Source organism: Macaca mulatta, chromosome 13, assembly GCF_049350105.2.
Source record: "Macaca mulatta isolate MMU2019108-1 chromosome 13, T2T-MMU8v2.0, whole genome shotgun sequence".
NCBI classification, from domain to species: domain Eukaryota; kingdom Metazoa; phylum Chordata; class Mammalia; order Primates; family Cercopithecidae; genus Macaca; species Macaca mulatta.
In genome coordinates this window covers 106,743,477-106,887,655 of record NC_133418.1, presented here as the reverse complement: position 1 = coordinate 106,887,655, position 144,179 = coordinate 106,743,477, and positions in this window count along the sequence as shown.

The following is a 144,179-nucleotide window of genomic DNA, read 5'->3' as shown; positions in this document are numbered from 1 at the left end:
GATGTCCTCACTATTTCTGACTATTGTTCTTAGAACATGCTCCATCGCCCCTGCGTCAAAGCCCCTCTGAAACACAGCCAGATTCTCAGAAGTGTCTGATGCAGGCAGATCTCAGGGAGCCACAGCTTCCCTTGAGCAGAGCATTGCATGTCTTCCTTCACTGCCCAGTAGCTTCACAATTTTAGATTTCTTCAGCTTCAGAATCCTGTTGGCTCAGGTGGTATTTCTGGTCAGTTGATATTTGAAATATTTCATAATTTAAAACAAAAATAACTTTGAAAATTCTCTGTCAATCTAAGTTATCCTTCCTTGCACATCCTTATGCAATTCATTTTTTAACCCTGAATGGAAGTGTCTACATTTATCTGTTGCTCTGATTCCATAAATTCCACAACCCTACTAGGAAACACTTTGCGGAGTTGTGACCACAAGTAATGGTCCTAAGTTGAGGTACTGAATCAGGATCGCCTTTGAGAATCTATTTACTGGTTCACTCCCCGATCTCATTTACCCGCTTAGATGTGGACTGGCTTGGAAATCTACTTAGGCTCCCTACCGTGGCACCTCCTTTCCCTTCACAATAGTGGAGTCTCCACTCTTGTCAACCTTCTTTTATTTGGTACTTACATCAACAGTTAGAACTCTCATAATCAACCTCAATCTTCAAAACTGCTACTGCCCTGGGAGGCCAACTTATTCCTTCCTTATAACAGGGAACTGAGAGTACATCTATCTATTCCTTTAAATTTTATCTTGCCTTGTTTCATCATATTGGTGAAGATTTCTTAAATTAATTTTAACTCCAATGTCAAATATGGTCGCAGTATTTTCCAGCTTTATGTCACGTGAAAATGTGATCTGCTGGTTCCCATGTCTTCATTCAAGCCCTCAGTAAAGATGACAGATGGAACAATGGCAGAGACTTGTAGCCCATTACTAGAGACTTGCTTTAAGACTAGCATCCAGGCATTTATTCTGAACTCTGGACAGTTTAATCAACTGCAGCTATTCCCAAAGTTGTCATTAGAAAGCCCACATTCCTTGATTCGCCATCTTCTTAATTGAAGTAGTGTCCGTGTCAGCTACTGAGTTAGATCTGTGGATAAGATAGTAAATAAGGCATAATCACTTCCTAAATTTGCTGAAGTTTTGACCTAGAAAACAGATTTTCATATGGTTCAACCTAATTTTGTATGGTGTTACAGGTTCTCTGATAGAAGTGGATACAGCGACTTGAGGAAATACATATTATGGGATCCCAGTCTAGTCTTGGGATAGGTGGTGAAGTGGAGTCATCTGGAGAAGCGTTTCAGAAGCAGTAATATCTGTGCTAAGGCCTGAAGGAGGAGCAAGTGTTGGGAGGATGGGGGAAAGGGACAAGGCAGGAGAAATGAGGTACCATGGGAATGCTGCTGGAGCTCTGAGAAGATGCAGGTGCATTATGATTCTGGAACATGTAGTTGCTCAATATATGCTAATTAAGATGGATTTAACCTTATGACTCCATCAGAAAAAAGAAAGTGAATTAAAAATAATAGATGAATGAGGCTAAAACCCTTTAAGTACCAAAACACCAGAAAAGAAAGCTGTTTCTAGTTCAAGAGAACTCAAGGAAGGAGGCTTTAGAGGAAAAATGTGCTGCTTAGAGTTAAGTAAGGATAGCAAATGACACACTTGATTTCAAATGTGAAATTGCTAAAATAAACCTTATAAGAAAGACTCACATCAAGAATTTTAAAGAGAGAAGCACCTTCTTTGATGTGATCTATCTGATTTGGTATGTCAAACCCAGTGGGGTGAATGCAGTGTGAGAAGATATCACTTTTGGTTGGAGAGTCTTGTGCAGAATTCAACTCCTCACCTTCACAGCCCAGACCTTTCCATGCTTCTGAATATGTGCACTTTGTCCTGCCATTAGATGACTCTATCTACGTCTTAAATTCCCCACAAGAAGTGGTACCATGTTGTGGTGTTGAGTATAAAACTTATCATCAGGGACTCTGGATTTGAGTAGGCCCACCCTACCACATCCTGTGTCGTGTGTTGTAGCTACTGGAGAATATTGAGGGTTGTTGTCCCCACAACTGTCACACTACCGCTTTTTTGTTTTAGCTCTTAGACAGATATGCCACCAAACCCGGAATTAGAAAAGAGTGAATTTTCTGGCTCCTTATTTTCTTTATTTTCCCATAAGAATTTGCTAAGTGCTCACTAGAGTCCAGATACTATGCTTGTCCCTGGGACAACAGGATGAATTAAATAGAATCTTACAATAATTTTAATGCTTTGTAAATATAGCCACAGTGGCACATACGAGGTAACAAATGGACAGTATTATTTGCCTGGTCAAAGATGGTGGAAGAGGCACAATTAGAGGCAGGAATCACGTAATGACAGAGTTTCAAATTTTGGTCATGAACTCAAGAGACATAAGCAGCCATGTAACCATGCTCCAAATGCCATTTCCCATATTACTTCTGGAATGTGATTTTGCTAAATGTGCTGTTTCTTAAAAGCATCTCACTCCTGGGCATTGGGACAAATATATGGTTCGCGAATATAATGTGTCTTGAATTATTTCCTATCTTGTCAGCAACAAAAAATAATAATTCTATGCTTTTAAAAAATGAGTTTAAGATTATATAGTGGCAGAAAGATTTTTAAAATCCCACCCAGATGAATAGAAACTCCACAATAAAGAGTATATTTAGATAGCAAAACCATTTAGGAGCAAGTTGTTGAATATTAAATGATGCTGAGAAAAGACACATCTGCCTTTGAAGTTTGAAAATATCACTTCATATGTTTTATGGAGTTTAAGCTATTTGAATAAAAATGAAATACCTCTTGGCTGGAAATGACATTGCTGTGGTCCGACATTATTTCCTTAGGACTACAACTGAGAGGGAAAAGGAGGCAATTCGGAAGGCAGTTTTTTTTTTTTTTTTTGGTCTGTATTTCCTGCTGGGTGAGATGCTGAGAAGTAAACTAGGAGAGAGGACGTGGGGCAAAGTTTTGCTTAAGGGGGAAAAAAAAAGCAAAGCTTGGAGTGTGTGACAAGAATTTTCCTCCACGAGATTAGTAGTTACATTCTTTGTAATCTCTCTCTGTCTTTCTACGTTTTCTAAACTGGGCAAGTCACTCCTCAAGGGCAGGATTTAAATTACACAGTTTTTTTAAGACCAACATTGATTTAGCCTAAGTCTGTCTGGTACAGCTTAAACATGTTGCTCTGCTGGGACTTTAATGATGACACTGCTGAACTATTTTGCAATACTAGGAGATTACATTCTGCATAGATTGGGCATGGTTCTAAACTTTCATTGTTTTTGCCAATTTTTATGCCCCAAAGACTCAAAGTCATTTGTCAAATAGTCTCATATGTCTTACTGCAAAAACTAATCAGAAAATTGTAGTTATTTGGGAATGGTTAAAAAAAAAGAATGTATAATTATTAATGTAATGTCAACAAGTTTTTTTTAGATCTCTCACTGAATATATTTTAGTTTTTTGCTTTGCCTTATAAAAAAGATTTTAACAACAAATCTAAACATTCTCAGAAAAAGGTCTTAACAGTTTTTAGAGAGAAAACAAACAAAAATGAGTTAGACCTCAAATTAAAAGGTCAAAAGAAACAGGTTTGGTGAAAACCTTATCCATATTAAGTGAGTTTTCATTTAGAGAAATAAATTGAGAAATGTTTAAAATGTTTTCTGGGAATTTTTGTTTGTTTCTGAGAAAAGGTCTCAGTCTGTGGCCCAGGCTGGAGTACAGTGGCACAATCACAGCTCACTGTAACCTTAACTCCCAGGCTCCAGCAAGGTTCCTGCCTCAACCTCCCAAGTACCTAAAACTACAGGCACATACCACTGTATTTGGCTAATTTTTAAAATTTATTTTTTGTGAGGTAGGGTCTTCCTCTGTTGGCCAGGCTGGTCGCAAACTCCCGCCCTGGATCCATCCTCCCGCTTTGGGCTCGCAAAGTGCTAGGATTACAGGTGTGAGCCACTGTGCCCAGCTGTTTTCTAGGAATTTCATTAATTCTTGATGTCTTATCAGCAGTCGATTTGTTTACAGAGTTATGCCCTTGGGACACTTTTGAAAGGCCTGGAAGCTGTTTGCAGATTGGGTTCAGAGTAAGGAAGACTACTAGAACTGGACCATGTGTTTCTGCCCATCAGCAGGCACCAAGACTCTGTCCTAACCATGGCTATTAATTAGACTCCCACCTCAGGGGGATTGGGAGTAGAATGGATTTGAGAAGAAAGTTCTAGAAACCCAGCTTCAAATCCCAGTTCTCCACCAACAACACACAGGTACTCCATCCTAGAGAACTCTGGGAGGTGCCCTTCCTGTCTAATCACTCTTAGCAGTTCCCACAGCCTTCATTTTCTCATCCTCACTCATTCCTTTATAGTTTAAAATCTGGCTGACACTCTCTGAAATCTTTACTGGAAAGCTGGCCAGGCTTTTTTATTCCTCAAAGCAATAGTCCTCACTACGTCCTTGGGCTCCATGTTGTCCATCGTTGGGAGTACCTCTCTTCCCATGCTGGACTCTTTTTCTTCTTAAGGCCTGTGGGAAACCTTGCCATCCTCAACTTCTTCCTCCCTCCCACTTCTCCTTTCTTCCTTTTCCTATCCCCTCAGGCAGGCAGTTACTGGAGCTTTGATTCTCAGCTCTCTTTCTTCTTTCTGGCCTATTCGACATCAATCTCTACTTCCATCCTTACATTTATTGGGTATTGATTGTGAACGGTTCTAAAATTTCTGTCTCCAGTCCCAACTCTCCATGGATTATTTTATATCTCCCCATGGATGTCCCACTGAAAGCTCAAGCACAACAGGTCTCAAACTGAATTTATATCTCTCTTTTCCAAACTAGCTCTTCCTCTTGACTTCCTAGTGTCTACTGATAGCTCATCATGAAACTACATAAACCTTTTGCATTTTTCCTGCTTCTTCCTTCAATAGTTTTCAGTGTCTGTTTCTTCTTTTTTATAAACAGAAATTATTTTATTTATTTATTTTTATACTTTAAGTTCTAGGGTACATGTGCACAACGTGCAGGTTTGTTACATAGGTATACATGCGCCATGTTGGTTTGCTGCACCCATTAACTCATCGTTTACGTTAGGTATTTCTCCTAATGCTATCATTCCCCTAGCCCCCCAACACCGACAGGCCCCGGGGTGTGATGTTCTCCACCCTGTGTCCAAGTGTTCTCATTGTTCAATTCCCACCTATGAGTGAGAATATGCAGTGTTTGGTTTTCTGTCCTTGTGATCATTTGCTGAGAATGATGGTTTCCAGCTTCATCCATGTCCCTGCAAAGGACATGAACTCATCCATTTTTTTTTTTTTTTTTTTTTTTGAGACGGAGTCTCGCTCTGTCGCCCAGGCTGGAGTGCAGTGGCGCGATCTCGGCTCACTGCAAGCTCCGCCTCCCGGGTTCACGCCATTCTCCTGCCTCAGCCTCCCGAGTAGCTGGGACTACAGGCGCCCACAACCGCGCCCGGCTAATTTTTTGTATTTTTAGTAGAGACGGGGTTTCACCGTGGTCTCGATCTCCCGACCTTGTGATCCGCCCGCCTCGGCTTCCCAAAGCGCTGGGATTACAGGCGTGAGCCACCGCGCCCGGCCGAACTCATCCATTTTTATGGCTGCATAGTATTCCATGGTGTATATGTGCCACATTTTCTTAATCCAGTCTATCATTGGTGGACATTTGGGTTGGTTCCAAGTCTTTGCTACTGTGAATAGTGCCGCAATAAACATACGTGTGCATGTGTCTTTATAGCAGCATGATGTATAATCCTTTGTGTATGTATCCAGTGATGGGATCGCTGGGTCAAATGATATTTCTAGTCCTAGATCCTTGAGGAATCGCCACACTGTCTTCCACAATGGTTGAACTAGTTTACACTCCACCAACAGTGTAAACGTGTTCCTATTTCTCCACATCCTCTCCAGCATCTGTTGTTTCCTGACTTTTTAATGACTGCCGTTCTGAGTGATATGAGATGGTATCTCATTGTGGTTTTGATTTGCATTTCTCTGATGACCAGTGATGATGAGCATTTTTTCATGTGTGTGTTGGCTGCATAAATGTCTTCTTTTGAGAAGTGTCTGTTCATATCATTTGCCTACTTTTTGATGGGGTTGTTTTTTTCTTGTAAATTTGTTTGAGTTCTTTGTAGATTCTGGATATTAACCCTTTGTCAGATGAGTAGAATGCAAAAATTTTCTCCCATTCTGTAGGTTGCCTGTTCACTCTGATGGTAGTTTTTATTTTATTTTATTTTATTTTTTCTGTGCAGAAGCTCTTTAGACTAATTAGATCCCATTTGTCAGTTTTGGCTTTTGTTGCCATCACTTTTGGTGTTTTAGTCATGAAGTCCTTGCTCATACCTATGTCCTGAATGGTATTGCCTAGGTTTTCTTTTACGGTTTTTATGGTTTTAGGTCTGACATTTAAGTCTTTAATTCATCTTGAATTAATTTTTGTATAAAGTGTAAGGAAGGGATCCAGTTTCAGCTTTCTACATACGGCTAGCCAGTTTTTCCAGCACCATTTAATAAATAGGGAATCCTTTCCCCATTTCTTGTTTTTGTCAGGTGTGTCAAAGATTAGATCGTTGTAAATGTGTGGTGTTATTTCTGAGGACTGTGTTCTGTTCTCTCAGTCTACATCTCTGTTTTGGTACCACTACCATGCTGTTTTGTTTACTGTAGCCTCGTAGTATAGTTTGAAGTCAGGTAGTGTGATGTCTCCAGCTTTGTTCTTTTTGCTTAGGATTGTCTTGGCAATGTGGGCTCGGTTTTGGTTCCATATGAACTTTAAAGTAGTTTTTTTCCCAATTCTGTGAAGAAAGTCATTGGTAGCTTGATGGGGTTGGCATTGAATCTATAAATTACCTTGGACAGTATGGCCATTTTCATGATATTGATTCTTCCTATCCATGAGCATGGAATGTTCTTCCATTTGTTTGTGTCCTCTTTTATTTCATTGAGCAGTGGTTTGTAGTTCTCCTTGAAGAGGTCCTTCACATCCCTTGTAAGTTGGATTCCTAGATATTTTATTCTGTTTGTAGCAATTGTGAATGGGAGTTCACTCATGATTTGGCTCTCTGTCTGTTATTGGTGTATAGGAATGCTTGTGATTTTTGCACATTGATTTTGTATCCTGAGGCTTTGCTGAAGTTGCTTATCAGCTTAAGGAGATTTTGGACTGAGATGATGGGGTTTTCTAAATATACAATCATGTCATCTGCAAACAGGGACAATTTGGCTTCCTCTTTGTCTATTTGAATACCTTTATTTCTTTCTCTTGCCTGATAGCCCTGGCCAGAACTTCCAACACTGTGTTGAAGAGGAGTGGTGAGAGAGGACATCCCTGTCTGGTGCCAGTTTTCAAAGGGAATGCTTCCAGTTTTTGCCCTTTTAGTATGATATTGGCTGTGGGTTTGTCATAAATAGCTCTTGGTATTTTGAGATACATTCCATCAATATCTAGTTTATTAGCATTTTTAGCATGAAGCGCTGTTGAATTTTGTCAAACGCCTTTTCTGTATCTATTGAGATAATCACGTGGCTTTTGTTGTTGGTTCTGTTTATGTGATGGGTTACTTTTATTTATTTGCATATGTTGAACCAGCCTTGCATCCCAGGGATGAAGCTGACTTGATCCTAGTGGATAAGCTTTCTGATGTGCTGCTGGATTCAGTTTGCCAGTATTTTCTTGAGGATTTTTGCATCAATGTTCATCAGTGATATTGGTCTGAAATTCTCTTTTTTTGTTGTGTCTCTGCCAGGCTTTGGTATCAGGATGATGCTGGCCTCATAAAATGAATTAAGAAGGATTCCCTCTTTTTCTATTGTTTGGAATAGTTTCAGAAGGAATGCTACCAACTACCTCTGGTAGAATTCAGCTGGAATTCGTCTGGTCCTGTTTGGTAGGCTATTAATTATGGCCTCAATTTCAGAGCCTGTTATTGGTCTATTCAGAGATTCAAATTCTTCATGACTTAGTCTTGGGAGGGTGTATGTGTCCAGGAATTTATCCATTTCTTCTAGATTTTCTAGTTTATTTGTGTAGAGGTGTTTATAGTATTCTCTGATGGTAGTTTGTATTTCTGTGGGATCAGTGGTGATATCTCCTTTTTCATTTTTTTTTTTGAGTCTATTTGATTCTTCTCTGTTTCTTCTTTATTAGTCTTGCTAGTGATCTATCAATTTTGTTGATATTTTCAAAAAAACAGCTCCTGGGTTCATTGATCTTTTGAAGGGTTTTTTTTTGTGTGTCTCTATCTCCTTCAGTTCTGCTCTGATCTTAGTTATGTCTTGCCTTCTGCTAGCTTTTGAATTTGTTTGCTCTTGCTTCTCTAGTTCTTTTAATTGTGAGGTTAGGGTGTTGATTTTAGATCTTTCCTGCTTTCTGTTTTGGGCATTTAGTGCTATAAATTTCCCCCTACACACTGCTTTAAATGTGTCCCAGAGATTCTGTTGTGTCTTTGCTCTCATTGGTTTCAAAGAACATCTTTATTTCTGACTTCATTTTTTTATTTACCGAGTAGTCATTCAGGAGCAGGTTGTTCCGTTTCCATGTAGTTGTGTGGTTTTGAATGAGTTTCTTAATCCTGAGTTCTAATTTGATTCCACTGTGGTCTGAGATACACTTTGTTGTGATTTCTGTTCTTTTACATTTGCTGAGGAGTGTTTTGCTTCCAACTATGTGGTCAGTTTTGGAGTAAGTGCGATGTGGTGCTGAGAAGAATGTATATTCTGTTGATATGGGGTAAAGAATTCTGTAGATGTCTATTAGGTCTGCTTGGTCCAGAGCTTACTTCAAGACCTGGATATCCTAGTTAACCTTCTGTCTCATTGATCTGTCTAATATTGACAGTGGGGTGTTAAAGTCTGTCATTATTATTGTGTGGGAGTCTAAGTCTCTTTGTAGGTCTCTAAGGAGACCTACAAATCAAAAAAATAAATGCTTTATGAATCTGGCTGCTCCTGATTTGGGTGCATATATATTTAGGATAGTTAGCTCTTCTTGTTGAATTGATCCCTTTACCATTATATAATGGCCTTCTTTGTATCTTTCAATCTTTTTTGGTTTAAAGTCTGTTTTATCAGAGACTAGGATTGCAACCACTGCTTTCTTTTGCTTTCCATTTGCTTGGTAGATATTTCTCCATCCCTTTATTTTGGGCCTATGTGTGTCTCTGCACATGAGATGGGTCTCCTGAATACAGCACACTGATGGGTCTTGACTCTTTATCCAATTTGCCAATCTGTGTCTTTAATTGGGGCATTTAGTCCATTTACATTTAAGATTAATATTGTTATATGTGAATTTGATCCGGTCATTACGATGTTATTTTGCCCATTAGTTGATGCGGTTTCTTCCTAGCATTGATGGTCTTTACAGTGTGGCATATTTTTGCAGTGGCTGGTACTGGTTGTTCCTTTCCAAGTTTAGTGTTTCCTTCAGGAGCTCTTGTAAAGCAGGCCTCGTGGTGACAAAATCTCTCAGCATTTGCTTGTCTGTAAAGGATTTTACATCTCCTTCACTTATGAAACTTAGTTTGGCTGGATATGAAATTCTGGGTTGAAAATTCTTTTCTTTAAGAATGTTGAATATCGGCCCCCACTCTCTTGTGGCTTGTAGGGTTTCTGCCGAGAGATCCACCATTAGTCTGATGGGCTTCTCTTTCTGGATAATTTGACCTTTCTCTCTGGCTGCCCTTAACATTTTTTTCTTTATTTCAACCTTGGTGAATCTGACAATTATGTGTCTTGGGGTTGCTCTTCTTGAGCAGTATCTATGTGGTGTTCTCTGTATTTCCTGAATTTAAATGTTGGCCTGCCTTGCTGGGTTGGGGATGTTCTCCTGGATAATAACTTGAAGAGTGTTTTCCAACTTGATTCCATTCTCCCTGTCACTTTCAGGTACACCAATCAAATGTAGATTTGGTCGTATCACATAGTCCCATGTTTCTTGGAGGCTTTGTTCATTTCTTTTTACTATTTTTCCTCTAAACTTCTCTTCTTGCTTTATTTCATTAATTTGATCTTCAATCACTGATACCCTTTCTTCCACTTGATTGAATCACCTATTGAAGCTTGTGCATGTGTCATGTAGTTCTCATGTCATCGTTTTCAGCTCCATCAGGTCATTTAAGGTCTGCTCTACACTTTTTATTCTAGTTAGCCATTCATTTAATCTTTTTTCAAGGTTTTTAGCTATCTTGCGATGGGTTCGAACATCCTCCTTTAGCTCAGAGAAGTTTGTTATCACTGACCTTCTGAAGCCTACTTCTGTCAACTTGTCAAAGTCATTCTCCATCCAGCTTTATTCCATTGCTCCATTGCTGGTAAGGAACTGCAATCCTTTGGAGGAGAAGAGGTACTCTGGTTTTTAGAATTTTCAGCTTTTCTGCCCTGATTTCTCCCCATTGTTGTGGTTTTATCTACCTTTAGTCTTTGATGTTGGTGACCTACATATGGGGTTTGGATATGGATGTCCTTTTTGTTGATGTTGATGCTATTCCTTTCTATTGGTTAGTTTTCCTTCTAACAGTTTGGTCCCTCAGCTGTAGGTCTGTTGGAGTTTGCTGGAGGTCCTTTCCAGATGCTGTTTGTCTGGGTATCGCCAGCAGAGGCTGCAGAAAAGCAAATATTGCAGAACAGCAAATTTTGGGGCCTGATCCTTCCTCTGGAAGCTTTGTCCAGAAAATACATATCATATGTATTTTCACATACATATGATATATAAATGTGTACATGATATACATTACATATATTTATCACACTGTATCAGGATTTGAAAATATACACAGATATTCAAAACCCTTCTTCCATGTTTAACTAAAGGCTATAGTGTAAGTTGTAATGTTTTTGAATTATATTTAAAGACTAAAGGGCATCCAAAGATGCTAGATATTTTTCTAAACTATATCCTTAACAAGAAGTTAAAATGTCACTATGCCTTCCTAACATATTTAAACAATTATTTATTTTTCACTCTTATTTGTTATTATTTATTTTGATATAATTTCAGGCTTACAGAAAAGTTATAGAAGTAATACAAAGAATTTCTGGATAATGAGGCTTCAATCCATATTCCTAAAATGTTATCATTCATGGTTTCTCCCTCTTTTCTTTCTTCATATTCACACTCTATATTTTCCGGTGCATTTAAGAATAAATTGCAGACATATGCATTTTTATGCCTAAATACTTCAATGTGTTTTCTAAAAAGCAAATAATTATTTTATACAAACATAGTATGGTAATCAAAATCATCTCCTTTAATTTGTTTAAAGTTTGTATTTTCATTATGCACATGATGTCTTATTTCATGCACATGATGAAAATATAATAGCATGAAAGTTCTTGGAATGAAAACAATAGTTCTCTCCACTCCAGTTCTACTTACTAGAACTGGGAAACACTAATTATTTCTATTTTTAATCTTTAAAGTAATTTTGACCCTAATCCTAAATAACACATGTACTTATACCACTATTTCTTGGATGCGTCATTTATCTAATAAACATTTGTGGACCTATTTGTATGTGCCTGGCCTTGGTCTTATAATTGATATCTTTTTCCCTTGCTAGGAAAGATTAGGATACTCAGTGAATGTGTATTTTTATTTCTCCTTTCCTCCCCAACTTTTGATAGTTTTTTTATTTACTTGATTATATTTGTATCTTTATATAATATACCTAAATAAAAACAGAAAGAATGTACTAATATTTTTACCTAAATATCGTTCAGTGCAGACCTCCATAATGTACTGGAGTTATATTTCCTTCTCTATGGCCTGTTTGTTATTTAAAGGGGAACAGTTCTAACATTTAGGTCAAATAGTTTTTCTTTTATTATAATCTAGTAATTTCAGTTTGTTTCATGTTTGAACAATGGCTTTTTCAATATAATTTCCTATTGCCTTTTTTTCTTAAGAGAAAAAACATGCTTGCTTCACCATTTTATTAAAATAATGTATGTCTTTAATAATTTCACCTGTTACTTAGAAAGTGTCTACTTTTTGAAAAGATGGATTTGTGGAGCTCACTGACTTCCTGTTTTAACTTAAACTGATCATTTTCTAGTCCTGTAGCAAAACTGTCATATGGAGCTATTTTTAATCTACACATGGCTGACACATTTCAAGTATCTCATATCTTTCTCTTTCTTTGAACTTAGTACTATTATATTAGAAAATCCACTCATGCCACTTCTTCAGAAAGGGTATCTTGAAAATAAGTTTACTGATATCTTGATATTTTCATGTAAAAATGACCTCCCTGACCCTTGCACTTGGAGTGAAAGAACGCTAGCTTTCAAGCCATTTTGTCTTATGGCCCTTGGTATTTGTGATAAGACATTTAGTGAAAATCATTCAAATAAATTTTGTATTTTTATATAATTTGTTTTTCTGGAAACATTTATGAGTTTCTGATTATGACTGGTACTTCAAAATTTAACAAAGGTGTTTTAGGTGTGGATCTCTGAAAAATACAACCGACTTTGTCTTTGTTGTGCCTTTTAGTCTGAAGACATGTGTCTCTCTTTTCCCCTCTTTCACTCCAGTGATAATTTTCTCCATTCTGTTTTCTGTGTTCTTTTTCAAACTTTTATTGATCAGATTTTGGATCTCTATGGTTAAGTTGAAATTAGTTTCTTAGAATTCCCTTCCCTTGTGGATTCTGGGTTAGATTTGGCCAAATGAGGAGTTACTTGAGACTTGGAAGGCTGACATAAAGCACTAGCATTGCCCTCTGAGGTCTGTTGTTCTTAGCTGTGGTGACAGACTGACTCTCTGTCTGTGGATTCCAGCTTGTTCTTGCTTTCTTCTGCTATGCCCCCAGCTCTTTATCCTGATTGTTGACTCTGTCACCTACAGTGTCCCCAAGCCCACACCCAGACACATGGCAGCAGACTCCCTAGCAGTGCAGCCAAAGAGCAAAGTGGAGGCCCAGTTATCCAGACACCTCTCCAAGATGCTTTCTTGTTTTGATGGCTGAGCATGGTTAGCTTCTCAGGTTGACTGATAGGTGACTGCTTTTATCTTCAAGATCCTCTTCTAGACTTTAATTTCCCCTACAAGTTCTTTCTGCAATTGGGTAAGATTTAATACCTACATCAAGTCTCTTATCCCATAATACACAGTATCTCTGCTTCCCTAATTAAAAGGTACAATTATAACCTCATAAATTAATATTCTGTATATCTCAATGTTTTCTTAAATTTTTAATTTTTTTCTGCCCTATTATCTGGAGTTTTCTTGACTTTATTTTGAAATTCCTAGAATTATTTCTTATTCTTTATTGCAATTTTATACCATCCTGTACTATCTTCTAGAATTTCTTTGAGAATACTAGCAAAGCAGCTTTTCTTTTTAATTTTATGAACTATCTTTACTTTTATGGAATCAGTTATTCTCTGTTTATCTTGATCTTCCTTCTTCATGCTGGTAGTGTCTTTCCAATGACTGGAGATCTGAAGTAGTAGTCTCATAAGGTAGTTAGTTTTCTCCATTTTATTGGCAGATTAGTTTTCTCTTCAGATACCTTTGCTCCTACAGGAATATTCACTTACTTTTATTCCGGGGGCCCTCAGGAAGATTGAGACACAAATGCATGTGCTCAGATGCCATCGGGGACAGGAACTGTTCATCACTTCTTTGTCATGTGACTCTGTCCTGTGTTTTCTTTCCATCTTCTCCCCAACATGATAATTGAGTTCATCTATCATACTTGGTTTTTGCCTCCATCTTTTCTTTTTAAATTATATCCTAATCTTTTATTGAAAGACATCTTCTTATAGTGTCACTTCAGTCATGAAAACTTTCTCAAAAATATTCCATGGTTGCCAATTGCCTTCAAAGTTAATGTCGAACTTTTTAAGCATTCAGGGCCCTTGGAGGTTTGCTCTAAAACTGCCTTCCCATGATTATCTCCCTCATTTATTTTCACACTGTGGGAAACTGAGTGGGTCACCCTTCCGTGATGATGGTAGTTCCTAACACTAAACCTTTATTCATGCCTTGATTTTTCTCCATTTATTATGATCTCTACCACATACCTACTTATCAAAACTTGATCCTTTTTAGACATCTGTTCCAATATCACTTTCCCATCACTTTCTGGCTATTCTCTTCATTTTAACCTGCTATCATGCTTTTTTTGAGAGCATTTTGCTGCAGAAATAATATCCTGTCTGATATAATAACTATTTAGTGTTCTTTATTCTCCCATGTTAGAAAGAAATTTCCTTTAAGGCAAGGACCCTATTTTAACTTCTATTTTGTCTCCAAAACACCATGCATGGGATATAGCAGGTATTCAGTGAATATGCATTTACTTAGATAAAACTTTGCATTTTTAAGTATCTCTACATTTCAGTTTCCAGAAAAATGAGCATAATTATTGCCCTGTGTTACTGGGACCTCCTTTTTAGAAGAAAAAACTTTAAGGCCATAAGAAAATTTGTGTAAAGGCCTCTGTCATATTATAGAGTCACTTATTTGGATTCCCAGGAAGCAGTAATGTGTATCATTCTGTCTTGTGTAAGACCTTTTCTGCATACTTATATGTCTTAATCAGTTTTCTGTTGCTTATAACAGAATACCTGAACCTGGGTAATTTATAAAGAAAATGCATTTATTTCTTATTGTTCTGAAGGCTGAGAAGTCCAAGGTTGAAGGGCCATCTGGTAAGCACCTTCTTACTTGTAGGGGACTCTCTATAGAGTCCTGAGGTGGTGCAGGTTATCACATGGTGAGGGGTCTAAGCATGTAATGTGCTAGCTCAGGTCTTTCTTTTTTTTTCTTATAGAGTCACCAGTTCCACTTTCATGATAACCCAATAATATATTGACCCATTAATCTGTTAATTCATAAGTAGATTAATTTTTTCATGAGGGCAGAGCCCTTAAAGGCCCACTTCTCAATACTGCCATCTTGAGGATTAAATTTCAACATGAACTTTGGAAGCGACATTCAAATCATGGCAATATAAAACTTGCATTGGAATAATTTATTTGACAATATTCCCTGACAAGGAATTCTGCTTTACGTCCTTCGTGATTTCCCATAAATCTCTCAGGTCTCACTTTATTTCCAAAAGAGAAAGCTACTGGTCTCTGGAAAAAGTGTCTGACGCATTTGCTTTGTAGAGTGTTTTTGCTAGAAACCATAGTCTTACAAGAAGTGAGCAGTACTCACCATGTTCTTAACTTTGGTGTCAAATGAGGATTCTTTCAATCAAGGTCATAAAATTAAATAAGCACTTTCTTGGCAAAATGGCAAATATGCTATTCCTCCAAATGACTATAGCAGTAAGACATTGTTAACATTTTCTTACTTTGAACTTTCCATCCTGAGTCTTCACATTGATTAATTCACTCATTCATTCATGGAAAAATATCTCCTATACATGTATCAGGCACAATTGTTAGAATGATGACTAACGCACAGACCTAACCCTTAGGGAGCACACTGCCTATGGGGAGGACAGCCAATTAAGATGCAATCAAAGGAACATAGGACCAATGCTACACTACCAGGAAACAGGCGAGGACAAAGGAGACTAAACTCAGCCAGAGAGTCTTGAAGAAGTGATACCTACTCCACATTATCACTAAAATAGGAATTTTGATTGAAACTCTAGGGGTTGTCCTCAGAATTATAGTTACCTTCTTATCTATAATGAGCATTTGTGACTACTTTTGTAATATATATTCATTCCTATGTGGAAAAAGGTTAAGTTTGTGTATTTTGCATGGGATGATAATTTGGACTCCTACCATGTAATCTCACTCTGTTCTTGGGAAATATTATAGATAAGTAGTTCTCAAAATGTATTAGAATCACTTAGGGGCTTAAAATGTCTGGACTCTACCCACCCCTAGAAAGCCTGATTAATTTGTCGAAGGCAGAGATGGTGTTTTTAAGAAGCTTCTCCACATAATTGTAATGTGCAGAATTTGCGATAGGATTCTGCCTCCAGGTAGAATTTTAAAATGGTCCTGCTGAAATGGACCTTAGAAATCACCCAGTGCAGGCCGGGCACAGTGGCTCACGCCTGTAATCCCAGCACTTTGGGGGGCTGAGGCGGGTGGATCACGAGATCAGGAGATGGAGACCATCCTGGCTAACACGGTGAAACCCCGTCTCTATTGAAAATACAAAAAACTAGCTGGGCGTGGTGGTGGGCGCCTGTAGTCCCAGCTACTTGGGAGGCTGAGGCAGGAGAATGGCGTGGACCCGGGAGGCAGAGGCTGCAGTGAGCCAACATGGCGCCACTGCACTCCAGCCTGGGAGACAGAGCGGGATTCCGACTCAAAAAAAAAAAAAAAAAAAAAAAAAAAAAAATATATATATATATATATATATATATCACCCAGGACAACTTCTGTTTCCCATGTTAGAGAACTGGGTTGTGGTTCGTATTCCTTGGAAGGTATTTGTTACGGGTTGAAGTGGATCCTCCTAAAATTGATGATGTTGAAGTCCTAACCCCCAGCACCTCGGGATGTGACCTTATTTGGAAACAGGCTTGTATTGGTTCGTTCTCACAATGCTGTGAAGAAATATCTGAGACTGGAAAATTTAAAAAGAAGAGATTTAATTGGCTCGTGGGTCCACAGATTGTACAGGCAGCACCGTGACTTCTGCTTCTAAGGAGGCTCCATCAAGCTTCCTGTCATGGTGGAAAGCAAAGGGGGAACAGATGTCTCATATGGTGAAAGCAGGAGCAAAAGAAAGAGTGAAGGGAGAGGTGCCACACATATAAACAACCAGATCTCATGAGAACTCACCATCTTGTGAACAGCATCAAGAGGATGGTGCTAAACCATTTCATGAGAAATCCATCTCCATGATACAATCACCTTCCCCAGGCCCCACATCCAACACTGGGGATTACAATGCAATATGAGATTTGTGCGAGGACACAGATCCGAAGGTTCATTGCAGATATAATTAGTTAAGGAGGTGGACTCTTAATCCAACATGACTGGTGTTCTTATTAAAGAGGGAAGGTTGGACTCAGACATGCACACAGGGGAACGTCATGTGAAGATTAGAATTCTACTGCCACAAAGCCAAGGAACTACCAAAAGGTTGGAGAGAGGCTTGGCAGAGATCCTTCCCAAGCACCTTCAGAGGTGGCGTAGCACTGCCAACACCCTGATTTTGGACTTCTGGTCTCCAAAACTGTTAGACATTGAGTCTCTCTTGTTTAAGTCATTCAATTTGTGGCAGTCTGTTAAGGCAGCCCCAGCAAATTCATACAGTATTTTTAACATGAACTTAGCCCTACCCTGGTCACCATGGCTATTCTCATTCCTAATGTGGTTGATGGGTTGCTCACCTCCCATTTTCCACTCCATGATAGCCAGTGAAGGCAGGTCACAGGTCCCTGCTTATCTGAGGGAGGAGGGTGCGAGTGTATGTGGCCTGGGCAGCTGGGTGACTCTGCCATGGCCAAGGCCTTCTCTTAACACAGTCTGACTTGCCACTGCTGCAGCCAGGGACGGAGTGCTCTGCCCCCATGGAGAATTTAGAAGTGCATTTTGCTATCATTTGTAAAGCACGTCTCAGAAAAAAGATTGCCAGTTAATATGAAATCTGTTTATATAGAATTAATATCTTTATGATTGTGTGCATGTGTATGTGTGTCTATGTATACATACCTGTTTATGGGCATGAGAAGACCCACATAGACACCTCTGATTTTTCTCTAAGGTGAGAGCACTGCTAGCTCTAGGGAGGATTCTGAGTAGCCAGGGCTGCAGGCTCTTCCTGACCTGGTAAAGGCCTTTCTTCGTGTTTCTTGGACTTTCTGTTCTCTCTTCTCAACATTTTGATCCTCAACCTTCCTTCTTTTAATTTTCCTATTGCCTTAAATACTCCTAGTACCTCCGAGCCTAGGAGGCAGATAGTATATAATCATTTTTGCCCTAGATCCAGAAAACTGGGTCCCAAAGGGAGAGTGGTCTTCCTATGGCCACACATTGACTGAGTGGGGAAGCTGAGTGGAGCCTTGGCCTTGTGACTCTCCCATCTGCTGCTTTTGCACCCACAGCAGTTCATATGTTGCATTTACTAAGCTGCAGGGTCCTGAACAAGTCTTTTAATGACCCCGAGTCTTGTGTCCTCATTTACAAATGAGGGTCATGTTATTTAGGTGGCAGGATTGAAGATTGCAAGGATTTCTGTTTCAGAGTTGCTTCACTTAAGAAAAAGGCCTCCAGTTCCATCTATGCTGCTGCAAAAGAATATTATTTCATTCTTTTTTTTTTTTTATTGCTGGGTAGGATTCCATTGTTTATATGTACCAGATTTTCTTTATTCATTCATCTGTTGATTCTATATCTTTGCTATTGTGAATAGTGCTGCAATAAACTTGTGAGTGCAGGTATCTTTTTGATATGTTAAGAAATATATGGTAAGCCCTAATTTCATCCCTTGTATCCAGAAGACCCTCAGCAGCTAGTTGAGCTTGAGCATTGTGAGGACAGATAAGGATGATGTTCTGGAAGATACAGAGTTTATGCAACTTAATACAAATGGTTTGTTCCTCACTGTAGTCTCTATGTTGAAGTGTGTGCCTATCAGTTTCCAGAATTATGAATAGCTTGAGTTGCATCAGCAGAAAGGTGGAAAAAAAGAACAACAAAGCAAAAACACAACACATTTCTAGTCAGCCAATCTACCTATTCAAGCTGGTTGGTTTTTCATTTAAAATTTGTTTTGTAAAAACCTCATAAGAATGGAAGCAGAGATCTCTTCTCTCCCTCTTTCAAATACTTCTGGGACTAGAAGATCAGAGGAGGAAGGAGAAGAAAGGAAAAGAGAGAAGAAGGCTAACACAGAAGTCAGTCTATGATCTGGGAAAGAAGGATGTCACCTCAGGCCCTGTGACAGGAACAACTGGAATATAGAAGGGGCCAGGCTGGCAATGTATTGCGTCCTGTTGAGAATGAGAGCAGAGGGGCAGGGCATCGCCATCTTCTGAGGGGTTATAGTGACAAGGTGTCAAGTTTGCTGGGTCCTAGAGGTCATCTTGAACAACCTCTTTCTTCAACAGACAGAAATCAGAGGCCAGCAAGGAAAATGAGAGAGACGGTGTTTATTGTCTACAAGCCCTGGAATAGGTCCTTATGACACATTGTCTAATATTGTTTGCTGTGACAAGGCTTCATTAACCCTGTTTTCAAGGCAGAAAACCAGGCATGAGAGCACAGATTGGAAGGGGCTGCACCTGCCTTCCTACTCAAGCCTGCCCAGTTGTTAAGGAATGTTCTTTACCATGTGAAGCCATGAGTGTAAAGTTTCCCCTTTATGGACACTGTGAAAGTAAAAGTAACATTTGCAACTACTTGTCACTTAATGGAGAGATTTCTTATTTTAACAGAACAGATATTTGTTACCAAATGTAGTTGGCTAATGGCCTCCAGCAATCTCCAAGTCCTAGTTCCTGCAGCTTATGAATGCTACCTTTTTGGCAAAAGGGACTTTGTGGATGTGATCAAGTTAAGGATCTTGAGATGGGGAGATTATCCTGGATTATCCAGGTAGGCCTAAATAGAATAACTTGTCCTTGTAAAAGGGAGGCAGAGAGAAGTTTGACTACAGGTGTGTATTAGTCATGGTTCTCTAAAGGGGCAGAACTAATTAGATAGATGAAAATGTGAAAGGGGAGTTTATTAGGAGAACTGACTCACAGGATCACAAGGTGAAGCTCCACAGTAAGCCATGTGCAAGCTGATGAGCCAGGAAGCCAGTCTGAGTCCCAAAACTGCAAAAGCAGAGAAGCTGGCAGTGCAGCCTTTAGTCTGTGGCTGAAGGCCCGAGAGCCCCTGGCAAATGACTGGTGTAAAGTCCAAGAGTCTAAAAGCTGAAGAACTTGAAGTCTGATGTTTGAGGGCAGGAAGCACAGGAGAAAGATGGAGGCCAGAAGACTCAGCCAGTCTAGTCTTTCCATGTTCTTCTGCCTGCTTTTATTCTAGCCATGCTGGCAGGTGATTAGATGGTGCCCACCCAGATTGAGGATGGGTCTGTCTTTCCCACTCCACTGACTCAAATATTAATCTCCTTTGGCAACACCCTCACAGACACACCCAAGAACAATACTTTGCATCCTTCAATCCAATCAAGTTGACACTCAATATTAACCATCACAAGATGTAAAATGCTATATGCAGACTGAAGTCAGATGCTATACCGCTGGCTTAGAAGATGGAGGGAGGAGCCACAGGCCAGTTATGCAAGAAATGCAGCTCTAGAAGCTGAGAAAGGCACATAAATGATTTGTCCTTGGAGCCTCCAGAGGGAGCAGGGCCCTGCAGGTGCCTCGATTTCATGCCTCTGAAACTGACATGAGACTTTTGATCCCCAGAACATTGTGCTGTTTTAACCACCAAGTTTGTGGTAATTTGTTACAGCAGCTGTAGGGAATGAATGCACCAGGGACAACTATTCCTATCAGTGAAGATGGGGTTTAGGGGTGTGATGGCCTTGGTGACAGCAGAGTCCCACTGAGTATGCCCATTTCTTGTCACAAGCACAGTCATGAATGTTGAACGATGCGGCGTCTGGGCCAGTTGTAGAGTATCTGCAGAAGAGAAAACTGCCACTGAAGGATGAAGATCTCTGACCGTGATTTTAACTGATTAATCTGAGTATCGGGTACAGCTATCCATCTGATTGATAGAAGATGTGTAGGGGCAGGGACATTCCCTGATGTTTGGATTTGGGGAGCAGAGGAACTTTGGGCAAGCCTGCCATTTGCAAAGCTGATTGACCTCACACACAGGCATGTGGGGAAAAAGGAGTTAAGATGAAAAGCACCATCTGATAAGAGAGGAGCGTAAGGGACAATACCTCCCTGAAAAAAACCTGCCCATTATCTTTTTCCTCCTTACAAAGATTAACAAATAGGATAAAGGGCAGGAAACAGGTGCCACCCCATGCATTCTGACCAGCAGTGTGAAGTGCAGGAGCATGTGAGGTGCTGGAAACATATCCGCTATGTTATTATGATGGCAGAGGTAGGATTTGAACCCTGGGTTACCTAATTCCAAATTTTTTGTCTTCTCTGCCATTCCGCATGGCTTCATACAGAAAGGGACATACACAGAGTTAGAGCTAGAACACAAGTTCCTCACATCTGATCCAGGGTCCTTTCCACCTTATTGTACCACTTTCTTTTGTAAAAAGAAATATTCTTAGCACGATGTTCTATCTACTTACCTGTGTCCAATATATTATTTTGTTCAGTCTAACAGAGATGCTCATTCCTTGTTTCCATCAGGCAAAGAATTAAGTGTATTAAAGAGAAAAAAGTTGAAACTTTGCAGAGAGGGTGTAGAATTTTTAAGAGTCCTGAGGGAGAACATGACGATGTAATTTATTGAGTGTTCTTTTGTGCAGTGTGCTTTACATCCATCATCTTTACAAAACTTTGAGGTTAGGTTTTATTTTCTTCAATTTGCCAGTGAGGAAAACTGGGGTTTAGAGGGGTTAGGAAATTGTCCAAAGCCACCGAACCAGGTTAGTGGTTCTCAGCCTTTACCTAGCACCAGAATCCCCTGCTGGGCTTGTTAAAACACAGATTGCTTGTGATTTTGCATGTCTAGGGTGGGGCCAAGCACTTTCACTTCTAGCAACTGCCCAGGTAATACTGATGCTGCGTGTCTGGGCACCACACTTTTGGAACTCTTGGGTTCGAATGTTTTAAGAAGGATGTGAAATCAGAGCAGTTTGAACCTGATTTAGGCTGTCTCAGTCTTCCCTTTCTGGAACTGACTTCAGGTTCTCCAGTGAGAGCTAAGAGCCTTGGGGCCTTGTTAGTCTCTGACAGAGCTGTATGTAAATTCCATTAGCTGCTGGAGAAGGTTGCCCGGACTGCCCCACTGTGGCCAAGAGAACAGAATACTGGTGGCTGTGAGTCAACGGAGGGTGGGTGCTGATTGGATTCTAGCTGAGCACACTGCCCGGAGTGGCAGTTCTTCTGTTCCTTAACTCCCCTTTAATTTACTGGAAATAAAAAAGGTTTCTGTTTATTTTAAAATCTACATTATTTTAAATCTATTGCTCAGTATAGTACTACGAAATGCCAGAACCTCTGGGAGATCACATTATTTCTAGGGATCACTAGTTCTAAAAAGTTTAAAAGTTTTGCTTTCCTGGAGATAATTCCAATTATGGCTGATTTTAGCATCTCTGTATACTGAAAGAATGGGTGTGGTTTGGGTTCATATCTGATTTAACTTATTTTTCTTTTATTTCTAGCTCTATTATCAACATGATACATGCTCATTGTCAAAAATTTGGAAAATACAGAAATTGTGAATGAAAAACTTATTAATAATTCCAATATACAGGGCAATTCCCACGTACTTTTTCTATGATTTTCTTTATTCTAGTTTTGTGACCTTTTATTTTAAAAATGTCTATATATATACATGTACTTTTATACATAACAAAAATATATCAAGAGTATGCTATCATACATACATTTTTTGGGAATGCAGGGTTCTTTGTTAATTTTGCTCACCTCTCATTTCCTTCTCTTTTCACCATCACTGCCTCCTGTCTTCACATCACCTTTTCCCTAGGTAACAGTATGCATCCTGTGTTTTTTTCAGGCTCATATAAGTATCTACTAACTAGGTTTGAGTCCTTCCTTATGCATATCTTCAGTATTCATTACATGCATATATTATGGTTTGCTGACTATTCCCCTCATATAGAAGTTCTAGTTTGTTTCAGTTTTCATTGCTATTTTGATGAACACTTTGCACATAAATCTTTGTCTGAATATTTCTTTAAGAGAGACTCCCTGAAATAAAACTCCCGAACATTTGTAAGGCTCTTTATGGACATATTACTTTCCGGAAAGGTTTTAAAAACTTGCTCTCCCACCAGCAGGAGTGAGAGGACTAGTGCTTTTGGAAGTGAGATCCTAGATTCCTTGGACTGAGATGTTTGAAAAGTTGTTCTTGTGGCAGGGCTCCAGGCCATCATTGTCTTCTGAGCCAGGCTTTTAGTGACATGACAACTTCAATTCCACACCCTCAACAGTCCTGGGACCATGTTTGATATTTTTAATGGAACTAGACACTCCCCACCTCTATATTTTTTTCTACTTGCTTTCTGATTTATATATCATGTCAACTACATTTCTTAAACATATTTTGAATCCAGCCCTACTATCATGACAAACCAATCTTTCTGGACTTCTATTTTGTCCTCTGCATTCTGACCAGCCAATGCATATGTAAATCAGAAGCCCTTACCTTCAGGTGATTACCAATTGAGTTTTCTCGAGGATGTACACATGTAAAGGTATAAGGGAATAACTTGCTTCCCAAGGATCCAAATACATCTTGCAGAGAACTGGTGCTCTGGCCGTTCAGAGCAGGTCAACTCATGGTCTGCCGTCAACAATGAGGACTTCACTGCCTAAGAGAAATTTGAACTGGGCCTTGTAGGAAGGATATGATATAGGATTTGGAGCTGTGAACTGAAGAGGGGAGTCAGCGTGTCCTAGACTGGAGTACTGCTGTGAGAAAACAGCTAGAGATATGATTTGAAAAGGTGTTAGAGACTATTCAAAGTAAAAGCTGGATGCTGACACGGAGTAAGAGAAAAGAAAACTGGCCATCCTACAAGTCCAATACAGGTCAAAGCTGTGAACTTGAGATGGCTCAATTCTCTGCTCCACACTGCAAGAGCATAGATGGTGGCTGGTTGTTTTGCAGGGGGCAAGTACGGTAACTATGGAAGAAGAACAATGAGGTGAGAGCTTTGAGGTCCTGGTGCAGAAGCGTTTGCAGTGACATGTCGTAGGTCCTACGGTAAACAGGGAAACAGTGGAGCAGATGAGCGTGGCCTGATGATTTGGAGAAAAAGGGAGACATCTAAGACAGTACTGCCCAATACAAACTTAATGTAAATCACAAATGCAAGCCACCCTGCAGCTATTTAAAAATTTTCTACAACACATTATAAGAGAGTTTATATTAATTTTAATCATAAACTTTACTTGGCTAACATATCAACAATATAGTTTAAACAATTGATATAAGATTTGTGAATCAGATATTTTCTCTTTTTTTCATACTAAGCCTTAGAAATCTGGTGTGTATTTTATACTTACAGCACATCCCAATTGATACTAGCCAGATTTTAAATGCTCTACAGTCCCAAGTGGTAGTGGCTCCTGTGCTGGACAGAGCATCACAGTATGCTGAGATTGGAAAGATGAAGTGGGAAGTAAGGAAATTAGAAGGTTCAGGGATTGTGACCAAAGACTGGGGTAGTTTGGGAATCACAGGCCAAATGACTGGTTACTGTCAGTACTGTGGGGTGAGTGTTTAAGGTGAATTGGAAATGAATGAACCTGAGTGGCTCAAGACACGGGGCAGTGTTGATGACCATTGCTGGAAAAGGAGAGAAGCCTAGCACTTGGCATGTAATGGAGTCTCAGACTAATGACCGTGAGCCCAGCGAGAAAGCTCCTGGTGACTGTGAAGGGAGGTTCACGAGTTAGTGGGCAGAATCCATATGTGAAAATGATTCAGGCCAGGACTCAGGGGATTACAACCCACAGGCCAAATCGAGCCCACTGTCTGTGTTTGTAAACAAGGATTATTGGAACACAGCCACTCTGACTGGATCACACATTGTCCATATGAACTGTTGCTACAATGGCAAAGTTGAGTAGCTGGGACCAGGACTGTAGATCTCTCAAAGTCTGAAATACTTGTATCTGGCCCTTCATAGAAAGTTTACCTACTACTGATTTATACCATAGTCTAAATGAGCCTTAGAGGAAGAGGAGTTTCTCCAGAATAGGAGAAGTGAATGGCTAGGAAAATACTGAAAGCAGGCCTGGCCCTGGGGATTTTTGCATCGAATTTGTGACTTCTTCATCTCAATCTCAGGGAAGCAGCTGCACTGCTATGACTGAACTCCCTAGAGATCTGAGGACCAACACTAACTTCCAAAACTGCAGCCTCTTCTCCACAGCACATTCTTTAATCCTCTGCAGACGCTGACAATCCTCTGGAGTCACGTTTGTGCTTTCGAAATGGAATCATGATACTGCTGTTTTTATAAATTGGCACTGTGACTCTCAAACCCATGGGAACTTTGAACTTCTATGGTGTTTCCTATTTCTATCCAGAAACAAGGAAAGGTTCACTTGCTTTCTCCTTCTGCTTTACACACAATTAGAGTCTATTATGGAAAAAAAAATCTTGTTCTTCCTGAGAATAATACCTGATATATTGCATAAAAGATCTCATTTGTCAGAAGACACATGATCCTACTACTTCTCCTTTATGTAATTCTCCTCTCAGTAGGAAATGGTGCAGCAGATTCAAAGGGCAGTGGACTGGGAAGCATTAGCCCAGGATTTATTTTTAACTTCACTTCTATTTTAATGTCTCTAGATTTCGGTTTTCTCATCTATAATAATAATGGCAATAAAATGCTACTATTTATTGAATGATAATAATAACTACCTTTTCCTTGGAGACAGTGGAGTTTAGCAACAGTGAAAGACTGCCCGGATTTGAAGCCTGGCACCCATTCATTAGCTTGTGACCTTGGGTGAGTCACTAAAAATCTCTGGGCGTTAGTTTCCTTATTTATAAAATGAGGATTCACTACCTCATCAAATGAGTTAATATTCATGATACACTTTGAACAGCGACCGGCACATAGGACATGCTCTTTTCGAGTCTTAAATAAAATACAATAGTATCTATCCTTTATATCTGCCACAGTTAATGGTATACTAGGCTTAATTCTTTATGTGTGTTGTTTTTAAATAATAATGTCAGTACTGTAAGGGCATTATTATTATTCCAAATTTTATACCTAAAGGGACAGATTCAGAGAGGTTAAGTTGTTAACTATCATACAACTAGCAAATGAAGGAGCTAGAATTACTCCACATCTTCTGACACCCCGCTCTTGCCGGATCTAAAGCCCTGGATTTGATCAGTGATTGCCAAATATTGATGATCTCAGCTAGTTGCAGAGTTGATTTATTAGATTTAATTTAGATCCTGTCTCTTGACTGACTTGCTGTGGAGCCTTGGACAAATGGCCCAACTTATCCATTCTTGGTTTCTCACGTAGGAGAGAAATGACACTGACTCACCCTACATGGGGTGGGGTGAACATTTATTGATTTTAGCTTGTGCTCGGTCTGTTTTCCCAGCCCTGGAATAGTAGCTACATTTTCTTTTGAGAAACTGCTCCTTTTTCACTCTCAGTCCCTGCAATTTAGATGCAGTTGACCGCACTTGCCTGGCCTGGGTTTAGGACATTTGACCTATCCCTAATCTACCAGAATATGACATTTCCCTGGCCAGAGGATCATCTCAGAGTGAGCACATGCAAATAATTTTTTTGTGAGGCCACTGTCTATATAAACAGTTTGATAAAAAATGTATTAAAAATTAATGGTCCCATGCTAGATCTAGTGGTTTATTGATGAAAAATTTGAACTATCAGTAGGGAAGAGGTACTTACATATTTTTTATTGTCCAATCAGTGCATGTAAAGATCCTTCTTCATTTCCATGCACCATCTCTTTCTGTTCCATTCAGGAAGTGGCTCTTCAAGTTCTTTGTCAAATGTGCCATTCCAGACTAATTTTATATCTTCCAACCATGAGAAAAAGACAACAATGCTATTATTAGTCACCATGCCGTGACTCTTCAGAATCTGCTTGTATTGAAACGATATAGAACTTTTAATCTCTGCAGTTTCCTAATACAGTTTATGTAGGGCTTGGACCCATTGTTACTCATGACAGACACTGCCTCATCCATCCATTGTGCTGTTTCTGAAGACTGGTTCACGGTGATTCATAAAGATTGGTACTGAGCACTGTTGATGATGATCACCAATGCGAGTCTCACTCAGATAATGCCAAACAATGTGAATGATAATTTGTTTTCTGTCATGTTACATTTGCTTATTGGAATTTTAGCACAAATATAGGATGATACATTTTACAAGCATGTCTTAATTACTGCCCTCCTAGAATTTTATCTCTTTCTTTTTTTCTATTTTATTCTATCTTTTTAAAAAAGTTATACTTTAAGTTCTGGGGTACATGTGCAGAATGTACAGGTTTGTTACATAGGTATACACGTGCCATAGTGGTTTGCTGCACCCATCAACCCATCATCTACATTAGGTATTCCTCCTAATGCTATCCCTCCCCCACCCCCCACCTCATGACAGGCCCTGGTGTGTGATGCCCCCACCCTGTCCCGTGTCCATGTGTTCTCATTGTTCAACTCCCACTTGTGAGTGAGAACATGTGGTGTTTGATTTTCTGTTCTTGTGATGGTTTGCTCAGAATGATGGCTTCCAGCTTCATCCATTCCCCACAAAGAACATGAACTCATCCTTTTTTATGGCTGCATAGTATTCCATAGTGTATATGTGCCACATTTTCTTTATCCAGTCTATCATTGATGGACATTTGGGTTGGTTCCAAGTCTTTGCTATTGTGAACAGTGCCGCAATAAATGCATGTGTGCATGTGTCTTTATAGTAGAATGATTTATAATCCTTTGGGTATATACCCTGTAATGGGATTGCTGGGTCAAATGGTATTTCTAGTTCTAGATCCTTCAGGAATCATGCACTGTCTTCTACAATGGATGGACTAATTTACATTCCCATCAACAGTGTAAAATGTTCCTATTTCTCCACACCCTCTCCAGCCTCTGTTGTTTCCTGACTTGTTAATGACTGCCATTCTAACTGGCATGAGATGGTATCTCATTGTAGTTTTGTTTTGTATTTCTCTAATGACCAGTGATGATGAGCTTTTTTTCAAATGTTTGTTGGCTGCATAAATGTCTTCTTTTGAGAAATGTCTGTTCATATCGTTGGCCCACTTTTTGATGGGGTTGTTTTTTTTTTCTTGTAAATTCGTTTAAGTTCTTTGTAGATTCCGGATATTAGCCCTTTGTCAGATGGATAGATTGCAAAAATTTTCTCCCATTCTGTAGAGTGCCTGTTCACTCTGATGAAAGTTTCTTTTGCTGTGCAGAAGCTCTTTAGTTTAATTAGATCCCATTTGTCAATTTGGGCTTCTGTTGCCACTGCTTTTGGTGTTTTAGTCATGAAGTCTTTGCCCATGCCTATATTCTGAATGGTATTGCCTAGGATTTCTTCTAGGATTTTTATGGTTTTAGGCCTAACATTTAAGTCTTTCATCCACCTTGAGTTAATTTTGTATAAGGTGTAAGGAAGGGATCCAGTTTCAGCTTTCTGCATACGGCTAGCCAGTTATCACAACACCATTTAATAAATAGGGAATCCTTTCCCCATTGCTTCTTTTTGTCAGGTTTGTCAAAGATCAGATGGTCATACATGTGTGGTGTTATTTCTGAGGACTCTGTTCTGTTCCATTGGTCTATATATCTGTTTTGGTACCAGTACCATGCTGTTTTGGTTACTGTAGCCGTGTAGGTTGAAGTCAGGTAGCATGATGCCTCCAGCTTTGTTCTTTTTGCTTAGGATTGTCTTGGGTTATGCAGGCTTGTTTTTGGTTCATATGAACTTTAAAGTAGTTTTTTTTTTTTTTCCAATTCTGTGAAGAAAGTCAATGGTAGCTTGATGGGGATAGCATTGAATCTATAAATTACTTTGGGCAGTATGACCATTTTCACAATATTGATTCTTCCTATTCATGAGCATGGAATGTTCTTCAATTTGATTGTGTCCTTTCTTATTTCCTTGAGCAGTGGTTTGTAGTTCTCCTTGAAGAGGTCCTTCACATCTCTTGTAAGCTGGATTCCTAGGTATTTTATTCTCGTTGTAGCAATTGTGAATGGGAGTTCACTCATGATTTGGCTCTCTGTTTGTCTGTTATTGGTGTATAGGAATGCTTGTGATTTTTGCACATTGATTTTGTATCCTGAGGCTTTGCTGAAATTGCTTATCAGTTTAAGGTGATTTTGGGCTGAGATGATGGGGTTTTCTAAATATGCAATGATGTCATCTGCAAACAGAGACAATTTGACTTCCTCTTTGTCTATTTGAGTACCCTTTATTTCTTCTCTTGCCTGATGGCCCTGGTCAGAAGTTCCAATATTGAATAGGAGTGGTGAGAGAGGGCATCCTTGTCTTGTGCCGGTTTTCAAAGGGAATGCTTCCAACTTTTGCCCACTCAGGATGATATTGGCTCTGGGTTTGTCATAAATAGCTCTTATTATTTTGAGATACGTTCCATCAATACCTAGTTTATTGAGAGTTTTTAACATGAAGGGGTGTTGAATTTTGTCAAAGGCCTTTTCTGCATGTATTGAGATAATCTTGTGGTTTTTTTCATTGGTTCTGTTTATGTGATGGATTACATTTACTGATTTGCATATGTTGAACCAGCCTTGCATCCCAGGGATGAAGCTGACTTGATCCTAGTGGATAAGCTTTCTGATGTGCTGCTGGATTCGGTTTGCCAGTGTATATATATATATACACATATATATATACACACATATATATATATACATATATATATACATATATATATACATATATATATACACATATATATATATACACATATATATACACACACATATATATATATATATATATTTGCATTGATGTTCATCAGGGATATTGGCTTCTTTTTTTCTTGTGTCTGCCAGGCTTTGGTATCAGGATGATGCTGGCCTCATAAAATGAGTTAGGGAGGATTCCCACTTTTTCTATTGTTTGGAATAGTTTCAGAAGGAATGCTACCAACTCCTCTTTGTACCTCTGGTAGAATTTGGCTGTGAATCTGTCTGGTCCTGGACACTTTTTGGTTGGTAGGCTATTAATTACTGCCTCAATTTCAGAAGTTGTTATTGGTCTATTCAGGGATTGGACTTCTTCTTGATTTAGTTTTGGGAGGGTGTATGTGTCCAGAAAATTATCCATTTCTTCTAGATTTTCTAGTTTATTTGCATAGAGGTATTTATAGTATTCTCTGATCATAGTTTGTATTTCTGTGGGATCAGTGGTGATATTTCTTTTATCATTTTTTTGTGTCTATTTGATTCATTTTTTTGTGTGTCTATTTGATTCTTCTCTCTTTTCTTCTTTATTAGTCTTGCTAGCAGTCTATCAATTTTGTTGGTCTTTTCAAAAAACCAGCTCCTGGATTCATTGATTTTTTGAAGGGCTTTTTGTGTCTCTGTCTGCTTCAGTTCTGCTCTGATCTTAGTTATTTCTTGTCTTCTGCTAGCTTTTGAATTTGTTTTCTCTTGCTTCTCTAGTTCTTTTAATTGTGATGTTAGGGTGTTGATTTTAGATCTTTCCTGCTTTCTGTTGTGGGCATTTAGTGCTATAAATTTCCCTCTACACGCTGCTTTAAATGTGTCCCAGAGATTCTGGTACATTGTGTCTTTGCTGTCATTGGTTTCAAAGAACATCTTTATTTCTGCCTTCATTTCGTTATTTACCCAGTACTCACTCAGGAGCAGGTTGTTCAGTTTCTATGTAGTTGTGTGGTTTTGAGCGAGTTTCTTAATCCTGAGTTCTAATTTGATTCCACTGTGGTCTGAGAGACTGTTTGTTATGATTTCCATTTGTTTGCATTTGTTGAGGAGTGTTTTACTTCCAATTCTGTGGTCAATTTTGGAATAAGTGCAATGTGGTGCTGAGAAGAATGTATATTCTGTTGATCTGTGGTGGAGAGTTCATAGATCTCTATTAGGTCTGCTTGGTCCAGAGCTGAGTTCACGTCCTGAATATCTTTGTTAATTTTCTGTCTCGTTGATCTGTCTAATATTGACAGTGGGGTGTTATAGTCTCTCACTATTATTGTGTGAGTCTAAGTCTCTTTGGAGGTCTCTAAGAACTTGTTTTATGAATCTGGGTGCTCCTGTATTGGGTACATATATATTTAGGATAGTTAGCTCTTCTTGTTGAATTGATCCCTTTACCATTATGTAATGGCCTTCTTTGTCTCTTTTGATCTTTGTTGGTTTAAAACCTGTTTTATCAGAGACTAGGATTGCAACCCCTGCTTTTTTTGCTTTCCATTTGCTTGGTAAATATTCCTCCATCCCTTTATTTTGAGCCAATATGTGTGTTTACACATGAGATGGGTCTCCTGAATGCAGCACACCAATGGGTCTTGATTCTTTATCCAGTTTGCCAATCTGTGTCTTTTAATTGAGGCATTTAGCCCATTTACATTTAAGGTTAATATTGTTATGTGTGAATTTGATCCTGTCATTATGATGCTAGCTGGTTATTTTGCCTCTTAGCTGATGCAGTTTCTTCATAATGTTGATGGTGTTTACAATTTGGTATGTTTTTGCAGTGGCTGGTACCAATTGTTCCTTTTATGGCTTCCTTCAGGAGCTCTTCTAAGGCAGGCCTGGCGGTGACAAAATCTCTCAGCATTTGCTTGTCTGTAGAGGATTTTATTTCTCCTTCACTTATGAAGCTTAGTTTGGCTGGATATGAAATTCTAGGTTGAAAATTCTTTTCTTTAAGAATGTTGAATATCAGCCCCCACTCTTTTGGCTTGTAGGGTTTCTGCTGAGAGATCTGCTGTTAGTCTGATGGGCTTCCCTTTGTGGGTAATCTGACTGTTCTCTCTGGCTGCCCTTAACATTTTTTTCTTTATTTCAAACTTGGTGAATCTGACAATTATGTGTCTTGGGGTTGCTCTTCTCGAGGAGTATCTATGTGGTGGTGTCTGTATTTCCCGAATTTGAATGTTGGCCTGCCTTGCTGTGTTGGGGACATTCTCCTGGATAATATCCTGAAGAGTGTTTTCCAACTTGGTTCCATTCTCCTTATCACCTTCAGGTACACCAATCAAATGTACATTTGGTCTTTTCACACAGTCCCATATTTCTTGGAGGCATTGTTCATTTCTTTTCATTCTTTTTTCTCTAATTTTGTCTTCTTCCTTTCTTTCATTAAGTTGATCTTCAATCGCTGATATCCTTTCTTCCATTTGATTGATTAAGCTATTGATACTTGTGTATACTTCACAAAGTTTTGATGCTCTATTTTTCAGCTCCATCAGGTCATTTATGGTCTTCTCTACACTGGTTATTCTACTTAGCAATTCACCTAACCTTTTTTCACGGTTCTTATCTTCCTTGCATTGGGTTAGAACATGCTCCTTTAGCTTGAAGGAGCTTGTTATTACCCACCTTCTGAAGCCTACTTCTGTCAATTCATCACACTCATTCTCTGTCCAGTTTTGTTCCCTTGCTGATGAGGAGTTGTGATCCTTTGGAGGAGAAAGGGTGTTCTGGTTTTGGGAGTTTTCAGCCTTTTTACACTGGCTTCTCCCCATCTTCATAGATTTATCTGCTTTTGGTCTCTAATGTTGGTGACCTTCACATGGGGTCTCTGAGTGGATGTCCTTTTTGTTGATGTTGATGCTATTCCTTTCTGTTTGTTAGTTTTCCTCCTAACCCTCTGCTGCAGGTCCGCTGGAGTTTGCTCGAGGTCCACTCCAGACCCTGTTTGCCTCAGTTTCACCAGTGGAGGCTGCAGAATAGCAAAGATTGCTGCCTATTCCTCCTTTGGAAGCTTCGTCCCAGAGGGGCACCCACCAGATGCCAGCCAGAGCTTTCCTCTATGAGGTGTCTGTCAACTCCTATTGTGAGGTATCTTCCAGTCAGGATATACAAGAGTTAAGGATCCACTTGAGGAGGCAGTCTGACCCTTATCAGAGCTCGAATGCTTTACTGGAAGATCTGCTGCTCTCTTCAGAGCTGTCAGGCAGGGACGTTTAAGTCTGCCGAAGCTGCACCCACAGCCACCCCTTCTCCCACGTGCTCTGTCCCAGGGAGGTGGGGGTTTTATCTATAAGTCCATGACTGGGGCTGCTGCCTTTTTTTAAGAGATGCCCTACCCAGAGAGGAGGAATCTAGAGAGGCAGCCTGGCCACAGCGGCCTTGCTGAGCTGTGGTGGGCTCTGCCCAGTTTGAACTTCCTGGCAGCTTTGTTTACACTGTGAGGGTAAAACCAACCACTCAAGCCTCAGGAATGGTGGACGCCCCTCCCCCTACCAAGCTCAAGCGTCCTGGGTCAACTTCAGACTGCTGTGCTGGCAGCGAGAATTTCAAGCCGGTGTATATTAGCTTGCTGGGCTCCAAGTGGGTGGGACCAGCCAAGCCAGACCACTTGGCTCCCTGACTTCAGCCCTCTTTCCAGGGGAGTGAATGGTTCTGTCTCACTGACGTTCCAGGTGCCACTGGGGTAAAAAAACAAAACAAAAACAAAAACAAAAAAAACTCTTGCAGCTAGCTCAGTGTCTGCCCAAATGGTTGCCTAGTTTTGTGCTAGAAACCCAGGGCCCTGGTGGTGTAGTCACCAGAGGGAATCTCCTGGTCTGCAGGTTGCAAAGACCATGGGAAAAGCACAGTATCTGGGCAGGAGTGCACCATTCCTCATGGCATAGCCCCTCACGTCCCTCACAGCTTCCTCTGGCTAGGGAAGAGAAATTCCCTGACCCCTTGTGCTTCCTGGGTGAGGTGACATCCCACCCTGCTTCAGCTTGCCCTCCGTGGGCTACACCCATAATCCAACCAGTCCCAGTGAGATGAACCGGGTACCTCAGTTGGAAATGCAGAAGTCACCCACCTTCTGTGTTGATCTCACTGGGAGCTGCAGACTGGAGCTGTTCCTATTCGACCACCTTGCCAGCAAAATCGAATTTGATCTCTTTCAGAATGTTGACCATACCCTTGTCTTCCACATACTGCCACCAGTGGAAGGGACACAGAAGGAAGAACGGTCCTATTCCTTTTAGAAATTACTGCCTCTCACCCTTCCTAGCTTGAGAGACTAACCAGGACTAACAGGGAGAGCACAAAGTTACCACACTGGATAGAGGCAAGAAGGGACAATGATCAAAGGATTGCAGAGCCACAATCTGGAAAGCCCTCAGAAGAAATGAGCATGGCCACTCACAGAGGACTGCCTGGCATGTGGTGTAGAGCCTGTGGTGGGAGTGGAGTGGGATGCTCCTCTCAGAACCAGGTTCAGGGAGTGTGGTGGTTGGGTAGGAGGGTAAGTGTCGCTCACTCACCCACTTCTCTTAGGTGTTGTAGACCACAGGAAACACCATAGGGTAAACACAGCTGCATGGCAGGCAGGACACGAACTGCACATGTGGCTCAGGACACAGAGGGGGTTGTTGGTAAGTCAGAACCCCAAACGCATCTTTCGTCTGATGTGTTTGAGTCACCTAAAATCAATATATCAGGATCACTTTGGCAGCCCAATCTTGTGAGGAAAATATACCACTTGCTGGTGGGACAATCTGCTTCTCAGGCTGCTCTCCTGGAGCCAGAGCTGGGACATATGGTCCCAGTACCACCTCATTGACTTGAGTCCTGGAACTCCCAGGGCATTAGGTTGATCTCATGAATGAAGCAGAGCAAGGGTTGGTAAATGGTTTCTGTAAAGGCCCAGATATTAAACCTTTTAGGCTTTTAGGACCACTCCTCTGTTGCAGATATTCTACTCTGGATGTAGTGTGAAAGTAGCCATAGACAACAGGAAGTGAAAAAGTATGGCTGTGTTCCAATAAAACTTTATTTACAAAAACAGGCAGTGGGTCAGATTTGGTCTTCAGCCCATAGTTTTCCATCCCCTGGGTACAGGATAGGAGAGCACTTCAAAGGTGCTCAATGGGTGGGACAGTGCTTGGTGTTCATGGAAACAAAGGATAAAGGGAGACAGCAGAAGGGGAAAATGATTTGCATTTTTTTTTTCATCAGATGGAGAATATAAAAAGCATTCTAGATTAAAAATTATAACAGCATATGCAAAAGAATATATGCAAAGAACAGGGCCAACAGGTGGAATGGCAAGTAGCTTGGTGCAGCTGGCAAAACAGAGCACACTATGGGGAGTGGCCATAGGGCATGCTAGAGGCTGCCATGTTCTTAGGAGGATTAAGTGAGTGATATGGTTTGGCTGTGCCCCCACCCAAATCTGAATTTTTATCTCCCAGAATTCCCATGTGTTGTGGAAAGCACCCAGTGGGAGGTAACTGAATCATGGGGGCTGGTATTTCCTGTGCTATTCTGGTGGTAGCGAATAAGTCTCACAAGATCTGATGGGTTTATCAGCGGTTTCTGCTGTTGCTGCTTCCTCATTTTCTCTTGCCACTGCCATGTAAGAAGTACCTTTTCCTTCCCACAATGATTCTGAGGCCTCCCCAGCCATCTGGAACTATAAGTCCAATTAAACCTCTTTTACTTCCCAGTCTTGGGTATGTCTTTATCAACAGTGTGAAAACGGACTAATACAGTGAGAAAACAGATGTGGAATGTTTTATAAACTCTACAAATGTCAGCATATTGTTAACTAACTTAAAAGCATGATATGCTATGCTAATAAATTTTTGTTTTTATTTTTTTCCCTGTAGATCTGTGAGAGCCACTTCAGGAATTTTTTGCTTGGAGTTACATGATGAAATTTGCATTTCAGAAAGGCCACCTGATACTGTGTGGAGGATGGCCTAGAGGGCTGAACTGATGCTTGAAGGTGGGTAAAGAGGTTGTTACAGGAATGTGGGCGAGAGATGGTGAGAACCTGCACCAGAGCAGTTTGGCCTGGGAGGTGAAAAATGGGTAATAGTTGAAAAGATTGTTAGGAGATTGCACTGACATCATTTGATGACATTTTGACTGTAGGCAGAGAGTAATTAAGAGGTGTTTCAGTGATGCCTGCATACTTTCTCACATGGACTGCTAGGTGGGTTCTAATGCCACGTGTTAAGAGAAAAAGCCCAGCTCTATCAACACTTGTACCCGGCACCCTGACCAGCAATTGTGCACATGCGTGGAATGGAGAGGAGGGGGTGGGAATCTGAGCTTGGCTTGGTGCCAATCCCTACTAGGGCCGTGCAAGCTCCTGAGGGTGGGCAGAGAACAAGAAGTCTGTGAGAGGGGCTGGGCTTTCTGATATTCATTTCTTGTCTTGGTTGGCTGGCTGATCAGAAGAAAGCCCTCCCCCCTGGCCAGCCAGGAATGCCAGTGTTATGCAGGCCAGCACTTCTGGCTCTACAACTGAGCAGGGCCTCATTATTTTTCAAGAAAACCCTAGTAAGGGTCTTTATCTTGGACAATGAAAGCTATTAAAAATACACAATTCTATCATCTGCTATCTGAATTCATAGTATGGTTGCAACAGGATTGGATCCAGATAGAGATTGGATCTCTATTTGACCAGCTTTTTCTCCTCCAAACCACGTGGATTTATTTAGTCACTTAAGTGTGACGGTTAAGGGCCAGGCTCTGGAGCCAGTGGGCCTGGATTCAAATTTCACCTCTGCCATGGACCCTTGCCATGTGGTTTCAATATTATGTGTCCCAGTTCCTTCCAATGTAATGTCACCTTTCTCATAGAGTTGTTATGAGGTCTAGATGAGTTAATATGTGTGAAGCATTTGAAACAATGCCTAGCACAGAGCAAGCTCCGTGTAAATATTACGGCAGGGAACTGAATGCCGCAGGAGAGACGGGTTCCAATTTGTTGGGCTTCAGATTCTCTGTGATTTACCTTCCTTTTTCTTATCCTTTGCTGAGTAGTCACTGGTGGGCCCAACATTTGATCCCTGGAAGGGAGTCAAGAAAAGAACCTGGCTCTTGACCCACTTGTGGAGCCAGAAGTGCTGAGCTGCATAGCAGGAACCCTCCTGGCTGTCCAGGGTGGAGGACTCTTCTTTGATCAGCCAGCAAATTAGGACAGGAAATGAAAATTGGAGGTCTAGGGCTCTGATGATATGTGGCATCTGGATCCCTAATTCCTGATCTTTGGGTCAGATTTGCTATTTCTATAGAACCAGAACACTGTTGTTCAAATGATTTTGGCCCTCTCTGTTAGTTATTTCAAGTGTGATAAACTTCTCTTAAATTACTTACAAACAGAAAGGGTATGGTGAGTCAGCTCATGTCTGGAATGGAGCCTGTAAGCTAAGTGTAGGCTGTGTGGCTGCACTTGCACTTGGTGGCATCACAAGCAGAGTCGGGAGATGGCCGTGTGGCTGTACTCGCATCACAAACAGAATGGGGAGATGAGAGAGATGATTTCCAAACAATAGATGGTTTTTAGGTGGAAAATGCAATTCTGATTTACTGCTTTTCTAAGAAATTTTCCTTTAAGATGAAAACCAGGGCTTAGTTACAAAGGGTGGACATGCTCTCTAGACATCAGGAGTGCTAAAAGAAATGTGTGTGTTTGTATGCACCTGTGCACACCCTATAAGCATGTGAAACACACCCATGACCTATGCAAGAAATAAAAGTGACACGTCATGAATGCTCCCCAAATCTAACTTCAGTGCTACATTTTTAAACAGTGATGGGGAAATACCTTCTTCTGGAGGCTAGATGGCCTCTGTATGTGTGTGTGGGGATTGCAGGAGTAGGGAGACTTCCTTTTTGATAGGGAACTTGAGGTAGAGAATCAACCAAAAAGCAGCCATCAGAGACTCGTATGCATCCAGGACTGTGCTGGGGAGCACGGAGGACTCTGGTTAAGAATACAGTGATGAGGCTTTGAATGTCCAGTGAAGCTGGGAGGGCACAACTGACACTCATGAAATGGTTTGAGAGTAGACTATAAGGAATAAATGAGTCTGGGGGAAAAAGAGATCTAAGAATTTTAGAAAAATGGTGAAGCTTTAGAAAAGAAGGAAGGATCGTTTCTCAGCCTTTTGGCTAAGATTAAGTGAAAAGAAGGCGGCAGCTTCCCAGAAAAAGTAAGTTGAAGGTGAGCCTTGGAGCCTGCTTTTTGCAATGTTTTGAGCATTTACTAATCCCCTTAATTAACTGAGCAGGAGAAAAAATGCATTTTTCTGGCTGATTTTCCTCGGCACAATCGCAGGTCACATGATGCCACCCGTTGGTTGAAGCTGAGATTGTAAAGATCTCCCAGAGAAGCTAAATGTGAGGGATTCAGACAGCAATGGAGACCACAAAGATCTATAATGCCTCAGCTGAAGTTTGCATCAATTTTATATTAGCATTTACATTTGTAATATGGGGAAAATATCTGTTTGCCAACATGACATAAGCAGATTTAAAGTACCTAACATATTTTACTGAACCATAGACATAGATGTGTATAAAGCAGCTGTGGTGCATTTTTCCTCCCCTGGATGAAGGCTAGAATGCTAATTTTCAGTGAAGTTTCTGGAGAATATGGTAATTTGTTATCTTAGCAATTTTCAAGCTAAATTCATTCCCTTTTTTCTCCACTTCCTTTCAACAACCACCTACTCTGGTTCTAGAAAAATATTGAACTGAAAAGCTATTGATTGCAGATTGATTGGTTTTAGATTTTTTTTTTTTTTACAAGATTTAATATTGGTTTTGTTTCACATTTAGGCAACTTGAAAAACCATAAAACATCCTTTGCTGTGGTCAAAAATTTTAAATTTCATATTTTTAGGAGGATTATGTGTCTTTGTATGTGTGTGTGTGTGAAACACTGAACTAGAATGTGTGGTCTCATCATAGTCGTATTATTTTGGATAAAAGTTTATATATTCCTGGTGCAGATCTTAAACACTACCTCTGTGGTAGCTATAAATATATTAAGAAAGCTAGCTTTGAAAGGAGGTTTATAATTCTAATTCAGTAAAGACCACTGAAGTCTTTCCATGCCCAAATCCCTAATTTTTACCCCCTTCTTCCACTTTGAACCTAATCAACTGAAGCAGGACTGGAAACATAGAAACCAAAGCATAGACTTTGAGTGGTTGGAGGCATTTAACATTTAGATTTCCAATCTCCTGATGAACAAAGTTATTGAAATTCTGACCTAGCAGAGGCAAATGGGCATAGTGCACACTTGAAACCTATATGTGAGGTTATCTCATGAATTATTCTATTTGAGATGCTGAAAAGAAATAGGTATTTCAAACTCAGATATGATGCTGGTATTCAAAAAGAGCAAATAGACCACAGAAGTGAAAAACATTAAAATAATTTGATCGAGGTTTGGAAAGGTAACTGGACATAGAACTAGACTCTCATTGATATGTGCATTTTACTTCTCTCTTTCTCCTATTAGCAGACTATCACTACATTAATACGGCCTTCCCCTTTTCCTTGTTTTGGTATTTTATTGGAAAATAGAACTTAAAGGTTTTCTCCAATTTTATTTTTACAGCTAAACATTAAACTTTAGTGCAAAGGAATTTTCTTTTGGTCATGCCTGAATGGTTCAATATTATTGCTTGGTATTTTTGAACTTTCATATAATTCAGTAATTCTTCAATTATGCAAGTGTAGTTTATAGGAAAAATAGTAACATTTTATAGGTGGGAGTGGATAGAGCTCTAGCTCTGGAGTTAGGCAGGCACAGTATCAAATCCTAGGTCTTGTGGGGATAAGATGTATAAGACTAATTAGGACACTATAATTCTCTCACCATCAGTTTCAGGAAAAGTAAAGAAAATAGTTTTCTCCTTGTAGATATTTTTGTGAGATTATATTTTGTAAAGTGCTTAGCAGAGACAGTCAATGGCAGTTCATTTATTTATTTATTTATTTTAGACAGAGTCTTTCTCTATCACCCAGGCTGGAGTGCAGTGGTGCGAACATGGCTCTTGCAGCCTTGACTTCCTCGGCTCAAGTGATTCTCCTGCCTTGATTTCCTGAGTATCTGGGACCACAGGTGCATGCCACCATGCCCAGCTAACTTTTAAATTTTTTGTAGAGACGGGGTCTCTCTATGTTGCCCAGGATAGTCTCAAACTAGTGAGCTCAAGCAATCCTCCCACCTTAGCCTCCCAAAGCATTGGGATTACAGGTGTGAGCCACCATACCCTGCCTCAATGGTAGTCGAATAAAGACAATTTATAATCCAAACTTGAACAAATATCAACTCAGTTCTCTTACATTTATGTTTAATAAATGTTGCAGGGAGATGAACTCAGAACTTTGTATCTCAGAATATTTGCAGTTTCTTCTTCTTATTGTAGTTATTTGGGTCTTTGTCTCATCATCTACTCTATGAGCCTCCTGTGGAAGGAGACTGTGATTTCACCATTGTGGTACTCTTTGCAGTGTATCATCTGCTAGACCCAGGTCCCAAAATATGCTCCTCCAGGGAGAAATGGTCCATGATATAATAAGCTTCAGAAATGTTGCACGCTCACTACACCCTCTCTAAGTGCTTTCCAACTTGCATTAACTCACTGAATGCACTGAAAAGCTGGGTGGGAGAAAATTTCCACAATCTATACATCTGTCAAAGGACTAATATCCAGAATTTACAACAAACTCAAATCAGTAAAAAAAAGACAATCCCATCAAAAAGGGGGCTAAGGACATGAATAGACAATTTTCAAAAGAAGATACACAAATGGCCAACAAACATATAAAAAAATGCTCAACATCACTAATGATTATGGAAATGCAAATAAAAAACCACAATGTAATACCACCTTACTCCTGCAAAAATGGCCATAATCAAAAAATTAAAAAAACAGTAGATGTTGGCATGGATGCGGTGATCAGGGAACACTTCTACACTGCTGGTGGGAATGTAAACTAGTACAGCCACTATGGAAAACAGTGTGGAGATTCCTTAAAGAACTAAAAGTAGAACTACCATTTGATCCAGCAATCCCATCACTGGATATCTACCCAGAGGAAAAGAAGTCATTATTCGAAAAAGATACTTGCACATGCATTTTGATAGCAGCACAATTCACAATTGCAAAACAGTGGAACCAGCCCAAATGACCATAAATGAACGAGTGGATAAAGAAACTGTAGTATATATATATGATAGACTACTACTCAGCCATAAAAAGGAATGAATTAACAGCATTGGCAGTGACATGGATAAGATTGGAGACTATTATTCTAAGTGAAGTAACTCAGGAATGGAAAACCAAACATTGCATGTTCTGATATGTGTGAGCTAAGCTATGAGGGCGCAAAGGCATAAGAATGATAACAATGGACTTTGTAGACTTGGAGGGAAGAGTGGGAGGGGGGTGAGGGATAAAAGACTACAAATACGGTGCAATGTATACTGCTTGGAGGATGGGTGCACCAAAATCTCACAAAGCACAAAGTACCTACAGAACTTACTCAGGTAACCAAATGCCACTTGTACCCCAATAACTTATGAAAAAATTTTAAAAAGTGAGCTCTAACTCTGTTTAACTTAATGTTTCTCAAACTTATTTGATTACCTTTGTTTTTTAATAGCGTCTTAATATATGGCATAACATTCCTCTTAAGGTGACTAGTGTAATATTTGCAAAGTAGGTGGATAGTAGATGTAGGGCATTATATTTTATGTATTTATATTACATTTCACATGTTTCATTTTATATAAATCTTAATGCTACACAACTTTTTTAAGATACATCTTGCCATTTGTTAACATAATTTATATATTTAACAAATATATTTCAAAAATATGTATATATATGATAAAACCAGAATTAATATTTTTTTTTTTTTTTTTTTTTTTTTTGAGACGGGGTCTTGCTCTGTCGCCGGGGCTGGAGTGCAGTGGCCGGATCTTGGCTCACTGCAAGCTCCGCCTCCCGGGTTCACACCATTCTCCTGCCTCAGCCTCCCGAGTAGCTGGGACCACAGGCGCCCGCCACCTCGCCCAGCTAGGTTTCTTTTTTGTATTTTTTAGTAGAGACGGGGTTTCACCATGTTAGCCAGGATGGTCTCGATCTCCTGACCTCGTGATCCGCCCGTCTCAGCCTCCCAAAGTGCTGGGATTACAGGCTTGAGCCACCGCACCCGGCCTCAGAATTAATATTTTAAATTTACCAAAAACCCTTTGGAAAATATTATTCTAACAACTACTTAATCCTGTCCACATTAAATAGATTTGATTTTTCTCATTAGTTCAAGAACCCTTAGGCTGCTGGAAAGAGAATTGAGTTCCATATGTGAAATGTGCCCAGTGAAATTAAAATGTTAATTAAAACAATAGCAACAATTGTAAATACAATGGAAATTTCTGTTCTTTTAAAATGAATAGTGTTGGATGAAGTTAACTCTGAAAAGTGAGATTCCATTTGGTGATACATGAAACTATCAAAGTTAAACACAACATCCAACTCTCAGCTCATAAATGTTAGAGTAACATCTGTTCTGATGACTCCTCTTGTGGGAGCAATAACAGATAGGTATTTCCATAAATGGGTACACCAGAAAGCAGAAACTTAGCATGCTAAGTACAATTTTAAAAAATCTCAACTACAACAGAAATTATTCCTAACCACACATTTCTCATTCTTATTATCAACTCAAAGAAAATATAATTTGACCCATTCTTCATGACTCTGAGACGACCTCCTTTTTGCTTCTTACTCTAAATAGTCCTGCATTGCAGCTGTCTTATATAGGCATTGTCAGCATCTCACTTGGCTGCCAATGTGCCCTTCTCAGATGCTCTTTTCTCCTTGCCATCCGTGCCCCACCAACTGGACCCGTCCAGATCTGACCTCTAATTTGAAGATAATAGGAACATAAGATAAACTGTTAAACCAGTAGCTGGGTGTTTGTAGCAAGCATTTATAAATCAATAAGGCTATGTAAGAATCTGAAAAATTGCTTCATAATGATTACTGTTAATTTTTGTTCTCAAATCCTGGGAGGTATATTTTTTTTCATTTTTGTGGGTACTCACTAGGTGTGTATATTTATGGAGTATATGAGATATGTTGATACAAGCATGCAATGCGCAATAACCACACCAGGGTAAATGGGATATCCATCACTTCAAGCATTTATCTTTTATGTTACAAACAATCCAATTACACTCTTTCAGCTATTTAAAAATGTACAATTAAATTATTGACTATAGTCACTCTGTTGTACTATCAAATACTAGATCTTATTTATTCCTTCTAACCATATTTTTGTACCCGTTAATCCCCACTCCCCTCCTCCTGCCCCACTACTGCCCTTCTTAGCTTCTGGTAACCATCCTTCTACTTTCTATCTCCATGAGTTCCGGGAAGTATTTTTACAGGGGAGGAAATGAAGGCAAAGAGAGAGGTAAAGTGACTTGCCTACGCTCTGACAATTAGTTAAAGGGAGCAGTGGCATTTAAATGCAATTTTACATGGCTCCAACATTATGCTCTTCTTAGCTCTCAAAGAATGATCTAAGTTCCAAACTCTTAGGTTTCCCCATTGCAGTCTGCTTTGCATGGACTATGTCCATCTCCACCTGCCATTATTTCCCCCTTTTTCTCCTCGGCAGTTGTCTTATGCAAACATAATCCTTCTGGTTCACTCAATGCAGCCACAAAGTTCCAAGGAGCAAATTGGAAAAATCCACATGATTTAGCAGAGTTCTTTTCAGCACTCAAGGGATTCCACTGTTTTTCATTGAATGATGGTGACATAAGAAAAAAAAAAAAGTAGTTCATTGAGGGAAAAAAAAATGCCACTAACCAACAACACAATCTCTAAGCAAAGAGATCACAGATGGCACATCAAGGTCACCTGGCAGGAATCGCCTTCATGAAGGGTTCTCAGAAGCTGAGTGAGAAGAGTACCAGGAAACATTTCTTTCCTTGCGGAAAGATACCTTTGATAATTATTAAGTTATTTTCTGAGTTCTCTGATTCCCTGTGGAAGTGACTTTCTCATTTCTGTACTTATTGTTACTATCTTGATTTCCTCTTTCTCCTGTGTTTGGGCTCCTAAGACACCAGCGTGCTTCAGATGCCTCGGTACTTAGGCCCAGCTCTTGGTTAGCACTCCCTCTAGTGGCAGCTCCATGAATCCCCCATAATTACCCTCAGTTGATAAGTATCCGAATGGTCAAAATCACAGAAGAGTTTATTTACTTTTTATTTAGCCTTTATTTCTGTAATCTTAATGACCAGAAAAATAACTATAAAATTTATCTAATATTATTTATGTACAAACTACTTCCATTTTTACTATTAAAATAATTATTGAATATATTTATGTATAGATTGAAAACATTTCCTTAGGTTAAATCCTCAGTAGCTGAATTTTGAGGACATTGGCTATGTCTCTTCATATTAAATAAAATTATACAAAAAGGGTTTTTAAAGCATTACAACACAATCTCACCAGCCTTGGATCTCATATTTAAGTTTTTAAGTGTTAAGTAATACCTCATTTCAAACTTCTTACTTCTCTGGTAGTTAGAAGTTGAACATTTTCTGTGTTTGTCTACCATTTGTCTTTCTCAGGTATGAATTATCTACTCATATATTTTTTCTGGTTTGTCTATCAGGATCTATACATTTTGATATGAACCGGATGAGTCAGTCTAGGCAGAGAGATTCCTCTTTATTAAATTGAATACTAACATTTCCTTGGTCACACTTACCAACTATTTATCTAGCAAGACCTTGTCTGTTACTAATATATAGTCTATTGTTTAATTTACCATACTATATTTTGCCATGTGCTACATGTCAGTCTCCTGTAGAGGATTACTAATTTCTTGACAAAAATGTGAAGTGACTGGGGACACATTAAAGACACTCAAAAATGTTGTTAAAGACACTCAAAAGGCTGGGCGCGGTGGCTCAAGCCTGTAATCCCAGCACTTTGGGAGGCCGAGATGGGCAGATCACGAGGTCAGGAGATCCAGACCATCCTGGCTAACACGGTGAAACCCGTCTCTACTAAAAAAAATACAAAAAAGATAGCCGGGTGAGGTGGCAGTCGCCTGTAGTCCCAGCTACTCCGGAGGCTGAGGCAGGAGAATGGCTTAAACTCGGGAGGCGGAGCTTGCAGTGAGCTGAGATCCGGCCACTGTACTCCAGCCTGGGCGATACAGTGAGACTCTGTCTCAAAAAAAAAAAAAAAAAGACACTCGAAAATGTTGTGAGAACAGGAAATCTTCCTAGACAAAATTTCTTGGATAAAATCTTCAATATGGGACTAAGACCCCTAGCACCAGCAGGCAAATTTTTTTTCTTGTCAGAGGAAGCAGATGATATTACCTGACACCTGTGTTGCAATGAGGGATGAGAACTTGCAATTTCTATAAAAGAATAGGGAAGATCTTGTTTACCACCATTTGGAGTAGAGTCCAAGGACATTGTAATTGAGTCTCATCATACATTTTTTGCTCTGTCCCTGAATGAAACAACAAAACCAGTAAGAACCTTCACCTCTTTGGAGGGGATGACTTAAGTTGTCACGACAGGGTGTCGCTGAAGACCGGGGAGAAGAATCCTTTTGCCACCTGACACCATTGCCAGGTTAGCTGGTTGTATACCGGCTCTGGGATGCCCAAGACTATTTTGATGGGTGAAGACAGTTGCCCTTGGGCAGGGGGCTAAAGCATTGTGGTTTATACTTGGACTGAAATTAGTAAGAAACAAAGCGTGAATTAAACCTTTTAACCCCTCTCCTAGCATTTAACCCCTCTCCTAGCAAATATCTCCTAGCATTAGGAGATATTTACATTAGGTATATCTCCTAATGCTATCCCTCCCCCCTCCCCCAACCCCACAACAGGCCCTGGTGTGTGATGTTTCCCTTCCTGTGTCCAAGTGTTTTCATTGTTCAATTCCTACCTATGAGTGATAACATGCGGTGTTTGGTTTTCTGTTCTTGTGATAGTTTGCTGAGAATGATGGTTTCCAGCGGCATCCATGTCCCTACAAAGGACATGAAATCATCCTTTTTTATGGCTGCATAGTATTCCATGGCGTATATGTGCCACATTTGCTTAATCCAATCTGTCATTGATGGACATTTGGGTTGGTTCCAAGTCTTTGCCATTGTGAACAGTGCCGCAATAAATGCATGTGTGCATGTGTCTTTACACCAGCATGATTTATAATCCTTTGGGTATATACCAAGTAATGGGAAGGCTGGGTCAAATGGTATTTCTAGTTCTAGATCCTTGAGGAATCACCACACTGACTTCCACAATGGTTGAACTAGTTTATAGTCCCACCAACAGTGTAAAAGTATTTCTATTTCTCCACATCCTCTCCAGCACCTGTTGTTTCCTGACTTTTTAATGATCACCATTCTAACTGGTGTGAGATGGTATCTCATTGTGGTTTTGATTTGCGTTTCGCTGATGGCTAGTGATGATGAACATTTTTTCATGTGTCTGTTGGCTGCATAAATGTCTTCTTTTGAGAAGTATCTGTTCATATCCTTTGCCCACTTTTTGATGGGGTTGCTTGTTTTTTTCTTGTAAATGTTTTTGAGTTCTTTGTATATTCTGTATATTAGCCCTTTGTCAGATGAGTAGATTGCAAAAATTTTCTCCCATTCTGTAGGTTGCCTGTTCACTCTGATGGTAGTTTCTTTTGCTGTGCAGAAGCTCTTTAGTTTAATTAGATCCCATTTGTCAATTTTGGCTTTTGTTGCCGTTGCTTTTGGTGTTTTAGACATGAAGTCCTTGCCCATGCCTATGTCCTAAATGGTATTGCCTAGGTTTTCTTCTAGGGTTTTTAGGTTTTAGGCCTAACATTTAAGTCTTTCATCCATCTTGAATTAATTTTTGTATAAGGTGTAAGGAAGGGATCCAGTTTAAGCTTTCTACATATGGCTAGCCAGTTTTCCCAGTACCATTTATTAAATAGGAAATCGTTTCCCCATTTCTTGTTTTTGTCAGGTTTGTCAAACATCAGATGGTTGTAGATGTGTGGTATTATTTCTGAGGGCTCTGTTCTGTTCCACTGGTCTATATCTCTGTTTTGGTACCAGTACCATGCTGTTTTGGTTACTGTAGCCTTGTAGTATAGTTTGAAGTCAGGTAGCGTGATGCCTCCAGCTTTGTTCTTTTGGCTTAGTATTGTCTTGGCAATGCAGGCTCTTTTTTGGTTCCATATGAACTTTAAAGTAGTTTTTTCCAATTCTGTGAAGAAAGTCATTGGTAGCTTGATGGGGATGGCATTGAATCTATAAATTACCTTGGGCAGCTTGGCCATTTTCACGATATTGATTCTTCCTATTCATGAGCATGGAATGTTCGTCCATTTGTTTGTGTCCTCTTTTATTTCATTGAGCAGTGGCTTATAGTTCTCCTTGAAGAGGTCCTTCACATCCTTTGTAAGTTGGATTCCTAGTTATTTTATTCTGTTTGTAGCAATTGTGAATGGGAGTGCAGTCATGATTTGGCTCTCTGTTTGTCTGTTATTGGTGTATAGGAATGCTTGTGATTTTTGTACATTGATTTTGTATCCTGAGACTTTGCTGAAGTTTCTTATCAGCTTAAGGAGATTTTGGGCTGAGACAATGGGGTTTTCTAAATATATAATCATGTCATCTGCAAACAAGGACAATTTGACTTCTTCTTTTCCCAATCAAATACCCTTTATTTCTTTCTCTTGCCTGATTGCTCTGGCCAGAACTTCTAACACTATGTTGAATAGGAGTGGTGAGAGTGGGCATCCCTATCTTATGCCAGTTTTCAAGGGCAATGCTTCCAGTTTTTGCTCATTCAGTATGATATTGGCTGTGGGTTTGTCATAAATAGCTCTTATTAGTTTGAGATACGTTCCATCAATACCGAATATATTGAGAGTTTTTAGTATGAAGCACTGTTGAATTTTGTCAAAGGCCTTTTCTGCATGTATTGGGATAATCATGTGGTTTTTGTCTTTGGTTCTGTTTGTATGCTGGATTACGTTTATTGATTTGCATATGTTGAACCAGCCTTGCATCCCCGGGATGAAGCCCATTTGATCATGGTGGATAAGCTTTTTGATGTGCTGCTGGATTCCATTTGCCAGTATTTTGTTGAGGATTTTTGCATCGATGTTCATGAGGGATATTGGCCTGAAATTCTCTTTTTTTGTTGTGTCTTTGCCAGGCTTTGGTATCAGCATGATGTTGGCCTTATAAAATGAGTTAGGGAGGATTCCCTCTTTTTCTATTGATTGGAAATCAATCAAAACTGCTCAATTACATGGAAACTGAACAACCTGCTCCTGAGTGACTACTGGTTATATAACAAAATGAAGGCAGAAATAAAGATGTTCTTTGAAACCAATGAGAACAAAGATACAACATACCAGAATCTCTGGGACACATTTAAAGCAGTGTGTAGAGGGAAATTTATAGCACTAAATGGCCACAAGAGAAAGCAGAAAAGATCTAAAATTGATACCCTAACGTCACAATTAAAAGAACTAGAGAAGCAAGAGCAAACACATTCAAAAGCTAGCAGAAGGCAAGAAATAACTAAGATCAGAGCAGAACTGAAGGAGACAGAGACACAAAAAACCTTTCAAAAAAATCAATGAATCCAGGAGCTGGTTTTTTGAAAGGATCAACAAAATTGATAGACTGCTAGCAAGACTAATAAAGAAAAAAAGAGAGAAAAATCAAATAGATGTAATAAAAAATGGTAAAGGGGATATGACCGCTGACCCCCACAGAAATAAAAACTTCAGTTATTTCTATAAGCTTTCTAGTGGCCTTCTGTTATTTATTCTGATCCAATGGTAGTTTTTTTTTTTTTTTTTTTTTCTGGTCAAAGCACCTCTAATTCCCCCTAAGTTTGTGTGGTTTGTAAGGAGCTGATGTCTGCTCTGGAGATGGTAAGGAGCTCAGGACTGACACGTGACATTTTGATACTATTGGGAAAAAGGTTCTCTTTTCTCTCTGGAGCTGCTAAACTGGAAAGAAGTATAATTAGAATTGACCCTGAGCAATCTTTCCACTGCCAGAGAGAGAGAGAGAGAGAGAGAGAGAGAGAGAGAGAGAGAGAGAGTTGTCTCTTGGGAGATCCTGCCTAACAATGAAGATAACATTTGGAAAGCTAAACTGACAGTCACATTTCTGAGATGTCTTTTAAGTGCTTGGATCTGGCAATGTGTTGCTTAGACTTTTTCCATTTCAAGAGCTAAACCATTTTTCTGTTTAATAAAATAAGTTGCCATTGGGTTTCTGACACCCAAACTAAAAAAGAGTAATGAAGTTGTGGCAGATTTTAAGCTCTAACATTTTCTAGAGAACTTATATTTTTCCTAAGTTGATGTGGATTCCAGAAATGAAACATGATTTTTTTTTTTTTAATTTTCACAGTTATTCTCAATGATCACCAGGGGTGACACCTTTAAGTGGCTCGGGGCGGTTGGAAGTCGACTAAGCTTTTCAAAATCTACATGGCCACGACAGGATTTTAGATTTCAACCCCAAACTGATTCCTTCCTCTAGCATCCCCCATCACAATAAATGACATTTGCATTCACCTGGCTGCTAAAGTACCATCTGAAGGTAATTTTTTATTTTTTTCTCTTCCCTCACACCTTACATCTAATCTACCAACAAATCTTTGTCAACTCACCTCCAAAGCACATTCCAAACTCCTCTTTCCTTCAAGGCATTCTCATCCTTTGCTTGCACTCCTGCAAAAGCCTTCCAAGACACCATGTGTTCTACCACAGTCATTCCAGTGGTCTTTTAACAGGTAGACCAGAGCAGAGATCCCAGTCTTCCCAGAACCCTCCAGTGGCTTTTCACTGCCCTAGGGTAATATCCAATTCTTGTCCAGGCACTGTGGCTCATGCCTGTAATCGCAGCACTTTGGGAGGCTGAGGCAGGTGGATCACCTGAGGTCAGGAGTTCAAGACCAGCCTGGCCAACATGGGGAAACCCCATCTGTATTAAAAATACAAAAATTATCTGGGAATACTGATGCATGCCTGTAATCCCAGCTACTCAGGAGGCTGAGGCAGGAGAATCGCTTGAACCCGGGAGGCAGAGGTTGCAGTGAGCCAAGATCGCACCATTGCACTGCAGGCTGGGCAACAGAGTAAGACTCCATCTCAGAAAAAAAAAAAAGAAAGAAAGAAAGATCCAAATTCTTCACCACACTTATAACATCCCACATAATTGGCCATCATATCTGTCTTATACCACTTCCTCCCTACCCATTGTGCTCATCAGTGTGCTACCTGATTCTTGAGGGGTTATTAGAAAGTTGTCAGGACATATTAAAACCAAATATTTAAAGAAATGCATAACTGCAGGACATAGTCTATTTTCCATCTGGTGGTAACTCCACAATTTTCAGAGAGAAACACTGATGATAATTATAACCTTTCTTAGATCCCTAAGATTCTCTACCTGTTTTATCTCAATACTTAAAACAACTGTAGTTAGGTATGTTGTGCTATTGTCCTTGTTCAGGGAAGTACAATGAAACCAATGCAGGTTTTAACTTATCCAAGATAATAATGATTAGTAAACCACTAATCCAAGACTGGAACTGAAGTCTCTTGTGTTCTGGATCATTGATTTTTCCTTCTGTTATTTTTTGGCAATAATTAGAGGGGGGCCAGAGTAACTCTATCTCTATAAACTTTTATCAGACTAGAACATTACCAGAGATTAAATAAAGAGTTTCCTTTAAGAGCTACATGAACAAAGTAATGATGCCAGTGTTCTTCAATGCACAGATACTGCCCAGCCTACATAGGCAGAAAGTAGCCTGCTTTGTGCCCCTGGGGTCAAATTTTTAAGGAATTCTATGCTGATGAATACTTGTACAGAGGCTTCAATGAAGGAATGTGTAAGAATCAGAAAAGTTGCTCATATTTCTTATTAAAAAATGAATTTTGTATTCAGCTCCTTAAAAATGTACTTGCATGGGGATTGATGGAGGCTTATCAACTGTGTGTCCTCATACATTTCCACACACCTGGAGACTCACTGCCTCAAGGCTCATGACTCATTTCAGAAGAGCTGTAGCAAAGGCAGGCAGGGAGGAAAGGGATTTCAGGGGCTCATCATTCAGAGGGTCATTGACTTTCATGCAAATGACTTGTGCCTGCCTGAGTGCACATTTCTAAAGTAGACCCTGTTTCTGTTTCTGTTTGCTTTTATTAAAAAAATCTATATAAAAATCTGCCAGACCAAGTGCACATTAATGAGCAAAATGTCTGCAGTCAGCCATGTAGAAAAGCAAACTGTTTACCACAGAGGCTGATAAAACTGCATCATAAATTCTTAGTGTACAATTGTGTTTTTTACTTCATCATGGAAAACCCTGAAACAAATGAAGATATTTTGACATCATGTATATCAACTTCACAGTGCCTACAAGTCTGAGTCTCCCAAGTCAGTGACATGTGGAAAACGGGCTTTGTAAGGATCTACTGGCAGCTCATAAACTCTAACTGGGCTTTTTGGGGAGTTCTGTAATTTGAGGAACAGAGAAGCCTTCCATCCTCCTCACTGCAGAGAAAGGCAGAGGGGCCAGAGGCAGGGCAGCTCCAATGCACTCACAGAGGCAGCAGGTACAGCACGGTGGGAGGCTGCATGCAGGGAAGACAGAGGGTTCCAAGCTGGCAGTGCCCTCTTTGGCCATGGTGGGAAGGTAGTGAGGAAGGCAGACCAGAGGCCATTGTTGCATTGGAAATCATTGGTCTACAAGACTCTGACTTATTTCTCTCAGTATCTGCCTATTTCCTCTTTATTGGCAGGGCAAGAAGGCTGGACAGGATGCTGTAATTGTTGGGGATCACAAAAGCTACATAATGGCTCATGCTGAGCCAGTGCTAGCTGAAGGTCAAGTAGGGCATTTGTCTCTCTTGATGTCATATTAACTGATCTCCATTTTTTCTTTCTTTTTTTAAAATTATACTTTGAGTTCTGGGGTACATGTACAGAATGTACAGGTTTGTTACATAGGTATACACGTGGCATGGTGGTTTGCTGCACCCATCAACCCATCATCTACATTAGGTATTTCTCCTAATGCTATCCCTCCCCTAGCTCCTAACCCCCTGACAGGCCCTGGCGTATGATGTTCCCCTCCCTGTGTCCATGTGTTCTCACTGTTCAACTCCCACTTATGAGTGATAACATGTGGTGTTTGGTTTTCTGTTCTTGTGTTAGTTTGCTGAGAATGATAGTTTCCAGCTTTATTCATGTCCCTCCAAAGGACGTGAACTCATCTGTTTTTATGGCTGCATAGTATTCCATGGTGTATGTGTGCCACATTTTCTTAATCCAGTCTATCATTGATGGGCATTTGGGTTGGTTCCAAGTGTTTGCTATTGTGAACAGTACTGCAATAAACATACATGTGCATGTGTCTTTATAGTAGAATGACTTATAATCCTTTGGGTATATACCCAGTAATGGGATTGCTGGGTCAAATTGCATTTCTAGTTCTAGATCCTTGAGGAATCACCACACTGTCTTCCTCAATGGTTGAACTAATTTACACTCCCACCAACAGTGTAAAAGCATTCCTATTTCTCCACATCCTCTCCAGCATCCTCTGTTGTTTCCTGACTTTTAAATAACTGCCATTCTAACTGATCTCCATTTTTTTTTCCAGCCATATTTCACACTATACCATTCCACTATATGTTGGAGATCGCATGGAACAATGGAAAACACATGTACTATACAGTTTTGAACTTGAAGTCTAATTTCAACACTGAATTTGGGCATGCTACTTATACTCTCTGGACCTTAGCCTTTAATCTGTAAAATTTTTGTTTCAGGGGTTTTGTAAATATTAATTAAGCATTAATAGAATGCCAACTATGTGCTAGACACTGTCTCATGAGTACTGAGAGCCAGCATTCTCATAGAGTTTGCAGACTAGTGAGAAAGCTAGACATTAATTTAACAAATCATGCTAATGACTGTGTGATTACATTGTGAGAGGGACCAGTGCCTATGACTGTGCAAGTTGTATACTGCACAACTCCAAGGGGAGCCATTTATATCATATTCTATGAAAATGGTGTTCTGTGAACTTGTGCAGTGCATAAACTGTACAGCAGTGCATGGTAGTCCAGTCTGCAATAAGAGCTCTGAAGGAAAGGAAACTGGCTCTATTAGAGAATATGCAAAAGGTAATTGATTTAGACTGGTGAGTAGGATAATTAAGTTAGACCTGCAGTTTGCTTCTGCAAGGAAATGCTACTTAAGTGGAAATGCAAAATAAATAGTAGTTTAGTGCTTAGTACTGGCCCAGATATAGCATAGAATCTATAGTGCACTTTCATTATTATATGTTCTTTCTCCTGAAAGTGTCTCTCTTGGGTCTTATTCTCCTGATATGCGGTGTCATTGGGTAGATTCCTGAGCAAAGCAGGCTCTAGAGCTAGGAAGGGACTGGGCCAGGAAGCTGACTGCCAGAGAAGAAACTCACAGAATAAATCCACACTTTTGATATCAGGATGGATTCTGAGGTACGGTTGAGCTAAAGTTGGGATGTAGTGGCTCTAGCTTGGGGTAGAGGCTGCAGATAAGGGATGAAACACGACAAGGCCTGGTGATATTATTACTGTTGTCAGTGACACTTCCAGGTCTGGGTCAGCTCCCAGTGATGCTCTCAACCCAGGCTGTGGAAAGCAGGTTCAGGAAACTGACATTAAGATCCACAGCCTGCCTGGCTGTCTTCACCAATCTCTGATGTAGGTCTTGGAGCAGGGGAAGAGGGCCAAGGCAGGAGAGGGTGAGGGGTAGGAGAAGGAAGCACTGCAATTGTGGTGGGGCTCACAGTGGGAACTGAGCATCAAGGAGCAGAGTCTCATGGCTTGCACCTGATGAGGTAATGCCACTTCCCCAAGGCTAGAGTGAAGACTTTCACAGCTGGCTCCAGTCTGGAGAAGGAGGGGTGTCTCACCTCCCATCTGACAGCTCTGTGGGTTAACATGCTCAACCTCTCCTGAGTCAGGTCTTTCTCATCCTGTGACTTTGGTCTCCAGACTTACTATTTAGCCTTCTCCACTCTACTCTCCATGTGGAGAGGCTGGCCTGCATGGATGATGTCAGTGGATTCCCTTGCTCTTTGGCTTGTGGCTTCCACATGGGCTTGGCCAATGCAGTGACCCATGTAGGTGATTAGAAGGAAGAGAGTGAGATCATAGTATGCATCTCCAGCTCTCACCCCAGAAGGTCACCTCAGACTTCCTTGTCCCTTGACCAGGTGGTCACTATTGCCTTCCAGGTGTCCAATTCTACATGATTCCCTCTTTTTGGGTTTTGATAACTGCATTCTTTGCAGCCTAGGGTTGGTGACAGTGCAGCTTCTACCAGCCACGCGTTACTACATTTTAACCTGGGTTACTGCAGTTTCTTTTATCCACACTTTTTGAAGTTGTCTTTTTGCAATACCTTCTCTCAAATAATCCCATTTTGATATTTCCATTTGTTTTCTGTTGAGAGTCTGACCCATAGAAACACCCTTCCACTTCCTTCCTTAATGTGAACTTCAACACATATTTCAGGTTCTAACTGAAATGCTGCCTTCTTTCTAGAACACTTCCTACTATCCCACCTCACTACTACACACAGAATTACTTAGCCCATACTTGGGTTTCCCACAACATGCCGTCCTCTGTTATGGTTCTTATTAGGTTTTGTGGGTGTTATCTGTTGCATGTCTAGCTTACTCTTCCCTTCTTCACACCAGGCTATGAGCTCTCCAAGTCAGGCATGGATCCCATTCATCTTCCTATCCCTAGTGTTTTGCTTGCAGCCTGCTCCTTCTGTGAGTTTGCTGAGGCCCAACCATGAGGAGCTGGCCAGAGTCACTATGACTTTTTATTGGTTGCATCATCTTTTTTGTTGGGACTTGTGGCAGTTAATATATATAGGGCTGTGTGTGTGGATTTTCCAGCACTATTGAGAGTCTTGGCATAATGACATCTATGTAATCAGGGAGCCAGAGGAAGTGAGCTGATTTGATGAGACTTGGAAGAAAAATTATGCTTTGTAAACCCAATCAAGTCATGGCATAACAAGCACCATGGATTAAAAATCTACTATGTAATATGCACATCCATTATGCATCAATACAAAAGAAAAAATCTATATGCTAAAAGCTGCACTCATCCTAGTAGCGTGCCATGACTTTCACATCAGAATTTTGGAATGTTTGCAAAGAACTCTGGAAGAAACATAAACAGAAACAAAATGCAATTGCTTTTATTTTGAGCCTCATGTCAAATACCTGCTATTCCCTCACAGGATTGGGTGATCATACCAGCTCAAGAAGTTACTGAATCTTCCCTTCCCTCATCCTTCATTTTCTTTCTTTATTCTTCCTGGCAACAGATGTCTGCAGCCTAAAATGCCAAAGTTTTATAGTAAATAAAAATTTTCTTCATGCTCAGAATTTTCTCATGGCAGGCAGAGGTGTTTGAAGCCAAGTATGACTCATGGTAAGTTTCTAAGTAGTGACTTAATACATGCATAAAGTAACTTAACTTGGTTATAATTGAGAATGCAGAACTTAGATGATGCTCCATGGTATCAAAGCCCTCCAGGCAGAGGGGGCTGCTATCCACCATTCAGGGCCTCTTTGTCACCATCTCCTCTAATCAGCATGCACAGTGGAAATTCTACTGGTGACAACCCATGTCATGGGGAACACTGATACTGCTCAGGTCAGTGTGTCTGGGGACTCAGAGCAGTTGATCCAATAACAGGTTCCAGAGCCTCCAGAGCAGAGTCCTGAGTATCTGCCACCCTTTTTCACCTACAGAAGCACAACACATGTCTTCATTTATTCTCTCTGGGTGAGTCTTTGTAAATTCCACTCGTCTTTCTTCTTTGGACTTTTTGATTAAGAATCCTGTCAGCAGAGCAATTTGATGTCCAAGGGAAGATGCTATTTGTGAGGCATTTTTCTTCTTCTTCTTCTTCTTCTTTTTTTTTTTTTGTAGTTGAAGTGGAAGATCCTTTTATGCTTGAAAACCTTTCTATTACTTTTCCCCACCATGAATGTAAAGAGGAAGCTGACAGAATGTGTTAACCTTTCTTTCCTGTGCAACTTTGCCTGCATTGCTCTGGGACTGTGCACACAGCTTTGAATTCCACAGGTGCAGAAACACAGCTGCAGCTGCATGCTCTAAGTGCAGAGGGGCAGGGATCCCAGGTGAGGGATAACTTGCCTTCCTTGCCAGAAGGTGCCTGTCCTGCATGTGCTGATTGGAGGTAAGGACTGAAAAGTGACGGGGCCAAAAGCACACTCAGAGAAACTACAGGATAGAGAGCAAATTCACGACCTCTAAATCCCTTTTCCTAGAACTTGTTTCCTAGCCATGCCATGCCAAACTAATTTAAATATATGAATATTAATAATGGATTTGAAAATTATTTAGCATGAACCTACTAAGTGTCTGGTACCATGCTAATCATTATGGGTAGAATGCATAATTACATCCTGGAGAAGCTCAAGTCTAATGGAGGAGACAGATACATATACCCACATATCAAGTAAGCACAGGGAGTGTTATGGAAGTGAAAAGGAGGGTCTCCCTAATCTGGATCTAGTAGATGCTCCAGACTAAATCATAGCCATAGACTGCGGGGCTGCTGGGAGTACAAGGTGAATGTGCACACTCAGGTGGGTTGTCCTTTTGCTCTTCCTCAAGGTCTCAACCACTTGGATTAGTAAACAGGCATTTAGTTTTCAGTCCGGTGAGATTGTCCTCTGAGGCTGATAAAATGAAAAGCCTCCAGAAGCTTCTTAAGAAAGTATAATTTGAGTTCAGGCAAATACCTTAAATGATGCATCTGTGCTTCAAGGAGGAGGCGGTGGGGTGCACAGGCTGCTGGAAGTCAAGGACTGTTTTTTATATTCACAGAACCTAGGGCAATGCCTGGTAAAGAAAAGAAACTCAGCACCTACTGCTGGCCTAATGAGTTGGGAGGAGAGTGATCTGTGTTCCGGCTGAGTAGCATTGGATCCATCACTTTTCACTTATCTTTGTTTCCTTATCTAAGAAATGAGGAGTCATATTTGAAAGATCTCCAAGGACTCTTTCTCCTTTGATATTCTCTGAGTCAGCCAAAAAATCTAAAGAACCCCCACCCCCAAAAAAGTCCATCCTCTCAGAGAGAAAAGAGACCCAGGAAGGCTGACTGTACCCAGGAGGGAAAGGCCAGTTCTCTGGAGGGTATGTATAACATCAGCTCTTAATGTAAACTGAAATCAGATAAGCTCAAAGGCCAATGCATTTTATAGTGGAGAATTCACGGTTGATTGAACAGTTTGAAGATTAAATATTCAAGGTTAAAGATGCATTTCCATTAAGGGAATCCCTCTGACACTCACAGAATTTTTTTCAGTACCTCTTGTTTATGGAGTTATTTGGAACATTAAAATATAGGAAAAGAAGAGTAGTAATCATATTGCTTCTTGGATTTGGAAGAAAACTAAGATTAGACACCTGAGGATAATTTATGAAATTTGTCATAGTTGAGTGACAGACATTAATGATGGAAATGGGATATTGCATCCCTCTTCCATCTAAGTATTGAACAGGTGAAATGCTTCCTGGCAATAACTGATTTACCTGGAAAAAAACAGGACCACACACTGTCACTTATTTCCTAATCATATCCATAGTGCAACACAAAGGACTACTTTGTTCAAAGTGAAAATGCTGGAGGCTCTGAGTGGGGAGCCCAATGCTACTAAACAATGTTTGTCATCTGAATATCTCACCTAAAATTCAGCCCAGAATTTTCACTTGAATCTTATGCTGACATTTGAGGAGTTCTGAAAAAGGAAGAAGTCGTGTCTTAGAGGCTCTTTCTTGCTTGCATGCTTGCTTGCTTTTTTTATAGATTCAGGCCTGAAAGGACATGAGTTTGAAGTTTTGTCATAAATTAGGTGGTTAGTGTAGTGAGAAACAAGACAGGCGGGACAGATGAACAAAGTAGAAATGTCATTAATTAGGAATTTTGCAGAGGTTGTACCAGAGAGTAATAGATATAGGAGATGTAGCCATAAAAATACTTTGTTCAGGGACAGAAAACATAATTCTTGTAGAGAGGGAGTTGGTAGGTTAGGCAGGGAAGGGCTTGGGAAGAAATCAGAGTTCAGGATGTTAGTCACAGAGGAACAGGAAGCAGGAACCCTTACATGCATAGATTTAGAGCAGAATAAAGAAGATGGTCAAAAAAAGCTAGACCCATGAGTTGTTTCCATCATACTCCATAGCAAATGCCACTACACTTTACTTACTCTACACACCCTTCCAATTGCCTCCAGGATTGACCTCAGAATCCAGGGAAGACTGAAGTGGAAATCCAACTAGTTGCAGCTTCCAAGAGTGTGAGGTCAGGGTTTTGAATGAGCCATGCAATACCTGTATACTTGGAAAAGTCGTATCTCTAAATGCCCTTGTTTCAGAGGGTTTCAGAATTTTGAGCACTCTTAAACTCTTTAGGATGGGCTGGAAGAGTTAGCTGCTCAGTGTTAATGATATTAATAAGTATGTCATCTGTCAGGTCCACCAATGTGAAGCTGTCATCTGTGCAGATTCCACCCCACATGATTTCCTTAAAAGTGTTGCAGTTTGCAGATTGTAGCTCATTCTATGCTGGAAGAGAGAAAATGTGAGGTCTCCTGCATTTTTCTAAGGGTCTGCACAACTCTCAAGTTAAATCCATTTCCATTTCAAGTGAAATAATTACTTAGGATGAGGACAGTTGTAGTTCTCAGATCAGTTCATCATTAGCTAAGTTATTGTGTATCTGATAACTCCAAAGTTATGGATTTATTTTGGGAAATGAAAATAAACAAAAATCAAAGAAATGAGACCAGAATGAGTTTCATAGGCTGCCAACCATAAAAGATACCATTTGAATTTATGAATAATGAATAGACAGGCTTTCACTTGGAATCAATTTACTTGGTTGCTACCAACTTCCCTATGAAACATATAAGCATTAACTTACATGCTGGTCACTTCTTAGGACACATTGAGAAATACACCAGGAACACTAGATGGTGTCAGAAGTAATTTTTAGTGTGAAAGGAGTCTACTTTATTCCTTTTTGAGTTTCTTACCCTTATAAAAACCTTCAAGTCTAGAGAAATGCTGAAAAATCTTCCTAAAGGAGAGCATTCAGATCAGCTAAATTAATACATGGGCGAGAAAGTTTATTTATCTAATTCCTAACACTGTGATTCCACCCAGGGCTAGAAGAAAAATAGGGTGGATTAGGAAGTCAGAGACTGGTTCTGGTGATGCCATTTAATAGCTATTAAATCTTAGACAAGTCTTCAAGTCTTCTGTTATTGCTGGCAATATTATAAAAGCTACTTATAGAATTGTTTTGAAAACTAAATAAATGAATATAGAGGGATATCACTAAACCATAAAGTATGAGTATTTTAGGTCTAAATCCATTTCTTTTACATATTTAGGCTGCCTATATTAAAACGGAAAGGTACAAACACATTTTCTGTAAATAAGGCATTATGACTGCATGTTTGTATCCCCTGAAATTTATACCTTGAAATCCTCACCCCCAAGTTGATGGTATTAGGAGGAGCCTTTGGGACTTGATTAGGTCATGAGAGAGAGTTGAGCCCTCATGAGTGCAATTAGTGACCTGATTAAAGAGTCCCCAGAGAGCTCTCTTGATTTTTTTCCCACCTGTAGGGATGCAATGAGAAGTCAACAGTCTGCAACCCAGCAGAGGGTCCTCACCAGAACCTGACACCCTGCTCTTGGACTTCTAGCCTACAGAACTCTGAAGAATAAATTTCTGTGGTTTATAATCCACCCAGTCTATGATACTTTGTTTTAACAGGCTGAATTGACTAAGACAGGAGTGACTGGGTCTATCAGGGTATTGCTTTGATGAAAAAGTTTTTTGGAAAGAACGTGCATTTCATAGGGGAATATAGGTTTCCTCATTTAAAAGTTGCACCAAATGAATAAAATAGAAATCATTACCCACCATTTTTTTTCTCTTTCCTTGAATGTGAGGGAGAGTAGGATGATGTAAACTATCGTAAAGGTGGCAACCATTTCTCCAACACCATCTGTCAGCAGACAGGGTCTTTACCATAAATTTCCTCCTGCGTCAGGCCTTTGTGATTTTCAGAATTCAGGGACCATGACGTGAACCTGAAAAGGAAAATCTACTGGCATTGGCAGAATTTGTACTTCAGTTTGTACTCTGGCCTACAAACTCAGACTTATAAACAAGTGATGTGGGTTGGCTGTGTCCCCCACCCCAGTCTCATCTTGAATTGTAGTTCCCATAATCCCCACATGTCTTGGGAGAGATGAGGTGGGAATAAATGAATCATGGGGATAGTTTCCCCCATCCTGTTCTCGTGATAGTGAGTTCCCATAAGATCTGATGGTTTTATAAAACCTTGTATGTTTTATAAGCACTCCTTCACTGAGCACTCATTCTTCTCTTTGCTGCTGCCATGTGAAGAAGGATGTATTTGCTTCCCCTTCCACCATAATTGTAAGTTTCCTGAGGACTCCCTAGCCATGCTGAACTGTGAGACAATGAAACCTCTTTCCTTTATAAATTACCCAGTGTCAGGTGTGTCTTTATTAGCAACGTGAGAACGGACTAATGCAACAAGTGGATCTTTACATTTGGAAATTTGAGCAGAATTTGAAAATATTAAACTTTATTCTGCATAATTGTGTTCCTTTTATTTGGAAGAGAGGCCATTTTGAAGATAATGAATGCTGTTGCTCTTTAATTTTTCTCTCGTGCTATTCTTCCTGGGACTACACCCTACTTTATTGACAATGTCTCATTAGTCCTCACAAAAATGATGTCCCCTGTGATTGTCTTTTTCTCAAGTTTCTCCTGAAAGAAATGAGTTTGGAACCATCTGTGAGAAATTGAAGAATTCAAAAAATGTCTAAGAGCTGAATGAAAATAATTTACATTTTTCAGTTGGAAACAAAAATCAGCAGGGTCTCTTGAGAAACACAATCTCTGTTCACCTTCCTCTGAGAGATGTGTGTTTGCCAACAGTACACTTCAAGGACTCTCTTGAAACTGATCCCAAGCACATTGAAAACATAAACAAAATTTGTTGGTTTCTGTTTTATGCATATCATTAGGGTCATAGAATGATGAGGAATCAGGGTTCTTATTTGTTAAGTGAAATGCTGTTAAATTCACATAGTAAAAGATGTCAAATAAATTTATAGGGGAGACAGAGTGAAAATGGAAATTGCAATCATTTAGACATGAACAATATTTTGTGTTTATTACCTGATCCTTCTCAAAGGAATTTAAGGAAATTATATAGTGTTAAAGATTTGAAGAAAACATTACTGAATCGCACTTGAGAATGACCTGTGAGTGGGGCAAATCACCCCTGAAAAGTCATTCTGCTTCAGCATGAACATGCACAATGACTGCATCTCCGTCCCTTTGGTAGGCAGTTTGCAGGTTAGAATCTTCTTATAATGAGTCAAAATTTGTCTCATTTGTTTTATCCACTTGTCCTAAATTCCACCTCACCAATATATAATTTTTTGTTGTAAATTACAGGCTTTCAGGAAGTCGAAGATAAATCCTTTATCCTATACAAGTTTTCTTCAGAGGAATCTGAAAGGAAATTACATGTTGTTTTCCTTTATGCTTCAAATATGCTTGGTAGATGTTTGCAGAAGTCTGAAAGTCTTTCATTCTATGGATGACACTTCTGCCTTGCTCTGTTATGATGAGAGTAGGCTGTTATGACTGGCTAAATGGTGCATCCTCAGTCAACAGAGATATTGAGATGTCTGTCACAGATATAAAACAGAATTGCTCTTTTCTCCTGGATCTTTGATTTTCTAAGGCAATATATGTAATTGCAGCTCTGGCATTTCATCTTCCTAGTATCTATTAGTGGAATGGCCATGGAGGTTGCAACCTGAGAAGCCAGTTCCAGATTTTCTCTGATGTCTGTCAGACAATATTGGGATTTACATTCCCTTCTTAGTTGATAGCAATTGAAAGTGCCACTGAGGCAGCCAATGATACAATTGATCAGCTTGGACTGATCAATAACTGAGTACCTAGGGCCTGATTTGTGTGTTAGCCTTCTAGTTTCTGAGAAAAAATAAAACTTTCCTAAATAAAGACACTGGTTGGGTAGCTGAGATCAGAAACTCAAGGTCAGTGTGTGATTCAATGGCAGTGCAGTAGCCTCAGACTTGCCCTGCCTCGCTCCACTTTTGAGGTTGGTTGACTGCCCTGTGACTGTACAGAGGTCCTGATGGTTCACCTGTTGCACTGCTTTGTTTGATGTGCATAGTATTCCTATTGCAATTCCCCTGTCTTGATGAATCAGCTCTATCTAGGCAGCGGGCAAGAAGAACATATTGGGCAGTTACATTCTCAACTCAGAAAGATCACTTTGCTCTTTGTGAAGTCCTCTTTTCTTATTTATATGTACATTACATATATATATATACACACACACTATATATATATATTGCTTATCTATTTTTATATACATAAATTGTTTACAGATGTTGGAAAAGAGGTAGCAGAAGTCTGATCACAGAGAAAAGGGAAAGGATATTCTTACTTCTACCCTGTAATATTTTCCCAGAACTCCATCTTATCATTTTCTGTGCTTACTCATCAACTCTGTAAGAAATGGGGGGAAAAGATTTCTTCCCTTAACTTTCTATCCTTCTCAAGTGCTTGTGTGTACAACTGTTTTTTGGTCAACATTTTATATTGGATATTTCTGTAGACTAATGAATTAAATCTAAATTATTGAAACCTGAAGATTAAAGATTTATGCGGTGTTTAAAATGTGGGGTAAGTATAGTTGGGATAAGTTATTGATGTCAGAATGAGGGATTCTCTGGCCTGGTGATTAGATTTCTTATTCTTCTCAGAGAGCCTTTGGTGGTTTCATCTATTATTTTCTCCTGTTTTTAAATTTGTTATAACATGTAGCCATAATTTTTCAATACAGAAATACAGTAATTAAAAAAACTCCACCAGAAGTCTAAAATAAAATAAAATAATTACTTACTGGAAAGTTAACCATTTTCTGAGGGTTCCATTTCCCTGTTTGTTCTGGGCTCCCGGCATTTAGATTTTCTTGACTTTACACACCTGGTAAACATTTGGAATGGGAAGAAGAATACATCATAAATGTCTGAAGATGTAAAGAAGATTAAGCCTCTGTGAGCCTACCAGAGCTTCTTGGTTACATACATTTCTCCACCATAGGTTTAGGAAAAAACTTGATGAGACAAACATTTCAGTTTTCTCACTTCCCTTTGTCAGCCTGTAGCTAATATAAGCAAGAAACCCATCAACTCCCAACTTTATGGAGCTCTAGGGATTGCCTTAACCCAAAGAAAAAACTTCACATGTATCAGGAGAGGAAGATCATATGATCTAACTTGGTAACTTGTTTCCCTAAATGTGCAAGGCTTTCTCAAATTTTTTTTGTTAAAGTCTTATCCCTTCTCTAATCCAAACCTTGCCCATAGTATTCTGCATTCCTGGAATGTCTCCCTACTCTGTCCACAAGCAAAGCTTTAGTCACTATCAAATCTCAATTCAAATGCTTCTCTGTGAAGTTCCTCTTTCTTTACCAGGTAAATACATTTGCCACTTTTTTATTCTGCTTATGTGCTCAATACAATAGTAATCTTGTTGGATGTTGTTATCTATATGCTGATATATACATTAATTTTCTTGAGTGCAGCGACATACGATATGTATCTTTTTTTTCTTTTAATGAAATCTCACTGTGTCACCCAGGTTGCAGTGCAGTGGTGTGATCTTGGCTCACTGCAACCTCCATCTCTTGGGTTCAAGAGATTCTCCTGCCTCAGCCTCCTGAGTAGCTGGGATTACAGGTGTGAGCCATGATGCCCAGCTAAGTTTTGTATTTTTGGTAGAGACGGGGTTTCGCCATGTTGGCCAGGCTCGTCTCAAACTCCTGACCTCAAGCCATCCACCTGCCTCTGCCTCCCAAAGTGCTGGGATTACAATGTGAGCCACCATGCTCGCCAATATATATATCTTTAATACAGGTTTGCTATAATTCAGATCCTAACGCTTAGTCATCCAGATATGTGGAGACATTCTTTAAAGTGGTTGTTACCTACTTCTTTTCTTTGCTATCCGTGGGCTGTAAATAGTTACTGGGATGATCTCTCAGTTTGTATTTTGGATCATAGAGCTGCTTCTCTGCTCTGCATTAAGAAGAAAGAGTAATTAGTCTCAAATTACTTTGTGTTTGTATTAGATTACACATTTATATTTGAAATAGAATCAGTTCAATGACTAAGATGAAATACATAACATTTATCCATGGAGTCACAATAACTGTTCCTTGTTACAGAAATCATGGAGAAGGTGATATTTTCTTTATTTCAGATTTTCTTAGGTTCAATTTGCAGTATCGTAAAATAACAATGATGTTCTAAGTCTTTGCATTTGCACCAACTCTTACACTTTATATATACTCCCTTCAGGGTACATTTTCAATTCATGAAGATGCTTGGTTGCAGGCAGTATGCTTGGCACCTTTGACACAGAGAATAATAATACAAAGTCCTTGACTTTTAGAAGTCACAGTGACGTTGTGTAAAATACTTTATAACAGCTTATAAATACATATACACATGCATACATACATACATACGTGTACCTACACATGTAGATATACAGCGGGACTCAGCTGATAGGGAAATACATTCTATCTACATTTGAAATCTATTGACATGGATTATCTTCTAATATTGATAAGAATCCCGTGAGGCAGGTATATCAGTTAGGTTTGTATTTAACAGTGAATGATAGAAATCCATAAATTGGAGACTTACACAAGATATGTGTTTATTTCCCAAGTTAAAAAAAAAAAAGGCAGGAAGAGGAGCTCCAAGGCTATTTAAATGGTGATTCTACAGCCATGGAGGAGGCAGAGTCCTTAGAGCTTTCCTCCATGGAGTGTCTAGATTATGGTCTTCATGTCAGCAAGGTTGATAATGAATTTTTGAGTTTGGAGGAGAAGGGAGGACACTTTCTCTTTCAAGGAGGCTTGTGAATGTCTCATGCAATAATTCCAGTTTGGTAGAGAATTGGAACTTTGCAGTTGAAGAACTGCAGACTCAGGAAGTGATGTGGTGATGCATGGAGTTAGAAGACCTGTATTCTTGGGCAGTTCAATCGTTTACTAGAGATGGGATTTGGAGCAAATCACTCATTTCTGTACATGCTCAATTTATCACTGGAAAAAAAAATCTCCAGTATGAGAGAGCTTTGTAATAATTAAATGAAAGAGTGCATACGAAAACCATTTCAAACCATAAAGTACCATACTAATTAGTTATGGGTGGAGCTGAAAGTTTGGTTACATTACACCATTAGTTCAGTCAAACAATGATTTCAAAAGCCAGCAGATATAAGATTTTTCGAGAGTTTGCAGCTGCACATCACTTCCTTTAACAAATGTGTGGATTCATTTCCATCTTTCACTTTAGAGTTCTTCTAGGTTATATTGTTCTGCAGGAAAGATAAAAATGTATGTCTTTCCGTGGATGTTTCTTAGAGTAAAACAGCGAAATCCAGCTTCATTCTAGTTTGTGTTCAGAATGAACGAGGCTGAGAAAACACGAGAGTGCTGAGACTGAACAACTCAAGAGGAACATCGTGTCTTGCTGCCTTGGCCACCTGGCAGGAGCGGGAAAACCACCAGAGCCACAGGAACTAGAGGACATCCAGAAGAGTTCTCCAACAGCTCTGGTCCCATACTGTACCTCAGCCTTGGAGGGATGAATTTTTATTAGAGCTCTGACAGTGAATGAGGACTTTAGGAAATTTATTCACCTGTTTGGGGACTTACTTTCCTCTTATAAGACATAACTATTTCCCCTTGGATTTATGTTTCCTCAAAATCCTTTTCTATCTTTTTTCTGTTGATTTAATTATTATTTAATAAAGTAGACTTAAATGAATACATTCTTTGAGGGAGAAATTGAGGTACGGAAAGAAACAACAAGTGAAGAGGATGGGGTGTTTACAGTTCTGGCTCTGCTGCTTACCAGTTCTGAGTTCTTGAACAAGTTATTTAGCATTTCTGGGCTTTGGTTTTCTCATTTGTAAAATGGGGTTAACAACACCTACCTCTCAAAGTTGTTGTGAGAGTTAAAGCAACCAGTGCAGTGCAGGCACACAGGAACCATTCATCATTCAATAAATGATGCTTGTTATTCAGTCCAGGTCAGGGCTGCATCAAGACACCCAGAACTCCTGATCAAAGTCTAATGCTCTTTCTACTTTATAAAATACCTTTGCTGATCCCTTCCTGGCCTCAGTCAAAATGTGGGCTGCCATCTACTCCTCTGTTTATCTGGGTGGGAGGTAAGAAGAGAGAAAAGAAGTTCGCCTAAATTATGGATGGTGTGATGTAGTGAGAGATCTTAGATGGTAAACAGAGAGGGGCCTAAGAGGTTTATACCTGCTTCAATTCACAGATGAAGAAACTGAGGCCCAGAGAGGGGAGGACTCGGTAGAAATCAACAGCTTTCCTTTTCTTTTAATGACTTTCTATAAACCTTTTTGGATTGCAGCAAAGCCCAAGTATGGATTTGTCTGTTCTGCCTTGCCTTGCCTGGCCTCATATGTGCAGGGGCCACATTTGGCACAGAAGGAAAGTAAAGCCCAATTATGACTGTCTACAGCAGCTGGCACAGTTAGGATTTTAATATGCACTTAACAGTGGTTTTATAACCCTCAGTTTGCAGCAGACTGGCTTCTTCTGTATGTCACTAATTAAATGTATCACTCTGGTTCACCATGGATAGAATGGATCAATGAGTGTTGTAATACATTGAAGGAGATAAAGCACTGTTCAAAGGCTTTGTATGAAATGTCATTGGTCTTATTAGTATTTCTAGCTTGATTCTTAAAATTCTCAGCAGCTTAGCAACCAGAATTATTCTTTGAAATATCATTTTAGTCCACCAATCGGAAAGCTAGCCTTTGGTTGGGGAGGAGGTGGGAGAGGTCTAAGTCTATAGGAGTGATTCTGTTGGAAAAAAATCAAGTACAGTGGTCCCGAAAAGGTCCTTAAAGATTGCTAACACACATCCCTGAATTTTCATATAAGGAAAAAGACCCGGAGAAAGGATGTAATTTGATCTAGATTACATAACCAGATGGTGAAAGAACAGGGACGAAATCTCCTGATTTGTAAGACAATATACAGAACTTAATGCATAGTTTGTTTTTGTTCTTTAGAATCCATGGAAAGAAGTAGTGACGTAAGGTAAAACATTGCCTAGCAATTTGAATTTAGATGGTTAAGTTCATGGGTAAAAATTAAAAGCATGCCAAGAAAAAAATGCTGCCTGGTGAATACCCTTCAAGCAAAATATAAGCTCGATAGTCATCTCCTTGAGATAGGCTTTTTACCCTTGTAGCCCCGTGCTGAGCAGTTAGTACATATGGGAGTGAGCGACTGATCAGCTGAAAAAGTTCTGAGATGAGCTGTCATTTCATTTCTTGAGCAGTAATTATCTTTTTTATTACTTGTGCAAGTCCAGAGAGGGAGTGGGGGCGTACTGGTCTACCTGCTTATCTATGTGCGTGCTCCTGTTCACAGGTTCGGGTCACTGATCTGTTCCTGCCTTTCCAAGCTGAGAGGTCAAATCCTCAGCCATAGAGCTCTGTTTGCTGAGGCGTAATTACTGTAAAGGGTGCATTTGGCTTTGCTGGGCCCTGGCTGTGTTTTTGAATATTGGACATTTCTCACTTCAGAGCCAGTGCCTGGTTGAAGACAGTGATGCATTTAAAACTAAACAATGCTGGGTCCATGGTAGGGCCCAAGCACAGCTGCATGGCCATGCTGGAGCTGTGACAGAGGATTCCAGCCTTCCAGAAGTCCTGAGATTTGCTGAAATGTGCCTGTGGGAGAGGGCTACTTCCATGCAAAGACCTCAAGGGAGACCCAGAACAGCGGAGAAAGATTTCTGTTGATGCTGGTGCAAAGTTGAGCTCTACTGTGGGCCTCTTTTTTTGTACCTCACAGATATGGGTCTGATACTGTCTGTGCCCCCAGCTTGGTGCAATAAACTCAGAAGACAGCCTGTTCTAAAGACAGCCCCTGTCAAAGAAGCATAGTTCTGTTGTTACTGCTGATCATCCTTACACCTCCAATGCTAATATAGCAGAAGTAATTAAAATAATAGCATATACAGTAATAAAAAGAATCATAAAGAAGCGACAATGGGTTTCATATACTTTACAAATATTAATTTATCTAAACAATCTTTCTAGGAAGGTATTATTTAACCCATTTCACAGATGTGGGCATTGAAATTTAGCACAACAAACTAAGTTGCTACTAAGGACCAGATGTACTTAAAACATTCCTCTTTGGTCCTTAAGTCATTATCTTTTATACAACATGACATATTTGCACAGTTCTTTACAATTTATAAACTAGATTCACTTCTGCTAACTCATTTGACTTTTAAAACAACCCCATAACCTCATTTTTCTTATGATCTTTATTTTATACTTTAGGAAATGTCTCAAATTTATATTTCTGGAAAGTGGCAGAACATTAAAAGTCAGATATCTAGGTATCTCTTACATTTGAAAACAAAATGAATGGAGTTTTGAATACATTGATATTGTACTGATCTGTGATTCCAAGAATACCTGCATTGTGCCCGGATCACATCCACTGCGCCTCATGGCTTCCCCAGGGAGGCATGCTTTCAGGGAGTTAGGGAATACAAAAGTGAAGAGCACATTATTATTAGCTGAGATTTGGCATAAAAGTCAATTGCAGAGAATTCTGACAATCTGAATTGTGTGGAACACTTGTTATTAAGTAACTGGGCCTCAGCCTAAAGCAGGCCATGAGGCCAGCTGCTCTGGTTCATTACCAAGCCCAGCATGCATCTTGGATTTTACCCCAGTGTGGTCCTTTGAATGGAAGGACCAGCAAAATGGAATCAAAGAACTGCAACCAGGCTCTGACTTTTAATGAATGTTGACCTGCAATTATTAGTTTAGCTTTGACCAGGATGGGAAAGGCAACAGAGGAAAAATGTGGGGAAATTAAATTTCTTCATCTTTATTCATATCTGGCATAGAAGGGCAAACTCCCATGTTGCCTCTTCCTTCTTCAGATTGCTAAGACTGTTGGATCTGGACCTTTATCTGCCTTTCTCTCCAAATTAACTCTCTTTGTAATTTGTCAGAAGACCAGGACACTTTACGTGTTGCCTGCTCATCTACTGGATTCTTGTCAAACCCTTCAGAATGCCAGAGATCTGTTATTTTCCCCATGCTTGGCTGTTGATCCTTCTGTTTCTTTGAGGGCCATGGTTCTCTGTCTGTTATTAATAAATGATGCAAAAGATCCATTCATCCATTCACTCATTTAGCCCTAAGGTAAAACAAAAACATAAAGTTGAGTACCTTTCCAGTGTCTGATTTTGCTAGTATAAGAGCTACATCTGAATATTGATGGAATCAAACAAGAACATTTATAGGGAAAATAGCTGGGAGTGGAATTAATCCAATACTGAGATCAAGGATAAATATTGGAGCAGTGATGGGAAGTTATTATATAATTTGCGTGACTGACCACCATATTTCAACTTAGACCAGACTCCAGCACCATCCATATATCAGTGTTTATGCCAAATGCAAACAAAGTTATTGGTGGTCAGGTTCTGCTATAATTTAGCTCTGCTAAACTAGACATGTGGAAAATGAATATCTAAACAGGACATTAAGCAGGCACTTGCTATTCAGTGAGTATTAATGAGGAAGCAGATGATTTCTGGGATGGGAGTCAGGCTATCTGGATGTTCAGCTTGGACTTGCTACTAACCAACTTTCTGAGCTGGGGCTAACTCCTCTTTCTGGGTGTCACTTTTTCATAGTAAGATGAGAGGAGGGCAGCTCTTAAATGCTGTGGATCGAGAATTTCATGGCAGTGGGGTTATTTGCAAGAGGAAGAACAGCAGATTGTCTGAGAACCCCTTGTTCTCTTCATCTCTGAAAGTCCAATTTCAACTCCTTTTTCAAGCTTTTGCTAAAATAGCATCTCCTCTGTGAAGCCTGTCCTGATTACCCTGCTAAAGTGACTTCTGTCTTTCATCCTTCCAATGAATTTCAATTAGTGGAGTATGTGCCATTTAATACCTTGTACTTCGTATTATTATTATTTGTGCTCATATCCTAGTCTTCTATTAAGCTTGTAGAAATCCTTAATAACAGGGCAGACATTTGATATTGTTTGGTTGTGTGTCTCCACCCAAATCTCATCTTGAATTATACTCCCATAATTCCCACGTGTTGTGGGAGGGACCCAGTGGGAGATAATTTGAATCATGGGGGCTGTTTCCCCTATGCTGTTTTCATGGTAGTGAACAAGTCTCATGAGACCTGATGGTTTTATCAAGGGTTTCTGCTTTTCCATCTTCCTCATTTTATCTTGCCACCACCATGTAAGAAATGCCCTTCACGTCCCACCATGACTCTGAGGCCTTCCCAGCCATGTGAGTCTGTAAGTCCAATTAAACCTCTTTTACTTCCCAGTCTCTGGTATGTCTTTATCAGCAGCATGAAAATGGACTAATACAGTAAATTGGTACCAGTAGAGTGGGGCATTGCTGAAAAGATACCCAAAAATGTGGTAGTGACTTTGGAACTGGGTAACAGGTAGATGTTGGAACAGTTTGGAGGGCTCAGAAGAAGACAGGAAAATGTGGGAAGGATGGAACTTCCCAGAGACTTGTTGAATGGCTTTGACAAAAATACTGATAATGATATGGACAATGAAATCCAGGCTGAGATGGTCTCAGATGGAGATGAGGAACGTGTTGGGAATTTGAGCAAAGGTGACCCTTGTTATGTTTTAGCAAAGAGACTGGCAGCATTTTGCCCCTGCCCTAGAAATTTGTGGAACTTTGAAATTGAGAGAGATAATTTAGGGTATCTGGTGAAGGAAATTTCTAAGCAGCAAAGCATTCCAGATGTGACTTAGGTGCTGCTAAAGGCATTCAGTTTTAAAAGGGAAGCAGAGCATAAAAGTTTGGAAAATTTGCAGCCTGACAGTGTGATAAAAAAGAAAATCCCGTTTTCTGAGGAGATATTCAAGCCGGCTGCAGATATTTGTGTAAGCAATGAGGAGCCAAATGCTAATCCCCAAGACAATGGGGAAAATGTCTCCAGGGCATGTCAGAGACCTTTGCGGAAGCCTCTTTCATCACAGACCTGGAGGTGTAGGAGGAAAAAATAGTTTCATGGGCAGGGCCCAGGGTCTCTGTGCTGTGTGAAGTGTAGGGACTTGGTGTGCTGCATCTCAGCCACTCCAGCTGTGGCTGAAAGTGGCCAACATAGAGATTGGGCTGTGGCTTCAGAGGGTGCAAGCCCCAAGCCTTGGCTGCTCCCACATGGTGTTGAGCCTGCGGGTGCACAGAGGTCAAGAATTGGGGTTTGAGAATCCACCTAGATTTCCGAAGATGTATAGAAATTCCTGAATGCCCAGACAGAAGTTTGCTGCAGGGTTGGGGCCCTCATGGAGATGTCTGCTAGGGAAGTGTGGGGGCAGAGCCCCCACACAGAGTCCCTACTGGGGCACTGCCTAGTGGGGCTATAAGAAGAGGGCCACCGTCCTCCAGACCCCAGAACGGTAGGTCCACCTACAGCTTGCACTCTGCACCTGGAAAAGCTGCAGACACTCAACACCAACCCATGAAGGCCCTCTGAAGGGAGGCTATACCCTGCAAAGCCACAGAGGCAGAGTTGCCCAAGACCATGGGAACCTATGTCTTGCATCAGTGTGACCTATATGTGACATCTGGAGTCAAAGGAGATCATTTTGGAACTTTAAAATTTGATTGCCCTGCTGGATTTTGGACTTGCATGGACCCTGTAGCCCCTTTGTTTTGGCCAATTTCTCCCATTTGCAACAGTTGTATTTACCCAATACCTGTACCACTATTGTATCTATGAAGTAACTAGCTTGCTTTTGATTTTACAGGCTCATAGGCGAAAGAGACTTGCCTTGTCTCAGATGAGACTTTGGACTGTGGACTTTCGGGTTAATGCTGAAATGAGTTAAGACTTTAAGGGACTTTTGGGAAGTCATGATTGGTTTTGAAATGTGAGGACATGAGATTTGGAGGGGCCAGGGGTGGAATGATATGGTTTGGCTGTGTGTCCTCACCCAAATCTCATCTTGAGTTGTACTCTCATAATTCCCACATGTTGTGGGAGGCATCCTGTGGGAGGTAATTTGAATCATGGGGCTATTTTCCTCCATACTGTTCTCATGGTAGTGAACAAGTCTCATGGTTTTATCAGGGGTTTCTGCATTTGTATCTTCCTCATTTTCTCTTGCTGCCACTACGTAAGAAGTGCCTTTTGCCTCCTGCCATGATTCTGAGGCCTCCCTAGCAATGTGGAAATGTAAGTTCAATTAAACCTCTTTTTCTTCTCAGTCTCAGGTATCTCTTTATCACCAGCATGAAAACAGACTAAAACAACATTCTTTATCTCTCTCAGTCCCTAGCACAGTGGTTGGCACACAATGAATATTTGTTTAATGCTTTGTGGTATAATAATTAAGTCAATCAGTGTCTGTCTGGCTGACTGAATAAATGAATGAATATACACATGAATGAATGAATGATGTGTGAGGAATATGGAAATAGATTGATATAGTGTCTATAAACCTAATATTTTTCAGTGTAATATGTCTTTGTTTGAGGCATGATGCTAAATATATATATATGGTCTCACTGAATTTCACAACAATCATGTTAAGTAGGTATTATTCCCCTTTTAGAAAAACTAAGCAATATACCCAAAGGTTATATTGGAACCCCAATGTGTCTGACTACAGAACCCACATTCTTAGCAACTGGACTACATGCCTGGTGTCTTCAGCTGATGAGGCAGAGAGCAAGGATGCAGTCATACATCAACTATTAGAGACTAATTGGATGAGTCTTCTCTCCAGTATTTGTCACATGTATCTACTTTCCTTTTGGAGTCTCAGAAAACATGACAATCTCATTTTCAAACAACATTCAAGCAACTCATGGCTATTACCTCTCAAATGAAACCACAGAAGAGTTTCAGGCTTATTGACCAACATCCCATTATATCGGTTCAGTGTCAACTATGGTGTTCATTTTGGTTGCATTTTAGACTGACTATTCTATGCAATTATGCATAGTCTTATTGCTATTTATTTGAGAGTTCTAGAAGTCTCCTCTGATTTTAGTGAGATATTTGTTTAAGAGATTCATTGTAGTGAGACATACATTAACACAACTTGAAAATGTTTTCCTCATGGTCCCTTAATTGTAGGGCTATGTCATATTCCTGATAGTTAAGATTGTTTTGGATGCTAACTGTTAATGTCAAAACCAAGTTAGGGATGTAAAATAACAAGCCAAGAAAATCTGTGATTCAACATTGCCCTCATACTTTGCAGTTAGGACGAATGTCTGGGGCAGTAATGGTGAATAACATCATTTATTTTATTTTTTAAACTGAAATTAAAATTAAATTAAAATGTTTGATAGACTTTATTATTTTAGAGCAATTGTAGGTTCTCAACAAAATTTAGCAGAAAGGACAGACAATTCTCATATACTCCTTTTCCCCATACAAGCGCAGCTTCCTCCACTATCAACATGCTGCACCATAGTGGTACATTTTTTGCAACTGATAAACCTGTGATACATCATTATTACCCAAAGTTTATACTTTACATTGGAGTTCATTCTTGGAGTTCTACATTCTATGAGTTTGGACAAATGTATAATGATATGTTTCTACCATTTTAGAATCCCGCCGAATAGTTTTACTGCAACGAAAGTCCTCTACTCTTTACCTATTCATGCTTTCCTCCTCCCACCCCCTTGCAAGTACTGATCATCTTACTATCTCTATAGTTTTGCCTTTTCCAGAATGTCATATGGTTGGAATTATACAGTATGTTGTCTTTTCAGCTTGACTTCTTTTACTTAGCAGTGTGCATGTAAGATTTCTCGATGTTGTCTCATGTCTTGACAGCTCCTCCCTCCCTCTCTCACTCCCTCCCTTCCCCACCCCATCCCTCCCTTCCCCACTCCATCTCTCCCTTCCTTCCTTCTTTCCTTCCCTCCCTCTTTCCTTTCTTCCTTGACAGAGTCTCATTCTGTCACTCTGTTGCCCAGGCTGGAGTGCAGTGATGTAATATTGGCTCACTGCAGCCTTGAATTCCTAGACTCAAGCAATCCTCCCACCTCAGCCTCCCAAGTAGCTGTGACTACAGGTGCACACCACCATGCCTGGCTAATTTTGTTTATTTTTGTAGAAACCAGGTATCAGTATGTTGCCCAGGCTGGTCTTGAACTCCTGGGCTCAAGCAATCCTCCCACCTTGGCCCCTCAAAGACCTGATTATAGGCATGAGCCACCTCACCTGGTCCTCATTTCTTTGTATTGCTAAATAATATTCCAGAGTCTGGATGTGCCACAGTTTATTTATTCATTTCTCTACTGAAGGGCATTTTGGATGCTGTCAATTTTTGGCAATTACAAATCAAGATTCTATAAACACCTATGTGCAGGTTTTTTATTGTGGGCATACGTTCTCAATTCATTTGGATAAAAACTACAGAGTGCAATTGCTGAGTTATATGGTAAGATTATGTTTGGTTTTGTCAGAAACTGCCAAACTGTCTTCCAAAGTGGCTGTACCATTTTGCATTCCCACCAGCAATGAATAAGAGTTCTATTGCTCTACATCTTCACCAGTATGCGGTGGTGTCAGTTTTCTGGATTTTGGCCATTCCAATAGGGATGTGGTGGTATCTCATTGTTAGATTTGTATTTCATAATGTCATAAGTCTATTCATATACTTACTTTCCATTTGTATATCTTCTTTGGTTCAGGTCTTTTGCCCCCATTTTTTTTAAAGTTAAGTTGTTCATCTTCTTGTTGAGTTTTAAGAATTATTCTTTGTATATTTTGGATAATAGTTAATCAGCTATGTCTTTTGCAAATGCTTTCAATCAGTTTGTGGCTTGCCTCCTTATTCTCTTGATAGTGTCTTCTGCCAAGTAGAAATTTTAAATTTCAATAAAGTCCAGTTTATCAGTTACTTCTTTCACGGATTGTGTCCTTAATGTTGTATCTAAAATGTCATTGCCATACTCAGTCATCTAGATTTCATACTGTTACCTTCTAAAAGTTTTATAGCTCTGTGTTTTACATTTAGGCCTACAATCCATTTGGGGTTAATTTTTATAAATAGTGTAAGGCCTGAGTCTGGTCTCTTTTGCATGTGGATGTCTAATTGTTGCGGCACCATTTCTCAAGAAGACTATCTTTTCTCCATTAGGTTGTCTTTGCTCCTTTGCTAAAGATCAATTGACTATATTCATGTGGGTTTATTTCTGGACTCTTTATTCAGTTATATTGAAGTATTTATCTATTTTTCCATTAATACCATACTGTCTAGATTACTGTAACTATAAGGTCAGCCTCAAAGTTGGGGGTATCAGTCCTTTCACTTTCTCCTTCTGCTTCAGTATTGTGTTGGCTATTTTGAGTCTCTTGTTCTCTATATAACTTTAGATGCTTTGTAAATATCCATAAAATAACTTGCTGAGATTTTGATTGAGAATGCATAGAACTTATTGATAATATTGAGAAATGGTCTGGGCGCGGTGACTCAAGCCTGTAATCCCAGCACTTTGGGAGGCCGAGACGGGCGGATCATGAGGTCAGGAGATCGAGACCATCCTGGCTAACATAGTGAAACCCCGTCTCTACTAAAAAAATACAAAAAACTAGCCGAGCGAGGTGGCGGGCGCCTGTAGTCCCAGCTACTTGGGAGGCTGAGGCAGGAGAATGGCATAAACCTGGGAGGCAGAGCTTGCAGTGAGCTGAGATCCGGCCACTGCACTCCAGCCTGGGTGATAGAGCGAGACTCCGTCTCAAAAAAAAAAAAAAAAAAAATTGAGAAATGGCATCTTGATGATAGTGAATCTTCCTATCCAGGAACATGAAATAGCTTTTCATTTTTGTAGTTCTTCTCTGGTTTCTTTTATCAGGGTTTTGGAATTTTTCTTACATATGAGAAAAATAGTTCTTGTATATGTTATGTTAGACTTAAATATAAGTATTTCATTTTTGGAGGTGCTAAAGTAAATGTTTTTAAATTTAAATTCTACTTGTTTTTGCTGGTATATAAGAAAATGATTTACTTTTGTATATTAACCTTGTATCATGAAACATTGCTATAATTACTTATTAGCTCCAGAAATTATTTTTGCTGATTGTTTCAGATTTTCCACATAGATTTTTATGTCATCTATGAACAAAGACAGTTTCATTTCTTCCTTTCCCATCTGTATGCCTTTTATTTCCTTTTCTTGTCTTACTGCATTAGTTAGGGCTTCCAGCATGATTTTGAAATGGAATGGTGAGAGGGACCATTCTTGTCTTATTACTGAGCTTATTGGGAAAGCTTCTAGTTTCTCACCATTAAGGATAATGATAGCCAAAGGTTTTATTGTAGATATTCTTTATTGAATTGAGAAAGCTCTCATCTATTTCTAGTTAGTCAATCATTTTCATCATAAATGGATGTTAGATTTTATCAAATGCTTTTTGCTGTAGTTATGTGATTTTTCTTCTTTAGCCCATTGAAGTGATAGATTATATTAACAAATTTTCAAATGTTGAATCAATCTTGCATACCATAAGATAAATCTTACTTGGCTGTCATTTATAATTCTTTTTCTACACTGTTGGATTCTGTTTGCTAATATTCTATTGAGGATTTTTGCATTTCACTACTTATTCTTGTTGCATCAATTATCCTGTGATTCGGATTAAGTCAAAATATTTTCTATTGTTGAATCCAATAAAAATATCACAAATATAGCATTCTTGTATAGAGAGTACAATATGATAAAAAAAAAGAAAGTGAATATTTATTGGTTATTCATACTATGTTACTTAATTTAATTCTCGTAAGTAATGTAGAAATGTTATAGATTTTTTCAGATTAGAAAATAATTCTCCCTTTATTTAATCATCAATGCATTTTATCTGTATACAGCACACATTGTAGAAAATAATTAGATTCAGCTTCAGTACCTATCCAGGAAGTAACAAAGCTCTTCAACTTAGCTCTACCTGATTACAAATTTATGTTCTTTCTACTATAGCATATGAACGCCAATTTATTTTAAATTGATATGTACGATCATCCTTGGAAGTGATGCTGAAATGGGAGAAAGTCATAAGAATTTATAATTCTTCAAACAGTAGATGTAAGGCTCTGCCCAAGCTTAATCCTTCTGAAGGCTTCAGGCCATCTGTTGTAGTCTCAGGGCTTCCTAGAAGAAGGATGCATGAGAACAAGGTTTTCCCACCCCAACTGACTCCCCCATCTAGAGGCAAGTACTTAAAATCTGACAGTCATTGGTCCAGTCATTCAGATCACAAATATAACCCCCATGTGGTATCAATACCTCTTTTCTTTCAACTGGACTCTGAGGAGTGTTTAACTGATTCAAGGATGAACCATGGAAAACCAATGAGTCTCCATCCTGTAGGTGGCCAACGGCCGTGCCCATAGGCAGGTTGTCTGCCTTGGATCACTTCAGTAGTTGTAAACAGATACTCAGCTCACTGTGGGACCATGATGTCCAGTCGTTTTTTTAAGACAGGGTCTTGCTCTGTTACCTAGGCTAGAGTGCAGTGGCACGATCTTGGCTCACCACAATCTCTGCCTCCCGGGTTCAAGCAATTCTCATGTCTCAGTCTTCTGGGTAGCTGGGATTATAGGCATGTGCCACCATACCCGGCTAATTTTTGTATTTTTAGTAGAGATAGGGTTTCATTATGTTGTCCAGGCTGGTCTCAAACTCCTGACCTCAAGTGATCCGCCTGCCTCAGCCTCTCAAATTGCTGGGATTGCAGGTGTGAATCACCACACCCAGCCCCATCCTAGTTTTTGTCAGTCCCCCTTTTCTTTGTGTGAGTCCCATTTCATCCCCTTGGCCACTACTCAGAGTCTTACTGCATATGTATTGATTTCCTAGGACAATGGGCCACAAAAATCTAACTCTGGAGCATCTGCTTGAAGTCCAGATTTCCTGCTGCTGTTTTCAGCTTACCTGAGCAAGGGCATAATGGAGATTGTGACCATCTCTCCTTCCACTCTCCTATTGTCACCTGACCATCCTGGTTGTCCTGTCCAGGACTGGTACCTGGAATAGATTCCTCCTAGTTCTGGTGTTCTCAGTATTCCTGCAGCCCTATTTTGCATCAAGGCTATGGCAGGATATTACAAATGCCTAACGCAGGATGCACTGTGAAGTCCAGTTTTTGATATGACTTCTTTTCAGAACTGCGAAGAACCAGCCTTGGCTGAGCCGTCCTGACCAAGAGGGCAGTCAGTATTATGACAACTTCCCTATTAATACTTTCCAACGTGGCTGTTTCAGGCTTAGGGAGATTGAGAATTCTGATAAGCTCAAATGCATTGTATTTAAATGATTGCATAAACAGATGTGATTGATGATGACTACTCATTAATCTCACAGAGCGGCTAGACCAGTGCAAACTCAACAGCATCTCAATTCCACTGCCAAATTAGTCCAGGCTGATCCTAAGGCTAGACAGTCCTTTATTATGAGTAACTCATGCAGCTGTACAAACATGCCTCAGATCTATTTGTTTCTTTAATCCAATTGAATTCCACTAGGACATCTTTTCATTCTCTTACTGCTATGATTTATGGTTGTAGTGATAAGCCTTCTGTAATCCTAAAGCTTAAAGGGCTTCAGCAGCCTGGCCTGGGGAAGTCATCAGGTTTAGTGGAAACAGAATTGGTCTTAGCATCAGACACTCTATCTCAGAGTCATGTGGCAGCAGATCATAAAGTTGGTCTGTTCCTTCTCTTTCCCTCCATCTCTCTCCACAGTCTTTGGCAAATTGATGAACACATACACTATTGAATTAAAGCTAATTTTAGTTCCAAAGCCATTAAAAAAATAAGTTCCTGGGGGAATTTTAAGTAATATCATTTCAGCTGATTAAGATATTTAGATATAATGCATCGCATTTTATGCTTGAAAACACTGTCAAAGTCAAAAGCATGCTAAGTATAGTGTGTCCTATGAGCTGACATATTGTTAGTGGGATCTATTAAAATATTTGACAACTCAGTGAAAAATTTCTTAAAAGCTTTCCTAATTCCTTAGTCATAAGAGAAAAGTTCAGAGTGTCTAGACACCTGTAAGATGGATTCCTAATGATCAAAGATCTGTTTGCAAATTAGTATTTTTACAGTCTGCTCTTAACTGAGATGTAGCCTTGTTTCTGAGCCTGTTTTTATTCCCATTTTAATTTTAGTCTTATTTAATGATTTCTAATCCCTACATTTCAAGAATCATTTAGCCATATACACAGAGTTAATTACCAGCAAATCCCATGTGACAGGTAGTAAAGAGGTCCTTGAGAAAATATCTTATTAGTCTTTTATATAAAAATAATGTCATGTCCAGAGATACATAGTCTCTTTACAAATTGCCTCTGGCTGCTCTTTACATACATACCAAGCCTATAAATAGGAGACCAGGTTAATATTGTTATCCTTACTGTGCACACAGCCTTCTACACAGTACACAAACATTTCTTAAGTACTTACTATGTGCTAGACATTTCACTGGTGCTGGACATGAACAATTTCATTTAATTCTGATAATTGTCCTAATAATTGATTCTGAGATTACTTCTCTTTTAAAGATGAGAAAACAGAGGCTTCAAAGATCTTAAATGACTTTCCTGAGATAACATATTTAGGGATTTTTGGAACTGGGATTTGAACCAAATTAGTGTAATGATAGGGCTCTGTCGTGTAACCATCATATCTTGGTATCATACATACCTACTGTATGAAGCACGATGTATGAGTTTTATATAAAAGAATATCATGCAGTGTTCTCTGGGATCAAAAGGAGGCATTACCTGCCTATGGTTCACTTAAGTACCACTTATGTGACAGCCCTGTTTCATGAATGCTAGCCATGAATATGAGGAGGAATGTTCCAACACAGAGCCACCCTAGGTGGCATTGGATTAAATTAAAGGATATTTTTAGAGTCCCCAACTCCTCACCCTAAAACACTTTCTCCCTTACTAGAGATCTCTTTCTCCCTGTCTCCCTTAAGACAGGGTTCTTGTCACTACAGTGTAGTACAAGGAACAGGGAATTTGCTGTCAGAAAGACACAAGTTCAAATCTCTGGTCCATGATTTGCAAATTTTATCATTTTGAGCATATAACATCAAACCTCTGAATTTAATTTTACTGTTATACAAACAATAAATTATACAAATGGGGATTTATACAGATGAGGATATTACTATTGACCTCACAAGCATATTTTGAGAATAAAAGACGAAAAGGGAAGAAAATGGGTGAAATATGACCTATGAAGCTCAACACCTGCAGTGCAGCGTGTGCTCAGCCAGTGCAGTATCCCCTTCGCTCTCAGGAAGGTTTGTACGTCACTTTTTGTAGTCTGGCACAATCATACTTCAAACTAGATTTTCTTTCTCAAAAGGACAGCTAAACACCAAGCCCGACATTTCATTGGTTTCTTCTTTTCAAGGAAATCAAAACGTGAAATGTTTTACTAAGGATGTGTTTTAGGGGTAGACATTAGTGCTGCAAAGTTCAACTCCAGGACAGGTCATTTTTCTTGGGATGTGTAGTTTCTAATCTGTGATGGTTCTAAGCACTAACAGGAAAAGGGATGAGAGAGTTGAGTCGAAAGAGATACTCTAAAGAAAGCAAAACTGAAGTTCTCTGCCATAAACTCTAAAATGTAATGAAAATGTTAGGGTCCATGGGTTCTTTGAAGCTCTAATGTGAAGTTTCTATTTCCTTGGACAGTGATACCAAGGCATAGCTCTGCTCTGCAAAACTACACTGGAGTTACGGTATTTCCAAACAGCTCCTTCCCATCAGTAAGTAAGCAGTCTTGGTGGTAATCAATAAGTGCAATTAGAGAGGGCATCCCATTCCTTAAGCTACTCACTATAATGCCATTCTCAGATGATTGCTAGGCAAAGAGAAAGCATTTTGATCACCATTTCAGTTAGTTGAATACATTTATTTAGTGTTAAATTCTTCTGCTTCACCACAAGACCCACCTCCACATCCCAAAGAAGTATATCAGATGTGACTCTACATGACTAAACTCTTCCCTTTCAGTTTATTTTATTTCTCCACTACTTCCTCCTGCTGATTTCCTACCTTCTTTCTCTTCCTCCTCCTCCTCTTTTTTTTTTTTTTTTGAGACATTAAGGGTTGATGTGGTTAAAATTATTTTTTCTCTGTTCAGATTTCAAGGCTTTGGTGAGATTAAATAAACTATTTTTAAATAATGAAATATTTAACTGCCTTAGTTTTCTAGGGTGCTAAATATGTTTTTGTTTTTCATAATACTGTGTTCCTTCACTCTTTGATCGTATGGATGCTCGCTGAGCACCTTATACGTGTCCCGGAATATAGATGCATCTTTCCTATGGTTCCCGCTCTGAAAGAGCTTGTAGGAAGTAAAGATATGACTAAAATTACTTTAAAAGTGGGAAAAAGTGATATAGGAAGATCAAAAGGGAATAAGACACTGTTGATTGAACCTTGATTGTTTACTGAAAGTACTGAAACCAATGCTTTGTGGTCAAAATACTCAGGAAGGATGGATAATTAGGGATCATCTCTAATTAAAGCTATTCAGCTTATCTGAAACCCCAGGTACATAAAGGTAAGTGGTAGGAGACAAGGATAGGAAAGGTGACTTTGTGCTGATGGATCCAAGGTGCTAGAGGAAATAAAGGACAAATGGATTGCCCCCAACCCCACCCCCACCCACTCATCCAGATATCTGTTTTTCTTTTTTTCTTGGTGAGTTTGTTGTTTGTTTGTTTGTTTGTTTTTGTGAGACAGAGTCTCACTCTGCCTCCCAGGCTGAAGTGCAGTGGCACCATCTTGGCTCACTGCAACCTCTGCCTCCCTGGCTCAAGCAATTTTCCTGCCTCAGCCTCCCAAGTAGCTGGGATTACAGGTGCCCATCACCACACCCAGCTAATTTTTGTATTTTTAGTAGAGACGGGGTTTCACCATACTGGTCAGGCTGGTCTCAAACTCCTGACCTCAGGTGATCCACCCGCCTCGGCTTCCCAAAGTACTGGGATTACAGGCGTGAGCCACCACGTCTAGCCCAGCGATCTGTTCTTCAAACTGATGTCTCTTTTCAGTGCTCCTTTTAACATGATCTGTTGCACAACCCTATGGCACTGCTCAGTGTCAAAGGATTGGGTTGAGGGAGGGAAAGTTACCTGAAAGAGAAATAGGAGAAGGCTTGAGTCGCTGTGAGAATGCGAGGATGCCAGATCTTGCCCTCTCACTCCTATGTGGTGTCTGCAGCCCCCATGACCTGTTGTTGCAGTTTTTACCCAGTTTGCTAAAGAGGGGACTGTTTTGTGATAGAAAAAAAGCTGTGATGAGGAAGAGGGGAACTATAGTTATCTTAGCACTTTTTCTGCAAAAAGCAGCAAAAAACCAATTTGATTATTATCAGAACACAACATTTAAATTAATCCGAAGTCAAAGAGACTGGAAACATTTTATATCTTTTGAATAGTGCCCTGCATTCATGGTATAGCAAAATATCTCCCAGTTAAAAAGCTTTTTATTGATAGGATGATTGTTCATATTGATTAAATATACCAAAGCCAAAATGTATGGGTAAAACTCAATGTTTTCTAGCAAAAATCACCATTTTCATCAACTAGGATGTATTGAGGACATTTCTTTCTTTTAAAGAATAATATGCAATGCTCAGGTCTGTGTAGGAAACACAATGAGCCCAATAAACTGAATTTGAGTTATTTAGCATAGTCAATAAAAAGCAGGTTTGGGAAATAGACTAATAATAGATACATGTGCAAAAGGGAACAAATTGTGTCAATGGCATGCCACAACTCATTTTTTATATTTATTAATGAAGAAAAGCATAGTAAGATCTCTATTTGTTAATATATTATTAATTGCTATTGAGAATCGGTGTACACCCATGAATAATCTGCACTTGCTCATTATTTTAAACGTTACTTGACTTATAATTTTTCAAAGTTTAGACTGATTTTCCATTTACATTACTACTCAACAGTGTTTTGTATTATGGCAGATATTGTTGAATGGAAGAAATAAAACTCATAAATAAATTTGCTTTCATTGTTTACATAGATTAATAAGTTGGCTTGCCATATATAAATCCTCTGTTCTGGAAGGCTAACAGAAAGATATTTCTTTTAGTAGTTAAGGAAATTAGTGGTTACATGACTAAATTCTTTGCATGGGAAAACGATTGAACGCAGCTTCTTTCAGACATCAGCAGTAGAGAAACATACTGGACTATCACATTATTTTTTAAAAGAGGAATCGAATAAACTATGGACTAAAAATAATATTTTCTCTGTGATCGAGAACAAAACCTTTACTATATAATCAACTAATGTTCATGTGACCTAGAAGTAATCTGTGTTAGAGTAAATATTTTATGAAGGTGAGGTGAAAATTTAACCTGAAAAAGTAGGTTTTTGATTTTAGTTTGCATGTAAATAAATAGAAAAGATCTTCACTCTTGTGGTAATACTAAGAAAAAAAGAAAAGACAAAATAATAATTATGCTGTCTATGAGACAACTTAGCAGACAAGAGGAAACCTAAATGAATTGACTTTCACAGAGAGAAGCCCTTCAAAGGGTAGTAGTGGGCTGTGGCAGCTGCCTGGGGGCTGGAGGAACATGGACCCTGGGTACTGACAGGCAGAGGAGAAACCTGCCAGAGGCTTTGCCTGCCTGGAAAAGGCCAGCTGCACTGTGGGCGATGGTTGATGTATCCAAGATAGATTGAAACTGGAGTATCTCAAACACAATAATATTTTTGTGGCCTGAAATCTCTCCTGGCTCTCCTCTAAATTTTACTTTAGCAGGACAGTGAAAGTGAAGCAGAGAAACAGAAAGAATTCATGAAGTCTTGCATATTCTCATTGTGTCTGGCACTGGGGACCTCCAAAGTTAAGTCCAAAGGTGGAATCTCAGCTCACCTCCTCCTCACTCAAACATGATTAATATCAAAGAGATTCAACACCCCCAACCCTCTCCCCTCCCCATCTCACACACACACACACACACACACACACACAAACTGTGCACTCAAAGCAGGTCTGGGCTGAAAAGAGATGAGTTTAATCTTATTAAAGCTGAAATCCAGTTCCAGATCAAATTGACTGTTGGCAAAATCCAAATGACTACCTAATTGCTTCAGCTGCCAAAATAGGAAAGAGTTTGTATTCTTTGGGAGGAGATGAAAATGACCTAAAAGAAATCAATGAAAATCCTCAAAACTTTAGTATTCTTCAGATGCCACTGTTTTTTTAACACACATTGTCTGATGTAAAATAAAAAAGGTTATGAGATATAAGAAGAAACAAGAAAGATGGGACCCACAATTAGGAAAAGCCCTTCTGATTTTAGCCTCACCAGTAACCCTTCAGAGGCACCTGCTGCCTCCGAATACTGAGAGCTTCCAGAACACGTCACTGGTTCTTGTTCTATGCTCTCTACTGGCACCTAAGTTTCTATTTGTGCCTTGCAGTTATGTTGTTCACCATTCACTTGTATACTTCCTTCTTCCAATTTAAAAAAAAAAAAGGTCGTGGGGGGAGCGGGCATGGTTGCTCACGCCTGTAATTCCAGCACTTTGGGAGGCCAAGGCAGGTGGGTCACCTGAGGTCGGGAGTTCAAGACCAGCCTGGCCAACATGGTAAAACCCTGACTTTACTAAAAATATATATAAAAAAGTAGCCAGCCGTGGTGGTGGGGGCCTGTAATCCCAGCTACTCAGGAGGCTGAGGCAGGAGAATTGCTTGAATCCAGGAGACGGAGGTTGCAATATGCCAACACGGTGCCATTGCACTGCATCCTGGGCTACAGAGTGAGACGCCATCTCAAAACCAAACCAAACCAAACAAAAACAAACAAAAAATCTGGCCAGGCGCAGTGGCTCCTGCCTGTAATCCCAGCACTTTAGGAGGCCAGGGTGGGTGGATCACCTGAGGTCAGGAGTTCGAGACCAGCCTGGCCAACATGGCAAAACCCCGTCTCTACTAAAAATACAAAAATTATCCTGGCGTGGTGGCACACACCTGTAGTCTCAGCTACTTGGCAGGCTGAGGCAGGAGAATCGCTTGAACCTGGGAGGCGGAGGTTGCAGTGAGCCAAGATCGCGCCACTGTACTCCAGCCTGGGTGACAGAGTGAGACTCAGTCTCAAAAAAAAAAAAAAAAAAAAAGAAAAAGCCTTCATGTAGTATTTATTTTTATTCATTTACTGCCATTTTCTCGTTGCTTCAGGAGGAAGAAGAGGTAACTGCATATATTCAGTCTGCTGTGTTTAAGCCCAAATTGTTATTTTGATGATGATAGCTAGGCTGCCACTGAACTCAAATCTGAGATTGTCTTTTTATTATTCTCTTTACACTTTGAATATATAAAAATTCATATACTTATATATGTAAATTAGCATATACAGCTGGCTCTTCATATCTGTGAGCTCTGTAGCTGCTGATTAAACCAACTACAGTTTGAAAATATTTTTAAAAAGAATGGTTGTGCCTGTACTGAATGTGTGCAGACATTTTTTTCTTACTGTCATCCCCTAAATAACACAGTATAACAACTACACAGCACTTACATTGTATTAGATATTACAGGTAATCGAGAGATAATGTAAAGTACATAGGAGAATGTTCCCAGGTTATATGCAAATACCTAACCATTTTATATAAAGGATTTGAGCATCCACGGAGTTTGGTATTTGCAGAGGTAGAGGGAGAGTCATGGAACCTAATTCCTCATGGATACCAAGGGGTGACTGTGTGTGTGTGTATGTGTATATATATGTGTGTATATATATGTATATATATGTGTGTGTATATATGTGTGTATATATATATATTTCATGAAATGAATATAAATTTCAAGATTACAGCCAGGTAGGTGTAAGCTGACTTTGACATGGTCTTGTCTCTTAGATTTCCACAGTCATATTATGGTTTGTGGAGTCCTAATTTCCCTGATTCTCTCTCTCTCTCTCTCTGTGTCTCTGTCTCTGTCTCTCTATCTCTGTCTCTACCAGCATTTTTAGGTGTTCTCAATGGGAATTTTTTTTTTCCTTCGGTGTCACTAATCTGCCACGCTGCCAGAAGTGATAGTCTCTTTAGGTCGTTCTTTACTAATAAAATTGACAACATGATAGCCTGCACTTGGGTTCATGTTTAAATTCAGTGATTTCAACATAGTCAGGCCTAAGTCTCTTCTAAACCCTTGTAACCAAAACTAGGAATGTGGAAACCAAAGCCTGAGTCTTCATGTTGACAACAGTGTATATTTCTTCCAGAAGACCCAGGGGAAGGGAATTTTGAAGGGCTGCTGATATTGGAGCTAGGGCTTTGCGATCAACAGATCTGGGATTGATTCCTAGTTTTCCACTTTTGCTAATAGTATGAACCTTCTCAGATTATTTAACCTCTCCTGAGCTTGTAACTTTATCTATAAAACAAGTATAATCATGCCTACCTCGTTGCTTCTATGAGGATTACTCACAACTGAAAACAACATTTATCACTGTGTCCAGCAGAAAGTAGTTACTCCAATGGCAACTATTAGAAAGATAATTTTTTCATACTGTCATTCTGTGAATTGGGGTGTCTCTGAGTACATATGTGAGGGGCAAGGCCGTGTAATGAGTGCCCATACTTTCTTGCTTCAGAGGGAATATTCTGAATCTACATTTTGAGATTAGATTTATGGGCTTAGGTAGAAGTGATTATTTACCAATTCTCAGCTTTCCATGAAATATTAGGGAGGCAATTTGTGCAATGTTTTGTTGCGATCAATCTTTAGGCCTTCTGAGCTCAAACTGCACCCAGATTGATGGAATCAATCTGATGACCTCATCACCCGGTTATGATGTCTTGAACAGGTATGACAATCATCAGCAGATTTTACTGGGTGTCTTAAGTTGAAAAAGAATGGTTCTTTACCTCTTTTGTGAAAAATGACTGGAAATGAGTATACTTGCTACCTATGGCATAGTTATTGTCTTTAAAACCTGAGCTACCGTGATGTAGATAAATAATTTAGTGGTACAATGACTTCTTTTATATCAAAGAACCTGAAATGATTTTCCAAGGGTATTTCAATGTGGCCCGTCTACATCAATATGACTGAAGAAATAAAGTGGTGCACCCGTGTTTTGATGCAGCAAATCTTCAATCTTGTTGTCATACCTTTCAGATGAAAATAAGTTTTGGATTAAACATAAACAAGTGGATTGGATAATGCTTCTCTTAGGAAATCACTTCTTATTCCTCACTTTAAATAAAACTATTTTTTTTTTTAACAAATCAAAGGAATCTTCAGGTAGAACAATTGTCTTTTATGAAACACAAAGTAAGGCAATAACCCATTCCTGTGCTGCTTAAAGTGTGATTGGAAACACTTAAAATACAATTATAATTTGATCTTTGAAGTGAAAATATTATGTGCATTGATCTGTTGATAGTTTCCTTTTCTTTGTTATTTTACTGAATTAACAGAATTTCCCTCAGTCTTCCTCCTACCAATGTTATTACTGAGCATCTAGTGCATGCCAAGTGCTGGAGACAGGAATGAAAGAGACCTTGTCTCTTTCCTAAAGGAGGTTACTGAGAAGAACAAGGAGCCTAATGAGCAACTCACAACTGGAAGAGACTAAATGTAGAGAAGGAAGATGTTTACTGTTTTAGGAGGTGGTGGCCTTTGAAGCTAATCTTAAGCAATTACTGTGACAAAGGTAAAGGGAATGTTGTTTGGTTGGTGCAAATGTAATTTTTTTTTTTTTCCATTAATCGCAAGTACATTTGCTCCAATCTGAAAATTCAGGAAGGAATGGCAGGCATAGAAAGAGGTACAAGAGATCTTTGTGAATTTAGGAAATAAGGCATCGTCATTTAATGTGATTAGAATTAAGGAGAGAGACAGCTCAAAGACAATTTGATAGTGGACACCCCTAAATGACAAGCTTAGCATTTGTCTTTCATCTCCCATGCCACTAGGAGCCAGCAGTAACATGATATGATCAGATTTATGTTTTGGAAAGATTCTTATAGCAGTGTAGGAGACTGTTGGGAGGATTTTCAAGGAATTTAAGTTAGATTTAAACTACAAAGCATGGCACAGATATTAGTTATAAATACTACCATCAATGTTTTGGGGATGAGAGAGACTAAAAATGGAGAACTTCTGATTCCTTTCCTTGGCAAAGGCTGGGGCTTACTGGTAGGTCCAACAGAGATGGAATGGAGGCTGCACAGGGCCTGTTACCCAGTAAAGCTCATGGTGCTAGAGGAAGAATTTCAGGTCATGTCCAAGGGTGATTCATGAGTTGATTCTGTATAATATGCTGTAGATAGATGGTCAAAACTGGAAGCATTCCACATGTAAATCGGGAGACAGAACTTGGACAAGCACATGTCAGTGAGTAAATCACAGAGATTAGTGCAAAAAATATCAGCAGAACTGACAGAAACAAGAAGTATGGACAAATTCCAGAGTAGAGAGGCTGATGAAGGATTGTTATTATTATTGTATATTTTTTTATTCGAATCTATTTCTCGAGCAGGTTTATTCAAATGGGCTAGGTCCAAATAAACAGAACAGATGAGAGATGATGAGGGCATGAACCACCAGCAACACCATGGAGGATAGGGAGAAAGGAAGAAATTCCAGAGGTGTAAAGGAGACTTCATGGCTGATTAGACTTGATGGCTGATTAAGGCAAATTTAAGATACTTTTTTTTTTTTCCCTGAACAACTTGGGCAAACAGAAGTAGGATTAGATTTAGAAAGCAAGTAATAAGTTCAGCTTGGGAGATTCTGAAGATCTGAAAGAAACGGTCAAGGTAGGAAGTCAGCATGTAGGGTTGGATGTGAGGAGAAAGTTAAATGTTAAGCATACAAATGAGAGAAGAATGTCAAATACCCTGCAACAGTAGTCTCTGTTACCTCCATCTGTATCAATAATGCAGTAAGCTCCCCAGCTCTGCTAGGTTGTAGTCTAATGGACCCATTTGTAGGGCTAAAGAAAAAGGGGACAGAATGTGGAGGAAATGGGGGTAAAAGCCTGGGCAGTCGCCTGCAGGTGTGTACACAATTACACATCAGAGAGGCTATTTTGGGAGAAACAGACATATGTAATCCAGGTGAAACAGGGTCCTGATAGTATTTCTTACTGTCTGTGAGAAATTGGAGAAGTTGTTCTTTTGATTCCCTGTGCTTGGAGAAGGTTCTGCTGTTAATGGTTCCACCTAGTACTGTATAGGAGAGGACCGTTTGGAGTACACAGGTTGCCGCTCAGATAGTCTCATTCAGACCCAAAATATATTGAAATACAATGAAGGTTCAAGCACTTGTTTCACTGAGCTTTTCTAGAGCAATGGAAGCAAACTGGAAACTAAGACTTAAACTTTGTTCTGGTAGGGAAGGCCTCACTCTTCCAGGTCTTTAGTGGGTCTCATGTAGGATTCCAGATTTCTTTCTCACTTTTAACTCCTTCATCTTCCTTGTACACTACTTCAGCCATTCTTCTGTGTCTGTCCCCATTCCCTTTCTGAAAAACATCCCATCAGAAGTCTTGTGAATGTAAGTCCTCTGATGTCAATCGACATGTAAATAGGAGCTTTCTCCTGCCTAGATTTGGCAGGCAAAGTCTTCAGTTCTGTTGCCTCACCTGGGGAAGGTAACAGGGATTTCAGATCACATCTAGTCTCTCCACTCTGGAGATTTAAGGCTGGTTTCCTCTTGCCGTGCCTAAAACCAACATATTTTATTTGGAGGAACATTTATGTTCTCTTGTAGGCAATAGTCTTGTTACAAATGAGGATGCTGTACATTTGTTCTCAATATAATTTTGACCATGAGCATGGCATTAATTATACAAATGGGCACGTCACTCCTTCTGACCCTGTCACAATGGAAGGAACAGCTTATTAGATGATAGTGGTTCTGTTTTTAGCCACCCAGATGGTAGCACTTGCTCCTGGCACATTTTTTTCTGATCTCCCATTTCTCTTCTGAGAGGAGGGATGAAGTGGCCCTCAGTTTATAACATCACCTTTGCATCACCAAGAACTGGTTTGGGGGGTATCTGCTACTGTATTTGTCTATAATTTTTCTTCTCTCCTCTTGAGCTGGTGGCTTGAGGGAGTTGTATCTCCCCAAAGTTCAGAGTTGCACACTTTCCTTTATCAGAAGAGTGGAGATTAAGGGTACTGTTAGCAGACACTCTCTGTTAAAAAGTAGTACATGGCACATATTAAAAACATCAAGTCTACATCGTGAGTTTTTTAAAATATGTTTTTAAATATCTTTTCTCACTAAATGTAACCAGAGTTCCTTGGAAAAATGGCTTATTCCGAGGCAGAGAGAACAGAATATGAATAAGGAACATTTCGTGCTGAGGGTAATGAAGGGTTCAAAAATAAATGAAGACATGTCAGAAAAAATAAAAAGCCAACTTCAGGATGCCTCTTCTGGCCAAATCTGAGACAATTTGAGCATCAAAATTGATGATAACAATGGACTATAATCTATTGCAAAGGATCCATGAGTCTATGTTGAAATAAAAAATCAGTACAAAAGTGAATGAGAGAGAAAAAAAACTCTCTCTTTCCATGAGCCTGTGTGGTCCTAATAAAATACTATTAAATATGGATACAATGATGGAGATTTAAAAATCATTATTTTGCAAACATAATAATTGATTTGGGCAAGATTCATTAACACTAAAACCATTAGGTGACCATTTGGTAAGGAGCAGAATATATAGTCTAAAAGTGTCTCTTAAATTTACTGTTAATTATAAAGGGAAAATAGTGACTTTAGAGTGGAGAAACCTGGTGGACACTTCCTTAGCCAAGTGATCAAAGTTACCGTCACCACTAATGAGACAAATCTGTGTCATATATCTCATAATATAATGCACTGAGAAGGATACAACATCTATAAAATAACTACTCTCACTGTCAGGGTTTGAAGACATTGGGGGAACGAGTAGGGGTTTTGTGACACCTTTTTTTTTTTTTTTTTTTTTTTAAACAATCTGAAGTGACTGGTCTTCAACCAGCCCTATCTGTGCCCTTGTCTCTTTCAGGAAGTCCCTTAGCCACAAATGCCCTGCCTTCCTCATTGAGACCACCTGTAACCCATCTTTAAGACCCTAGTCAACTTTGTGTCTTCCAAACTTTTCAGAATTTTTCAGTTTGTAAGCTGGAAATGATTTTCCCTACATTGGATTACTACCACATGTCTAGGTCCTCTTTTGAGGTACTATTTCCTTCTTTACAATTTGTCTACTTGTGCACGATTATGTTCCTTACTAGACTATAAGTTCCTTGAAGAGCAGTATCATGTCCAATTTATCTTTGTATTATCAAGTGCATCTTACACATAGGAGGAATTTAATAAATGTTTGCTGAGTGAATGTAAGAAGGACCATCTTGTTAACATTTATGATCATAAATGCTTTGAGGTTAGTGATTGGGTAAGTGTCTGAAAAGCACATCAGTGTTTTGGATTAGTCTAGAGTTGTGATGTTAAATATGGTATTCATTAGCTATGTATCACTGTTTAATTTTAAATTGAGATAAAATAATTTAAAAAAAAATAGTTCTACAATCTCACTAATCTACATTTGAAGTGCTTAGCAATCATATGTGCCTAGGCACTACCATACTGGAGACAGCAAGTAGCAAAACATTTCCATCATCACAGAGAGTTCTATTGAACACTGTTCTAGTACATGGTAATTTCAAGTTTCCAAAACCTAGTTCCTGAGCTAACAATTCTTGCTTTCATCTGCTCCAATCCCCATATTTGCTTTCCCTGCTCAGAGTTGTCTGTGATTCTGGGAGGCATTTGCTCTTTTCGGATATGTAAGATGGCACCTCCTGGACCAAAACAAAAACAAAACAAACTTTCACTAGTTGTAAGGATCTACTAATCTCATCAAGCTAGTTAAATTATCTGTTTGTTCATAAGCAGCTTCATTGAGGTATGAGTTACATGCCATACACTTCATCTATTTTGAGTGTATGATTTTTAGTGAATTTACAGAGTTGTATAGCCATCACCACAATCTAATTTTCAAGCATTTCCATCACCCCCAAACATCCCATGTGCCATTTTGTGGTCACTCCCCATTCACACCCCAGTCCCAGGCAACAACTCATCTATTTTCTGTTTCTATAGATTGTGTTTCTAGACACTTTACATAAGTGGTGTTTGTGTCTGGCTTCTTTAAATTAGCATAATGTCTTTGGGATTCATCCATGTTTGTGGCATGTATCAGCATTTCATTCCTTTTTATTGCCAAGTAATATTTTATTTCATGGAAGTACCACATTTTCTCTATTCACCTGTCAATGGATATTTGGATCATTTCTGCTTCTTGGTCATTACAAATAATGCTACAGTGGATGTTTGAATAGAATGTCTTTTTGTGGGCATTTGCTTTTATTTCCCTTGGGTATATAGCTAAGAGTGGAACTCCTGAATTGTATGATAAATCTGTGTTTAGTATTTTAAGAAACAGACAAACCGTTTTCCAAAGTGGCTGCGCCATTTACATTTCTATGAGTATTATATATTGTTCCAGTTTCTCCACATTCTCCCATATCTTTGCCAACACTTGTTATGGCCTGTGATTTTATTATCATACATATTTAGTAATATGATATCTCATTGTTTTAATTTGCATTTTTCTAATAACTAGTGATGTTGAGCATCTTTTATGTGCTTATTAGCTAATCATTTGTATATCTTCTTTAATGAAATGTCTATTCAAATATTTTGCCAATTTTAAACTTAGGTCATTTGTCTTTTTAGTATTGGGTTATGAGAGATTTTTATATATTCTGGAACAAGTCCTTTATCAGATATATCATTTGCAAATATTTTCTTATAGTCTGTGGCTTGTATTTTCATTTTGATAATGCGTTTTGAATTTCAGAATCATTTATTTATTTATATATTTTTGCACATAAGAACTCAGCAGGTAATTTATTTGCTATTGTGATAGTAAAAATTTCCCAGCATTTTGCTTCTGTTTCAAACTCATCTGCAAATTTTTTTCTACATATTCAGTGAATTTTAGGAAAAGAACATGTATCTGCTTCCTGTTTAAGAAGGGGGTATACAAAAAGAAGGTTTCCCAATCCTTGTTTTTAAGTTAAAACATTTATGCTCTGTTTTGTGAATTTCAGAACAATATTTAAGATTTTGCTGACAGTTGAGAGAATATGTTCATGCTTTGTTTACTGAGCTGGGAGACAGAGAAGATTCCAGGGGTAGTTGAGGCTTCAGGAATAAAATGATGCATTTTCATGCAGTGTCAACTTTACTCTGATGTACTATGTAATTAATATTTTTCTAAAACTTTTGTTTTAGGTTCAGCTTTATTATTTTATTTACATGTGCAAGTTTGTTACATAAGTAAATTGTGTGTCATGGAGGTTTGGTATACAGATTATTTTATCACATAGGTAATAAGCATAGTACCCCATAGGTAGTTTTTCAATCCTCTCCCTCCTCCCATCATCTACCTTCCAAGTAGCCTTGGTGTTTATTGTTCTCTTCTTTGTGTGTTTGTGTATTCAATGTTTAGCTCCCACTTATACATGAGAACATGCAATTAGTTTGCTGCATTAGTTTGCTTAGGATTATAGCCTCCAGCCATAATCTATGTTGCTGCAAGAGACATGATCTCATTCTTTTTTATGGCTGGATAGTATTCCATGGTGTATATGAACCACATTTTCTGTATTCAGTCTTCTGTGAATGGGCTTTAATGTTGATTCCATGCCTTTGCTATTGTGTAGTGCTGCAATGAACGTATGTGTACATGAGTCCTTATGGTAGAATGATTTATATTCCTTTGAGTATCTACCCAATAATGGGATTGCTGTCAAATAGTACCCCTGTTTTAAGTTCTTTGAGAAATTGCTACACAGGTTTCCACAGTAGCTGAAGTAATTTCATTTGCACCAGCAGTATGTAAGTGTTCCCTTTTATTCTGCAACATCACCAGCATTTATTATTTTCTGACTGATATGGTTTGGCTGAATTCACACCCAAATCTCATCTTGAATTGTAATCCCCATTATCCCCATGTGTTGAGGGAGGGACCCCTTGGGGGGTCATTCGATTATGGGGGTAGTTTCCCCCATGCTGTTCTCATGATAGTGAGTGAGTTCTCACCAGATCTGACGGTTTTATAAGGGGCTCTTCCTGCTTTGCTTCTGTCACACACTCTCCCACCTGCTGTCATGTAAAACATGCCTGCTTCCTTTTCCACAAGGATTGTAAGTTTCCTGAGGCCTCCCCAGCCATGTAAAACCATGAGTCAAGTTAACCTCTTTTCTTTATAAATTACATAGTCTTGGGTATTTCTTTATAGCAGTGTGAAAACAAACTAACTGAAACTGGTACCATGGAGAGTGGGGCACTGCTATAAAGATATCTGAAAATATGGAAGTGACTTTGGAACTGGGTAACAGGCAGAGTTTGGAACAGTTTGGAGGGCTCAGAAGAAGACAGGAAGATGTGGGAAAGTTTGGAACTTCCTAAAGACTTGTTTAATGGTTTTGACCAAAATGCTGATAATGATGTGGACAATGAAGTCCAGGCTGAGTGGTCTCAGATGGAGATGAGGAACTTATTGGGAACTGGAGCAAAGGTCGCTCTTGCTATGCTTTAGTGAAGAGACTAGTGGCATTTTGCCCCCGCCCTAGAGATCTGTGGAACTTTGAACTTGAGAGAGATGATTTAGATTATCTAGCAGAAGAAATTTCTAAGCAACAAAGCATTCAAGATGTGATCTGGATTATTCTGAAAGCATTCAGTGTTATGCATTCATAAAGAGATGGTTTGAAATCGGAACTTATATTTAAAAGGGAAGTAGAGCATAAAAGTCTGGAAAGCCTGCAGCCTAATGATGCGATAGTAAAGAAAACCCATTTTCTGGGGGGAAATTCAAGCTTGCTGCAGAAATTTGAATAAGTAATGAGGAGCCAAATGTTAATCGCCTAGAAAATGAGGAAAATGTCTCTGGGGTCTGACAGAGACCTTCATGGCAGCTGCTGCCATCACTCACCTGAGGCTTAGGAGGGAAAAATGGTTTCATGGACTGGGCTCTGTGTGGCCTCAGAACTTGGTGCCCTGCATCACAGTCATGGCTAAAAGGGGCCAACATATAGCTCACGCCATTGCTTCAGGCAGTGCAGCTTCCATGTGGGGTTGGACTTTGGGGTTCACAGAAGTCAAGAATTGAGGTTTGGGAACCTCCACTTATATTTCAGAGGATGTATAGAAATGCCTGATGTCCAGGCAGAAGTTTGCTGCAGGGGCAGAGCCCTCATGAATACCCTCTGCTAGGGCAGTGCAGTAGGGAAATGTGGGCTCAGAGCCCCCACACAGAGTTGCCACTGGGGCACTGCCTAGTGGATCTGTGAGAAGAGGGCCACCCTCCTCCAGATCCCAGAATGATAGATCCACTGACAGCTTACACCATGCACCTGGAAAAGCCACAAACACTCAATGCCAGCCATGAAAGCAGCCAGGAGGTGGGCTGAATCCTACAAAGCCACATGAGTGGAGCAGCCCAAGACTGTGGGAGACTACCTCTTGCATCAGTGTGACCTGGATGTGAGACATGGAGTCAAATGAGATTATTTTGGAGCTTTAAGATTTAATAAATGCCCCACTGAATTTCAAACTTGGATGGGGCCTGTCGTCCCTTTGTTTTAGCCAATTGGGTGTATTTACCCAATGCCTGTGCCCCCATTATACATCCCCATTGTGTCTTGGAAGTAACTAACTTGATTTTGATTTTACAGGCTCCTAGGTGGAAGCTAGGCAGTTCAAATTGCCTTGTCTCAGTTGAGACTTCAGACTTGGACTTCTGAGTTAATGCTGGCATGAGTTAAGACTTTGGGGGACTATTGGGAAGGCATGATGGTGTTTTAAAATGTGAGGACATGAGATTTGGGAGAAAGCAGGGGTAGAATGATATGGTTTGGCTCTGTGTCCTCAGCCAAATCTTATCTTGAATTATAATCCCCATAATCCCCACATGTTGAGGGAGGGAGCTGGTGAGAGGTTATTGAATCATGGGGGCAGTTTTATCCATGCTGTTCTCATAATAGTGAATGAGTTCTCATGAGACCTGATGGTTTTATAAGGGGCTCTTCCCCCTTTGCTTCCTTCACATGTTCTCTTGCTTGCTGTCATGTAAGACATGCCTGTTTCCTCTTCTGCCATGATTGTAGGGTTACTGAGGCTTCCCTAGCCATATGGAACTGTGAGTAAATTAAACGTAATTTTTTTTTATAAATTACCCAGTCTTGAGTAGCATCTTTATAGCACTGTGAAAATGGACTAATATTAAATAGATTGACTTTTTGATAATAGCCATTCTAATTGGCATGAGATAGTATATCACCGTGGTTTCAATTTGCATTAAAATAATTCTCTAATGATTTTTGTGATGTTGAGCAGTTTTTCATATGCTTTTTGGCCATGTATATGTGTTCTTTTGAAAAGCATCTGTTCATGTCCATTACCTGCACCCCCACCCCAGTCTTTTTTTTTTTTTTTTTTCTGTAGAGATGGGTGACTCGCTCTGTCACCTAGTCTGGAGTGCAGTGGCATGATCTCAGCTCACTGCAACCTCCACCTTCCAGTTCAAGCAATTATCCTACCTCAGCCTCCTGAGTAGCTGGGACTACAGGTGCATGCCACCATGCCCAGCTAATTTCTTTTGCATTTTAGTAGAGACAGGGTTTCACTGTGTGGCCCAGGCTGATCTCGAACTCCTGAGCTCAGGCAATCCACCCGCCTCGGCCTCCCAAAATGCTAGGATTACAGGCGTGAGCCACTGTGCCTGGCCAGCCTTTATTTTCTGAGATGGAGTCTTGCTTTGTCACCCAGGCTGGAGTGTAGTAATGTGATCTTGGCTCACTGCAACCTCTGCCTCCCAGGTTCAAGTGATTATCCTGCCTCAGCCTTCTGAGTGGCTGGGATTACAGACATGCACCACCACACCAAGCTAATTTTGTATTTTTAGCAGAGATGAGGTTTCACCATGTTGACCAGACTGGTCTTGAACTCCTGACCTCAGGTGATCTGCCCTCCTCAGTCTCCCAAAGTGCTGGGCTTACGGGGGTGAGCCACCATGCTTGGCCCATATTTGCCCATTTTTTAATGTGTTTGTTTTTTTGTCTGTTGAATTAAGTTTCTTATAGATTCTGAATGTTATACCTTTGTTGGATGCATAGTTTTTGAATATTTTCTCCCATTCTGTAGGTTGTCTGTTTACTCTGTTGATAGTTTCTTTTGCTGTGCAGGAGTTCTTTAGTTTAATTAGGTAACAATTGTCCATTTTTATTTTTGTTGCAATTGCTTTTGGCATTTTCATCATAAAATCTTTGCTGAAGCCTATGTCAAGAATGATATTTCCAAGGTTATCTTCCAGGGTTTGTATAGTTTTAGGTTTTACATGTTAGACTCTAATCTATCTTATATGTCATGTTAGATAGGGATCCAGCTGTAACCTTCTGCATATGGCTAGACAGTTATCCCAGCACAATTGATTGAATAGGGAGTCCTTTCCCCATCACTTCTTTTTGTCAGCTTTTCCTATCCATGAACATGGAATGTTTTTCCATTTGTTTGTGTCATCTCTAATTTCTTTGAGCAGTGTTTTATAATTCTAATTGTAGAGATCTTTCACCTCCCTGTTTACCTGTATTCCTGGGTATTTTATTATTATTATTATTATTTTGCTATTGTGAAGGGAATTATTGTTTATTTGGCTCTCAGCTTGAGATTCACATATAGAATTGCTACTGAATTCTGTACATTGATTTTTATATCCTGAAATCTTGCTGAAGTTCTTCATCCAGTCTAGGAGTTTTGGGCAGAGATTATGGGGTTTTCTAGATAGAGAATCACATCGTCTGCAAACAGAGATAGTTTGACTTCCTTTCTTTCTATTTAGAGGCCTTTTATTTTTTTCTCTTACCTGATTGCTCTGGCTAGGACTTTCAGTACTATGTTAAATAGGAGGGATGAGGCTGGGTGCAGTGGCTCACACCTATAGTTCCAGCATTTTGGGAGGCCAAGGCGGATGATCACTTGAGGTCAGGAGTTCGAGACCAGCCTGGACAACATGGTGAACTTCACCTCAACTAAAAATACAAAAATTAGCCAAGCACGGTGGCACATGCCTGTAACTCCAGCTACTTGGGAGGCTGAGACAGGAGAATCACTTGAGTGCGGGAGATGGAGGCTGCAGTGACTGACATAATGCCACTGCATTCCAGCCTAGGTGACAGAGTGGGATTTTCTCCACCTCCCCCCTGCCCCCGCCCCCGCCAAAAAAAAGGAGTGGTGAGAGTGGTTGTCCTTGTTTTGTTCCAGTTCTCAAGGGGAGTGCTTCCAGCTTTTGTTCATTCAGTATGATGTTGGCTGTGGGTTTGTCATAGATGGCTCTCATTATTTTGAAATATAAAAATTATTTGAAACTAATGATAACAAAGATACAATATACTAGAATCTCTAGGACAAAGCTAAATGAGTGTTAACAGGGATGTTTATAGTGCTAACACCGCATCAAAAAGTTAGAAATATCTAAAATTAACAACATATCTAGAGGAACTAGAGAACAGGAGAAAAACCAACCTTAAAGCTAACAGAAGATAAGAAATAACCAAAATCAGAGCTGAAATAAAAGAAACTGGTACACAAAATCATGCAAAAGATTAACAAATCCAGGAGTTTTTTTTTTTTTTTTTTGAAAAAAAAATGAATAAGATTGATGGACAGCTAGCTAGACTAATAAAGAAAAATAGGGAGAAGATCTAAATAAATACAATCAGAAATGACAAAGGGGACATTACTACTGGCCCCACAGAAATAGAAAAAAAAGCTCTTAAAGAATACTCTGAAGACATCTATGCACACAAAGTAGAACACCTAGAAGAACGGATAAATTCCTGGAAACATACAACTTTCCAAGATTGCATCAGGAAGAAATTGAATCCCTGAACAAACCAATAGAGTCCCAAAATTGAATCAGTAACAAAAAGCCTACCAACAAGAAAAAGGTGAATTCACCGATAGATTTACAGCCAAATTATATGAGATGTATAAAGAATAGCTGGTACCATTCTTACTGAAACTATTCCAAATAATTGAAGGGAAGAACTTCTCCCTAACTCATTCTATGAGACAAGCATCATCTTGATACCAAAACTTGGCAGAGACACAACGAAAAGGAAGACTTCAGGCCAATATACCTGATGAACGTTGAACATAGATGCAATGATCTTCAACGAAATACTGGCAAACTGAATCCAGAAGCACATGTAAATGCTAATCCACCACCATCAAGTAGTTTTTATCCCAGGGATACAAGATTGGTTCAACAAACACAAATCAATATATGTGATTTACTATACAAAAACAAAAGCATACAATCATCTCTATAGATGCAGGAAAGACTTGATAAAATTAAACATCTCTTCATGTTAAAAATCGTCAACAAACTAGGCATTGAAGCAACTTTACTCAAAATAATAAGAGCCGCCTTTGACAAATCTTTTAATTTTGATGAAGTCCAATTTATATGCAGTTTACTTTTTGCTGTAGGGATAGAAAATCATGCAGCTTTAGGGTAAAATTGAGTAGAATATAAAAATATTAAAAATTGACTTCTTTCCCCATTTTAAATACGTTTTACCTGTTCAAATTAAATTGTTCCATAAACGTTACTGGCTTTGTTGGAAACATCAGTTTCATTAATATTTAAGAAAGAACTTTGGGCACAGTACATCTTCTAAATAAAATTTTTCTTTCCCCACATACATCTTTCCTGACAATAATTTCTGTGTATAGCCCCTCTGCACACTATCACTTCCTTTATAAATCTCACAAGTTGGTCAATATCACTAAACACCCCTCTGCCTCAAAATTACTGTTTTCTTTAGTGTCCACTCCTGTGTTTGATACAGGAGGAAGAATATCTTATCTGTTTTGTTTCTATCCAGAACATTTTATACATTTGTATAATTACCAAGTGGTGTCAACTTCTCTGAGGGTTATGTAACCTGGGATTACTTTATATAAACATTTTCTCATACTTTACAGTGGGTAAAATGGTTTTTCCTTTTAAGACCACTTCAGTTAAAAAGTTATACATACATTATTGTCTATGTACCATGTCTAAGCCCTGTAATACATGTTTTATATAAAACTTTTCATTCATTTTAGTTAATTGTTAAATTGATATTATTATCCCTGTCTTACAGATGAACCTAAAGCTTGAAAATGTTAAGTAATTTAATAGCTCCTAGACCATGGGTGAGATATTTTACTGACCTTAAAACCTATAGTCTTCAATGCCATTTGTTCTCAACATCCATCAGTTGGCCACAGATGTGTATGTTTTATGTCTTAATTTACCTGAAGCCTTTGAAGAAAAAAATGTTTATCCCAAAATAGTTTTATTTGAATATATTGTTTACTTGCTATCCCAGTTTTTCTTTTGAATCCAAAATTCAGACCACTATTCCAAGGGTACTGTGATCTTATCTCAAAAAATATGGAAAGCATTTTCCATAGTATTAAAAAGTATATACTAAAGTGCTTTGGAATTGCCATTATAAAGTAAGTGCATAGAATTACAAAGTCGTTAAATGATATAATGTTGAAATGATAGTTTGATTGTTAAATTCTTTACCGTTTTGTGAATTCGTTGCAATGAAGGTGAAAAAAAATAGATGCTGACAGCCTTAACAGTCTTATTTTTAGCATCCCTACTGTATTAACACTGATGGCTTCATCAATCTGAGCATCCTTGGCATTTATTGTTTTCAGTGATGGGTGGTATTTGTAATTGTCTTAACAAGCAATTCTAGCCAAACCTGCTTTCATGTCATAAGTAAAGGGAGTTATTCATGTTGAAAATGATGTAAGAAGTGAAGCATAATTTCAAATATACAAATTAACATTTCTTTGTAATACATAGCTCATCATTTTGTTCTTATTATAAAATAAAGAAACTGTGACACAGATGGTGAAAAATGACTAAGAAATGTCTGTCCTTTAAAAATCACTTATAGGAAGAAGTTAGGACTTACCTTTTTAATCCAAAGAGTTTTTCTCAAATAAGACTCTTTAAATTTTTTTTAATTGAATGTAATGATCCATTGTGTCTTTCTTTGCCATGTCTTCCTGTGACCATCAGCACTAGTGAGTTACAGATAAGTACTCATTTTGTGGAAGTCTGTCTTAATTCAAATAATGGTTTAAAACTTCTGCAGTGATCTATGGACCTTGCTTCTGGAAAACAGGGCAATGTGACAGAGATAATTTGGTCAAAATCCAAGCTAAACATACTATACTTTTCAAAGTCCTTTTGACTCTGATATAAACAAATCTGTTCTGGCTGAAAGTTGGTACTTTTTTCCTCAATATTTTGATTTTGTCCTTTGTTAGCTAGCTCTAAACACATGTTCTCTATCTCAAAGTTACTTGTTAACTTCCTTGATGGCAAAAACAATTTTAAAAATCTATGAGTCTCCTCAATAGGGCTGACCATCAAAGTTCTGGGAAACTGGGCTAACTAAATAAAAACAAGAAAACAGAAAAACTTCTCTGGCTTGTAGTCTACCTCTCTTAAGTCCTGGTAGGTGTTTACTCTAGATCCCTAGGCTGATAACATTCTTTGCTGTATAAAGGGCAGTGTTCCATATTTCCTCCTGTTGTTTTCAATTGCCTTTTAAAAAAGTCTAGCATTGTCTGACTTTATAACAGTATTACATTTTGCCAGCATTTCAGTAAAATTCTCTAACCTAGGACTTCCCTCTTGATGGGAGGTCCTGGTTCTGATGCTGTCCCACTCCAGTCTGTACTGACTCCTTGTAGGCCTGCCTTCTCTTTATTGCAGGCCTGGGTTGGATTCTGAATTTCATCCTTTCTCTTTCTTGTCTTATCCCCTTACTTTTCTGGAGCATATATTTCAGCAACTTCCTATTAAATAATTTGTGAGAAGAAAATTTTCTGAAACGCTTCATATCTGAAAACATTTTTATTCTGAGCTCACTTTCATATATTGTCTGGGATAAAATTCTAGGTTCCTTTAACGATGTGAAGGCATTGCTGGTGATAAACCAGACGCCAGCATGATGATTCTTTTTTCTATGCAAGCTTTTTTGTTTTCCTGCCTGTACCCCTTCCCTACCCACTTTCCCTCACGTACACACACAATTTTAGGATCTTATCTTTATTCTTGGTGTTCTGAAATTTTACAAGCATGTCTGTGTATGAATTTTGCATTTAAAATCTTATGTAGCAATTGATGGGCCCCTTTAATTTGTTTTCTTCATTTTTGCAAATTCTTTTTTTTTTTTTGAGACAGAGTCTCTGTTGCCCAGGTTGGAGTGCAGTGGTGTGATCTTGGCTCACTGCAACCTCCGCCTCCTGGGTTCAAGTGATTCTCCTTCCTCAGCCTCCCAAGTAGCTGGGATTACAGGCATGCACCACCATATCTGGCTAATTTTTTAAGTAGAGAACGGGGTTTCACCACGTTGGCCAGACTGGTCTCGAACTTCTGACCTCAGGTGATCCACCTGCCTCGGCCTCCCAAAGTGCTGGGATTACAGCCGTGAGCTACCACGTCCGGCTAGGTATCATGTTATTTTTTGATGTCTGCTATTAAGGAACTATTTCAAACTCAGCGTGAGGTGATGTTCACCCCCTTCGCTGCATTGCTCAATATTTTTAAAAAGAATTGGACTCATATCATTAATGTAAACCAGTGTCTCTGTTCTTCGCTCTAACCCTCACACTTCTCCGTTACATATGACAGTCCTTTTATTACAGATAAGGAAAGGAGACTACAGTTTGACAAGTTTTCCCAATGATATATCAGCCCAAGAGTGGTAGAAGAAGAATTTGGCCCTAAACTCCAATTTTCCCAAGAGGCTCTATTGCCTCTCTTACAAAAATTCATCTTTTTTGTTTGTTTGTTTTAAGGAGCTTGCTTGGATTGAAGGAGTCTCACTCTGTTGGAGTGCAATGGCATGATCTCAGCTCACTGCAACCTCTGCCTCCTGGGTTCAAGTGATTTTCCTGCCTCAGCCTCCCGAGTAGCTGGGACTACAGGCACATGCCACCACACCTGGCTAATTTTTTTTTGTTGTTGTATTTTTAGTAGAGATGGGGTTTCATTGGATATTAGCCAGTATGATCTTGATCTCTTGACCTTGTGATCCACCCACCTCAGGCTCTCCAAGTGCTGGGATTACATCTGTTTTTTTAATCGGTATTTTTGCTCTCCTTTCTTCTGATTTCTGAATGTTCACTATCATAATTCAAAACTGACTTGTCCATAAGTGATAACACATGACTCCAGTGTCTAGTCCAATTTTATTCTGTTCCCCATGCTGCTGATGGATTTAAAGTTCTCCTTTGAGTTTTAGCAATGCAAGCATCCATCAGAATGAAGGTTTACTTCATTCTCACTTTGTAAAATTCCTATGAACTAGTAAAACTAAGTTTTGCTTCATTTTTACCTTGTAAAATTCTAGACATATAAATATATGAATCCATGCAAGGAAAGAGATGATCAAGAAGGCTTTGTAGATAGGCCATGCTAACCCCAAAGTGAAAGGAGCAAAAAGATGCAAGGGAGCTTGACATTATGCTAGAGTAAAGCCTATGGCATTGACACATACTGTAGGCTTTCATTTCAGCATTGCATAATAAGCAATTACTGAAAGTAGCCATGCATTCATTAATAGTATTCATTTCTTCATTCATTTATACATCCTACAAACATTTTTTGAGTGCCAACCAAGTATCCAGTATTATTGTGGGCACAGGGGATATAGCAGTAACCTCCAAGGTTGAGATTCATATCTTTAAGGTATTAGCTGGGTAGTGATGAAAGACAGATAGTAAACAAGTGGACACATAAATAATGTAATTCTTGGTAGTGATAAAAGCAATGAAGAAAATAAAACATGTAATAGATTATGATTATTTGGGGGAGGGTTATGGTGGGTGACATCTGTCATGGCCCCTAATGACCTATCTCAAGACCGTATTTAAGGACTCAAGACCTTATGGGCTCTCCTAGCAACATCTCATCAATTGCTTCTCATCAACTGAAATTGGAAAAGACAATGGATGCTACTTTCATGATCAGATTTTAAGAACTTTATAACTTTTTATAACTTAGGTCTTTGTAGCAGTCTCTCTATTGCTTTGATAAACGAGCTGCCATGTTGGAGAGCTCAATATGATAAGAAAATATGAGGGCTCTTTAGCCAATAGCCAGTGAGGAATTCAGGACCTCAGTCCAACAACCCTCAAGGAACAAATTCATCCAGCAACTTGAGTGAGCATAGAAACAGTTCCTTTCTGAGTTGAACTTTCAGATGAAACCCAGCCCTGACCAAGCTGATCTGAGAGAAAATCTGAAATAGAGATCTCAGTTAAGCCTACCTGGAATCTTGACCCACAGAAACTGAGATAATAAATATGTGTTGTTTTAAGCTGCTAAGTCTATCATAATATTATCATGCAATGGTCACATTTGTGTGATATACATATATATATGCATCCCCACCAAATCTCACGTTGAATTGTAATCCCCAGTGTTGGAGGTGGGGCCTGGTGATTGGATCACGGGGATAGATTTCTCATGAATGGTTTAGCACCATCCTCTTGGTACTGTCCTTTCAATAATGAGTGGGTTCTCATGAGATCTAGTTGTTTAAATGTGTGTGGTACCTCCCCTGCATACTCTCTCTTGCCCCTGCTCCTGTCATGTAAGATGCCTGCCCCCATGTTGCCTTTTGCCATGAGTAAAAGCTCCTCGAAGCCTTCCCAGAAGCAGATGCTGCCATGCTTCCTGTAAAACTTACAGAACCATGAGCCAATTAATCCTCCTTTCTTATGAATTATTCACTTTTTGGCCCTTCCTTCCTTCCTTCCTTCCTTCCTTCCTTCCTTCCTTCCTTCCTTCCTTCCTTCCTTCCTTCCTCTGTCTCTCCCTCTCTCCTCCCTCTCTCCTCCCTCCTTCCCTCCTTCCCTCCCTTCCTCCCTCCCTTCCCTTCCCTTCCCTTCCCTTTCCCTCCCCTCCCCTCCCCTTCCTTCCCCTTCCCCTTCCCCTTCCCCCTCCCTTCCCCTTCCCCTTCCCCTTCCCCTTCCCCTTCCCCTTCCCCTTCCCCTTCTCCTTCTCCTTCTCCTTCTCCTTCTCCTTCTCCTTCTCCTTCTCCTTCTCCTTCCTTCCTTCCTTCCTTCCCGGAGACTCTCTCTGTTGCCCAGGCTGGAGTGCAGTGGTGTGATCTTGGCTCACTGCAACCTCCGCCTCCCAGGTTCCAGCGATTCTCCTGCCTCAGTTTCCTGTGTAACTGGGATTACAGGTGCGCACCACCATGCCTGGCTAATTTTTGTATTTTTAGTAGAGACAGGGTTTCACCATGTTGGCCGAGCTGGTCTCAGACTCCTGACCTTGTGATCTGCCCACCTCGGCCTCCCAAAGTGTTGGGATTACAGGTGTGAGCCACTGCACCTGACCTCGGGTATTTCTTTATAGCAATGCAAGATGGGACTAATACACCTTCTGAAGTGTCGTTGGATTATTTGAATCCTTAATTTCAATATCAGTTATCTAATTGATTTGTGCCAGGTTATGTGAGTTGCTAAAAGAATCAGCTGTAATGAGGTCTTTTCACTTTCCACATTTGTCAACTTCTCTTTAAGATTTACAGGCTCATTCATGGACTATTACAATTAATAATGTTTAAATGTGCTAAGTGGTAATACCTGGTCAAACACCATTTTTCCTTGAGACATTAGGACTTATTGAGGTTCTTGCTCTAGAGAAAGTTCCAGGCTTACAGAAATAGCAATAGTGCTAAGGTATAAAAAAATCATATTGAGTCTATTCTGTTAGAGCCCCAATGGGAGTCTGCGTGAAGATCTGTGCACGCAGCCTGTGCCTTACAGCTAGTGGTTGGGTTTTAGATGCTGCCGTCTAAACATCTTTGGTACCATTTCCTAGGATGAGCTCAACAAAACATGCTGCCCAGTAGCTTCTGGAATCAGCTCTTAACAGAAAATCTTCAGTGGAACAGCTGGGCCTACATCTGTTCCATGACTTACGTAGAAATTATCCACAGGCTGGCCTGCAGGAGAATGAGCAACAACAAAAAACTTTCAGGAGGATGACAGGGACAGTGAACAAGAGCCACACAACCATACATGTCCTGAAAGAAGGGAAAAATGGAGAGACAGGCCACTTAAATTGTTGGGTCAGCACCCTGGGTATGACAGAGGATACCATATTAAAGAAAGACTAATTTCAAACCGGGAAAATTTTCTAAAAATATGTGATAGATAAAGGGACAATATGCATAACATATAAAATCTACCTACAGATCAATTTAAAAGTGGCCAAATGGAAAATAGGCAAAAGATATGAACATATATTTTATATTTAAAAACATACAGCTCAACAACATCATTATCAGAGGAATGAATATTTAAAAGATAATGTCTTGCTTACCAAAATAGCAAAGTTTAAAGGCTGGTAATACTAAATTTTAGTCAGTAGGTATATGAGAAAATAGGCATTCTCTACAATGATAGTAAGAATATAATTGATTAAATTTTCCTACAGGGCAGCATACATTAAAATTAAAAATCTCCATGTTCTTTGATTCAACAATCAATTTTTAGGGCATTTTTCTTACCAAAATATTTGTAAAAGCTGACAAAGATATTTGTATAATAATAATGGTCACTGCAATATAGATTTTTAGTAACAGAAAATTACCATCACTCCACACATATAATTTCTGCATTATAATATTGGTTACACGGATGAGCTTTACTGAATGTAGAGGGAGAACAGGCAAGGCAATAAAGAGGTCCCTCTTTAAAAGAGTGTTCTTTTCTTGCTTCTGATTGTAATAATGCAGGCTCTGGTTTCCTGGTCCTGATGAGGATGTGTGAGCTTGACATTCATTTGGGATGTGGGGGCCCCCTGTGAGTCTAGAGCAATGGTTCTCTGTGCTGGCTTCACTTTAGAGTATTAGTGTCATATGGGTAAATTAGTTGTTGGGAGACTGGCTCTCACATCAAGGCAATGCAGGGGACAGAAAGCAGATGGCTCCCCTCCAATCTCTACTCCTCCTGCTGTGTCAAGAGGCTCCTTTTTCAGGCTTGCCCCTGCCATGCCCTCTTCCTGCTTCCATGCACACACACCAGCTCATGAAAGCCTTTGGTCTCTTAAGGTTTTTATATTGGTTTAGCAGATAAAAATTTCCCTCTCCTGTGTTGTTTTTCTGGAGTTGATACTGGAGGAAAGAACTAGCAGCCCATGCTTGTTCATCATCTTAGCAAGAATTATAAGTAGCCTTTATATTTTAAAAAATCAGATGAAACATATCAGAATTTTAAAATATTAATTTCCTTTTCTTTTGCTTATTTGAGTTCATGATGTGGCTCTTTCTAAAAGTATTCTGAATTTAATATATTTTTTCATATATTTATAGGGAACGTATGTTTCTTTTAAAAAATATCAGGAAAGCTAGATCAATACTTAATTAAGGAAGAGGTTTCCACAGTGGAGCTAGGAGATGACATATGAAACTTTGTCATTTCCCCTGGGTTGTTGGCTGGAAGCACCAGCTGCAGCTTTCTGAGCTCATCCCAAGGCAGGGTGACTGAGGGAGACTTTGCACACTGGGACCAACTCCACCTCCAACAGTGGAGGTCACCATGGCACTCTTTGACATAGCTTTGGAAAGGATGTTCTCTCTCTGGTTCTGGCTCTAATTCTGCAAGCATCTGTTTCTCTCTTGTCCCAATAGGGACATGTGACCCTTGGTGTTTATTTGGAATTTTGAGGCCCACTGATGCTGCAGAGCAATAGTTCTTAGAGTGGTTGGCTTCTCATTACAGTTATCTGGGTGCATATGTTGGTTCCTATGCCTCCCTCCTAGATACTCTTCATTGGTTTGGGGTTTTGCTTAAGCATTGCTTTTTGTTTTAAAGGACCTCAGGTAGTGGAATGCCTCATCTCACAACACAGCTTAAGCCAACCCTTGAGGCAGGAGGCACCTGTTATTATAGATACGGAAAATCATGCTTCCTTCCATCCTACTGCCATGTATAGGGCAACTAGGGTTACTCTCACAGTCTCCAAATTCTTGCACCTCTCCAAAGGGGTCACACGCTGCCCACATCCTTCACTACAAGTAGCCAAAGTCAAAAGGCTGATCCGTCAGTGAACCCACATGAGTGTGTTAACAGTTGTATGTAAACTTCACAAGGTCAGAGCATTTTTGAGGAGACCCAGATCATTAATGAAGCATCTTCCAGGGAGGCAACATTATCAGAGAGGGAAATAAAGTAATTTATTTTGTATAGTTGTGTTGTCAACCTATCAGCATAAAAAATAGTTTGACCAAATTCATAAATTGATTTGGCAGAAGCAAATGGTGTAGAAGACCAGAACAAAAATGCCAGGAGGCTTTTGTTGGGAAAAACAAACATGGAATACAAAATAACCCACCCTCTAGGAAAAAAGTGACAACCCTATTTTTTTCCTAACCATTTTTCAATGGTTCTGTTGATAAAAGAAAACAGAATTCTAGTATTATGCTTCTAACATGTAGAATTCTGGTCTTAATCAAGACTTGCTATGTTTTTGAGCCTTTTTACCCCACTCACATTTAAACTAGAGATAAAGCAAACTAGGTATTTTCCAAAATCTGGTTCTATTCAACAACATATTCATGCAGCCTAATGTTATTCCTACAAAAGTGAAACTTAATTTGCATGTGAATTTAGGGTCCCAAGTTTTGCTGTGGACGGTCGTCTGCATTCTATGAAACCGATACTCCAAGCCTTCAGAAAGAGAAGACCTGGAGAATCAGGCTACTCTGTGGGATCCGGGCATGCTACCATGTGTTCAGGAGACTCAAGTTTAATACACACACACCAGAGTGTGTAGGGTTTTTACTACTGACTTTAGAAGATTTGTCTGGGGGTAAGAGCTCAAGTGCAAGCAGTCATCCTGGGTAAGATCAGTGGGCTCTAAAGATCTAGATGAAGCCTCCCCTACATTAACTAGCTAGAAAACAGATAAACACAATGAAGGTGGACTAGAAGGAGTTGAAGCATTGCTAAAACCAGTGCAGTTGAGTGACTCTTTCTAGCATTCCCCACCATCAGAGCTAAAAATAATTTTTATTATGACTGGAAAACCAGGCGGTTTTATCAGGTACTAAACCTCTTATTTCAGAACCCATTTAATCTCTTGGGCAGTGAAATAGAAACAAAAAATAGCTTTACTCTGGAATTGTGAATGAAAAATTACAGAACACACACACCTTCTGTTTTCCATAAATCCCTTAAGTGCCACCATAAAACCTCACCCTTGCGGGAAGCTGAGGCAGGAGAATGGCGTGAACCCGGGAGGCGGAGCTTGCAGTGAGCCGAGATCGCTCCACTGCACTCCAGCCTGGGCAACAGAGTGAGACTGTCTTAAAAAAAAAAAAAAGAAAAGAAAAGAAAAGAAAGAAAGAAGGAAAAAAAGAAAAAATAGGAGCTAAACAATCAGATATGTTTTGAACTAATGGAGTAAGAACTCACTCATCACCAAGGGCATGGTGCTAAACCATTCATGAGGGAGCTGCCCCCATAATCCAATACCTCCCACCAGGCCCCACCTTCAACATTGGAAGTCACATTTCAGCGTGAGATTTGGAGGTGACAAATATCCAAACAATATCACATCACCTTTGCCTCATGACCTAATTCCTAGTCAATCTCTGTTTTATCTTAATCCAGGCTCAGGATAAGCAACCAAGCCAGAATTAATTCTTGCTTCCTTTACATCTCCCTTAATGCCTTTCATCAGGATCTCAAACCTTAAAAAAGACATTTTCCTCTTCCCTCATGGTATCTGGATTGCCCTCCCTCACTGTTGAATCAATTAATCTGATCTGCCAGACAGCAGATTTGTGGCTGGTTGTCTTTGGCTGATAAGGTTTGGTACTGTGGCGGTTGTTATTGTAGTGATAGCAGTAATAGTAGGTGCAAGGTGTTCAGGGACGTAGAGATGCATTGCATATATTCTAGAGACATTTTATTCATTTGTTACTTAAGTTTAAGACAGATTTTGTGTATGTGTGGGAGGGGTAGGGGATCATACATTTTTGTTAAATCTTTGAGTAAGAGCCCCATTCTCTACTACAGGAGTCTCGTAGGATGTCAATGAACAAAAGCCCATGTCACAGAAAACTTTAGGGAATCTTAGAAATCTGGGCATCCAAACACCAAGATGTAGGTTAATGGGACCTTCGTATGTGGATTTTTGGTGCCTTTTCCCCAAAAGTAACATTGACAGTTTACCCAAAAAATCGATGCTCCCATATTGATGGAATAAGTTTACATATCAATCTAAAGTAATATAAAGTAGTGTGGGGATGAAGAGGCAGTATACAATTCACTGTTAGTGAGTCCTACCACCTTTTGAAGAAACACAGCATACTGCATTTTCTAGGTATAAGTGCCATAGCACATTGGCAGAGAGAATGCAATGGGGTGCCCATTGGTTGGGTAAGGCTTTAGGAAGCAATTGGTCCTAAAATGGTGTTTGAAACCCTGGCAGACTGGGAAGGGCATTCTAACCTGGAAAAAGAGTATGAAGGAAGAATGGTATGAGTCTGGCATGGAACAATGCCTTCTCTCTAACTAGTGATTATCCATTATTGAATAGAATGGAGAAACATATTACATGAAGTTGGGCCAATTTTTAAAACTCACAGTCCCCATAGGAGGGAAAACAATAGTTCATCATTAGTGGTGAAGAAATTAGAAAGTACTAATCTCTGCCCGGTTCTCATGTGTGTTCACTGTACCATCAGCTTAGTGGTTCAGGGACATCAGGGACAAAGCCAGATGTCAGATAACTGAGTAAGATCCTGGGACATCAAAGGTCTTGAGCATCCATCAAGCCCAGGCCTACTTTTATTTCTGCATCTACAACAGAGCTTCAATGGAATTTTCTTTTATAATGAAAATATTTTATATCTGTACTGTCTAATATGGCTATTGAACACTTAAGGTGTGGCTTATGTGACTAAAAAATGGAATTTTGACTTTAAATTTGACTAAAACTATTTAGATTAATTCAAATTTAAATTTGTATGGCTAGTGGTTATCATATTGGACAACACAGAAAGGATTGATTGACTCCTGAATTCCATGGCAGAATGCTGGTTTGACATATTAACAGTGTTCCTCTCATTGATGGCAGTTTCCAGGAAGAGGTCATCTTTATAAATCATGCTTACTCTTTTCAATAGGAATTAAGGACAACACAGGCTACCAAGTTCAGAGCTCCTTAGAACTGAATGTTTCCAATTTCTAGTTTCTGGCTACACCTGAAGGGAATTCTTGGGTAAAGCAAATAAATGAACGAAAAACGAGAACCAAACAAATAAAATACACTTTAGAAATGGTGACCAAGTTTCTTAGATGCTATCAGTTGATACAGGTGATCATTTGGGGCACTTATTTCTGTTTTTAATTCTCAGGATCTAAATCCTTATTAGCAATGGGATGAGTTATAACATGTTTTATTTTCATACTGTTCATTAACTTAGCCATGGAAATGATATTTATTCATTAAAGTATTCAAGATATGTATATGAAGAATCGTTATCCCTTCACAAGCTTGACTAAGTTCCAATGTTCTGTTCTAAGGTGGGGAACACTTGCTTTTCCCACACTGTTGAGCTGCCTAGTTTTTGAGAGCAGTATGTTGAATCAGGACCTATGTTTGGGGGACCATTCCAGGGTCCAGCCTGACACAGGTGTTAACAGAGGTCTTATGACTTAGTAAGCCAACAGTTGAGATTGGCCTGGTTTGGAACCCATCTTTCCACTTTCCTCTAAGAGTACAGGCTGATGTTTTGCAATCTTGCTCTTTTCTTTGTAAAGATTAGACTGGATTTTAATTTTAACCTAATACACCTCAATAAAAGTATGATTAGGAGACCCTACCATTTGACTTTCCATCAAGCCTAGTATTTCAAGACAGGTTACAACATGTTACCACTGGGATTGAAAATACTTCTATTTCTTACCTGCTGAATAACTTGCTTCTGATTGTATTTCTTCTGAAAATCTCTTCTTTAGTAACTATCAGTGATGCATTATGTAAAAAAACTGATCAATTTTTCATCATAATCTATATTCCCTAAGAAGAACAAGGCAGAATCTCAGCTTGCCAAATAAGGCAATTAGCAGATGATACTCTTGAGGACTCAACAGAATTTGATAATTCCCAATTGCTAAGTATATTAATAAAAGCTAAGAAATATCTTTGTTGTTAGCAAAAAAAAGATATTGGTAAACATTTCTTTTTTGTGTTCTAACAAAAGGGAGGCCATGTGAAAAGCAGATTTGTATTTGTTTTACTTTTAAATCTGTTCAGTGTTATGTGGTGTTTTAGTTCATTTTCACACTGCTATAAAGAATTACCTGTGAATGGGTAGTTTATGAAGAGGTTCATTTGACTAACATTTCCACATGGCTGAGGCAGCCTCAGGAGACTTAAAATCATGGCAGATGGTGAAGGGGAAGCAGGCAGGCACCTTCTGCACAAGGCAGCAGGAGAGAGGAGGGGAGGGGAGAGAGAGAGAAAGAGAGAGAGAGAGTGTGAGTAAGCATAAGGGGGGATATGCCACACTCTAAAACCATCAGCTCTTGTGACAACTCACTCACTATCATGAGAACCACATGGAGGAAACTGCCCCCATGATCCAATCACCTCCCACCAGGTCATTCCCTCAACACATAGGGATTATAATTTGAGATGAGATTTGGGTGGGGACACAGAGCCAAACAATATCATGTGGAGAGCTAAGAAATAGATTAGAAAGGGTTTCCCCATAAGAGCCCATAATCCAGCTGGACATGCAGCTTATGTCACAGTGCCTCATTTCACTTACACATTTTGCTCTGTGACTTTCATCAAATTTTATTTTAATGAACATTTTTTTTTCCTGAATTAGATTTGCCAGAGCTATAGTTCTACTTTTGTTATTTACTCAAAGTAAAAAATGTTGCAGCTTTTTCACTCCTGTTGTTTGGCAAGTAGAAGGGAGTATTACAGCTCTTTTACTCCCACCACTAGTGAGCTCCAGGTTCTTGTTCCATAACCAAGAAGAACAAGCCATGCAGACACCAGAGACTGAGTAAGGCAGATTTGGATGTATTAGGTGACAGAAAAGGTCTCAGCAAGAAGAGGGAACTCAACAGAGGGTTGCTGACTGCAGGGATTTTTGGAGTTTTCAATGGGCTGGAAAGAGGGAGGAGTGTGCTGACTGGTCTGCAGGCCAGTTTGGAGAAAGCATCACTCAGAGAGAGAGACATGATAGTAGAAAGAACCAATTGGAGGCAGAGGTGAAGGCTTGGTCCAGGACCAATCAGGGGCTGAAGTGAATTCTTGGCCTGCCACAATCAGGGGCTAGAGTGATATTCCACTTTATGTAAACAAAAATTTGGCCAGTTGCCAATCACAGAAAGGTAGGTATATACAAAATAGGTGAAAGGTATCAGGAGGAAACGTGTGCAACGAGACAAAGGTGCGCCAAGGAAAGAGAAATGTGTCCAAAAGAGGAGTGGAATTTGTTCACCTGGGTTCACAGAGTAGGCATTTACCATTCAGGGACACAGGCTCTTTTTTTATCTGGGACCTGCAGCTTGATTTTCAGGCAGTTCTGGGTTTGGAGTTTTGCTGAGGACCCACCCTAACTCCCTGCCTGATGGTTTTCTTTCTTCCTCCTCTCTCACAAGCTCTTAAGTTTTAAAAATAAACTATATTATTTTAAATTTATTAATTTTAACTTATTTTTATTTTTCACTTCTATTTTTCTTAGGACTTATGTACTTATTTAACTTAGTGGTGGCAGTGGTCTTGATTATGACTTCTTAAGTTTAACATCTAGCCTCTTTCTTTCTATTTTCTTTCCTTCCCTCTTTCCTTCCTGATACGATTTGGCTGTGTCTCCACTCATAGCTCATCTTGAATTGTAACTCCCGCAGTTCCTACATGTTGTGAAAGGAACCCAGTGGGAAATGATTTAATTATGGGGGCGGTTCTTTCCTGCACTGTTCTCATGATAGTGAATGAGTCTCCCAAGACCTGCTGGTTTTAAAAAGAGGCGTTTCCCTGCACCAGCTCTGTTCTCTTGTCTGCTGCCATGTGAGACTGCCTTTCACCTTTCACCATGATTTTGAGGCCTTCCCAGCCACAAGGAAGTGTAAGTCCATTAAACTTCTTTATTTTGTAAATTACCAGTCCCATGTATGTCTTTATTAGCAGCATGAAAATGGACTAATACAATAAATCAGTACCAGTACAGTGGGGTGCTGCTGAAAAGATATCCAAAAATGTGGAAGTGACTTTGGAAATGGGGAACAGGCAGAGGTTGGAACAGATTGGAGGGCTCAGAAGAAGACAGGAAAATGTGGGAAAGTTTGGAACTCCCTAGAGATTTGTTGAATGGCTTTGGCCAAAATGCTAATAATGATATGGACAATGAAATCCAAGCTGAGTGGTCTCAGATGGAGATAAGGAACTTGTTGGGAACTGGAGCAAAGGTGACTCTTGTTATGTTTTACCAAAGAGACTGGTGGCATTGTGCCCCTATCCTAGAGATTTGTGGAACTTTGAAATTGAGAGGGATGGTTTAGGATATCTAACGGAAGAAATTTCTAAGCAGCAAAACGTTCAAGAGGTGACTTGGGTGCTGTTAAAGGCATTCAGTTTTATAAGGGAAGCAGAGCATAAGAGTTCAGAAAATTTGCAGCCTGACATTGCAATAGAAAATAAAATTTCATTTTCTGAGGAGAAATTCAAGCTGGCTGCAGAGATTTGCATAAGTAACGAGAAGCTGAATGTTATTCCCCAGTATAATGGGAAAATGTCTCCAGGGCATGTCAGAGGTCTTCATGGCAGCCCCTCTTATCACAGGCCCAGAGGCCTATAAAAGGAACAAGTGGTTTTGTGGGCTAGGCCTAGGGTCGCTCTGCGGTGTGCAGCCTAGGGACTTGATGCCCTACGTCCCAGCTGCTTCAGCCATGTCTTAAAGGGGCCAGTGTAGAGCTCAGGCCATAGCTTCAAAGGATGCAAGCACCAAGCCTTTGCAGCTTCCACATGGTGTTGAGCCTGCGAGTGCACAAAAGTTAAGAATTCGGGCTTGGGAACCTCCCCCTAGATTTCAGGAGATGTATGAAAATGCATGGATGTCCATGCAGAAGTTTGCTGCAGGGTGGAGGCCCTCATGGAAAACCTCTGCTAGGGCAGTGCAGAAGGGAAATGTGGGGGCAGAGCCCCCACACAGAGTCCCAACTGGGATACCACCTAGTGGAGCTGTGAGAAGATGGCCACTGTCCTCCAGACCCCAGAGTGGTAGATTCACCAACAGTTTGCACTGTGAGACTGGAAAAGCCACAGACACTCAATGCTAGCCAGTGAAGGCAGCCAGGAGGGAGGCTATACCCTGCAAAGCCATAGGAATGGAGCTGTCCAAGACCATGGGAACCCACCTCTTGCATCAGTGTGACCTGGATGTGAAACACGAAGTCACGGGAGATGATTTTGGAGCTTTAAGATTTGACTGCCCTGCTGGATATCAGACTTGCATGGGGCCTGTAGACCCTTTGTTTTGGCTAATTTCTTCCATTTGGAATGGCTGTATTTACCCAATACCTGTACCCCCATTGTACCTAGGAAGTAACGAACTTGCTTTTGATTTTACAGGATCATAGGTGGAAGAGACTTGCCTTGTCTTGGATGAGACTTTGGACTTTAGACTGTGGACTTTTGAGTTAATGCTGAGATGAAGTAAGACTTTAGGGGACTTTTGGGAAGGAATGATAGGTTTTGAAAAGTAAGGACATGAAATTTGGGAGGGCCCAGAGTGGAATGATATGATTTGGCTGTGTCCCCACCCAAATATTTTGAATTCTAACTCCCACAATTCCCATGTGTCATGGGAGGAACCCGGTGGGAAGTGATTGAATTATGTGGATAGGTCTTTCTGGTGCTGTTCTCATGATAGTGAATGAGTCTCATGAGATCTGATGGTTTTAGAAAGGGGAGTTTCCCTATATAAGTTCTCTTCTCTTGTCTGTTGCCATGTGAGATTTGCCTTTCACCTTCTGCCATCATTGTGAGGCCTTCCCAGCCATGTGGAACTCTAAGTTTGTTAAATCTCTTTCTTCTGGAAATTGCCCACTCAGATATGTCTTTATCAGTTGTGTAAAAACGGACTAATACTCCTCCCTTCCTCTTCTCACTTCTTCTCTCTCTTTCACTCTTTCTAATATGTTTGCTTCTGAATATAGCTTAAGTTCCAGTATATAAAATTAGAAAATTAACATTCCTTTTGTTTTCTAAATTATTTTATACTGATTTTCCTCTTTTGCCTGAAAATTTATAGGAGTATTTTAGTATTCCTCAGCACTTGGACTTTTTATTTAAAATTTGTTTGACCACATTGTTAGAATGTATTCTCTACAATATCTGTCTTTCAGAGTTTATTGATAATTGAATTGCTTTGTTTTATTCCAGCTAGTGTTCAATCAATTTTTATAAATATTTCATGGACACTTGAAAGGGATGCATATGTTTTGTAAAGCACAGCATCCAGTAGGAACCTATTGATTACATCTTATTATATACTTCAAATTATTGATAGCCATGAGATGGACTATGAGTAGCATGCAAAAATCTTCCTCAATATGTGTATTTTTGTTAGTTTTTATATTTTATATTTAGGAAGGTACTTTATTTCAAAACTATGCTATTTCTCACATCGAAGTTTATGACTCATGTTTTAGTTGTGAACGGATCCACTAATTAGTATTAATTAATAATCTCTGCTCTATCGCTTAACATCTTAAATATATTGAATGTTGTTTAATATTACCACTACTGTTGTCTTTATATTTGCTTTTGCCTATTTATACTTTTACTTTAGCTTTCTCTTATGAAGCGTATCTTGTAAGTAATGTGTATTTTTTAATTTGATGTAAGGTATTTGATTTTTAAAATAGAACTTAAACTATTTAAATTATTGTAATGCTGACATGTTTGGTCTTGTTTCAATCATCTTGCCCTGGCTTTCTGATTTTTAGGGATTTTTTGTAATTCTTGTTTTTCTGATAATTTTTTGCTTCGTTGTTTTCACTTTAATGATTTGAATGACAGAATAATATTTCCAACTCAAAAAATTTAGGCTGGACATGGTGGCTCATGCCTGTAATGCAAACACTTTGGGAGGCTGAGGTGGGTGGGTTGCTTGAGCTCAGGTGTTCAAGATTAGACTGGGCAACATGGCAAGACCCTCTCTCAATAAAAAAAAAAATGCAATTTTTTACATTTCTAAAATATAATTGGATAAGCCATTTTTGATATTAAAGTTATTAATGAATCTGGAAAATAAATAATTTTGTAACCAGGGAAATGAATGCCACTTTTACATTCTGCTCTGCTTCCCCCCTCTTTTTAAAATTGATTCCAGAATTTTACAATTTGGAATCCAGATATTGTTCATGAAAATTTTAAAAAGTGGTAAAAATTTGTGACTTCATAATAAACACACACAAACACACCACACATCACACTTGCCATACACACATACAGGCAGTTTTCATGTTAATATGGGACTGTAAAAAATTACTATCCACCTAAAACACTACCAAATGATCTTATGATTCTTCCATGACCCTTTTTGACAAGACATGTATAACTCTCTCATTGTTAGCTATATAATATATAGGGAAATGAAAGAAATAGTAAAACTAATATTTATTACATGATTTTTAAAAAAAGATTTACTGATATATAATTCATATATTATAAAATGTAGCCTTTTAAAGTGTCTAATGGAGTATTTTTTAGTATATTGAGAGAGCTGTGCAACTACCACCACGACTTAATTTCAGAACATCTCTTCACTGAAGAAAGAAACCCCATTCCCAGTAGCAGTTACTCCTTATCCCTCGCTGACTCCAAACCATGGCAGCCACCAATCTAATTTTTGTCTCTGTGTATTTGCTTATTATGGACATTTAATGTAAATGGAATCATACAATATATGATCTTTTGTAACTGACTCTTTCACTTAGCATAAATTTTCATGATTTATCCATATTGGAGCATGTATCAGTATTTATTCCTTTATGTGGCCAAATAATATTCCATTGCATGGATATACCACATTTGGTTCATCCATTCATCAGTTGATGGACAAATTTTAAGCAACCAAATAATAAGTGACCAAATAAATAAGTGGTTGAGTATCTCCTCTAATAACCATGTTGATCTTATTTTTCCAAGATCCACACTAAATTCAGAAAAAAACCAAAGGTGTCTTTTACAACTGAACCATCTTCCAGGTTTCCCAGAGAGCCCCTGGAAAACACAGAAACTTGTTGTTTTCCTTCTAATTATGTTTGTTATATATGCTTCATGTTTTTAAGATGGCTTAACATTATGGAAGTGCTGCAGGGTGAATGTCAAGTGAAAAAGTGAAGATTCTCTTTCCATATGTAAGTGCTGGTTAATTTTGTTCAGATAAAAGTTAATTAATATAAATATATTAGAGACTGTACTGTTTTCAGGAAGAATCAAAAGGTCCTGGAGATTTGTCAAGCCATGCAAGGATCATAATATGTCTTTTCCTACAGATTAAATATTAATCAAATTCTTATGGAATAGTTATGTATGGTATACTCTGAAAGATAGTTTTAGTCTCATTCTGATACTTCTGGTTACTGTGCTATTTATTCTCATCATCAAGTAGTTTTACTTTCCCCTCATGCTTGTCTGAGGAGCTCTTATAAGCTATAGAATAGAAATGAAATCTTCAGTTGTCCAAAGATGGACAATTTTAGAGTCTTGTGGTAAGAACCATGTCAAGTACTCTTAACTATTTATACTTCAAAGAATAGATGTGGATATAGGTTCAAAACTGACATTGCTTAGACAATTGTCCCATAGCACCAGGAGACATGTTATATTTTGAGGCCTCTTTAGAGTTGAAAGCAGATGACTCTATGAGAGCAGACTGCAAAGATCCAGCAAAACAAGAATTAATTACATAGAACTAAATGAATTTATGACAGCAAACAAATTGTGGTTATTTTTCCTGCAATATCATCAGCAGTTTTTTAACATTCAAATTTTAATGGGAACATGAGGACATCCTTTATCTTTCTTTTTGATTTATCTTGAACCCTGCGTTGAGTAGACAACAGAAATAAAAACTTTAAACAATAAAATTGTATTCTTCCTGATTACTAAGAATTCACAAACAAACGGTTTTACTGGGTCTCTTTACTTGTAAAATGGCAATATAGTAATTTTTGAAGGTTCAATAAAAACTTTATTTTGCCACAGAGGCTATATCTGGCCAGTCATATTTGAAAATAAATCTAATTTGATTAGTTATGACAAATTCACCATTAAGAAATAACACTCTACTTCATCTCTGTAGGACAAAAATCTACAATGTGAGCTATAATTTCATAATACTGGGGCCATAATCAATCATATATATGAAGCGTGGAACCAGGACTCATGAAGTCCTTTCTGGAATCTCTTCTGGTGCCTGTTCTATGGCTGATAGCATTCCAATCTTACAGGTAAAAAGTAAGGTCACTTTCTGGCGGGCCAAACATTTTAGATGATTTTGGGGACCTCAAGAAAAGAGAATTCACCTACATTTGTAGGTGATGCAGGTGAAATAGGGTGAAGATAAATTTTGGGGGTTTGGTTTCTTAGCCTCAGAATAGGAGTAGGAATAACAGAGGTTTTTAAAAGTCTACTGTTATCATTATGAAGCCTCCAGTCAGAAGTTAATTTTCTGTCCTTAGTAGTTACTCAACACATTATGATGCTGGATTTATGACATGGATACTAATGCATTGCCACATTTTTTTGTTGGTAAATTATCAAGCCAAAACACAAGAAAGCTAGCCTTTTTGGGATCAACAAGAACCTTTAGAGATTATTTATAATCACTAGGATTAAGAAAAATTATCAAAAACTTGGAAATAAGTGAAAAAGGTGACTGCATGTCCTTTCAAAATACCAGAGCATTGTTTAACAGACCTACCCAAGGACCGTTTAATTTTTAGGGGTATAATCATTTGTTTGACTTCTTACATATGATTGATTAGGGCCACAATATTATGAAATTACAGCTCACATTGTAGATTTTTGTCCTACAATGATGAAAACATTTTTGTGCATTAGAAAAGATAAACCCAAATGTTGAAGTTTTATTGCTCTGTCAATTATTAAGTAGTTATATTTCTAACCCAGCAGTTATTGTCCAGCATTTATTTTTCAGAGATTATATATATTCATTTTCTTGAATTCTCCTGTGAACCAGATTTATTATCTTGCCAAGTCCCTTATTAGTTAGTTGACATATGTTTATTCTATAATTTTATGAATCATGTTTTTAGCTTTTTCAATATGATATTTTGACACTATTATCTCTATTTACCCTCATTACCACACAAAGTTTAAGAGTAAGGATCTTTTCCCTTCTTTTGCTCTCTAAAAAGAAGATTCCTTTCAATAGGAAGTAGTCTTTTTTCAGATAAAGGAACATTTTCTCCTATTAATGTTTTTGTTTCTTGTATATATTTTTAGTTTCCAATAATTTTGATCTCAGTGTACTCTATATGCTATTTATCCTCTCTTCTTTCATCATCATCATCTTTGCTCTTTGATCTGCATCTTGGACCAAAGATCTGTAAAACTTTCCTTCCACATGTATTCAGCTTTTAGGGAAGTAGATTCTGCTTTGCCCAATTTTCACAAAAAAAATTCAATTTCGTACATGCGTTTTTAGTTACTTTTAATCTAATTTTCCTTGGTGCCTTTTTAAACTCAACTTTCAGTTTAACAACTCTACCCCTTATGACTTTCTATCTATGTTTTGAAGTCATGTTTCCTTATATTCTATTGAATCAAAGCCTATATTTTATGACATATTCTGTTTATTATAGAAAAGTTTTTGTTTTTCCGAGGTTGAGTTTTCCTCTCCACTTTCAGGGTATTTCTCTCCTTATATGGCAGGATGTGTGTGTGTGTATGCGCGCTGTCTAGGCTGGCAATAATTCTTTGTTTTCTCATCTGTCAGTGAGGAGAAATCTCTCAAGACCTGGTGTCTGCCAATTTAAAAAAAGACATAGATTTCCCTTGACCTTCTCCATCCACTTGCATGCTTATAGATCCCAGAATAGCTTTAAGTCTTGTGTCTGAATTAATGCACTAAGTCCCTAGCCAAGTTTTACTTTCTTACCATTCCTCATTTGGTGCAGCCCTGATAGACTGCCGACATGGCCTCATTTCCTTACTTGAGTAAGGAATATCCATCTCTGGGGCAGCACTTTCCAAATCAGACTGTTCCTCAGAATCATCTGAAGAACCTAAGAGGTAAGTATATTTCCCAGATCCCATCTCATCTTCACTGAATTTTAATCTCTGGAGGTAGGACTTGGATTGCATTTCTTAAAGGTTTCCCAAGTAACTGTGATGCAGCTAGTGAACAATCCCATATTTAAGAATAACTGGGCCAGGTGCGGTGGCTCACGCCTGTAATCCCAGCACTTTGGGAGGCTAAGGCGGGTAGATCATGAGGTCAGGAGATCAAGACCATCCTGATTAACATGGTGGAACTCGGTCTCTACTAAAAATACAAAAATTAGCTGGGCATGGTGGCGGGTGCCTGTAGTCCCAGCTACTCGGGAGGCTGAGGCAGGAGAATGGCGTGAACTAGGGAGGTGGAGCTTGCAGTGAGCCGAGATCGCGCCAATGCACTCCAGCCTGGGCGACAGAGCAAGACTCAGTCTCAATAAAAACAAAAAAACAAAAAGAATAACTAAATGTATCTGTGACAATTTATAACTTTGGTTTCACCTATAATCTCAGCTGGTCTTACATCCAGAGTTCACCTATAGCACTCTATTGGCCATGACCACACCTAGTAATATTTCTTCTACCCCAAATGTTGTTGCACAACAGAGTTGCAAGCTATAAGTGGATGTAGATGGTAATGGATTGAGAGAAGAAAGAATAAACCCTACTTATAAAAAAAAGAATCTTCATAATAAGGGAACAGTTTCCTGATTTCCAGTTTTATATAGAACTAGGCCAATGGAATGAATTGGAATTATATTCACAGCTAATTCCTAGCTGGCCAAACTCGGCTGTTTTAGAACATGAGTTTCTCTCAATCAGTTGTCTTATAGTTTCATTTAATGGACCTTGCCCCAAGGCTCCAGAGTTTGCTGTCCTTTCCTAGATAGCAAGATGCCTGAGTGCAGCAACAATGACTCTCCGACTCTGTATTTCCATCATCTCCATGGTGCCTGACACGTAACCAACTTTCATAGATATGTGCTAATGCCAGAATTAATGGTTTTGGTGATTGCTTGCCTACACTCCTCAGTACTCAAAGTTATTACTTTGTCTGTAATGTCTGCAAACAGTGTCTCACTCTGTTGCCCAGCCTGGAGTACAGTGGAGCAATCTCATCTCACTGCAACCTCTGTCTCCCAAGTTCAAGCGATTTTCATGCCTCAGCATCCCAAGTAGCTGGGATTGCAGACAGTGCACCACCATGCCCGGCTAATATTTGCATTTTTAGTAGAGACAGCAGTTTGCTATATTGACCATGGCCAGGCTGGTCTCGGACTCCTAGGCTCAAGTGATCCTCCTGCCTCGGCCTCCCAAAGTGTGGAATTACAGATGGAGCTACCACACCTGGCTTACAATGGACATTTTAATAGGAAAATAGGAAAGGTACTATATCAGGGCCTGTAACGTGATAGACCACTTCCACCCATAAGCTCTGTTGTTAATTATCTCATCAGAAAAATGAGAAATCATCTTGGAGTGTGTACTTGAGTGAGAGCAGAGAGAGGAAGAAACATTCAGAAAACTGCATCTTTTATATGCCTTAGAGATTGCAAATTACCTTGTTTTAGTAACATTACATTTCAGACATCAGCAACATTGCTGTTTTTATAAACTTGATCTTACAGCTTTTTTATTTATGCCATGCTATAAAGACACAAAAACATAACACCAAATTGATTCTAACCTCCAACATACTTTTTATGAAAATTTAAATTTGGATTCACAGCAAGGAGTGAGATTTTCCTTTCTTTAGGATCAGACTGAATAATTAGTTTAGTAATAAACTTAAAGCAGAAAAACAAAGATAGCACTTTCCTTATGTTGGCAATTCAGTTTCCTCAAAACTGTTTTACTAAAAATTATGCCATTTATTTTAATTTTTTTAAAGAGTGAAGATTGCTTATTTAGAGTAAAGTTATTGTTTGTTTTGTTTTTGGTCAATCTCTTCTTTTTATTAAGTGACCTATTCCGAAATTATTTTTTAAATAGGAATTTGCATGTCATCTAAATTTGAATACAAATCTGGTATGTAGAAATTCTGATTAAGATTAGGGTCCAGGTGTGGTGGCTCACACCTATAATCCCAGCACTTTGGGAGGCTGAAGCAGGAGGATTCCTTGAAGCCAGGAGTTCAAGATCAGCCTGAGCAACAAAACAAGACCCCCATCTCTATAAAAATTTTTTAAAAAACCACTAAGTAGACTGAGAACATAAAATATATCTTCTCTTGCTTTTATGAGCTGTCTGACATTTGAAGTAAGTCTGTTGTCATGCCTATGTTTCACGTCATATATTGCCACAGGCCATGTTTGGATATCTGGACTTGTGTTTTTTTACCTTTTATGTTTGGTTTGGTAACTTTTAATGACTGAATAGAGAAATGTGTAAATAATTGGAAAATGATTTTAAAGTATTATATTTTTCTCAGTCAATTGGAATTCATAAAGCATATCCTGTTAGAAATGGTGTAGATGATGTATGCTTTCAGAGGACTAACCATTTTTAAAAGAGAAAGCACATTACCATCAGTATATTTTTCTTGTAGCATAGGACAAAGTGACAAAAAGTAGATAAGGAAGGATTGATATGTGTGTGAATGGGGTGGCCAGGGGGTGCCTATTGAAGTAAATACCATATGGGTAAATTATATCTAGCAGGGAGGTCTGTAAGCATTAGCTACATTTATGTTTGTTTTTAAGAATGACAAAAGCAAAAAGACATCATTGAGTCAGTAATTTGTGTACATGTATTTATGTTCTCAAGTGCTAACTATGCTATGCATTGTGCAGCTGGTCTACTGAGATGGAAGAGGCTGTGAGGAAAGAGTCAAGAAAATGGTGCTGGGCAGCTCTGGGAAAGTAAAAAAAAATCCAACCTTATTTTGAAAAATACATGCAGGTGCCAAGGAAAATTTATACACATACCAAATTCTAACTGGATTTCAGCCAGATTATCTTAAGACATTGAGTCCCAATGGCTTTTTCTTTTGTGCTTATTTTTAAAAATTACATTGAATTGTTACTTTTTTCTTCAAGTAAACCTATTCTGTGGCAGCTTCCAAATATGGCCAATCTGAAGAATAAAAACACAGCCTGTGGAACCTCAACTATCCACGTACCAGCAGGGGAGGACACAAGTGTATCTTCTCAGGGGTAAAGTTAACGTTGTGTGAAATTGTGGGAACCGGCGAATGACTTGATCTCACAGTGAAGAATATCATAAAGAGTGTGTCTTATAGCTGTGGCTGGTAGGATGAGCTGCACTGTCTTCCATCTCAGGCATCACCCATTTTATATCTAATAAGCTTTGTCTGAGATGGAAGACTGTGCAGCTGGAAACAAGACATGTATAGTCTAGGATGAACCCCACTCACATGAGAACATTCCCTGCTTCCTTTGCTGCCAGCTTCTTGCTGGAAGCCAGACCAACAGCACTGATCCTGCCAGCCACAGCTCTAAGGAGTGCCAAGATGAAGCCAAATGGATTAAGGCAGCAGAAATATTATCTGTAACTTCTGACTCCAAGTTATGGGTGATTTGGTTGGAGTGTGAAATGAATACCCCGAATTTGGAGGACTAGGTGTGCTTTGCTTTCTGGAGCTGTCTGGTGTTGGCCAAGCATGTCTCTCTCTGTTCAGTTCATCTCAGAGCCTCCCCATCTGTGGTCTAAGTTGGACTTCTTCACAGCATTGGTGGTTTCAGGTCAATTGGATTTCTTACATGGAAGCTGAAGTCTTTCAAAATGATTATCCTATCTAGCATGGTGGAAGCTACATTGTCTTTTATGATCTAGCTTCACAAGTCACTCAGTATCATGTCTGGTGCATTTGATTGGTTATAAGCAAGGCACGAACATACTCAGATTCAAAAAGAGGAGTATGAGACTCTCTCTTGATAGAGGAGAAGGAAATATTCTAGAAAAACACATGGGGTTGGAGGTACTGTGGAAAACATTTTTGGAAGGTTGCAATCTGCCACAGTCATCACCAAGCCACTTGTGGGAGGCTTCGATCACCAGTCACCTCTGCCTCTGGCTGTGCTTGTTATGTTCTCTCGTCACAAGGAACTTGTCCTCTGAGATGCGGCTTTCACATGAGATCTAGAGATTGTCCCTTATAATAACTATTTTAGGAACAGAGACTCAGGTAAGTCTTTCCTAGTGTCCTAAAATCACACCATGCTGCATTCTTCTAAATCCGAGCTAATGTGCCTTCATGAACATGTATCTGGTGGCTGACATTGTGGCTTTTCTTCTCTGAAAGTGTGTCTGCATCTGTGGGCATATGAGCAGAGTGGGTCAGGAGGACAGAGAAAAGCAGGAGGAAGAGAAAAAAAGCACAAGTATGACAAAGCAGAATTTGAGATCTCTCTCATCTTCTCCGAGCCTCCTGAAGATGGTACTGGGCCTGTGGGTTTTGGAGAGGCAACCAGATTTGTTATCTAGTTATCTAGTCACATGCCAGAATATTTGATTCTCTTGTTTTATTCCAAAGCGTTTAGTAGAGGGCTATTTAATTTTTCCTGGCTGATCTCAGCTGTGCTGCAAAGAATTAGACATTGACCAGAATTTCTTCTGGGGTATGGAGGCCAGCAGGGTAGTTGCAGCCATGATCTGTAGGACTCCTAGGGAGAAAGTGAGTCTCCTTCATTTACTCAATTATTCAGTCCACAAATATTCATTAAGTGCCAACTACACTGCCAGATTCTTTTCTAGGATGAAACAACAGAGAGCAAGACAAAACAAAGAGTCTGCCCTCATGGAGCTTCCATTTTAGTGAGTGTATTAGTCAGTGTTCCCTAGAGGGACAGAACTAATAGGATAGATGTATATACAAAGGGGAGTTTATTGAGTCACAGGATCACAGGGTAAAGTCCCACAATGGGCCGTCTGCCAGCTGAGGAGCAAGGAAGCCAGTCTGAGTCCCAAAACCTCAAAAGCAGGGAGGCTGAGGGTGCAGCCTTCAGTCTGTGGCCAAAGACCTGAGAGCCCTTGCCAAATCACTGGTATAAGTCCAAGAATCCAAAAGCTGAAGAACTTGGCGTCTGATGTTTGAGGGCAGGAAGCATCCACCATGGGAGAAAGATGAAAGCCTGAAAACTTGGCAAGTCTAGTCCTTCCACATTCTGCCTGCTTCATTCTAGCCACACTAGCAACTGCCTACCCAGATTGAGGGTGGGTCTGCCTCTCCCAGTCCACTGACTCAAATGTTAATCTCCTTTGGCAACATCCTCACAGACACACTCAGAAACAATACTTTGCATCCTTCAATCCAATCAAATTGACACTCAATATTAACCACCATAGACAAATAAACACATAGATACCTATAGAGATGCACACTCTGGAGAAAAATAGCAGGTAATGCAATACAGCATAATGAGGGTATTTAGATGGTGACTCTGAAGAGGTGACATTTGAACAGAGACTTGAATTAATGGAGTTGATTCAAGTCTAGATCCCCTGCCTTCCTCATCATTTAAAAGAATTGTTTAAGTGAATGCATATTCTGGATTTTTCTTTCAGACTATAAATGTTTGTTATATGAAATGATTTTTCCGTGTGCGTGTGCGTGTGTGTGTGTGTGTTTGTGTGTGAGAGTCTTACTCTGTTGCCCAGGCTGGAATGCAGTGACACAATCACGACTTACTGCAATCTCAATCTTCTGGGCTCTAGCTATCCTCCCACCTCAAGCTCCCAAGTAGCTGGAACCACAGACATGCACCACGATGTCTGTCTAATTTTTAAAAATTTTTGTAGAGATAGGTTCCCGTTATTTTGCCCAAGCTGGTCTTAAACTCCTAGACTCAAGCAATTGTCCTGTCTTGGCCTCCCAAACTGTTGGGATTACAGGTGTGAGTCACTGCACCCAGTGTAATTTGTGTGTTTTAAATACTTTAGTCACTTTCTTACATATTAACAAAGACTAAACAATAATTACTGGCCAGGAGTGGTGGCTACCGCCTCTAATTCACCTTGGTAGGCTGAAGTGGGAGGATTGCTTGGGCTCAGAAGTTCAAGATCAGCTTGGGCAACATAAAGAGGCCCCGTCTCTACCAAAAAAGAGAGAGAGAGAGAGAGAAATTATTTGGGTGTGGTGGTGCACGTCTATAGTCCCATCTACTCTGGTGGGGGAAGCAGGAAGATCGCTTGAGCTCAGGAGGTGGAGGCTGCAGTGAGCTGTGATTGCACCATTGCACTGCAGCCTAGATGATAGAGCAAGACTCTGCCTAAAAATTAATAATAATGAAAATTATTATTATAATTACTAATTCAATGATTAGTTCCCTTACTTTACAAGTATAATTTTTCTCACTACATTTATTTAACTCTGTATTCCTTTGGCCAAGAGATGAATTTTTATTACTTTTTTCCCAAGGATGATGAGGGATTTTTGTGGTACTGATTGGGCCTAAGCAGAAAGAGGCAGTATGACACTCAGAAAATAATGTGATCACTCTAGTTTGTAATTTACTCTTCATCTGCCACTTGACAGCAGAGTAGTCTTGAAAAAGTCATTTAAGTTCTTTCAGCACAGTTTTTCTCATCTGTAAAATGGAGGATAATAGCTAATTTCTAAACATGTTGCGACTCTACAATCATAAATTCCTATAGACAAACAGTAGTGTTTTTTATTAGTGATATTAGTCCCTAAGGTCTAGGACAAGCTGGTATACCTAGTAAAGATTGAGTCATCCCACATCAGTAAGACATTGAGGAAACTTCGTTGCTAGGATTTTTATTTCTCATGTTTCAGTTTAACCTGTAACTCTCAACTTCTCCAACAGCTCATATGTAACCAAAAACTATAGCATGTGTTACACTAAGAAGCTAAGGGATTAGTCCAGGTCACTCAGCTGGTGGATAGTAGAGGTGCAACCAGAATCATCTTTTCCTGACTGTGCTGAACATTGTCATGAGAGATTAAGTGACTTTGACCAAGTCTTAGGACCTAGACTTGATCAAAATGCTCAAGTCCAAAATGGCCTCTAAAAAATGGTGTAAGTTACCAGGTGATTAATTTTTGCTTTTAAGATATTTGGTCAGTACCAAAATAAATATCTCTGATTTTTTAAGAAGGAAGGAAAATTATTTGATGAAGAGAAGCATGAAAGGTAAAATTTGTCACTGACAGATCATAGAGAATTCAGCCTTGGCCGGGCAAGGAGGTTCACGCCTATAATCCTAACACTTTGGCAGGCCAAGGCAGGCAGATCCCTTGAACTCAGGAGTTTGAGACCAACCTGGGCAACATAGTGAGACCCCCACTTCAATAAAAATAAATAAATAAAAAGAGAATTCAGCCTTGCTGAAATCATTAGCCTTTTCTTTTATTTTCCACTTCTGAACATGATATAACTGGTCTAACTGTGGAATGTAAAAATCAGTAGTCAAAAAGCGATACTCGAGCCTTTTAAATCTGATTTTAGACACCAGTCTTCCCCTTAGTATCCAGAAAGCTGTCAATAGTCTTACAAAGAGGAAACTAGATGTTAGTTGTTTAAAGGAAAAAGCAGTAAATAATCTCTGTATTTAAATATTGTCACATTAACTCATTTTTGATTGTGAGAACCACTCTTTCTCAGACAATACAACCTGGAAATGCACGTCCTGTGACACTCACAGTGGCTGGAGTCCTCCTGTGGGGAATGTCTGAAGCTCCATTTCTGGCCATTTCTCAGCTCACTGCCAAAGTGTCCATCTGGATACCTATTACTGCACATTACAACCTGCCTTGTCATCAAATAGGGATATTTTTTGGCTCTGAGAGATCTGTGGAAAAAAAATGCCTATATTTCTTTTGTTTTTGCTATAAAAATAAAAATGCTCTGGTAGGCATTTTCTCCTGATGTATCAAAAGTCACTTCCATCCATTGATTTTCAGAATGCCTTCATTGCCACTTTTCTTCATGGTCTGGAGAGATTGAGTGACTTGACCAGTGTTTCACAGTGATTTAGAGGCAGAGTTAAGATTGAATCCTGAGTTCCCTTATTTTTTCCTCTGGTGTACTAAATTACTACTTTATGCAACCTTTAGGTTCAAATGCCTCCTTTCAGCTCCTAGCTCCCCACTTCATTTCTTAAGAATGTCAGAAGTTACACTTCTCTTCTAGAAAAGTATTCATAAATGACATGAAAAATTCTCATTATTACCCATGGAATACTTCACATTTGTGTGAGTATTTTAAACTTTCTTTGCAAAGCTGTTAAATGCTCTCAGGATATAAAGTAATTAAGTAATTATTGAATTTCTTTTTTGCCTGCTTGGATACTAACAGTGATCTTTTTAATTTCAAAGTATGACAAATTTACTTGCACCTTGGTAATTTTCTACAGTGCTGTCATTCCACTGAGATGATCTGCCATGTGACCTTTTCATATTGTCCCCTTGGGGACATGCTGACACTGAGGTGCCTCAAAGGCTGATGTTGCTGATCCTGGTGTACTATGGTGTGCCTTCTTACATATGCACTACCTTATTTGAGGCAAGAGAGGAATGAAAATCTTGAAAGTAGTATCAGTAGGCTCTGAAATAATTATTATACGGCAATTGAGAAACATGTCATATCAGTTGTGTTTGAATATTGTCTTAGGGTTCTCCCCCCCATTAAAAAAACAGAACCAATACGATACACACACACGCACACACACACCCACACACACGAGGCATCTTCAAAGAGTTCATGGAAAATGCATGTTATATATTTAAAAAAAACTGCGTGGATATCAACATTTTTTGGGCTACAATAAATTATACTAACATGTTATATCTGATCAGGATCTAGTTTAAGGCACTAAGAAGGTTAAAGTATCAGTTTGAAAAGAGCCTCTATTAGAGCAAAATGATTTCTGGTAAAATTGAAGCAAGAACAAACATCAGACTTATGGTGAAGTGGGTTGGAAGAATGGTGAAATAATTGATGTTTTACAAAAAGTTAATGGGAACCATCCCTCCCCCCACCAAAATCAGCAGTTTCCAAATGGATAAGTCATATTAAGAAGGGATGAGATTATATTGAAGATGCACACTATCCATATCAATTTGAGAGGAAAGAATTAATCTTGTTAATGTCCTAATTGAGGAGGACTAATGATTAACAGCAGAAACAGTAGTCAGTACTATAACATCTCAACTGATTCAGCTTATACAATTCTGACTGAACAATTAAAGTTGAACAAACTTTCCACTTGATTAATGCCAAAACAATTGCACCCAGATCAGTGGCAGACAAGAGCAGAGCTTTCAACGGAAACTTCAGGCAAATGGGATTTTTATGGGATCTTTGGGGTATTGCTTTTCCGCCCAGAAACTTCTGTGGCTGGTGGCACCTTTGCTCAAGTTCTTGTCCTGCGTCCAGGAATGAGGTATGTAGACAAGTGGAAGGTGAACAAGATGAAGAGGAACTTTGTTGAGTGTTACAACAGCTCAGAGAAGAAACTCAGTGGGTAGCTCCTCTCTGGTCATCTTATCCAGTGTTGGGCTCTCAGCAAAGAGGAGGCCCTTGAGAGGGTAGCTCCTCTCTGCAACTGGTTCTCCCGATGTCTCTCCATCCTTCCTCCGCCCTGCTCCCGCTGAGCCCAAGGCTTTTATGGAACACAGAGGTGGGGGAGAAGTGCATGCTGATTGGTCCATGGCCAGTGGCCCCAGACCTGCTGATTGGTTCATTGGTCACCTGCTCTGGCCTGAAGGTGGGGCTTCACTGGGGACCCACCCCTTTTGGCCCAGGAGCCTGTTTGCCTCCTGCAGTCATTCGTGGCATTCAGGCTGCTGGCACCAAGGGATACCTTCAGGCCAGCACCCAGCTACGCTCAGCCCCCCATCAGCTTCACCTCTGGTGCTCCTTGGTGCCCAAAGTTTGGAGGGGGCTGAGGTGGCAAGGGGCTGGCATGTCAGCACTGCCCCAAGGGTGTCCCCACCCAGCCAGGCTGTGATATCATCTGGGCTTGGCCGGAACTACACTCCGAAATTGGATTGAGTGCCAGGAGTCAGGAGAGGCCAGGCAGTGGGAGCAGGCAAGGGCAGGGGTGACTTCCCAGGTCCCCCAACAGTGCAGGGATGCCTGGGTCTGCAGTTCCAGTTTGGGCAACTTCGGCTGCTGGGGTGGGGGTGGGGCCACTGCCAGCTCCGTGTGGCAAGAGGCCGGGATCTGGTCTGCGGCCACTGACTTGCGGGCTTGGGTGGCTGCAGTTCCACCTGGGGAGCTCCCACCCTGTCAACTTGGAAAAGGCAGGGCTCCTGCTTGTCCCTGGCTCCCGGGGGCTCAATGAAGCACAGCACCCGGCCACGCCCCCTCACTGCCTGGGGCTGGGTCTCCAGGTCCTTGCATCCAGGGCAGGGACAACATTGCAGTGAACTTCCCCTGTGGCCCTGGGGTTCAGGGGTGGCCTGGAGCTCCCCCTTACCTGGTACATGACCTAGCCCAGCCCCATTGTGGCGGCCCTCTGGGTGGCTGGCTGGGGTATGGGGGTGGTGCTGTCTGCCTCCTCCACGTGCTCACCCTGCAGTGGCTGGTGTGATGGCAGTGGCCGAACCAAACAACCCACCGTTGCCATCGGGATAAAGATTCTAAAGTTTTCTTTGAAAAATGGTAACAAGAAATGAAACTTGGCTTTACCAGTACAATCCTGAAGATCAAGTGTAATCAAAACAATAACCACCAAGGTGTGGAAGCAGTCCAGTCAAAGCAAAAATGGACCAGTAGTGAATAAATGCCATGACAACAGTTTTTTGGGGATTGCACAAGGCATTTTTGCTTGTTGACTTTATGGAGAGCCAACGAACAAGAACATTGACTTATTATGATAGTGCTTTGACAAAGGTAGCCAAAGATTTATCAGAGAAAAATGCACCGAAAAGCTTCACCAGAGTGGCAATGCTCCTGCTCATTGTTCTCATCGAATAAAGTCAATTTCGCAAGAGTTTCCACGGGAAATTATTAGACATCCACCTTATAGTTCTGATTTGGCTCCTTCTGATTTCCTTTTGTTTCCTAATCTTAAGAAATCTGTAAAGAGGACCCATTTTTCTTCACTGAATAATGCGAAAAAGACGCCATTTACATGATTAAAATCCCAGGACCCTAAGTTCTTTAGGTATGGACTAAATGTCTGGTCATTGTTTATGAAAATGTCTTGACCTTGATGAAGCTTATGTTGAGAAATAAAGTTTATATACTGTTTTTACCTTTTAACCTCATTTTTCCACAAACTTTTTGAAGCCCCTTCATATGTAGATACATAAGAAGAGATGGTTTTATGGGAATTGGCTCATGTAATTATGAAGGCCAAGAAGTCCCAGGATATGCTGCCTGCAAGCTGGAGAACTGGGAAAGCCAGTGATGTAATTGGTTGGGTGTGGGCGGAGGGAGATGCTAGTGTAAGTCCTGGAATCCCAAGGCTGGAGAGCTTGGATTCTGACACCCCAGGGCAGGAGAAGATAGGTGACCAAGCTCCAGAAGAGAGGAGAGTCAATTTTCCCTTCCTCTGCCTTTGCATTCTGTCTCGGCCCTCATGAACTGGATGATGCCTGTCCGCATTGGTGAGGGCAGATCTTCTTTACTCAGTCTGGTGATTCAATTGCTAATCTTTTCTGGAAACACCCTCACAGACATACCCAGATATAACATTTTATTAGGTATCCAGGTGTCTCTTAACCCAGTCAAGTTGACAAAATTAGCCATCACAAATATCAAGTCAATCAGTCAATTGTTTTTGAGTGGAGTGCTTTAATGTCTTCTTCAAACAGCCTGGGCATTCAATCTTTATTTATTAGAGCAACTTTACCAATTGATGCAGCAGAGTATAAATTGTTCAAGTTTTAGTCTGAGTCCTTATTTGAGATAACAGTTTTAGATACTCAGGCATACTCAGCTTAGTTGCAGAGAGGTAATAGAAGGTTAGAGTATAGATTGTGTGTGTTTGTTTCTAACCTGCCTTTATAATCTCCCCACTAAAGACTCCTTCTCCTTTTAAAGGCAACTTCATATTTGCAGCTTTTATTTTTTTATCGTCTCTGCCAATCATTATTTTTTAATTGGTGTATTTAGATCATTTACATTTAAATTTATTAGGGCTTAAATAAGCTATTTTATTATTTGTTTTCTTTGGTTGTTTCTGTTTTATTTATCATTTATTCCTGTGAGTTACTTGAATATTTTTAAGGAATTTATTTTATTTAACGTATCTTTTAGTACATTGCTTGGTCTAATTTTTTAATGGCTGCTCTTGGTATTACTATATATATAGATATACATATATCTCTCTATATGTCTTATAGTCTATTGATAACAACATTTTATTGCTTTGAGTGTAGCATGAAAATCTCACTTCCATTTGGGTCACTTTACCATCCTCACTATTGAAAGACCCTTGTCTTGAATTTCAGAGGGTGTTATGGACTGAACGCTTGTGTTTCCCTCCAAATTCATATGTTGAAGCCCTAACACCCAGTATGGCTATACAGATGACCCTTGAAGAATATAAGTTTGAACCACCTGGGTCTACTTACATGCAGATTTTTTTCAACAAATATTTTAAAGGTTTTTGGGAGTTTTTCAAAAATTTGAAAGCAATGCAGATAAATCCCATAGCCTAAAACTATTAAAAATTAAGAAAAAGATGTGTCATGAATGTATTAAACATATGTATATAGTAGTATATTTTGTTATTTATTACCATAAAGTACCCCAAGACAAAAATGAAAACCTTATAATTCACTTCCATTTAATAAATACTAAATATATTTGCACTTTCTTATATTTTTCTTAGTAACATTTCATTTTCTCTAGCTTACTTTATGGTAAAACATATAGTACATAATGTATATAACACACAAAATACATATTAATCACACTCTTTATGTTACTGGTAAGGATGTGCCAGTAGTAGTTTCTTAGGAGTTAACTTTTTGGGGAGCCAAGAGTTATACATGGATTTTCAACTGCACCAGAGTTAATTAATCACACTCTTTATGTTACTGGTAAGGATTTGCCAGTAGTAGGTTCTTAGGAGTTAACTTTTTGGGGAGCCAAGAGTTATACATGGATTTTCAACTGCACCACAGTTCTGGCAGCCTAACCCTGATGTTATTCAAAGGTCACCTCTATTTGGGGATAGTGTCTATAATTAAGTATAAATGAGGGCATGGTCTCAATCTAATAGGCTTAGTGTCTTTACTAAAGCCTTACTCATTGGTGTCAATGAGTTCTTCCTCTTCCTCTGCAAGCGCACACCATTGAAAGGCCAAATGAGGACAGAGGGAGGAGTTGGCCATTGGCAAGCCAGGAAGAGAGTCCTCAGCAAAAAACTGAACCTTGTCAGAAACTTAATCTTGAATTTTCCAGTCACCAGAACTATGAGAAAATAAATTCCTGTTGTTTAAGTCATCCAGTCTATGGTATTTTTTATGGTAGCCTGAGCTGATGAATACAGATAGTATTATGATTTTTGTTTAATTCCTTAAATAAGATTGAGAAAACTCATCAAGAGAATAGTCTATTGTGACTAGCAATGTATTAGTCCATTTTCACACCGCTATAAAGAACTTCCTGAGACTGAGTAATTTTTGAAGAAAAGAGGTTTAATTGACTCACAGTTTTACATGTCTGGGGAAGCCTCAGGAAACTTACAATCATGGCAGAAGGCTAAGGGGAAGCAAGGCACATCATACATGGTGGCAGGAGCGAGAGAGAGCAAGGGGGGAAGGGCCACACTTTGAAACCATCAGATCTCATGAGAACTCACTCATTATCATTAGAACAGCAAGGGAGATATCTGTCCCCATAATCCAGTCACCTCCTACCAGGCCCTTCCTCTGACACACAGGGATTACAATTCAAGATGAGATTTGGGTGGGGACACAGAGCCAAACCATATCAAGCAATATTTTGGTTATTTCTATTACTATTTTTTCTCATTTCTCGTATTTGACTATTTTGATACTCTATGATTTATCTCTTTTATCATTTTAGTTTAAAGAATTTTCTTTAGCCTTTCTGTAAGGGTAGATCTGTTAAGGGACAAATTATTTTAGCTTTCATCTATATGTAAAAGCCTTTGTTCTCCTTTCATTCTTGAAAAATAGTTTTGCCAGTTATAGAATTTACAGTTGACAGTTCTTTTCTTTTAGTACTTGAAAAACATTGTGCCATTTCCTTCTGTCCTTCATTGTTTCAGATGAAAAATCTACTGTCATTCAGATTTGTATTTCTCTGTAGGTAATGCTTTATTTCTGTCTGGCTGCTTTCGAGCTGATGTCTTTGAGTTTAGTGTTCAGAAATTTAACTATAATGTGTCTTAGCATGGATTTTTAAAGTCTTACTTAAGGTTCTCTCAGCTTATTAAATTCTTAGATATATATCTTTCTTCAAATTTGGGAAGTTTTTAGCCTTTATTCCTTTCATTATAGGACTCTAATAATAGGATATTGGATTTTTAGTTATTGCATAGATTAAACAGATCTGCATTAAAATTCTGTTTAAGCCATTTAGTAGCTAGATTGTCTGAGTAAAATTAATCTCCTTTAGCTATATTTTATTTTTATTTTTTCAATGAAATGGAATATGATGCCAGCCTATATTGGACTTTTGTTGTTTTGATTAGCAACTCTCCCATCTCTCATCCTATATGCACAGGCACAAATCATTTTCTTTGAAAATGCCAGTAATATTACTATTTATTCATCTCTGACTCTTGATTAATTTGAATTTTCTGTGGGATAATTGCTGTTAATAGAGAAAAAAGTCTCGATCTTTAGTGTAAACATGGGTCTATCATGGTTTTTATTAAACTAAGGCTAAAGCCACCAATAGTGACTGTGGCAAGCAGGGCTGATGACAGTATTGCTGATTAATCTCCATATACCTGAGCATCTGGTTTTAGGAAACTGAACAGAAAGCACTCAGCATCCCGGGTGTTCATTGATTGATGAATATTGAATACTCAAATTAGTCATCAGAATGTCCAAATGGAAGAGCACATTGAACCCAGTGATCTGGCTGTGTTGGCAGAGCTATTCTTTGACCCTTCATTCACCCCATTCTTCAGACCTCAATTGAGACCCTGTTGATGGACTGCTGTAGAGTCTGGCTTCAGCAGAGAAGAGAGAGAGAAGAAACTTCCTCCCTTGTCTCTGCCTGAAGGATGGCAGGTAACATGGTTTGCGTGTTCCTTGCAGTCACTCGTATTGTGGCTCTGGCTGACCCCTTTTACTATTTTCCCTCCCTTGTGTTTCTTCTCCTGTGCTAACCTATTCCAAGTACTCAGTACTCTGTTCTCTACATCATGGCCCAGGAGAAGATTTTTCTCTCATTATGAGTTAATATTATGATCTCTCTCCCAAGAGGATTTTTCAACCTTGAATGTTGGATGTTACTGGGAATGAACAGATCTGTGCCCTGGGGCCCTAAGATACTTGATGCTCTCAATTCCTGCCCTGACTTCCACTCCCATTCCCTGACAATATTTGCCCAGGACTTATAAACATTTAATTACTTTTCCTCCTTTGGTTATCCTATAAATAATGAAGTTACACAAGATCTTTCAAAATATTTAAGTGACATTTTGTTATTATACACTTAGGGTGAATACATTTACATCAATTAGATAATTATGTATCAGGATAATTGGCCCCCAATCTAACAACCTTTTATTTTTTGTTTTTAAAGGCTAATGTTTGCAGGGAGAAGGTATTTTTTTCAATCAAAATGGGTTCTTCTGGGACAGCATATGATGCTAGATTACAGACTACAAATGTACTCACATCCTTTTGCAATGAGGACAGAAAAACTGAGATCTACAGAATTAAACAATAATTTTATTACACAAAACCTGTGCTTGAGTTATTGACACTCAATTTCCCTGATTACTCAAGTAATGAAGTCAATGCACTGTGCTTTGCAGTAGCATCAGAGCAACTAAATTAGCATTTTAGGGAGATGTTTACGGGTATTGTTGATTTCAGGAAAAAGAGTTCACTGATATGGGTAGCTGCTTAGGCGGAACAGTTTGCACCCAAATGGGAATGAAACATAAGACTGAGCAGCTGTTAGACCAACTTCTTAGTGCCTGGAATGTGGTGTTATATTGTTGCCTGCTTTTCTACCAGGGAAGTCTAAACTATAGTCACCCGTCTGCCATAGCATTCTATAGCAACATGGCTGCATTTATTCTCAGGAAGGTGTTTAGTCGTTGGTCTCTCATATGTCTTACTAATCAGTTAAAAATATACAATAAAATGGCCAATAAAAATAACTTTCTTATTATGGAATAATTAAAAAATAAATTGAAATCACTTTGTATACATTTCATAATTATTCTAGCTAATTTTGAAATTGGAGAATGCAAAAAGCAAGGATAACAAATAGGGTCTCTTATTTCTAGAGGGCAAATGTCCCAGTAGCAGTCTTTCTGGAAGATATCTACTTTCTGCCTTTTTCTACATTTTAATGTGACTGAACTACAATAGGAACCAGACAGAAGTGAATTCCAATTATCAGTGTCCCCACATAGGTTGTGCGCCTTTGGGTAAATTATCTCGGGTAAGTTATTGAAGCACAATGTATCTTGGTTTCTCTTTCTTTAGAATGAGGATACATATGTCTGCTTCATAAAGTCAAATCAAAAACATGCAATCATTTGGTTGTGTTTTCAACATTCTAAATACCAGATTTTATATGATGGTCTCAGAATATATTAATTTGCAAGAAGATGGAAAAGGCAGAAAAAGGACTTTATATAGAGAAACTTTATAGATTGACTATAAAGATGCCTTCTGATTTTAAAAACATGAAAATGTGAAAGGAAAATCTTATGCCTTAGGTTTGAGAAAATACCATAGTGGATGCTAGAGAAATAGCCACTTTCCTTCTTCTTGAATATTCAGAGAGCAGACAGAGCAGTCCAACAAATATTCAAGGAGACTGGAATTTCTTGATATTTGTTTAGAAGAAACTTTATTTGTAGTATGAGTATATAAAATCCAAAATACACAGATCAAAAAATCCTAACCTGAGATGTGTGAGCCTATCACATGGCCTTTATTTCTTATGTTAAGCTTACAAATAAAACGAGACAGCCCGCAGGTTCTGTTTTGTAATCCAGACTCAACCAGTCTTGTTTTTTGGGGGAAATAGAGGATGCTGCAAAAATTATCTTTGACTATAAAAAGAACATTTCTAGCACAATAAAAAATGGTAAATCCAGAAGAATTGGTTGTGTATAATCATCGTGAAGCCTATTTCTATTTTTATCAAAGTGAGGCATGAGATTTTGGATGTGTTTATGTTGTTTTTGATTTTGGCAGGAGATGAGGAAGTAGGGAGAGTTTTGAGAGAATAGTGTTGCTCTATAACTGTAAAATTATTATTTTTTCCTAAGATAGCAATGCTAATTTACTTCACTCTCACCCACTGATTACAGCCAAAGAGCTCAGCCTGGTCAGTGCTGTGGAGAGTGGATTTAGAAACATAGGAGACAGGTAGAAATTTAGGCCTCTTGGAGATAGAGAGATGGGAAAATTATATATATATGAATAAATATTTTATATATTATATAATAAATACTAATGTATTTATATATAAGTTATATAGAAACATACTGCTAGAAATATAGATACAATGGGTAGATAGATATCAGACAATACAAAAACCTTCTTTCTTGGGAAGCTGTATTAGTCTATGCTCACACTGCTAATAAAGACATACCTGAGACTGGGTAATTTATAAATGAAAGAAGTTTAATTGACTCACAGTTCCACTTGGCTGGGGAGGCCTCATAATCATGGCAGAACGCAAAGGAAGAGCAAAGTCACATCTTACACAGCAGCAGGCAAGAGGGCACGTGCCGGGGAACTCCCGTTTATAAAACCATCATATCTCCTGAGACTTATTCACTATCCAAGAATAGCACAGGAAAGACTCACCCCCATGATTCAGTTACCTCCCACTGGTCCCACCTATGACACATGGGGATTATGGAAGCTACAATTCAAGATGAGATTTGGATGGGGACACAGCCAAAACCCTATCAGAAGCCTAAAAACTTGACCCTATAGGGGGTTACTTTTAACCACACCCTCCAGAACTTATAGTATTTCTAAGACACTTTGGCCTCTAGCCTGAGACTTGTTTCGTTAATCCAAGCCACACTGAGCATCTTGCCTGGTCTAGGTCCACTCCTTAACAAAGCTGTCACTGCTTTTGGACTCCTCTTTTGTAATCAAGCTCTTACATCTTCAATTTCTGAGTTCCTGGAAGACTGAAGTACAAATTTTCTTTTTGAGATGGAGTCTTGCTCTGTCACCCAGGTTGAAGTGTAGTGGCGTGACCGCAGCTCACTGCAAGCTCCGCCTCTTGGGTTCATGCCATTCTCCTGCCTCAGCTTCCCAAGAAGTTGGGACTACAGACGCCTGCCACCACGCTCAGTCAATTTTCTGTATTTTTAGTAGAGACAGGATTTCACCGTGTTAGCCAGGATGGTCTCAGTCTCCTGACCTCATTATCCGCCTGCCTCGGCCTCCCAAAGTGCTGGGATTACAGATATGAGCCACCGCACCCAGCCAAAGTACAACTTTTTAATACAAGATTTTAGTTCTATTTCTCATTAACAAATAAGTGCAAATAGTAAAAACCTATTATTGTATTGAACAACTGCTATATTCTAGGCAAGCAGTTTAGTTAATTACCTAATGCAGTTTTTGCCACAGTTTTAGGAGGAAATTATTGTTGTCTTTCAATTAAGCACACTAAGATTAATTGAATAATGTAATACCAATAGTGTTGTATCATGGGCATTAGTTTTTGGTTGGTGAGGGCTGAGGGAGCTGGTCAGGGGAGATCAGTTCAGATGATTTAGTTCACTGATTCATTTTTACAGAGCAGGAAAATAAGTCTCAGAAACAGAAAGTGATTTGGCCACGGTCTTGCTGGGATGTGTGTTGGAGCTGGGAACAGAACTCAGGTCTTCTGACTACCAGTCCGTGGTCTTTTGTGTGAAATCAGCCTCCTTCAAGAAATAGAATGACAAGTTGGTTGCAGAGTGGCCAGCTGTAACTGCTGATATTCCAATAGTGTTACTGAGACTCCCTGCAAGCTGGACCAAAAAAAGGGAGAAAGGCTTTGGGGAGCTATGCTTATCCTTCGTGGATTTAGAGAGCCCATCTTTGTCTTGGCACTTGGGCCCCTTCTCTCCTTTCAGGCCCCTCTGTTAGAGAGAGGCCTGATTACATCTCCCAGAAATAAGCAATTATTAGCTCCGCTACAGGATAAGAAATAGGGCATTTGTAAAAGCACATTAAATCAAGGACATACAGAGCAAAGTTAAAAATTAGGAAAATACTTTCCTCTTCAGCGCCAGTCTCACCTCTTACCTCCCATGCCCTAGCATCAGCTTTGCCTGCATTAATTTTAAAACCCCAAATAAGAAGGTGCAAATGCTAAATTCTGGGCACAATGTCCTCAAACACTCTCACTCCCACTCATTCCCAAGGCACTCAGGGCTCTCTTCTGTGCTGCCTTCTTGATAGGGTCTGCAGGGTCTGCTCTCTGTCCCTGTGCTCAGTCTGCATTTACTCACTTCTACAAAGCCTTCTAGTTAATGGAGATGCATGAAAAACCCAGTTTGGTTTTTTCTTTCTTTTCAGCTCTTTAGTCTTCCAAGATAAAAGGTGGGTTTATCAGGGACAGGGTGAGAACTGGGAAGGTGGTAAGGTAGAGAAGTCAGGTGGAAGTTGTCATATAAGTGGAGGGAAACAAAACACTTTAATCTTATTTCCTCTGTGTCTCCATGGCCTAACCTGGGTGCATTCATTAGCACACTTCTAATTCACTGATACTCTTTGTGTTCAGTCTAGAGTTCATCCCATTTACTGAGTTCTCTTTATATATGTATTTTTATTTCCCTAATTTATCTGCATGTTCTGGTTGTATTTCTGCCTTTCATTCTTTCATACTTCTTATTCTGTTTCCGTGGACATTCTAAGCCTATTTATTTTATAGTGTTACTTAGATTGTTCCACAAAATATACTATCTCTGTAGTAATCAATGTTCCAATTGTTGATATTTGCCTATCTTTGGTATATTTCAATTTTTTTACATTGTTTTAGAATTTTGACTTGTGAGCTAATTTTGGTAGGAATATATATATTCTCCTTTTTTTCAGGGCTCAATTCTCACTTCCTAGCAATTTTACATTTGCTTCTACTGTGTCTTTAGTCCTCTAGTCCAGTCTGAACTGCCATTTTAGTGACATAGAGGATATCACAGATGGTCATGTGTAAGACTTGGTTCACTTCCTGATCACTAGGTAGCTTACATAAAGGTATATCCTTGCCTGTAGTTGGCAGCAGTTTTGTCAACCTCCTTCTGTGAGTGGGGAAACCTCAATGGAATCTCTGGTCTCAAGCAGTAGGGCTGACTCACGTTCCCCTTCTGAGTGGAGCACCTAAGGGCATTCATATCATAGATTTTTTTTAACCTATCCCAGACTCTGTGGCCTGGCCGAGCTCTCAGGTTATGTAAAGCACAAAATTACCTTTGTACATAAAATAGAGATAATATCTACCTTCAGAGTCACAATGAGTCAATGAAACATGTAAAGCAGCACATACAGAGTGGGACAAGTAGCAGGCCTTCTACAAAAGCTTGCCGTCATTGGGAGAAATTATCCAGAGGACTCCTCACTCCTTACTCAAAAGAACAAGTGCGTGGGAGACAAGATATCACAACACATTTACCCGCACGTAAATGGAGAAACCAACAGAAGTGGAATCTTCAGCATATAAAGTAAGAGAAAAAAATCAACTTTCTGTGTCACTCAAGATTCTTAGACCTCAGATTGGTAAAAAAGAAAAAAAAAAAAAAACAAAGAAGATGTGCTCATTAAGTATATGGTACAAACCAAGAGAAGATCTCTTTGCTAGAGTGATATACTGGTAGCCCAAGACAACTGTACATACAACATTTGACAGCCCTGACCAGTGTCTTCTGGAGGCTACTTTAGATACTGCAATGTAGCACAGAGATAATGTGAACATAGTCATATGGGCACAGACAAATCACAGAAACAAAGTGATGTATAGCTAACACAGGAAATGAATTATATGGCCAACATACAGAAAGTGTTAGATTTTGTTCATGCAAGTGACAAATCTTAATTTTTTCAAAATTGTATTTTGATTCTTGGCTTTCCTATTACTCCACCTAAAATATTTTCTATTCAGTTCTAACACCAAACCTTTGCTATGGCTATGTTCCTGGCCTGGAACGTATTTTACTTTCTATTCCTCACTAAAACACTTTCTATCCTTAAAGGCCAGCTAAGATAATTTCTTTTGGGAACTCTTTCTCATCAATACCATCCATAAAAAACTGTCCTCCTCTGAGCTCCTGGGTGCAGGAGTCTGTTGGTGTTCTCTTGCTTGCAGAGTCTGGTAATCTGGATATGAATGAAGTTTATTCTTCAAGTCCCCTCACCTGCAGAGGTCCCCCTCCTGCTTCCAGGAGGGGTGCTATCAATGAATTAACATAGTTCTATTTTTGTAAAACATATAAATATAAGAAACGTTGGCTGGACACCATGGCTCACCTGTAATCCCAGCATTTTGGGATGCCAAGGTGGATGGATCACCTGAGGTCAGGTGTTTGAGACCAGCCTGGCCAACATGGTGAAACCCCGTCTCTACTAAAATACAAAAATTAGTCAGGCGTGGTGGTGGGCACCTGTAATCCCAGTTACTCCAGAGGGTGAGGCACGAGAATCACTTGAACCTGGGAGGCAGAGGTTGCTGTGAGCCGAGATTGCACCACTGCACTCCATCCTGGATGGCAGAGTGAGACTCTGTCTCAAAAAAAAAAAAAAAAAAAAGAAAAAAGAAAAAAGAGAAATCTGCCTCGTGCCTCTGTTATTTTCCAAGTACGTGTGTTTTTATCACACCTTTGTGTAGAGTTTGTAAAATAATTTTACATGAAGAGAATAACATGTAATCCTCTCATTTTGTGTGACTGAACAAAATTTTTAAAATTAGTTGGTAACTGAATTGTATAAACACTACTTCACATATACATGTATTTGCTGTTTGGAGGACTGCAATTAGGTAAGGCCACCATTCCTTTTCACTCTGACATGTTCTCCATCCTGGGTGGCATTGGAAGTGTTGGCTGAACGTCAATGGGTTTTGGCTGACGAAAATTTGGGGATATGTTTAGTTTGGATTTAGTGGGACATGTTTACATGGCTTACAGTATATTGGTGGTCATCCAGTGTAGCAACAGTTTCTAGAAACTTTCCCCATAACCAGTATGCTAAGTTACTTAGTTTCCTGGCACACTAGGTAGAGCCAGGGTTGCATTGTGACATGAACTTGTCTGGAGGTGCCTGACATCGGTAGACAATAAACAAAATTGGAAATGATGAAACCATAAGTGAATCAGTGGAAAAGTTTTCCTGTAACCGGATGTATGAAATTTCAAATAAAGTTATCAGTTTACTTTGATGCCTTAGTCAAATGGGAATTCTCTTCTGTCAAGAATATTACCTATAACGTAACATATACAATTATAAATGGAAGATAAGGGATGTAAAGGACCTCTTCAAGGAGAACTACAACCACCTCTCAAGGAAATGAAGACACAAACAAATGGAAAAACATTCCATGCTCATGGATA